This window comes from Acipenser ruthenus, chromosome 21, assembly GCF_902713425.1.
Source record: "Acipenser ruthenus chromosome 21, fAciRut3.2 maternal haplotype, whole genome shotgun sequence".
NCBI classification, from domain to species: domain Eukaryota; kingdom Metazoa; phylum Chordata; class Actinopteri; order Acipenseriformes; family Acipenseridae; genus Acipenser; species Acipenser ruthenus.
In genome coordinates, this window is record NC_081209.1 from 24,264,170 (window position 1) to 24,408,348 (window position 144,179).

Consider the following 144,179-nt stretch of genomic DNA (forward strand, 5'->3'; position numbering starts at 1 on the left):
CTTACAGTTATTCAGCTTGCACCGTACACGCTATTCAAGCTGTGGGGCTGCATATCAATAGAGTATGATAGCCAGCATTATATTTTATAAGAAAGGCAAAGGCTTTCTCCTCTGGGAGACCTCCTAATTGCAGAATTAAACTACAGTGGCCCTGAAGCAGATTTGGGAGTGTTTTAAGCATGCTAATAGTGGCATGTTTTAATATTAACTTAAAAGTGCCCCAACCTGCTTAATATGACCTGGGCCAACTTTATAGACTTGGTTCTCCCTAAGCGAGGTTGTGTAAAATTACACAGAACTAAAGGTGAGCCCCTGTCAGATGAGAAACATGGGAAGATGGTGGTGAGAAGGAAGTCCCTGTTTGGCTGTTGTTAGACTGGCGAAGATCCAGTAACAGCGATACTCTGTTAGATTTCTTAATAGGCTATATTTAGAATGTAATCTTATGGAGTTGGGAATTACTGTGAAGAACTGTTTTTTGTCAAAAGTCTACTTGTCAAAAAATAACTGGCTTATTACTCACCAACTAGTGAAAACAGCAAGCAAGCCACTTGTATCACATTGGTAATGCTTGTAGGACACATATGCCTGCAGGCAGTCCATATTAAGTGCTGGGGCCCTACGTAAAAGTGATAGAAGCAGAAAAACGCATTACAAACATGTTTGACAAGACGTCATTTCTAAACGTCCCTTTTGCCAATATGGAATATATAAAAAGCATGTCATGTATAAAAAGCAGCATTAGAAGCATCTAGGTGCCAGCTGTCACAAGTGAAAGATAAGACACGTGATATTTACTCAATCACAATGTTAGTCTGGGTCTTTATACCAATGGTTGTTAATCTTTTCAATTAACTGTTCCCTGTTTTATCACTTGGGGCTTTTGAGTCTACAAGCCTTCTGTCCGGTATTTTACATTCTTGTGTGTATCTGAGTTGCCTGCTTTTCATTATCGGGGCCTGCATACCCGCTTTGGTTAACTTGAATGAGTCACATTTCCTCCACTTGGAAATACATGTTCTATACTGTATGTAAAAAGGTGATGAAATGTTCTAAGTACTAAGTTTTTATAATGTGCATGAATAATATACTTCATCAGCATGTGTGATTTGAAAATGAAATATAAAAAAACAGCTTGCTCTTGACAGACTGACAGATGTATATATGGATATATACAGTATATTATGTTTTATACTGGACATTTTAATAGTTTTGTAGCAAAGCCATTGGCCTCAACTGTTTCTTTGTGACAAATAGTGCATCACTGCAAATAACACATAGAAGCTATTTTTAGCATCCGTGCTATAAAGTATTACATTGGGGGCAACACAAATAGAGCTGTTTCGTGCTTTGCAACTGTATTGCATAATGAATGAGATCTGCATTCTAGTTAAGAGTAACTCTTCAGTGCTTTCACTTGTCCACAGAACTGTACTGTACAGATGCAATGAACCAGATAATACTACAGCATTGCAGAAGATGTCTGTTTCATCCTAAAATCTGTTTCCAACAGTCATCATGCAGCATACATCTAAATAAATACTAGTCGTTGCTCCACAATGAAAAAAACAAAATACTGATTTGTCCTTTTACTTTCTGCAATTTTAATATGTATTTTTATTCTATTAAACTACAATGTTCGATAGGTGAAAAAAAAAGTAGCAACTAGCAAATTGACCAAAAAACTTTGCAAGCATAATACTCCTAAGCCTCCCAAGGACGAAGCAGTTGAGGCTGTTGGAGATATTCAGTATTGTCTCAGAACTAAAGCTTTAATGAATTCAATCTGATTAGAACTCATTTGTGAAGGCTTATGATGCTAACAAAAACAGACTTTCCTTTATGGAAAATAGATGTAATAGCATAAAAGGCTGGGTTCAGTATAAGCTGCTGAAACTGCTGAGAAATACAGGATCCTCATTCAAACATGATATTGCATCTAACAATTACAGTAATTTGAACAAACTTTCTAATGGACAACAAGTTGGCATGCAAGCATTTATCACATTGACACTGCACTGCTTGCTGTCAAGAGAGATATATATCCAACTAAATAGTGTACATTCTACAAGCACAATGGTGTATTTGCATAAATTGGATTTTAAATCAAGAATATTGGTGGAAGATGAAATGTGTTCTAGAAACTCTGAGGAAGGAATGCTTATAAAATCTATTTCAGTTTTGCCCAATGTGAAGGAATAAAATAGGAATTAGTACATCTTTTAAATGGCAATCTTTTTTACCAATTATTTTACTGAATTTTCTGTCCAATTTGGAATGTCCAATCAGTTGTTTTCCTCACCGCAGCAATTCCCCACAGCTTAGACCTGAAGATTCAGTGGGCATCCTCTGATCCCACAACCAAGTCAGCTTCCTCTTTTTCACCCAGGCACTCGAGAGCAGATGTCAGCGAGGTACTGCTTTTGAGCTCACTGGGCACCTAGCCAGCAGAGTTTGTTGTAGTTCAATGAGGAGAAACCGTCCCTGCTGGTTTTGTCTCCTTAACTCATGGGAGCACCAGAGCCAAAGCGACGCTCCCTGGCCAGCTGGGTTTGTTGTTGCGCGATGAGGAGAAACCGTCCCTGCCGGTTTTGTCTCCTTAACTCACCAGAGCACCAGAGCCAAAGCGACACTCCCTGGCTAGCAGGGCTTGTTGTTGTAGCGCGATGAGGAGAAACCGTCCCTGCCGGTTTTGTCTCCTTAACTCACAGGAGCACCAGAGCCAATGCAATCTTTGAGTAGTTTGAAATACATGGTTAGAGAGTCGCGTTAAAAAACGACTTCCATATAAAGGATTTAGAAAGATACAAATCTGGTATGACAACCATTTCAGATAAAGCCTAACAATAACCAAGCAACATCATAATACAGACTGTAAAATCACAAGTGTATAGGTTTCTTTTGTTTTTACAGAACGTTTTGTTTTCAAAGATGAAACATTGTGCTAATCATGTACAGTACAAAAGACGTTTTACATAAAAGAAACTATCCTGAGTAGGAATTTTGAATACTAACCAATTTGACAGATCTCAAGTAAAAAAAAAACTGTCATGATTGTTGGACTCGATACTTAGCTGTTTATTATTATTAATGAACCAGGTTAAAAATCAATCTGAGCATTTTGAAATTATAGCGAATAATTTCCCAGTAAGACAGGAATATGATTGAAACAGGGACATTAAAAACAAGGACTTAATCAGATAATGGCAGCACAGTACCTTGTCTCTCGCTCTAATGATCATTCACTGGTTAGTTGCAGTAATACTTACTTTCAGAAAGCATACAACCAGAGAAAGTAAAATGTTATGTTCAGGGTCATTAAAGAAATTGAAAGTATTGGGATTAAGTGAATGTTGGGTCAATTAGAACGCCCAGGAACACATACTTATCAATGTCTTAATATGTACTCACTGTGCTCCATATATTATTTCATTAACGCACTTGCTCATCTTGCACTTTATATATGCAGGGGAATGTCTACAGGAAATAGCGAGCTATGGAGAGAAGGGCTGTGGGGGCTGGCAGTAATGTTTAATAATGTAACAGACTTCTGCATAATTTACCATTCATCAGAATTCGTCATGGTTGACGCTCTCTCAACTAAAACCTCACCAGATAATGTATTGAGTATTTGCGGTTTTATTCATGGGTGTAGAAGTTATAGTTAATACAAGTTATAGTTAACTGATCATTAGACAAGCAGGAGCCTTTTTGTAAAAGAGGGTATGTGCTTGTGTTTGTATTTTATAATTGTTCATGAAGAAAGGTGGATCAGGCCTTCCTGCTTGACTAATGACAAAGTCAACTATAATGCCCACTGCAGAGGAATTCAATGCTAATATTAACCAAAATATAGTTTTTGTGTATGAACCCATTTTTTAAATGTTTTTATGACATTTTTTGTACAGGTTCATATGTGTCTGTTTTGAATCACTGGCTATAACAATATAAAATTGAATCCCGGCCAGGCACATATTCTATTTTCTCAACAAATCATACAAATGCCTTTGATTAGAATACAGTATCCCTACTGACTAGTTTTAATAGTGCAATGCATTAAAATGTAAATTATAGTACATGTTTTTCTAGTGGTATAAATCAATATGAAAATAAATTAAACCCATTTAATTATTTCTTGTTATGGCTGTGTCATATTGTGCGTAAGTGTACTACATATTTAACAGAATTGTAAAAATGAATGCTACGAGCAGATTAATTTGTTTGATGGTGCTTGTTCTAGCAAGGGAATTGTCTTAATTTAAATATGCTGGCTGTAGCCAGACAGTTAATCTATGGATTTAAATCTCTTCACAGGTCTATTACTTCTTAATCATGTGTATCCATTAGAAAGAAGACTGATCAATCTCATTTATCCATTCCATATCTGCTATCAATTTCCACAGCATGCTATCTGGACACTAGGGTATGGCTGTCACTAGATGTGTTTTATTGTTCAGACATTTAAAAATGTAACTGCTTAAGTTATGGCTGAACACTTTCCCCAGTCACACCTCATATAACAGACCAATGTAAGACCAGAATGCAAATTAAGTTTATAGGGTTGTATTTCTATTTTAAATTATTTTCTTGTGTTGTTATAAGGGCTGCATAAAGACAATTTCTTTATGCGTAATATTCCTACAGTGACAAAGCCACCTCTTCAGTGAGCAGGAGTCACCTTTACCAAGGTGAAACTTTCTTCAGTATATCTCAGGATATCCTTAACCTCCTGCTAGTCTCCTGCATTGCTAATTCTGAACCTCTTTTAAAGGAGCTCTTCATAGATTGAATGTTCAGTAATTGTTTTGTAGCCAGGCAACCAAGTTGCCAAACTTTTGAAGCTTACAGGTAAAATGTAGCAATTGACAGCAACTAACAAAATTGTATCTTCAGTGTTCTGGATAACACATCAATGAATAAGTAAGATTCTAAAAAATATTTAAATACAAGGATTTCGTTGTTGGCCGAGTGAACCGTCTGCCAGGGTACCATTTACTCCTTAAAAAAGATGTAAATGGTAGAAGTCATATATTAACTGTCTTTGACACAAGCCCTACTTTCTATTTGCAAAATGAACTATCTGCTCACTTTAACCACTACTTACAATTTCTAATGTGCAACCATTTAGCCAGTTTGCCTTGCAGAACGCTGATTACTGTATTCTTCACTCTGCATGATGCAAATGAATTATATAGTAAGATGAAATGGTTTTTTTCAGAGCTCATTTAACAACTAGCACTGCCAGAGTACATTTCGTGAAAATTATTTTTCTAGGAAACCGTCACTCACTGTATATTTTTTCATGCATAATTCTCTAAGATGCCTGTAAGAGTCAGTATCACACATTATTCTGTATACCTCAAGGATCTCAGTCAATCTGGTTCACAGTAAAGTGGTTCTTATTCCTCTATTAAATGCCCTAAAGCTAATGGAATCTTGAAACTTCCTTTAAATGGCGATACTCAAAGAGATGCAAACCAAAATAGTGTATAACCTAAAATACATTTAAAAAATGTCTTCATACAAAAAAAAAATACATGGTTCGGTTTGTCTGCTTAAATGGTGTCTGCTATATCATTATACAGTACTAACAAAAAACAAAGTGTTGTGGAGCTCTGGTTGTTTGTGAAGCTGTGTGTTCATGGTTGGCCCCTCCCCCTGTGATAGTCTCTGTTAGTTAAGTAAATGTCATGCCCTAAATTAGTGAAGCACCTCGACTTTGCCAGACATGATGCTTCATGTCCATATATCCTCAAAAAGCACTCTACCCCATGTGTAAATACAGAGTTACAACAACTGCCAACAGGTTTTATTCCGTAATAAAGCATGTTGAATTGTAACTACACAACCGTATATGTAACTACTGTGTTATTACCATGTAACTACACTGTAGCTAAAGACCCATTGCTGTCCCTAAAATGGAATTCATTTTGTTGCCGACCTTTCTTCATGTTTTTTTTTTTCTACAGTTTAGAAAATACCTAGCAACATTGAAGGGCAAACCGGGGAAACATTTTCCATGTCAGTAAATGGAAAAAAAATTATTTTGTTTTATAATATATGCAAATTACCAATATTTATATAACCGAGCATTAGCAAGTGCTAACCTTGAAACACTTACCGTCTGATTTTAGTTTTTTAATTACGTGTCATAGGTGTGTTGAAAGGGGCCACCTCCAGTGTTGCTATGGAAATCAGTCCCTATAATGCACCACACTTCACTAGCCTAAATTGCTGTTCCATCATAATGACGGACTAAGTTTTTTTTATTTTTTTTTTTTATCCAGTAGCCAGTACTGAGTCAACATAGAATTTCTCTTTTTACAACTATATTCACCAACAGCACCTACAAAGTAGATTCTGGGCTTGTGATGGACTATGCGCATACTTGTCTAAGTTGAACTCAAGAGGACTATCCACAATAACGACAGCATTCAACAGACAATCTTTGAACATGATTGTGACCCAAACTATCAGACGGGATGGCTTCAGTGACAAAGCTGTTGACCAGTTGTGGTATAAGGTAGAAGGTTTACTCTCTTGGGGTATATTATTAATTTCCTTTACAAAATAGCTCATTGCCTGGTCTATGTGTACATGTATCAATCAATTCATTTAATTGTATCAAGTCATTCATTTGTTTTCATTCAATTTTATGCATATGTTTAATATACAGTTGTTTTTTTATGTAAAACCCTTTACTTTCAGCTGAAAAGGGTAGTCCTAGGATCTGTGTATACAGTATTCTGAATGACTTGGGTTTGTTTGTTTTAATGAAGATGTATGAAGACTTTTTTTGGTTAGGTGGGTTCAGAATACATGTTGTATATATCCCCTTCTGTCCCAATTTTTTAATTACAGTTTTTGTGAACTCTATGAGGTACAAGAAGTTGTCCAGCTGAGACTTTGAAAAAAAAAATTAAACAAAAAAAAAAGAAAAATAGAAATGCATTATGAAGTACAGCACAGGTAGGGAACATGATACAATTATACATGCAGTGACTGAATGAGATTAGTCTCACAGAGTAAGAGCTATATACAGTATGTTCATAGTCTGATAATTATATCTATAGTATTTCTGATACCTGCTGTGTGTTGTAATTCCCAAAGAGGTCTTTGACAATTTGATACATGTGCAAAGAAAGACTGTTCAGCAGTGTTTGTTTTTTCGATACACTGATATATTCATCATATTATGTTTTCTAATTATTGTAAACATCACATTGACTCCTGCGTTTGTGAAATCAATTTATCATATTTAAATGAATAGGATTCGGTAGTGGTTATCATTTTAGTATCACAGTTTAAGTACTGTATACCTAGTTCGAGAGAGTTGCTTTTCAATGTTTAAGATGTACAGCGTATGTATGTGTTGACTTCAAACTCCAAAAATAAGTGTAAGCTGTAACCATGAAGCAATGCAAATATTTACTTCAAAATTCTACATTTTTCTCCATATAGCATGTATCCCCAAAGATACAGTTTCGCTTAAAAGAATATATACAGTTATATTTCTGACCCAGATAATTGTTATGGTCTCTGCTTTATTAAAGGTTGGATGAAATATTTTGGTGCAACCTGTCAAAAGCTTTCACTTGACTTTTTGTATGCATTTGTTCTACTCGACACTTGAGTCAACTCTTGTTAAGTCATTACATTGTATTAAGATAACAGATGGTTTATATTTATGACCAGCTGTCATCGTCATTACCTGGAAAAAGGTGCTCCATAAAGTTCTGTTTTGAGACCACTTTCCAGTTGAATGTATTTCACACTGCAGATTATCCTGTTATTATCTCGAAGCGCCTGAACAATTGCAGAAATTGAAATAAAAAATGCATTCCAATTACAATGGTTTTAAATGAATACAAAAAAGCCAAAACGGGATATCTTGCTTGATAATTTTAAGGTCTGACAGGACTTATAATTTGATGTACTATACAGTTAGTATTGGGTTTTTAGCACGAGTATGATAGATAGTGAATGTGACATACTGTATCAGAATATAAATAGCTCCAGGTGGACTAGGTGATGTAAAGATGGAAGCTAGTAAAGGTTATCCTTATTTAATTGCCTGTTGATTTATACGACTTCATCACTGTTAAATGTTGGTCAACTTGGTGCTGGACAATGTGCCTGAATAGTAGTGTATTATCAAGGAGATCTTTCGTGATCTTTGCTGTGTCCACTTCCAATTTAATATGTACTGCTATTATTTTTTTCATGGACTAACCTACTGATTTGATTTACTGTTATGTTATTTTTTTAACCCGGAACCGAGGAGGTGGGGAAATCATTTCATTTACAAAACTGTCCCAGGAAAAGACTGCTTGCTAGCGTATAGAAATGAATACATGTTTGTTTATGACTTAAATGTATTTGCTTAATGTGCTGTACTGTACTGTATGTCATACGTTTGTTCTTTGTTTGTACTTACTGCCCAGGGCACTCATGGGAACTAACTGTTCAAATCTCGTTGAGATCTGGTAAAATGTGTTCTAAGTAATCAATAAAAAAAATAAAAAAATAAATCTCTGCCAAACCATTCTGCAAAGCTAATCTCTTTCGAGCCGTCTGTGGTTTGGGGCTGTGCCAGTCCTGACCCTTTGTTTAACATCCTGCCAGACAAGCCCAATAGCGTGCAGGTCCTGGCAGGTGTATCCATCACCTTGACCTTTTTCTCAGCTAGAAACCGGATGGCATCCTGAACAGTAGAACACAATGTGTGTGAAGTTTAACTTTGCCTAACAGTAACAGCCGTGACCAAGATAGTGTCGATACATTCTTGATTATATCTGTTTGTTTGTCATTGGTTACACTTGTGTCTGCCATGTTCTCTGTACCTCTGTAACTCCAATTTCCCTTTGATTTACAGTTACGTGTAAACTGCAGGCTCTTTGTCCAAATGATCGATATTTTATCTTGAATTGGCACTTTTATCTTCCCATTTTGATTTAGCCACTTTCTATTCAGGGAAGCTGAGCCATTCCCTTGAGGCTCAGACACACTCACAGGTATATTATTGTAGGCACCCTTAATCACCTCGAAACAGCTGCTGTGTTAGACTTTGGTGTATTCACTGTCATCACCCTCTTGTTTTACATGAGGGGGTTAGACTGAACAAGGTGAACATAGCGACAGTTTTATTGTTTGATACCAAACAAAATTCAGTTTGGCTGCAAAGTTGATTTAAAAACCTCAATGTTTAATGCAGCCAGGTGCTTTTTCTATGGCACAAAAATGATTAATGAGACAACAAAATGCTTATTTTGTGCATATAATTTAACTTTGTTACTCTACATCTTCTGTTTGTGCCAGCTGTTCACTTTTCCTGAGGTCTTGAGGACTAAGTGTTCAGACTTGAACTTGAACAGTAAGAATATGAGCACAACCAGGGTATGTTTGCGTCTAGTAAGCCTAATGCTGGAAAAGTGTATGGGCGCTTTTCAAATAGCTTTGCAAATGTGCAGCAATGGCATACAACATTATATTTCTAGTCACTGCTGTTTATTATAACTGTAACAACATTGCAATTGCCATTTTGGATCACTGTACGCTACAGTCTACCATATCTGAGGTTTTATATGGAGTATTTCTAATGCTGATTGTCGTGCGACCAACATTCAAACAGCTCCTATTAATGACTTGATATTCATTATATGATTGTTTTAAATTACATTAATACAGGGTTTGGGCAAAAGTGTGTATACAATATATAATGAGCTGTATACAATAAATACCTTTTGGTACACTTTTTCAAAGGTTGCATATACCCGCATGATCATAGTAAGCAATTTCTTAAGAAATATTGAAAAGCTTCCTAATGAAAAAATAAATCAAATGCACAACCTAACCCTCTACACTGCAGGGACCTGGGGTAATCCAGTTGTTAGTTTCGTGTTGAAATGATAAGTGTGTTACCCTGTATAATATAATACAAAGTCAATACCATACATAAAAGTTTAATATTGTTTTGTTGAAAAAAAATGAATAGAAATAACACCTCTGGTGGTGAAATGCATGACGAAGTCTTTTTTGTTTGTAAAACCGAAATATTCTGCACATGTTCCCTTTCTTATATACAAAGAAAATAAATCCTTTTATTCTTATTTACAATTTTAGCTACATTTTTAGAAAAATGTGTTCCCTTACCATTCTATATTATGATTCTAGAATTATTTTTCATCATGAATAAAGCTTTTAAGATTTAATTGGCTTAACAGAACAGCCCACAAAGTTTGCTCATTTGTAAATTAGATATGTTAAAAAGGAGCAGTGTAAAGCTTTATTAAATTGTGACAATAGCAACTAAACCTTTAGATTGAGCTGCAGGTTTAGAGTTGCCTTCTAGCTTTCATTATGAAATGAATTATCTTGCGATTTGTTTTAGTAATTTTCAAAATGTCTCCAGCTGCCTTCGATTCTTGCATGCACATAAAACCTGTGGTGATAAGTTACTCAAGGCTTAATGGGAAGTTATATGATATGCTAGAGCTTTCCAAGAATCCAAACATATGCTGGTTTGGTACATTTATTAGTTTCTAAAAAAAAAAAAAAATGCAGATAAATAATTTAACGTATTTAACACTAAACATGTTCATATTTTAAATGTGGAGCTGAGGGTAATGTCATTTTTACTAATCTAGATTAAATGTTAAAATGATTGATTTGTCCCAATATTAGGTTTGTCCACCAGATTTAACATCTGCTTGGTTTCTGAGAAAATCTAATACAGGCTAGCTTGTATTGAGTATATATTGTTTGACATGTCTACTTTAATCTGACACCAACCTTATTGACCTGCTGAGACTGCATTTACAGTACTGTAGCTGATGATATTGTAAAAAAAAAAACAAAAAAAAAACACCTGTATGACCTGAATTATAAAATAAACCATAATACTGTTATTAATATTACAGAGCTCTGGTAATCACTGTTCGTACTGATCCCTCCGTTCTCTTTCCTCGGAATGACAGGTTACAGTCTAGTGAATTTGCTCTTTAGTTCAGTACTGAGGTTTCAATTACAATATGATGTGTTTACCTACCACTGTATATACTGTATATTATATTGCCAGAACATGCAGGATTTAGTTTTCCTCATTTTGAATTGGGAGCAGGCACAGATAAGCAGCGTCTTGGTTAAAAATCAGCTGGTTAGAAATGTAATATTTCAAAAATAAAAAAGGATGGCTGTATTACATATACCATAAAGTAAAGTATGACCCTTTTCACTGAAAGTATATTAGGTTAATGAAGATGCACAGCGGATTCTTGCCTTTGAAAGATAACTGATGATGATTACAGGTTTAATTGTATGAAAATTAATTTAATTCAGCTTTTCTTGCATGCATCACCGATTCTTAATTAAGATGCAAAAACAGACTTTGTCTTCTTTCAAGAATAATCCTAATTAATACCTTAGCCTTCTTGTGTTCTTTAAGTAACTGACCAGAAGATAAACTTTTTTTAAACTGTTAAATAATATTAATCAGAATTTACATTACAAATAACAATATATCTATTCATAATTTCAAATGTAATTTTCAATGTAAGTGACAGTATACTGAATGATCTTTCATAGTTTAAACCCAAAGGGCTGAGGTATATAATAGAGCTTTTTAGGATTCATATTTGTGTTGGACTAAAATTTGGCAGTCACGCAAACATCAGATTTTCCTAGCTGTACATGTTGTTGAGATTGGAAAATGTCAGTTTTAAATTGCTGTTATATGATTTCCCTTGAAGCTTTGGTTAGCTTCCTTTGTAGGTTTTAGGATTGATATGTATGTTCTGGTTTATTTGCTGCCTTTAGAAGCCCCCATTCATTGAAGATCCCGGATTATCACCACAGCAACCAATTTGGTGGGGCAGGGCAGAGCTGGAGCAGCTGCAAGCTCATCAATGATCAGTGACTGCCAGTGCATGCTTCACAGAGCAATCTAAGGCTGATACATTGGTTTTCTTTCCTGTTAACTTTAGGGCAGTGTGACCGGGTCTTACGTCACTTGCGTGGATAGCCGCTGTTTACAAACTACAGAGAGACAACTGGGGGTGGAGTTGAAACGCCGGCACAGGCACGCAGGATTTATTAACACAAACAGAAATGAAAGTAAAGGTGGTCATGTGACGTTACCAGCCATGGTAACGCACAGAGGACACATACAGCAAGCTGTACAAAAGGCAAAATAAAACACAGTACAAAAACTACAAATAAAAGGTGCCCCAGAGGGCGAGCGCTAGCCTTAAAACGAGGCGTCCCGCTCCAGGAACCCTCTCCTCCCGAGTATACGCCGCTCCCCTCTGGCATGGCGTTGCAGTCGCCGGTTTATTATAAATAAAAAGGTTTTAAACAGACAGAAAACAGGACACGGCACTTTAGGCCAAAATAAATAGACGAACAAAACGATGAAACAGTAAACAGACGAACAGACAAACACACACAGTGAGTTTAAACACTTATTTACGTTACATTACGTTATTTTACTTTCTTTCTCCTCTCCCGTTCTCCACTCACCGAACACACAACCCCGAGTGAGTAAAACGTGCATCTATATATACTGTTGTGCTGGGATTCAATTACTATTTAATTATTCACTTGAATCCCAGAACGTGAATTAATTACGTGTAACCGCGTGCTCACATATTATATACTTTAAATGCACGTGAAGTGATGTGCAATCCCGTGCCTAAATACAACTATACATTTTAAATGACACGTGAAACACAGACCCGTTTATATCCCGTGTACCAATGCCTATACACCAACATTAACACACGCAACATACAACACAGAAATGCACACAGGGGCGGAGCACATTGCCACAGGCAGTCATTCCACTCACCACAGATTGAATCACCTCAACTCATATAACTTCCGTCCTACAGATTGCTCATAAAAAAACAAAAAAAAATAGTAATAAAAAAAACTTTACTCACAGCAATTTCAGCTGTCAGGGCAGATGAATCAGTTCATGATTATTATATTTATGTAAACAACTTCAAGAACATGGTAAAGGCCATGACAGTAAAGGATTTCCTCCAAGGGTAAAGGGGTTGATGAATCAGTAAATCCAGTCAAATCGTGCCGATACATCTTTTTGAATTGCCTTTTTTTATTGCTTTTCTCCCTTAAAACTTTTTAAAATCTGCTACAAAAGTTTCAAATGACATATTTTGTTAGTTTTACAAAGAAAGAAAAAGAAAATGTTTTTTTTTAAATGATTAGTGCCATTGTTAGGCTGGTAGCAAATTAGTATGGACGTTTTCTTGCATCTCTCTGTCTGGTAAACATGAAACTCAGTAAATAGTTAGGATTGCAATAGAATAGTAATTCCATAGTCTACCCCTGAGCAATATTGCAATAGCAGTGCTCTTAATGAAATACAGTGACTGTTCAGATAAACATAGGCTTTGGATTTCTGCTTACATCTCAATTAGTGGGTTTAGACTTTCAAGTCTCAGGTTTATTATAACGTAACCATGGGAGAAGGTGCAGGTTTGGCTCTTGTGAAGCTTCCTCTGCATGCTGCCAATCAGTTGAAATCAATGTTCGTCTTCATCCAAGCACATTAACAATTCATTTGCAAGCCTTTGCATCTATTTATGAAGTAGTCCACTGTGTTTTTTCACAGATACTGCAAAGTCATAAAGTCTTTCATTGAATATTGGATGTCCCACTGTTACATTTTTTAACAGATTTTAAAATGTGTTAATGTGTTAGGCTCTGGGCTGATGAAATGAAAACAAAATACAGTTAATTTAATCGGGATTGATTTGTGCAAACAGACACCTTTCTGTGTATACCCTTTTACAGCAGTTTAATACAGAAGCTCATGGATAAAAATGTACCAACGTAATGCTGAATTATAAACCAATAGCTGGTTACAAGCTGAACAGATACCTCGTTTGTCAACCTTTGTAACCTAATTATTAAGTGACTATGTTCTGGTGGATGAAACTAACTTTAATACAAAGCAATATGACTTTACCCAGATAATGATCTTGCTCTATTGAAGATAACATTGAATTTAACATCTGAATTTATCTGTGTTGTTCCTTGTTTCTTCAAAGTAAAAAAAAAGACAACAAAAACAAGAAAGAAAACAATACACTTAAAAAGAAATAGTTCAAGAAGACTGTTTCTTCTTCTCCTTTGTCAATTGTATTGAAAATAATTATTTGTAGTCAGTGTGAATGTTTTGTGTTTATTGAAATAGGGTGATCAAAGGGCTCCTGGGTGGAAGATGTGACTCTACAGTAGACTAATGAAATCACATCACTGATTGCTGGCACTTCAATTTGTCTACGGGTTCCCTCTGAACATGAATGGAAAATGTCCATTGACTATATTCTGCAGATAAACGTGTCTGCTTGACTTTAAGCAGTGTGAGTAATGCAAGTTAATGACTGCCAGGTTCCTCCAGAGTACGCGCATCAGCACTCTCTCCTGTACACTCTCCTGTACATTTCAGGGAATGAATGGAAACTACCCATATGATTGTGGTGTCAAATCCAAATTAACAGTAGAGTTGGCAATCCATTTATTATTTATAGTATGTTTAGGCCTGCATTTCACAGCATGCACTTGAGTAATTCAAGTTAAGCCCAACTGTAACTAACTGTTGTCTCCTTTTGATGGCATCAGGAACAAAATACATTCTTTGATCACCATGATTGATGCTTTATATCTTTTCTGAGTAAAGTGAGCCCAGAAATACTTAAAACATTGATAGTGTTGTCTGCATGTTTCATTTCAGATGCACTACCGTGGTGGCACAGTCAATATGTTTTGCATTGATGGCCCTATAAAAGACCTTGGAGTATAATATTCTCATCAGTCCTGCAGTGTTTGTCATACTTTAATGCTCACCAAACTATGGCACCAGATGTATCAAACTAGATTGCTTTCAGTTCTGTCGAAAGTGATCATTAAGCTGCCTGTATTGAACTGTGTCAGACAATCGTCTGTCTGCTTCCAGACATATATAGACATATTCCAGACATATATATATATATATATATATATATATATATATATATATATATATATATATATATATATATATATATATATATATATATATATGTATATATAGGTTCTCATACTGTAGGCAACCTGTTTGAATGTGCTTGTTTAGTAATACATTTCCAACATTAAAAAGCTTCAGTCCTAAATTAGAATCTTTTTTTCCAGAGTTTTCCTCTATACTGTATATTTGTACTTAGAAACCTCAAAAAAATGATTAACAAAATCAGTTAATGAATGTGAGTTCAGCTGAATATGTACAGAGTGTTGTATAGCAGTAATTTCAAGTTTATCATACTTGATCAGACATGGAAGATCACAATTCATATATTTAATAACATGGTAACACAGTGGTACAGGCCAGCTCCATGTAATTGCACACATATTCCTCTAGCAGTTATCATGTAGTTACCCAGTTATTACCATGTGCTTCCATGCATATTTATGCCCCGTTATCTAAAGTGCTTCCAAAATGATTAGCTAATACATTTAGAAATATATAGTAATGGTACAATTTCATTTAAACCCTTTCAACATCAAGCATCTTCCCACACAACATCTTCAGCACTGATACACAGCTTTCTTGGAGTTTGTAGGTTAAGCATGGCTGAAGCCCCCCTGGAGTTTTCTAATGGCAAAATCCTGTAGAGATTTAGAAAGGCTTATATGAAGCTTGGAGGTGTCTGAAGATGATGGGTGCTTTGCCATATTTAAAAGGTTTGCTTTTTGTTACGGTGAGCCTTAAACTGAGCTAAGCACATGCATAAAATGAACACATTTTACATAATGTTAAACATACCTTCCACTTCCTTCTAAAAACCTCAGAACAACAAACATCAACTTTTTACTGTGTTTTTTTTTTGTTTGTTTTTTTATATTTAGGTGACACATAACTGATTGCGGTCATCAGTAATTGTTGAGTTGTGATGTCTTTGATTCTTTATCCTCATCATTGTATCATTAGTCTTACAGGAGAGACATTTATCACTGCACTCCAAATATAAGGATGTTCTTTATTTAAAATTATGAATCCCTTGTGTTGAGGGCACAATGGCACTGTGTATTGCTAGGTGATTATAAATCATACTCAGCTCTGTATCAGTCCTCTGTGTTTGCAGTAATTCATTTTATGTGATGGAGGGTGATTGGTAGTCTCAACGCACTTTTGTCCCAGTGGTTTGCTGCATGTAGATTCAACTCTCTAACGAGGATTTAAGGCAAAAGAAAAGCTCAATCTTTTGAATTATTATATTTCCTATTCAATAAATAAACACAGCACTCAATGAATAGTCATAATGTCAAATGCACGCCTCTCTGTGGAATGAAAAGACCACTAATCTCTAGTGATCAAAGAGGACAACTAATCTGAGTAGAGAGTTCTTAAGCACATAGATACCAACAATTCGAAACAAATCCTCTACTGCAGACATGTTTGAAAGCTTTAAAGGTGGAATTGCACAGTTCAGTTTGTATGATTGTGTCTTTAATGGTTGTAAGGGGAGTTATGGTCATTGAGGGGTTCAGCATGGAAGTCTAAGAACCTTATTTGTGGGACCATTTATAGCAATTGTGGTGGATTTATTAGAAATCATCTATAACCTAAAAAAATACATAAATGTGGTTGTTTTAAAGACATTCAAAGCTGACAAGACACGGATAGACTTCATTCTATTTGTGTCTTGCTCATTAGTTTGTTTCCTGATGCATATCCGAATCATAATTCAAACTCTAAATAGCAGTGTTTACAGCTGATGTAGATTCTGGCAGTTGCCGAGGAGACACCAGGAAGATTTATCATTTAAGTGTCTTCATTCAGACCAGGGCCCATCTGTTTCCTTGACAGTTTTTGAAGTTTTTATTACAATTGACCGTTAATTAACCACTATGCATTGTGGTTTCTTTCTCATATAAATATCTAAAGAACAATAATAAACTAAAAATATGTATTACAATTCATTAATAGATATCAGATATGTTTATATTATTATTTGATTTATTATTATTTTTCCTTTAGTAACTGATTGTAATGCTGGTAAAGAAATGAGAATGTGTTGTGTACAGTATAGCAGAGTAAAGATAGGGTGGGATGTCTTTAAGCTAACCAGTCATTTTGTCCAGTATCTCGGCAGTGCAAAACCCTGTGCAATAATAAGAAAGCCACACAATCAGGATGGATTTACATTATCTTGTTCTTGGTATTTAACCTCAATATGGATCCATTGTGCTGGGTGTTTTATGTTACATTTCAATTTCCATGCCATACAAAATAATTCACAACAAATATTTGTTTTAATATATATATAGAGAATATCCCATCAATGTTCATAGATGCAAGAGATTCCAAAGGAGATCCTGTAAAAAATAAAAATAAAATAATACTAATTCCTGCCTGCTGATTATCACAGATTAGCTCTCAACACTGAGCGTTCCGCGTGGTTTTCTTATTGCCTCATACACTTGCCTTTGAATTCCATGACCTTTGTTTGCCCTGAGTTGCAACTTGCTGGAGTCAAATTGAGAGGTCAGTTTAAAATAACCAATAAGGTATTCTTTTTTTTTGTTGTGGTTATGGTCTGCATTAGCCCTCGGAAATCAATTTGTGAAGATAGCTTTATCTTTTATGGTCCTCAAGAGAACTGGTTGACCAATTATTGGATTTCTGATATTAGTTGTGTGGAAGGCAGAAAATGAGTTTACTGTGCTTTGATGACAGGAAAACATAATGTTGTATTATTATTATTATTGTGTAAACTCCAATTACTATTTAAACTCTATTGAAAGTCATTGGATGGATCACTCTTTGGGGGGGCAGTAGTAGAAAAGCTTTCTCTTTTTGGGATAGATTTTTAATCCAAGGTTTCTGGTTATTGTAGTAAAAAAAACTATAAATAAAGAATTATAGGGGAGCTTTTAACGATGGGAAGTGGTGGTTTGAGGTTAATCCAGACCCGAAGCAGTATAGCCCAATCCCATACGTAGTGTAGTTCCACAGTTCCATTCGATAACATACATGTCACAGAGTCCGGCACTTCTATTATTTATTCCACTAGCCCACCCATGTTATGGAAGTAAATCAAGCAAGATCCAAGAGATCCCTTAGGAACATCTACAATCTATAGGAATTGAGGCCAAACCAAGGATAATAACCAAAGCACTACAAACATTTGCATTGTTGACAATAATATTTCTGTCGTTTTGTTTTGAAGTTTGTTTGTGTTACATGAGCATGGAAAATAACAAATTGCTTTTGGAAGAAACAATCTTTTACATTAAGTGTGCTCAGTAATGTAGCTTGAGACATTCAAAGACAATTGTCATTTCGTAAATTGCATGATTTTTTTTTCAACAGACTACCTTTATAAAGGATGGTAAATACTACAGTATCCACACATTATAATACCAGCAGTTAGGCAATTGGCTCTTGTTATTTTCTTATGGAATGACGAATCGCATCTCATTAAATCAAGACAGAGAAAAAAATATCATTGAGGATTGTTGCCTCACCATGGGAATTGATGACACATCAAAACACATCGGGGTGTGAATATTTTAAGCAATTACGAGAATTAAGCTGTCACAATAATAATTATCCTGAACTTTACCTCATATACAGTATATCCCAGGGAATGTAAACGGAGATTGTTGCTATGACATTTTAAAATGGCATTTAAGCGGTGCCTTATTGAGTAATGAATTAAAATCAGTAGAGAAGTGCAGTAGAAACCACAGAGTGTATACATATGTGTGTGTCAGGCAGCTTTTAATATATGCTGTAATTGATAAAGTATTAGTTTGCCTGGCAAACCAATACTTTATCAATGTGGCCCTATGTGTGGTTGCATACCTAAACACTATAAAAAGCCTAAAATCATACAGTTAGAACTACCTTGGATAGTAACCGAACCTTCAAACCTATATACTCTGTTCTAGTAGGAGTACACAGTCCTGTATTTATATTTCTTGAAGTAATGTTATTTTATATTGGGTATGCCACAGTGATAAATTGGTAAGAGATTTTTGTTTTTGTTGTTGAACAAATTATCTTGTTATACCGACCTGCATTTTCAATTTGCTGATAAAATGTGTTTCTGTTGTTTCTAATATGCATTTTGTTATACACTAGTCCTTAAATTATTCACCTGTAGACAGAGAAAAGCTCTTTAAATCCTTGTAATTTGTAATCTATCCATGCTGTGACCTTACAACACTTCTGAAGAATTGAGTACAATTTGTTTTTATTACACTGCAAGGACGTAATGCCTTCAGCATGTCTTCGGGGACCTTTCACCCATCTTCATCTTCAAAGCCTGCAACACAATCTTTTAGGGACACTTATTTGCTTCCATAATGAATCTTACAATCTTCCAGGCAAACCAGGGAGTTGAAGAATATATTTTTTTCACATCTTCAAACTAGTTTGCACAGACCTGCCTTTTAATGCTAAAGTCTATACTACATGGTTGATTTGAGTAACTCTGATTATATTTTCACTGAAAGTAGAAACACAGACTGTACAAATATTAAAGAATGTCCACTTTAAAACAAGGCCTTTTGAGACAGCAGTATATGCTACAAATAATTTTAAGTAAGGATTTTTATTTATTATTATTATTATTATTATTATTATTATTATTATTATTATTATTATTATTATTATTTTTATTTCGTATTGCTGTAATGTTTCTAACTGATGTATTATTGTCTGTTGTATTTATGCTACCTCTTGGCCGGTAAATGTCTTTACCTGGTTAAATAAAGGTTTGAATTGAATTGAAGTAAAAGAAAATGCCAAATTAAAAAATTATATATATAAGGGGACAGTTTCCAAACCACTCAGGTAGCTGTCTGCTTAACACTGTTTAATGTTATGAGAAAATACACAGAAAAAAAAGAAAGTATTTGTCTTTGCCTGCTAAATGCCAGAAGTTCTTCGTGAAACTTTTCGAATTTCCAGAACCTTTTGTTCTCATACAGTCAGAAGATGACTATTGAAAACTAGATTATCATCTCATTGGCTCACTGCATTGACCAATAGGGGGTCTGGTGGAGGGACTAGCAGGTGTACCTTGTATTATGATGCATTTTCATTGCCCAGTGTTGCCATGCTCGTTTAGCGTATGAAGAAAAATTAACATCTCAACTGTTCTGACTTTTGAAACTGTTCAGAAAAAAGCAGCAAACATAGAGCCAGGATCACTAGATATTTTACTGTAGGTGGATAAAATACACTTGAGTCTTTACTTATACAGACATGATGGGTGTTTTGAAATGAATGAAATCCCGAAGCAGTCCCAATTACTCCCATCTGGAGACGCGTTGCATTCAAGTCTCTAATAAACTGTGAAGGTGTGCATGTTTGATGTTCCTTGGAGGCTGAGAGGAAATGACAGAGCTCCACTAGGGTTCTTTATAGGGTTTTAACATAAAGGCATGACAAATGAAATTAGATATCAAGGAATTCAACTTGGAAAGATGTTACTAGATGTGTCGAGACATACACTGGCACACTTTACCTATCCTGTATTCACAGGACTAAAAATGAATTAGAGGCCTTTTTAAAGTACCAAGAAATGTCTGCCAATGGTAAGAGTGCTTCACTCATTTTTCCTCTGTGCATTATAGATTGTATTTTTGATGGTACCCTTCTTTTGCCAGATGGTATGCAGTCCATGTATGAAATGTTTTGTTGCGATAACTTAATGACATAATAAACAGGAGTGTGGCGCAGACTTTGTACCTGCAATGCAGCAATCAGCCTCCTTGTGGCACGTGTGGAAGTCACCAGTGGGATTCAGCAGGGTTCGTTTTTTTCACTGTAAATGCAGTCATTTACACTTCAGCTGCAAATGTTCAGCTGTAAAGTTAACTTAAAAATGTTCCCTTTTTCTCTCTTTGTGTCAATTCTGAATAGGTGTTGTGCTGTTTTGGCAGAGCCCAAGACGAAATGAAATACAATTAATATTAAACTAACTCTCCAAAATCCCATTCCCAGTCAAAGGACAGAACCAAGACATTAAACTGAAGTATGGATCTCACTGAAATGTCTTTAGAGATATTTATGTAACCCTGCAGCAAATGCACTGAAAGCAATCATCAGGTTACATTTCAGTTGTTGATATCTGATCTCCACAGGGCTAGAATTGAAGATTCCATTCTGTGTTGATGATGAATGACCTTTAGGTGTTTGTGCCTGTTAATTTTCTCAAATGTCAAGAGGTGTGTTTTTAACAGCTGAAGCGCATTTAAAATGTTTCCTTTAAGTAACAATACAAAATGGATTGATATCTATATGCCCATATGTAACAGCCAAATGTATCTTAACCACTCTACAAAGTGTCAGACTCATTTGGACTAGTAGTTAACCAAAGTTATATCCTATTGCTTTGTCTCACCCACACAGGTCAGAATAAAGTTCTAATACCTGGCGGTTTCTTCTTGAGGATATGTATTTTAATAGAACACCTTGGTATTTTCTATCTTTGTATTGAATGGTACTTACCAGAATTCAGTACATGGTTTTATTGAGCTTTTAACTGTAATATTAACTGCAGTAGTATTCTTTGTTCTTTGTAAGACTTGACCTCTTTATTGAGGTTACAGGTAAAATTATCAATGACAATACTGCAACAGGATACTGCTTTAATGAATGTATCAATCAATAAGTGCTGCTTCTGGTGTGACCCATTAGTGACCATTGCATTGTAAACTAGAAATGCCTTTGGTATATACTTAATTTACATTTTTATTGTTAAAAAAACCCATCAATAGATCAGAACAGTATCAGGAATATTTATGAATAAAACTTTATTTTTGTTCATAGCAAACTACTTTAAAGAACTTAAGAGTGAAAGTTGTGTGAATAGATTTGAACAAAAAATGAGAATGTGCGTCTAACTCTCTCTATAAAAGGTTTCCTAAACCTGCAAATGGGCTTCTAATCAGTCCTTGACAAAACATTCTTTAGAGTAGTGCTTTTAGTTTTGTGAGTGCCTAAATAACTTTGATCACTTTTTGCACGAACCAATATTTTTTTTAATTCTTTTTTTTGTAATAATATGTAATGAGGTGTGGTATGTGTTCCGATACATGGGACGGTTATATTTAAATCAGATGTGAGTAAAACACTGATGGATGTGTAGTATTCATTGTGTCCATGTTAGTTGGATCAGGATGTAAAGATGACCGAGGTGTTCATTTTAGCGTGAAAGTCCTCCACATGAGTCAGATATCCAATTTCCTTTCACATTACTGGCATTAGAGCATACATCAATATGGGCCTTGGCCAGTCACTTCAAAAGCCACTGTTAAAGCTGGCACTTCATTTTGCTGGCTAAAGTGCTTTTAGCTAGCTGGAAATTAGATTGTGTACCAATGCTTTTTTTCATGTTTGTATTCATTTGGACGTTGTCATTGCCTTCAGTTAGTCATATAAGCGTTATTTGTGCATATATATTGTAAATGCTCGTTGAATGCTGAACAGACATGTAATGGTAAGTCTTTTTATACAAATCCTTGCAATAAACTTTTCCAGATGAATATTGATGCTTACCCCAGTAGGGGGTGTGCAGTGGCCATGCTTTGGATCCAGATCTACAGTTTTAATAAAGTAAACTTACTGGAAAGGGAGATTTCCCACCCCTCTTTGTGCCAATTAGTGCTTCTCGTTATACTGATTTTATTTATTTTTTAATATCAAAGAACCATGTTAAAGGATCCTGTTACATAATATAATATTCTATGCCGAGATATAAGATGTATAATTGAGCACATGATAATGAGTGTTCCAAATAAATGCTCAAGAAGATTAGGTTTCCTAGAATATTTGTAAGACAGCCATATACTGTATATGGTCTTAATTTAAATACTGGTCACCACGTAGTACTCCACAAAGAACTGCTTTCAAAACAACTTTAGTTTGCTTGCAATTAACATGTTCTAATTCTTGGTACAATACAGTTCTGTTTTTATTCTTCATGTATGTTGTATTCTTTCTATAGAAAGGCAGCAGATGGTTCAGAATAAATTATACATACATGGCTTAAATAAATGTAATTGTTGTTCTTTTTTTAGCACCATATGGAAAACCAATAAAAATGAACCCAGATCAATAGTTATCAAATATTTCATCAGGTTTATTACTGAAGTCCCCAGCTGGTGGAGAAAATATGTCTTGCCAAAAGAAAATTGCTATGCAAAGATAAAGTGAAACATGGCCCTGGCAACCAGCTTTCCTTACCAAACTGGAGGCTGAGCCTCACACTGTTATCAGTGCTGCAGCCAGTGATGTGCCTCCCTTTCTGAGAGCATCACATGTTTTATCTGAGTAAAAGCTTTCTTTAAGGGCATTTCACTCAATCTGTGAAGCAGGGGGGCTGCTTTCACACAAGAGGGGAAGAGAACAGCTCCAGCCCAATGCAGTGGAGAATGACTATAGAAGCAGTATTGGTTAAGGAAAGAGCAGTCTGTGAAGTAACCACTACCACACATATATCAGGATGCTTTTTGTTTCATGGATGCTGATTGCTGTAGCGTCTAAGTAGTTGCAAAGAGGGGGTTGGGCCCGACTGTCAGTTATCATTGCATTACGGCTTCCAAAAGGCAAAGAAGGGTGAACAGAAAATGAAGAATGGGTTGCTGCTGCTGTTGGAAGTGAAGGCTCGCAACTGTGGCAACGATTTCTTTCTAAGCATGCTGCAAAGTTGTGCGTAGTCATTGAACGCTGCCTAGGAAACGCAGTGGAATTTAGAGGGGGAAAAAAAGATACCATTGCAGACAAGCAGAATCCCTGATTGCACATAACTGAAATCACTAAGAAGCGGCTTCATGGTGTGTTGTACCATTTTCTGGCTGAATGGAGAATGTGGGTTTTCTTATTGTGCTGCTGCATTAAAGGGGAACCCTGCATTGCTCTTTGTTGTTGGTGGGTACATTTTAGTTTCTTTTCATGAGGAATCCCCAAAGCAGGTATGTACCAAATAAGATATTGCTTATTGTTATACAGCAAACTTAGCATCAGTACATCAAAGTATAGATATAGATAGCTTTTTTTTCAATGTGTATATGTTAGCATTAAACACAGTACAGCTCCACTTAATTCTTTATTGTTCTTTTTATATTTGAATATTTAGATTATTAAAATAACATTTCTCTCTCACTCACTCTCATGCATGGATGTGTTTTGATTAAGCTTTCAAAATGAACTGCCTGCAGCTTTGCTTTGAAGGGACAGCTTGGTTATAAGGCTAGAATCTCTTTACAACTGTAGCATGGGGATAAAGAAAGCTGTCTGATTCTGTCAGCTTTCTGTGTTTTCATAACCTATAACCCTTTAGCTACTAGGGCTTACAAAGAGCAAATATCCATAAATTACCGCTTGCCATTATATTAGTGTCTACCTATTTGAAATGTGTATTAGACAGCTGAGAGTTTAATTACTTCCAGTAGTGTAGCATTATAAATGCAGTAGTATAAAGAAAAGTATTAAAAATCATTAAAAAAAAATATGACTGTCTCTGTCTTTCAAAGTATATTTCTGTAAACATATTGCTGTGTTGGGAGTATTTAGTAGTAGTAAAAGCACTTCTGGTCATTTTTATAGTCCGTGGGTGGGGCTCTGCTTTCTGTTGCTTGTCTTGTATCAGGGACTGGAGTACAGTAGTGTGCTACATGCCTGTAATTTTACAGGTCATGGAATATAATACTTTCTTTTGATAATGCTTGTTATACATTTGTGGTAAATCTAGATTTTCAAGCTTATTCCATGAGAAGCCTCAAATATTGCTTTACAGAAACAGCCTAAAAATGATTGGTCTGGTAAAACGGGGAGTCTAGAGTCTCCCTGTACCAGGTACTTACTCCTAGTCAGTGGCAAGCGAAACGGTTGTAGTCCTGTCAGTTTCACTGTCAGCTTATCTCAGTCCCGTCATTCACACTCCTGCATTAGTTCACTCTTGGCTCAGTTTTAGGTTAGATGTAATGATATTTTGTTCAACAGCCAGCCTTAAGAACATGGAGATTTAGGAACACCATGTAGTGTTACAGTGCTTATGATCCTTCCAATTAAATTGCAATCATTTGTACAGTAAATAATGTGGATATCAAGCACTCACTGACTCATGAGACCTTGAAATTAGGTCAGTGTAGATGCAATCCACACTTTCTGTGAACCATGTAAAGATGGCACAGTATATTGCGTAGCAGCTGTTTTCTTGAAACAATCACACCGCAATTTTCAGCCTTCAGTTAAAAGATGCATTTCACTCATTTTCCAAAGATTGACATTACATTGACTAAATAGCAATTGGAAATGTATGCTGGTGACATTGACAGAATCAATAATGTTTTATGTATTCTTGCCTTCAAAATGAGCCTCAGTATCAACCTTGATGTCTGTTTAATTGCACCTTCAATAGTACCGTCACTGCAGTGTCCATACTAAATTATCAGCCCAAACCGTCCTCAGGCAAGAAAATAAATTGTGATGTGTTTAAAGCTCTGTTCTAAAAATAAATGTTACCATTTAGGAATGCGGATTATCTTCCCTCCTATCAGATAAACTCAATATGCAAGAGAGTACACAACATTCTTCAGTTAAAACCATAGCATATTGATGTAGGCATACAGTCGATAAGTTTACTCTATATGTACAATAATATGATTGTATCATATTTCAGCCCCAACACAAAGCTTGGTTATCACGAAATGGGCATTCTATTATACTATCAATATTAAAAGTAATAAAAAGAAATAAAGGCTGTTGTTCAAAGAAAACTATATATCATATGCAACATGACAGCAATAAAAAGCACTGTTCTTTGTTATTTGTGAAGGTAATTATTTCCTAACAATAGAGTGGTAAATTGCCTAGTGGTTCACCTATGTGTTTTTGCTGACTATACAAAAGTTTCTTTAAAATGCTTATTTTTAATTGGTGGAAGTTCCTTTGACAAGCAATAGATCCATTGAGATGCAGTGCTCAGATTTTAGAAGTTAGTGTATGCTCTAATTACAAAACACAAGCCCCAGTTCCCATAGCTGCTGATAATGTAGAATTAGTCTTTTTTCACACATGGTACGAAACTAAATGTTTCGTACAGTAGTCCTGCCACCCAGCCTCCCTACATTAATTGGGATCATCCCACAATCCCTAGGTAAGCCCCATATTAGGTGACCATTCTCCATCATTTTCATCACATTGTTTGGCAAAAGGGAGCCACTTACCCTAGGTTTACTTCTAAACACTGCCCAAAGTAAGTTTTTATTTAAAAATCCAAGCCTTCCACAATATAATAGTAAAACATAAAAAATGATCTTGCACCTGCACAAGTGCTTTCAAGTACAAAACATGTAGATTCCCGCAAGACCAATACACCAGAGCCAGGTCCCTAAGCCCCCGTTCAGAGTGAAGAGAATCTTTGATCACCACTGCAGAGGAGGTCGCACTGTGCTGTATAAACATAGGCTTTGGGTATTTCATTTTATACCTGTCCTGGATTTACTGCCTCACAGAAATGGAATGCAAAATACTTCAAACCTACCCTTAATAGAGTATTCATTTACCTGTCTATTCCTTTTGATTTGTTTGTACTTAAAAAGCAGGGCTATAGGCTATAGTATGTGGCCAAGTTTAACATAATTGCCGTAGGTATTCAGTGGTTTCCTCACATATGACTATTACACCTAAAATGCTCAAAGAAGCTCAATTTAAACATGTTCCTTTAAGCCGCTGCCATAAAAAAAAAACACTTTCTAACTCACTATATGAATTGTTAACGACAGTAATTTGTAGTCAAAGCTCAGCTTACAGCAAATCTATTTTAAGCATGATCACCTTTTGCACTTCCAGGTTTCTGTCAGTAGCAAAATGTGAGCTTCAAAAGATGGCAGTAATAGTCTTTTTCCTCTTAATCGCTCTAATCAAATATCTATTTAGTGTACAGGATTAGTGTAATATAAAACCTGAATTGTTGCATATTGAACACTTATTAACTACTGTAGGGTATCAAAGGAATATATGTATGTATATTTATATTAATTATGTGGAGCACTGGGGGGAGGGCGATTTCTGTTTTTAGCCTTTAAGTCATCTTAGAATCACTGATAGTAACTCACTTTGTACATAGCATTTGTGTGTTTGCATCTGTGGTGGCATCTACTCTAGTCTGAAGAAAGCCAAGTAGGACATGTTGGAGTTTTGCCAAAAGACACCAATTTAAGGCAGATAGTGTTGCCAAAATACATACTGTATCTGAGCCTTACTATCATGCCTGTATGTCGAATGCCCATCCCCATTTTTACACAATGAACTTCAAGTAATTGGAATAAGCTATTTGAGGATTCGTGTGATAAATGAGATGGAGGTCCACTTGAGATCTCAACCCCACAGCAATATTGCATATTGAAGCAATTAAAAACATTCCTGTGCCCCCTGTTGTAGCAAGTCTGCATTTTTAATGAGGTTTCTGTCATTAATGAGCTTGACCATCCTTTTCCTGTACAGTGATAAGCACAGAACATGGCAGAGCTATCAGTCACCACACCAGGAGGAAATAGGAAAAATGTCAAGCTGTGGTTTCCTATTTTTACATATAGAACCATTTTGCTTTAAAGTTTGTATTGTTAAAAGAAAATAGAGAACTTCCCTGTTAGAGAAAATGCTGCCATCGCTAATTGTTATAGAGGGTGTTATTGATTCGTTTCTTTATTAATTTAAGTTTCTCAGAGGCGATACTTAAATATAGATTTCTCTAAGTAATACCTTTAGTGGGTGAACAGTGAGGAAAAACAATTCAGTCCCTTCAAAGTTGCAGGATGTTCATTTTTAATTTATTATTGCTTTAATTTATTTATTTATTTATTTATTATGCCAAATACATGTTTTAAAGGCAACAGTTATGGTTAATTTTTTAGTTTTATAGTTTGAGGTAATGTTTTTGTTTTTGTTTTTGTGTACAGTACTGCATATAAAACATGAACCTGTATAATTAATCTAATCTCTATATTTAATGACAATCTTCCTCCTTTGTAGAACAATGCAGTTAACCATGATGAAAGCAACAGGATTTTACAGTGTCTCTGGTCCTCCATTAGGATTTATAGGCTTTGCTTGCTTGCATAATACAAATTAAGCACAACTTTAACAGCTGCCGCATCTTGCCACTCATCCTTGAATAGTCGAACCATTATCCTGTCTGTGTGTGATAACGGCTGGATTTTCAGAAACCTCAGCCTCTAAAATGTAAACCTTCTCGCACTTCATTTGGAAGAAGTTGACACACACTGCCCTCCATGGTTTCTGCCCTTCTCAAGAGCATCCCATCTTACATACTGAAGCTTTGCAAAGGAATGTTTACAAAGAAACTGGCAAATACTACAAAGAAGAAAGAGAGCAGTCAGAATAAAAAAGAACAAAATTTGACCCCGGCCAATGAGGGACGAAACCCAACATTTTCCACAGCATTCAAAAGCACAGTCCAAAAAATTTCCAAATGTTCATCAGCATGCAACTTATCGACTGAAGAAGAGGAAGGAAAAAAAGATTTTTCACTGTCCCCCACATTTAGTTATAGAGTAGCAATAGCAAATGGACTTAAAAAAAATCTTCTGTTAGCTAACAATAATGAACGTCTGCTTCAAGAGGTCTTATCTATTGACAGCAGCTATTCTGGCTCACTGAGTGAGGAAAAAGTTGTCTGCAGAATCAATGAACAGAAATTTTTAACAATGCCAGTAAGAAAGAACAAAAAAAGCCTGAACAGCCTTGCTCCCTCTGATGGAAGTTCAGAAGGGGAACGCACTCTGACCACACTGCGGCTTGGTGCACTGCGCAAGTTAAGAAAATGGAAAAAAAGCCAAGAATGTGTCTCTTCGGATTCAGAGGTAAGCAACTGGAAGAAGACATTGGGTATTAGGAGCAAGTCTTTGGACAGAGCTGGTCGCCAGCAACAAATGCAGCCAGTGGAGCCTGGTTTTAGCTCCACTGGCTGCATCAGTCAAACCCACGACGTTATGGAAATGATTTTTAAAGAGCTTCAGGGGATAAGTCAGATCGAAACCGAGCTCTCTGAGTTACGAGGGCACGTCAATGCCCTCAAGGATTCTATTGATGAAATATCCAGCAGCGTGGAGGTTGTGCAGAGTGAGATTGAACAATTGCGATCTGGGTTTGTCCAGTCCAGACGAGAAACCAGAGATATACACGACTACATCAAACAAATTAATCATCAAGGAAACAAACTTAGTTTAAGATTTTTAAATGTACCTGAGGACCAGAACGAAAAAGCAGAACATGTAATTTACCACATTTTAAAGGACAAAATGGGTTTTGCAGATGCACGCAAGACTCTTAAGATTGAACTTGCCCATCGCCTGGGACAACAAAGGGAATGTCCCAATGCAAAACCTCGCCCCATCATCGTGTTCTTTGCAAGTCCACAAGAAAGGGATTTAGTTTTAAAGAAATGTTATAAACTGAAGGGCACAGGCATATCTGTCTCAACTGATAGCCTGGCTCATGAAACAAGAGAGAGAAAAGACAGGGGGATGACATCCTCGCAGACATATGAAAGCATGGACATAAAGGTATCAGTCACAGAGAAAGAGGAGCAGGATGACTGGGGCTCCTTAGACAGCGATAAAGAGTTAGAAGACCTAAATAGAAATAAATATGCAACTCTTTCTAAGACTCCATCTAAAAGTAAAACTGACAAAAAAAAAGCAGGTGCAGAGTCCCAAGATAGCAGAGCTCTTGACAGGACTTCTGATGGAAGTACCTATTCACACATGGCACAATATGCTGATGACAGCTGTCAGTCATCTGGATATAAAGGCCAGGATCAGCAAACAAAGCCTTGTTACACTGACATTACCCCTGGATGGCTTTCGCAGAGCGATTACTCAACACCCAAACTTAGTCGTTCAGAATCAGATTGTTCAAAACTGTGCCAATCTTACTCCGAGGATTTCACAGAAAGCCAGTATTTTAGTAGAGCCAATGGATGCTCACTTATGTCATCCTCAGACAGAGAACTGTGGCAGAGAAAGCAGGAATACATGGCCTCATCCTGGTTTGCTAGCCCACCAAGTCCAAATTTAAGTCAGGAAAATCAGCCTTACATAGAACCAAATGAAGCTGAGAACACTGAAACTGTTGACAGTGGTGTCAGCAATGGGCTGGTGTGTATATCAGGGGACAAAAGTCATTATAGTGATTCTCAGCTCTCTTTGCAAGGTGACCTTTCCCCCTGGAAGGACTGGCACCATTTAGAACAGGGTGCAGACTCAGGTCTAGATGCTTCAACCCTGCAAAACTTTGTTCCAGAGGTAGACAGCTCTTTTGATCCCAATCTAACAAATTACACAGAAAGTAGTATGCAATGTCAGGAAGTTGACCATCAGTATGAAGGTGAAAACTACATGACTGTCAGAAGCAACTCTTCAACTTGTCCTGGCTTTGAAAGTGAGACCCAAAGTCAAATGGATGCCCAGAGTGATCCAGATCCAGAATCGTATGCAAGCAGTTTATATCCAAGCCAAACCAGATCTGCTGCTATGTGTCGAAGTCAGAGCGAGATACGAAGTGAAGATGAAGAAGGACCCCCCAGGTCGTGGCATAGCCGACTGAGTATAGACCTCACTGATAAAACATTCAGCTTCCCTAAATTTGGATCTACTCTTCAGCGTGCTAAATCAGCGTTAGAAGTGGTCTGGAACAAAAGCACCCAAAGTATCAGTGCCAATGAGGAAGTTAACACTGCCAGCAACACTACGTTCATGGGCCGCATTAGGACTTTGTCCCAGTCTACTGCTAATGATTCTAGTACAACTATTGATTCTGATGTTTACATTGAGCCTTACTATTACAGGGCAGATGATGAAGAATACAACAAACAATCTGTTGACAATGAAACGGATTATGTTGAAGTTATGGAAAAAGTACTTGCTAAACTGGAAAACAGGACAAATGCAAATGAACCTGATGAACAGTACCAGGTTTATGAAGCTACCAATGAGGTTAATTATGTGTTGGAATATGACTGCAGTTATGATGATGATCAATATGAGGACCAGTATGAGGACCAGTATGAGGACCAGTTTGAGGACCAGTATGAGGACCAGTATGACGACAATGACTTTGCTGGCGACACTCCAGAGTTAGAATCCTTGTTATATGAAGAAGGAACTGAAGAAAAGGAGGATGAAAATCAAAATATCCCAGAGGACCCCGTTGAAATCGAAAAACCCAAAAAGAGAATTCGACCAACCTTTAAAGAAGCTGCTTTAAGGGCATATAGAAAACAAATGACTGAACTGGAAGAACAGCTTCTTGCAGGAGGTACACTCATTTTTGTATGTGTTTGTATTGCTTATAGTCATTCTTAATTTGAAAAAAGCAATATTTACAGATAATAGTTAAACAGACTAAGTGTAAAAAGTTATCAGGATGTTAACACTGAAAAGAAAAATTGCAGATACATAATTTAAAAAGTTGTAGCAACACGTGGGGACGTGTAACACTATATTTTTTCGGACCCCTGCTACTGACTCTTTAAAGCCTGAACTACCCCCAGTTAACAGTGTTTTATAAAATTTGCAGAGAGCTATCAACACATAACTAAACATGGCTTTAACATTTGATGATGATGAAAATATAGAAATACCCTTAGTATATTTCCTGTGCTTTATTTAAAAACTGAACTTTATAAAGAAGTATATATATATATATATATATATATATATATATATAATTTATTTCTTAGCAGACGCCCTTATCCAGGGCGACTTACAAGATATCACATTATTTTTTACATACAATTACCCATTTATACAGTTGGGTTTTTACTGGAGCAATCTAGGTAAAGTACCTTGCTCAAGGGTACAGCAGCAGTGTCCCCACTAGGGATTGAACCCACAACCCTCCGGTCAAGAGTCCAGAGCCCTAACCACTACTCCACACTGCTATATATATATATTGTCATAGCAAAATAATATGAAACCTTCAGGGGAAAAAGGAAAGGGTTGTGAGTTTTAGAAAGAAATAGAAATGTAATTACATTTAGCAATAGTTTTCAATTATAAACAGTCTAGGGAGTTGGTTGAATTGTATTTAAACTGAACAAGGCCCTGGCCTAAAGCTGCTACTGCACTATACATGTCTTAAATGATATCAAGTTTCATGAAGCCAATTGCTTAGATGAAACTATTTTGATAAGCAAACCAAATTGGACAACTACTATATTACAGTGTATCAGTTATCAATGTGCAGTGATAAAATACTTTAGTGAGTGTTTGGTTTTTTTTGTTCTGCCTACTGAATAGAATAAATCTTATCATCAACTTTTGATTGTATTCAAGAAAAGTATATTTGGCTGGATTATAAATGAATTTAGGAATCTCATAAGGATATAACTGCCAGTATTGGTTTTATTAGCTAGGAAGTTTTATAACATGCCATGCAGATTTACTAATAGTCAGAATTTGGGTGGGCCCGTCTGTACCAGTTATTGTAACACATAATCACAGCTATACTTTGCCTGATAGCAGGTCCTTTCTGAAAACAACAGTTAAAAGTTAAGTTGAGGGTTTATGAATCTGTTTATACTTTTCTATTATATTTGCTTACATTGGCACTGATCATAGCCAGACATAGTGCCAACTGAACTGAACCAGCGGAGTACGCCAAGATGCTTTTAGTCAGTAAGAGTATGTTTTGTAATGATCATGTTTGTGAGGTGGCCAGTAGAGTGATCCCCCCTTTTTTTTAAGGAGAATAGAATAATTACTGTATTGTTACATTAAATCCGTAAGATTGCACAGAAGTTGTTTCTGTAAGGTCACATACTGTAGCACACACTGTAATGGTTCATGTGGCACTTTAGTCTGGTTTAGTTTTTGCTTGCCCATGCAAGCATGTAATCTACCCAAATCATTCTCAGCCAGGCATTACTAGATAATCACCCTCTGGGCTATATTGTTTTCATATTATCCATCTCATTGACATGCACTCTGGATATTTTGTTCCTTTTATCTCTGTCTTTTTTAAATGGTTAGTTTTTTCCAGGTTCCCGTACATATGAGTTGTATTTTAAGTTCTCAGCTTTGTTAAGTGTGCTGTTTTATTAGTGTATTTTAATTCTTTCTATATTTAGGTTTTAGATTTAAATTAAGATGTATCCCAACCTAGCTGGACACAACGTAGAGAGTTAGTGTCCACAAGGCATGTTATATTTGGTCTGTTGAACAGTATTAGACTCTAACTAGTCTGTTTTTAGTGGCCGATGTAGTAGGCTTAATTAATAAAAGAAAAGTCATTTTCTTCATTAGCCCTCACTATCACTGACACCCATTTTCTTTTGTTGATATCTTGGTTCTTTGCTCTTTTGCTCTTAATGATGGTAATGGTAATTGCTATGCAGTTATCATTCAGTCCATTTCTACGTTGTCACTGTGGGCACGACGGACGAAATTGAAATGGTGGAAATGACAAATGACTGCTTCCTAACGCAATTTGTCAAGGCACCGACTAGAGGGGAGGCATGCCTTGACTTAGTCTTTTCAAATAATGAAGACAGAATAACTAAAACAGAGGTCAGAGAGCCATTGGCAAACTCAGACCACAACATGGTCTCATTTGAAATATTTTTTAAAACCCCAAAAGTATTGACTAAAGCTAAAGTTTACAATTTTAGAAAAGCAAACTATGAAGGTATGAAACAGAGACTAACAGAAGTAGATTGGAGTAAAATAGAGAAAACATCCACAAAAAAAGGATGGCTGTTTTTTTAAAAATGTAGTACTAGAGGCACAAAACAATTACATCCCAAAAGTAGACAAATCTAAATCTAAAACAAAATGGCCAAAATGGTTTAATAGATCAATTAAAAAAAATATTCAGCGAAAAAAGGCACTTTACAGAGCGTTTAAAAGGGACCAAAAACAAAGTACACAGAAAGAGTACTTGGAACTGCAAACAGAAGACAAAAAGGAAGTTAGAAAGACCAAGAGAGAGATAGAAATTAATATTGCTAAGGGGGCTAAAACCAATTCCAAAATATTTTTCCAATATTATAACAGCAAGAGAACATTCAAAGAGGAGGTTAAATGTCTAAGAGACACAAATGGCAAAATCATAGATGAAGAAAAAAAAATAGCAAATATATTAAATGATTACTTTTCACAGATTTTTACAAAGGAGGACACGGACAACATGCCCCACATGTCATCCTGTTCCTATCCAAATTTAAATAACTTTAGCATAACAGAGGCAGAAGTGTTAAAGGGACTAGGAGCTCTTAAAATAAACAAATCCCCTGGGCCAGATGAGATCCTCCCAATAGAACTCAAAGAAATGAAAGAAGTTATTTACAAACCGCTAACCAAGATCATGCAACAGTCTCTTGACACAGGGGTTGTACCGACAGACTGGAAAAAAGCAAACGTAATACCGATCCACAAAAAGGGAGACAAAACCGAACCAGGTAACTACAGACCAATAAGCCTGACTTCTATTATGTGTAAACTTATGGAAACTATAATAAGATCCAAAATGGAAAATTACCTATATGGTAACAATATCCTGGGAGACAGCCAGCATGGTTTTAGGAAAGGGAGATCGTGTCTAACTAACCTACTTGACTTTTTTGAGGATGCAACATTGAAAATGGATAACTGCAAAGCATACGACATGGTCTATTTAGATTTCCAGAAAGCTTTTGACAAAGTCCCGCATAAAAGATTAATTCTCAAACTGAACGCAGTAGGGATTCAAGGAAATGAATGCACATGGATTAGGGAGTGGTTAACAGGTAGAAAACAGAAAGTACTGATTAAAGGAGAAACCTCAAAATGGAGTGAGGTAACCAGTGGTGTACCACAGGGATCAGTATTAGGTCCTCTGCTATTCCTAATCTCCATTAATGATTTAGATTCTGGTATAGTAAGCAAACTCGTGAAATTTGCAGACGACACAAAAATAGGAGGAGTGGCAAACACTGTTGAAGCAGCAAAGGTCATTCAAAATGATCTAGACAGCATTCAGAATTGGGCAGATACATGGCAAATGAAATTTAATAGAGAAAAGTGTAAAATATTGCATGCGGGCAATAAAAATGTGCATTATAAATATCATATGGGAGATAGTGAAATTGAAGAAGGGAACTATGAAAAAGACCTAGGAGTTTATGTTGACTCAGAAATGTCTTCATCTAGACAATGTGGGGAAGCTATAAAAAAGGCTAACAAGATGCTTGGTTATATTGTGAGAAGTGTTGAATTTAAATCAAGGGAAGTAATATTAAAACTCTACAATGCATTAGTAAGACCTCACCTAGAATATTGTGTTCAGTTCTGGTCACCTCATTACAAAAAGGATATTGCTGCTCTAGAAAGAGTGCAAAGAAGAGCAACTAGAATTATCCCGGGTTTAAAAGGCATGTTGTATGCAGACAGGCTAAAAGAATTGAATCTATTCAGTCTTGAACAAAGAAGACTATGCGGCGAACTGATTCAAACATTCAAAATCCTAAAAGGTATAGACAATGTCAACCCAGGGGACTACTTTGACATGAAAAAAGAAACAAGGACTAGGGGTCACAAATGGAGATTAGATAAAGGGGCATTCAGAACAGAAAATAGGAGGCACTTTTTTACACAGAGAATTGTGAGGGTCTGGAACCAACTCCCCAGTAATGTTGTTGAAGCTGACACCCTGGGATCCTTCAAGAAGCTGCTTGATGAGATTCTGGGATCAATAAGCTACTAACAACCAAACGAGCAAGATGGGCTGAATGGCCTCCTCTCGTTTGTAAACTTTCTTATGTTCTTATGTTCTTATGTTCTTATGTTCTGATTCATCCTATTATTCATCCTTTTATGTTACCTTCTATCGACCAGCCTTAATAAAACAATGCAATTCTTCTACTAGTAATTGTTGGAGATCAATTGCTACTATAAAACACATATCTCGATAGTAATCGTATTCTACCAATGGAGTGGTTTGGTCAATTCTGTGGTGTGCGCACTGATAACTAGAACAAATCCTATATTGTTTTACTATGGATCTAAATGAAATGCCCCCGCTTTACATTGTCCTATTAGATTTGCAGCGTAAGGTATCTCTGTAATAGAGAAAATTAGATTTGCATTGGAAAGCCATAGTGTCCAGATGGACTGAGACATATGGGTGATATGTATCTGTGTTGAGGATGGAAAGAAACTTCAAATTGATTTTTGGTTAGCACTGGTTCTCAAATAAATCAACATGCCATCTCGGTGGGTGTTATCACAACCAATATCACATCTCAATGACGTCCTGTTTTCCTAGGCTTATTTCTGGATCCTCTGGAACATTGTAGAGAGCCTTGAGAACATGATTGTATTAAAGATTCTATAGAAATGCAAGTTTATAATAGTCTTTTTTTGATGAAAACCAGGGCTGGTTAACTTATACCATAATAAGATTGTGAATGCTTCTATAAAAGGTTCCCAAATTACATTCAGTCTCTGGTTTCCTGCCGAATGCTGGTATAATAATAGATTGTGATTAATACACTGGAGAGTGACTTAGTCCATAACAGGTCACAGCAAGTTACATAGCTGTGGCTTAAATAAAGGTTTGCATATGGAAAAAGGAAACCATTCCCCTACCATTCTTGTTTTGGGGAGACCTATAAATAGTTTGTTACTTGGTTTGCCAATTGCACTGTATTATTGTTGGCCTCTCTTCATATATAATTGATACATGCAGAGTTTTCAGATTTTTCTCACCTTTGTGTCTTGGAATGTTTTTTTGACATAAACCTTTATTTGCTACCTAGGTTACCAAATCTAGTGTGTCAATCATTCATATGCTAATTGTGCCAGTTCCTCTATTAAAAGCAAACAGCTGTGTCTTGGATACGCAGATATCATTGTCCACTTCTGCTCTTCCACCTCTGATAGTGAGTGGGCCTCACATTGACTCTGTCTGTACCTCTCTTCTAAGTTCTTGAATACAAGGTGGGGAGTAATACTTGGGTTGATGTTTATGATGTATGACATCACATGTATTTGCATAAGGAGAGAATCCATCTGGATTAATTAGTAGCACTAAAACTTAATGAAGCAGTGATGTACAGTACTGTATTTATATATGAGCACACCACCCTGCACAGGATGTCTGAGGCCTAAGCTATCCCAGAGATGCCTGTCAGCACAGTCACAGAGTTGTTTAGATTTGCAGTTTCAGTTGTGTTTGTTGGGTCTTACAACAATGTCCCATTTCTCAAGGATTACTGAATGCTTGATAGAAGCCCCCAACAGATTAAGGAACTCCAATGTCCTGCTTTATTACTGTTTGTCTGTTTTTTCCTGTACTACTCGTTATAGTGTCTCAGCAGATAGATTTTACAGGGTTCATGCTACCTGCCAGCACAACCTTTGCTTCAGCAGTTATAAGGGTGATATTCTAATTGTGGTCTCCATGGACGTTCTCTAACCATGCCAGACATGTTTAGAATACAGTGTTCATTTTGCTCTTAAATTTAGATGGGGATTAAAAATAGTGTATCAGTGCCATATGGAATAGATTGTTGTTGGTTTGTTTAACTGGACATTTGCATGCATACAAAAACATTATTTTAATAATTTATGATATATGCAACTAAGGCTGTAAATCTACCTTTAATTTATATATAACGTTTAAACCTTCTGTGTAAATGGTTGTTTAGCTTTTAAACATACACATTTTTAATGAACAAGTAGACTTGATTAATTAATTACAGTCATTTACTTTGGTGTTTATTTCACATTACGTTGATTTTCACACACAAGGCCCAACGACAATGGTTACTACTAAGATGATGTCTGCTTAAATCTCTTTAGTTAATAATTTGGATTGGTTAACAGAAATTGTGCTGCATGTATGGCAAAATTATTAGAATAATCCTGAATTTAGAATGTATGTCAGTAAACGCTGTCATGCTGTCAAATATGAATGCTGTTTATGCGCCCACAGTCATACATGTTCACAGACAAATTTTCAGTAACCCCAAAGAAAATATAACTATACTATAAATGTAAATGTACTATAATTAGGAATGGATGAACTCATGAAAGACACCCAATTAGATGTACTATGGCCCTGTCCGAATGTTAAATAATGTCATACTTAATATTTCTAGCACACATCAAAGGATCATGTACTCCTGATATTCAGCTTGCAGACTGTCTTGGCTCCATGCATAATGTTCTCACCCAGGGTGTTTGCAATAAATACAGAGTTTGCTTGACAAATAATAACATTATCGCACAATTATTTTAACCTTTTTGATATAGTGACAATATTCTAGTAAATAATTTAGTGGTATACAGTGGGTTTATTAACCGGTTTTGGTGTGTGAAAGGGTTAATGTGATGATTACAGTGACTAAATTAATCAAATAAAAGACACATACATTGTAATATGTATGCCGGATAATGAGGCTTGATGCATTTAGAAATGCCTATAGGCTTGTAGTATTGGTCAGATGCAATTATCTACATGGCTGAATTTTAAGAAGTACCTTTAAAAATCCTTGTATCAAAGGTTATTCTGCATCAAACATGTTGCATCCATGTAAGGATACTGGGGTTTCCAAGTGTTTCTGGTAGTAAATATATAAAGATAAAGTTAGTGATGTGCAAGGGTCACAAATACCTTGCTGTTAGCATGCCACTGAATGTTTCCAAAAGATCATTTTTTCCAATATGAAAAAAGGAAAATGGTCCGTTGGCATTTACTGCAGTGTAGCAGCTGAGCTTGCCAACAGTCCTCACTGCCCCAATCCATTTTCATCAGTCCTCGTAAAAGAAATTAGAAGCCAATTTACACAAAAGAGTACACTGGCTTTTCTCCAGTCTCTTCCAAATAAATTGGTTTCATTTTACATATGATACAACAATTGGTTCTGAAGTCAACATTTGATTCTTTTTGGCGTTGAACAACTGCAATATATAGAGCAAACAAATTTCTGTGAGAAGATATTATCCCTTATAGCAACTTACCATAGTAAAATCATATCAGAGTGTAGTAAAGCATAGCGAAAGCTTGGTAAAAAAATAGGCAAGCATTGTAAAGACCAGTGAGGTATGGTAAAGCATAGTAATAAACATGGCAAACCAGAGTAAATGATTGTAAATGCAAAGTAGAACCATAGGAAAGGCATGTTAAAACTGTAAAAATACAGTGTAAAAATACTGTGGTAAACTTTTAAAGAGGATTTGCTAAGACCTCCACTCTTCTCCTCTGTTGGTCTTTGTTTTTTGCTGAGGTTCCCTTAAGTGTCTGCTATGTGCGGTCTGAAGTGTCTCATATATATATATATATATATATATATATATATATATATATATATATATATATATATATATATAGAAAAGCAGTCTTGAAGCATTATTACATTTGTCAATCTTACAAATACAGCATTATTAAGTGTATTATTCTTACAAACAGAAACCCTTCCCCCTAGAGAACATGATAATAGGTATGTTTAATCATTCACTGTTATATATGTACAATATTGTTTTTTTTAAAAGATTCTCTAGCCTGCCCTTATAGACAAAACACAATTCTTCCCTTTAGAAGAAGTACTTTTTTAACCTTCTCTCTTCCTCTCCTTGGTTCTCTTTCAGATAGCAGTGCTTTGGATAAACAGGTTTTAAATTGCTGTTTTTCATCTTCCGTTAAAGATCATTGTTTTTGTTTCTGTTTTCATTGTGGGCAATGTGTTGTATGTGACCACTTCAATTAAAGAGTACTGCATGTGCCTTGTTATTAGGACTCCCCTTATTGTGGACTTTTGAAAATGTGATGCATTTGTAAACAGGATGATTCTCCCTGATACAGATTACGGTCTTATGAAATGATTTTACCTGGTCTGATTCAAAAGTGATATCTTTTCTTCCTTGGGGTGTTCATTTTCTGCACTGTTATGCCCTGATAACATCAAACTCTTAATTGAAGCACCATGCTCAGTGAGTCTCTGTTACCTAGCAGAGATTTGGCTTACAGTGCAACTGGTGTGTAGAATTCTTTCATTGGATTAAACCACATGGCTGGGTCAGCAGAGATACATTTGTTTGGCATATTATCATCTTGTCTTAGTGTTTTTAATTCTCAAATAATGATCTGCATTTATTTAAAAGAGATGTAAGGCTGCACATAGCTATCACTTTTGTCCACACCTGACCATGGTATATATTTGTCATTATTATTGTTTGCATATGGGATAGATTCTCTTGAAGAACATGGTATGTGCTTGAATTGTGTTAATATGAGGTAGTTGTCTATTTGAGGTAACACTTTTTTAAAATCTCTTTTTTATAGGCACGACTAGCGAGTGGAAATGCTTTTGAAGCATCAAAACTGTTGGGGCTCCAAGCCTCTGGCGGGTAAGTGACATTTAAGTATTACTCAAAATGCAAACAAAATGCAAATACAACTTTCAATAAAACAGATTGTAATGTGCCAGAAAACATTACATGCTGCTAGCGTTCTGATCCAGCATGCTTGTTTGCATCAGACTGAGGGAGCCAGTCAAACGTAGCAAACAAATGTATAAACTTTGCTCATAATGGCTTTTGTAGGGATTCATTGCAGCACATTCCAGGACATGTTATAAAAAGAATCATATTCATAAATCCTTACAATTTAAACCAGTGCATATAATCTATAGGCAGTATCTAAAGCAAGGTTTAGAAAAGGTTATGATTGTAACCCTGTTAGAACTAGTACAATTTCACACAATTTCTCAATCAACCTATAGATAATGAATATAGTGCCCTTCATGGTTATGAAAAACAAACCTCTCTAACATTACTTGAAGGTCTTGTTTGTGTATTGCTGTTTGTAAAATATCTAACATGACAAATTACCTTATCCTGCTTTTCCAAATAATCTACTTGAATACAGAAAATAATACTAATGAAAAGTCCTACGAGTCCTCAACTGGGACTGTGTTATGATATTAACATAAATCATGTAAAGAAAAAATAATAACTCACTTTGACAGATATTTTTACTTTTCCTAAAAGCTTGTGTAAATAGATGCCAGGACGTTTTGTGAGGTGTGTTGTATTTTTCAGAATATAATGCATACTCTGTATAACATGTAATGTGATACTTATTATGTTCATAATGGCAAAAATACCTGTTTTTTTATTACTGGTACTTATTTGTCATTGCATTTTTAAAATATCCTTGGGAAAATTGAACTGTACTTTCTTGGGACCCATGAAATGAAAAGAGAAAGCTAGATGTTTCTTCTTACAATTCATTAGGAAGCGTTAGACCACAGATAAGCCAGCGTTTTCCAATTACACAGCCACCACATCTCATTATAATTAGGAGGCTGTCTGTAAAATCCACATCTTGTTACCACTGGAACAGCAATGTTCAAGCATAAAGATGTCACTGAGCTTACTTGATGACAATCCTCCGTGAATTATGGAGCACTACTGCCAATCATGGAGCTTAGGAGAACTTGCATGAACCTGCTTAGCTGCAGCAGAAAATGTAACCCTGTGTTCTTAACGAAGATGCACAACATTCCTCATTTACATTCAAATGAATCTGTTTTCTTATATATATATATATATATATATATATATATATATATATATATATATATATATATATATATATAATTTACTTTATTTGAACAGGGGCTGTTTCGCTCAATTATTTCTCAGTTCAGGGCTGATGTGAATTAACTTGTCTTACTGGAACAAGGCCTACATCTCCATCCTAAGGAGCTGTCAAATCCAATTTACAGCATATTAGGTTGCAGTCTGACTTGGCATATGGGGTGTAATTGAAAGGTTCCCTTAACCAAAGAATTCCTCACAATTTAATGGAAATAATAATATGATCCTCAAAGCTGTGCCCATGAGACCTGAGTGTTGTGCCAGCCACCACAGTTGACAATTTCCCCCAGTTTTTCACTATCGGCACTTTGCCCATGTCATACATTTACCAATTACTGTTGGCCATAGTCTCTGGATGTGCAATATCAACATTTTGGTTTGTATTTTGGAATAAGTAGTTTGTTTTCTGTCAGAGAAAAAAAAAGATTCAATCACTTGACTTTATGAGAAACGTAAATATGTGCCCGTGGCTAAAACACTGGTTTAACCTGATTGTTTGTGTGACTGATGCTCCTTCCAAATACAGCAAGTAAGTGAGCTTTGCTTGTGTTCTCTTGAATCTCAGTCACTTGTTAACAGTAGATATTAAACTTCTTAGGTAATATAAACCCTTTTCATTCAGGTACAGTGAGGTGTGAGTTCAAAAGAAGCAGCCACTTACAATACTGATAAAACTTGGGAGCCACCCAACTGTATCCTTAAGGGCCAGTTTACATTTGGCCGTAATTGCTAGCAATGAGCACCAGTATACCAAATGCAACTGATTTGTGAAGTGTAAAAATGTTGACTAAGATATTGCTTGCAATTATGTCATTTGTTTTCATCATTTCAAGATGGCAGGAGCATGTCAATTGAAATATGAACCAGCCTTTAGTTCTAATTTTAATGTGAGGATTGTCCCTCTTAACTTATTGTGCTGGAGCATGGAGATTTATAGGGTAATTTTGTTACCTAATGAAAACCATCAGTGTACAATAATGTTTGACAATGAATAGCAACCAGAGGCAGCTTACAGCATATTAAGCACAACTGCATCCATCCAGTGCCAGAACTCTATAAAAAAGTTTATTGACATATAGAGTACGTACTACTGTTGGGAATACAAAGTTATCCAAATCACAAATAGATTTTACCTTTTTTAAGAATGCATCCTGTTACATTTTAACAAAATATATACTGCAGAACTTGATTTGGGACCAAAAAGATGTATGATCTAAAAAAAAAGCCCTTGTCCAAAACATTCCATGATTTGTAAACATAACATCATTGTGGTTGTAATTTGTACCACTAATCTTGATAACCAGGCAGTCGTGATCATTTGCATCACCTGTATAAGCAGATGAGGTGTAGCTGGTACCACCAATCAAACAGTCAAACAGAGTATGCTGTACCACCCACTGTGCGTATTCATCTGGCTCATTTACAGATTTTACTGTTTAACAAGCAAGTAAATCAAAGTTTCAGAGTTTGCTTACCGTCATTCCTTCTGTCACAAAGTAGTGATGGTGAAAAAAGTTACTGGAATCACTAACACATTGTGAGTATACTAAAAATGAACTGGAGGCAGGCATATGTTTTTGTGTATTAGGTCATTTGAATTATTCTAGACTGGTAATAAAATGTAAGGAATTACATAATAGGATTATCTTGTACCTGGTAGTTGTCTAAATCCTAAAACCCAGATAATCATTAACATTGTTAGATTATATATAGTGTAGATTTCAGTTTCCCTTTTTTAATGATTGTTAGTTTAGTTAAATTGTTTTCAAAAGTTAATATACCTGTTTGGTTTGTGTTACACATGAACAGGATACATCTGTTTACTCCGTTATCAGCAACCTCATTATCATCTTATATCCTTTTCTGTGTTACCATTGTTTGAGGAAGGACAGATATTTTATATATATTAAGCCTGTGATATATTTTGAAAGAAGACTGTTTGTTTTAAACCGTGAGAAATTGCAAATTCAACATTTTTTAACATATGCATCGCACATCAAATTAAGCTAATCTAGAATTATTTTACTACTGTACGGTACACGTTTATCAACACTGTTTGAACAAATAGTAACTACTGATGGACACTTTTCAATCTCTATACAGCTGTGCTGCTTGGTTAATAATTATCTCACTTTATGTAATAAAGGTGTATAGATCTTGTTTGCTTTTAGAACACAAATATTTAGCCACATCATATTAGCAAACTATAAGTGCAAAGTTTAATGAATACAGAAAGTAACAGGAAGTAAGAGGAATACTTTCAAGGCGTTAATATAGTGTCTGTGTCCATGCTTCAGTATCTGTTCTGTAAAGCGAATGAGAAGCATGATCTAAAGCATTGATAGTCTTCAGCACGGACAATTCTACCTGTGATAATCAGACTTGGAGATATGGAGGACAAGGATTTTGATACAAAAGAAAATACTCAGAATTCTGATACATGTTTACATCTTGGGGATGTTGAACAGGAAACATTGAAAACAGACACTGTTGATGGATTTTGGAAAAAAAGCAAAACTTCAAAAGAATTAAAAATCGCAGAAACAAATCAGAGCAGCGAAAGGTAAAGCATGTGTTGCTCATAACTTCAGAAATAATTTGCCGGCATGTTTTGGCAGAAAATGTTCAATAATGGTGATTTTTGTACAAATTTGACTTGTTTATAGCAAGATGGAACTATGAATGTGTTGTTTTTATTTGTATTGTTTATTGCTAGTTCATTATCCTACGAAACTGATAATGTCGTATTTCTGTAAACATAAATAAATATTTATTAAATTACACTTCATTTAGATTTATAGTGCGTGCTGGTGTTCCTAATTGCTTACAGTACAGTAATTATACTGTGTAGGTTTTTACAGTTAATGGTTTCAGTGTATTTGCATCATTCTTTGTACAGGGATGTAGCCCATGGGTTTAAATCTGCATCTATAATAATTAAGTGTTAGCAGGTGTTCTTACCGTTCAGCAATACAATACTAATGGTGTTACTAGCCCTTAATGAAGAGGATTGTTGCTGCATTTGATAATTGTGGATTTGATCCAGTCTTCATTCTGATAATAAGAGTCATCCCTCAGATACACACCCCTCTTCTATTCTTCTGTACTGTACAGTATACACCGCTACATGAACAACTGCACACATTGCATTGAAATGTGAGCAGTCAGGCGTATGAATAACATTAGAGCAGAAGCAATGTTCTGTTCCTGGTTTGTGTTTGTGTTTTTTTATTTATTTATTGCTGGTTTCAAAGTATTTATTCCTTCTCTGTGTTTGTTTTTTGTGTTAATGCGGTGATTCTTGAAAGTTCTTGGTTACTGTGCAGTGTATTGTGCTCAGTGAAGGGAGGGTGAAAATACAGGGGTTCAAGAGGAATTTGGCATAATGTTTGTATGTGAAAGGAAACCACACAAGAAACAGAATCAACAACAAAAAAATACACAATAAGAAAAATGTATCAAAACAGAAAACAGAATGTATCATCCAGAAAAATCAAAAGCCCACCAGGAAAGCAATGGGCATGGACAAGATCATCAAAATACTATGTATTGTTCCCTGTTTCATGTGCTTGTCAGAGCAGATGCTGATTTTATTAGTTTTTTTTGTTTGTTTTTTTAAGTGAATAAATACAGTAAGAAACCAGTAAATATGAGTGCCAATGTTGTTAGGGGATGCCCAGCTGTTGTATAAAATCTCTAAAGAGCCCTCAGTGAGAAGTCGGAATTTGAAATATGCTCATTGAGGCTTTTTAAGTGCATCTTTTTCATTCCAGACCCTTGCACACGGTCTTGTTACTGTATTAATATACACTAAATCTAAGCTTTCTTTTTCCATATGCCTGGCAGTGTACTTTATGGTATTGACAGCATGCCAGATTTACGACGGAAGAGGACGATGCCTATTGTTCGAGACCTGGTGAGTTATCTTCAATATGGAAATGATTTTAATGTATTTGCAAATGATCTGTCATTCTCCTTTTCTATAGGGCTCTTGGGATTACATTCTCATCCTGCAACTGCTTCCTATATTTGAATGTGAAAAGTAATCAGTAACAATGCAGTAATGCATTCTCATTTACAGTCATCATAACCCAATAAACGTCATGATAAGTCTCACCATATGATAGCTGTTGGTGCAGATAACGATAATAGGAAGAACACTAAATATATTTGGCCAGTTAGATACTCTTTACATTGAAGTGCCTTCGTTAATGAGCCACAGTTTGCGTGTGTGCAATATTTCTGTATTGTTAAAACAGAATATCCACATGTAGTGTTTCCCTGTGATTATGTATAAAACGTGTCTCTTATGTGCACTTAATTACATGGTTATAACAGTCATTACCCAGATGGTTGTGTAGTTCCAGTGACCCTAACTACAACATTAAAAACTTTAGGCAGTCATTGAGGTATTTTGTAATTGCACTGTATTTCCACATGTAATAACCATGTACAGTGTAATTCAAGAGATGTAATCGTATGTGGCTGATTTCTATTGATTCATATTACCTGTATGTCCTGTGTCTTGATTATCCTGTTTGTGTTTACTTCTTTCACAATCAACATGGGCTCTGTTATCCCTATTCTTCTTACCAATATACAGATATCTTACAAATGGCATTATGTCTTAATTGGTTCTTCACGGGAAGCCAAGTCTCCATTACAATGGAGTTTAATTCTATTAATTTATTTAATACTGTGTGTTAGCAATGTAAATGTAAGATTCAGAAATCTGTAAAAGGACAAAAGTTTATGTTGTATTTGTCCATGTCTCTCATGAAATTAAAACGAACATTTCTTGGTAAGTATTTTGTTTTGTTATTGTGTATATATCTCTATTATCCATTTACAGAGCCTCATTAACAGTTATGGGTGATATTTTTCAGTGAGTTGTCACCTTTCAACCTACTGGTAAAGTTTTTTTTTTTTTATCTGCTAAATAGTCTTTTTTAAGAGGGAGGTCTAGGTTTGAAATGTTGACAACTCAGCCCAAAAATATATCTAAGGACTTCATTGATCTCAAGTAACAGTGTCCAGGCTTATAAACCATATGAAAGTGAAAGCCTTTTACATCCCAGATGAAGTCATTAAACTTAAGGGTTGGATATGGATTTCCTTACTTTTCAGATTGAACTCTTCAGTGACACTTTATGATTTGGTGGTGTCATTAAAACCATACAGTGAGCAAGGCAATGCAAATTGTCTCTGTGGGTGGGTGGGGGGTTGGTAATACTGACGTGAGCCCATTAATAGAGCTGAATATTTACCAAGACGTGGTTTTAAACTTTGAACCCGTATGACACTTGACTTCAGCCTGAGCCTGTAATGCCTGCTGCAGTTCCAATATTTGTAATGCATGTTCAATAAATAAATATCCATAAGTGCTCTTAAGTGCATCTAGAGTTCACTTGTCCCCACACCAACATTCTTTACAGAAGAATGTGTTGCTTCTTATGGGTCCTTATCCAGATCTGACTGTAAGATAAGGCAGAACAGCAAAGACAAATCCAATATTCTCAGCTGTCTCTGCATCCTTATTGTGTGAAGCCATGTGTTATACTTTTAAAATAAGTGCTTTCAGGACCAGTATTTCTTCTCCAGCTAGACGGAGAGATTACAATTCATATTACTAGAGAAATGTCTGTTAGCACCGTGCTGCTTGGCCCACAAGAAATAGCTTATAGACTTATAGGAATGGATGTTTAATGACTGTGCCTCTGCAGTATAGACAGCAGACATAGTTTAAATTCTTCACATGGCAGAAAAAAACTTAAAGCATGGTTTGACATTTGTTATGCATGCCTACACAATTATTACTTGACTGTTTCACAGATGGATAAATAATAATGCCATAGACTCCACTGCGCTTTTTTCTTGACAAAGATTAGCATTATCTGTTACTTCTTGCATGACATCAGAAGCGCCTATGCACTGACTATAGACAGGCTTTATGAATGCTAGACTATTTATAACAGTGTTGTACACTGCTAATTGATATGCTAAGTGTGTACTCATCTTTTCTGAAAAGCTGCTTGCTTAGTGAAACTAATTCTGTAAATGTGTTTTCTCTTTCCATATGGCCACTGGATGATTCAGGCTATGGTAAGTATCATGTGTCTCTCTTTCTGTGTTGTTTATGTACAGGATACAACACAAACCATCATGGAATAATCACACCACTGAATGCACCTTTAATGAGTATTATTGTTGTATAACAAGTACAATCATTTGTAAAATAAAGTTTAAACCTCAATTAAAGAATGGAATTGTGAGGTCAAACTCTGCATCTGCTTAGCAGCTCAGTGCAATTTGGAACAGTATGATTTGAATGAATGCAAGATAGATTGCAAAATGAGATTAGTAAAAAAAAAAAAATCACTCAGCTCCACCAGATCTCTCAACACCGTTTGTATAATTTGCATTACCCCTGACTGCTGTTGCATGTAAGAAACAAACACTAAAACCACTGTAAATAATCTTATGTTTCATCTTCAAAGTCCCTCTTAATCACACAGTTCGGTTTACCACGAAGACCCCAAACAAGCACCTGATGTTTCAGAAAGCTGGTGTTGCATCTTTCTTAATAAAAGTGAAGATCTTTATATCTCACATTGAAGTGTCATTTTGATAATAACATTTTGAAACAAACAAAGAACAAAAATTCAATCGGCTGATTTACTCCACTGTAGGGGTGCATTTAATTCAATCTGCCATATGGCAGCTACAGATCCCTACAACTACTGACATTTTTTTTTTTTTGTGGCTCTGAATATCAGATTTTTTCTGTGAAAGTAACCCATGAAATTTCCAGCAGGTGGCATTCCTTAATTTGAAATTGTAATGACATTTCGGAAGGCTTTTTTCCCCCTAATGAAAATCGTTGCGTTGTCCATAAACTACTGATGAGAAAGCGATTTGAAATTCACAGCAAGTGTGGAATAACGTTTGTAGCCCACTGCTTTCCGGAGGTTTTATCAAATTAGCCTGAAACTGGTTTACACGGACTGGAGGGCTCATGTTCAAAATTCACCTCCTGGCAATGTAGGAGGCTAGCTGTAGTATAATTGTCATAAGTTTCCACACTATACTGTACGTGCTCAAAGCTTTGCACAGTGAAGGAATTCATATAGATTTCATTAACAAGGACTGTATAATGTGATAATGCTGAATGGAAAAAGGTCTGGTGATGGTTTTTTAATAAGCAAATTCCTGTCCACTGCAAGCAAGAGTTTGTCCCAAAATACTGGAAACTGCATAGTACTTAGTTTGTTAATAAAAAAAAAAAAATACCGGTACAAAAAAAAAAAACTTTTGTATTAAAAAAGGTGTTATAAACTGATTAAAGTCAGATATAGGTTACAATTTAAAAAATCGCATGCTGTATTTGCTATTTACATTCACTAAATGTTTAATAATAACAACCAGCTTTTTTGTAGGAAAGCCCTTGAAGCAAGCTTGAAATTATACTAAGGTTTATTTATTTTTTGTCCTGGTCATCCCCCACATGGAGGAAAAAATAGATCAAAGGAATGGGCATTTTTATCACCTTTAGACATGTTCTTACCAGCTGTTCTTTTACATGAACACAAAACCCACCTTTGTTCTGCAGCAGCATTTCTAGAGAACAAAATCCTGTGCTTTACCCAGTGAGATCCCAACGTTGTGTCAGGCTTCTAATAAGTACAGTAATATCCAAATTCATGTATACATGTAATAAAAACACCTGTAGAAGGGCCACGGATCTATAATGACTGCTTTAGATGATCACCTGAACAGTGTTTTTAAACTAGTTTGAGGCTCACTTTATTCATCTTCTCTATTTTGCATTTTATTCAAACTTTCTGTGTGTTTTTTTTTTAAACAGACTCTGACTGCTCGAAAGGCCGGTATATCGTTTGCACTGGTTACCAGGACAACTTTAAACAATGAAGAGCTGGTAAGTGGTTTAAAGTTGTATAGTGCCCAACATTAAATCACGCACAAATCATAAGCTAATAACCCAGGCTAATAACCCATGTTACCATCAGTAAAAATGATGCAGATTTTGCACTGGTGCAGAAAGCTCAGAAAGCCTGCCTGCTTGTCTTTTACTGGGCCAGGGTAAAAAGGCTTGGTATGTTTAATAGGTGCAATGAAATTGCATTGTCACTTTTCATTTAACTTGCAGGGTCTGAATACTGTATCCCATTCAAGGTTGCTATTTCCTAAAGGTCCTTGAGGGACCGCACAACAGCTATTCATGTGTGTGAAATAGCATCCAGAACTAACATCATGCTCCATTTATTCTTTCAGAAAATGCACGTCTTCAAGAAAACATTGCAAGCCTTAATTTATCCAATTTCATCAACCACACCTCACAACTTTGAAGTTTGGACAGCTACAGCTCCCACTTACTGTTATGAATGTGAAGGGCTTCTGTGGGGCATAGCCAGGCAAGGCATGCGATGCACAGAATGTGGAGTAAAGTGCCATGAAAAGTGCCAAGACCTGCTAAATGCTGACTGTTTACAGCGTATGTATTTTTAGTATGTGTAACATGCCAACTGGAAAACAAACACAAGTTAGTCACCATCTACACTGCCCTTATAGATGTTGTGATAAAATCAACATGGTACCTAGAGGCTTGCTAACAAAGTAGCATACTGTAAAAATCCTTATAATGCCTGCATAAAGATCTTGTTAGACACCATGTGTTTTGAAGCCATCTTTACAGTATTAGGTAATACATCACTGAGAATTGTATTACATGTGTTGCATCATTTGTATTTTTCTTGCAAACAATCTAGATATATTGCTTTCAATGTATGATGTATGCATATACCAAGTCTTTAAAATATAAATTAGACCTGTGAGAAGACTGTCTGCAGTGGTGCCCAGTTCACATTGAGCCAAAATGTCTTCATGGTTTTTGTATGGACAACTGTCCACTGAGGGCTGCATTTTGACTACTTGGATTTGAATTATAATGCAATTAAATCAAATTATTTTGAATGCTTCAATGTGTTGCATGAGATATATGGTAAGCAGACATTTAGTTCAGCTTATTTGTTCTTTTTGGTCATTTAACAAGTCGCCTGAGAGCTGTGGTCAGGTAATTTGCATTATGATAAAGTACAAAATCCTTAAAAGTTGAAGTATCATGTGTGAAGTAAAGGTTAGAATACCATTTCCATTGTATTTATCTTTTGAGTTCCATATTTCTATAAATGTTAACAGCATTTTGGTTTGTGCTTTGTTAATATTTAAGTTATTAGTGGGTCGCAATTTGTTTTAGTACAATCATATGTGACACGGATCTTGCAAGCCACATAAACTAGCCTTAAAAACGCAATTTTCACATGTTGACCTTCCTGTGAACGAGCGTTTCAGTATGAAGGATTAAGTCTATGGTTTGAACAATGCATAGAAGCATGCTTTGAAATGCAGTAGAATCAGAACGTTAGTTCCTAATAGCACCTGCTAAACACAATAGATACCCAAGCAGCCTTACCCTAAATACTAAATACAGTATAGTGTGTTAGTACAGTGCTCCAGTAATATAACACTACAGTTTGGAGACTGTGCCATTCACATTACAAATGTTCAGCCTTATAATGTGAAATGGCATTGTGGGGAAAATGGGAGTCTCAAAGGTTTGGTCTCGAAGCAATAGGATCACTGTATAATGGACGGGAACTCGATAAAGTGCAGTGTTGTATCAGACCTGTTACTATCTTCTGTACAGGGGCTGCTGAAAAAAGTTCCAAGCATGGAGCAGAAGACAAAACACAAAATATCATTATGGCAATGAAGGAAAGAATGAAAATCAGAGAGAGGAACAGACCAGAGGTTTTTGAGATGATTCAGGAAATGTTTCTAATATCAAAGGACGACTTTTTACAGCACTTGAAATCAGCCAAGCAGATTGTATTGGAAGGCACATCCAAGTGGTCAGCCAAAATAACCATTACAGGTATGTCCAGTATTTCACCAATAACTGAAAACACTGTAATGCACTCATTTCAAGGACGATTATATACACACAAGGCCAAAAACAATTTAAAAATAAACACCAGTTATGGGAATTTGGTCTGCATGTTCTATAAAAATAAATCAATGCACTTCTCTGTTTATTATCTTGTCGCCACAAGTAATCTCCCTTCTGTCAGGTGCTGATGGTGGCCCGAACATTTTCAATCATGTTGTTAACCAGGTGCACTGCTCAGCAGCAAGCGAGGCACGGTCTCCATGGCAACTGAGCCCAGCAAGGCAGAAATGCTGTAGCAACCTACAGAACCTTCATATGTCATGACTTAGTGGCTTCTGTAATTATAACTTTGTCCACAAACTATTGCATTGATCTGAACAATGGTGCCACAGTTTAAATATTAATAAAGGTTGTAAAAGTCAAAGAGTCTATTTTAATGTATTTCTGTCAGTAGAAATACAGGGGGAAAAAAGTTTGTATTTAATGTGTTAGGTGACAGCGCCATGGTTTAGGAAAATGAAAGGCTTGTGAAAAAGTCCACTGCACCGCCAATACTGTACACCAGAGAGTAGATTAGATTAACACTCTGTATAGAAAGCAGTTTAATGTGATGTCCTTCAGTTTCAGAGTTACTGAATACAGTCAATTAAATCTGAATGCTACCAAAGCAGATCAGTGTTCAAAATTTAGTTTGCTCTTAAATATGTTAGGGAACAAAATGTGACTCATTTTCAGAACATGGTACTAAATAATTAAAGGCAAGTGGATCAAATATATATTATTTGTGCACGTGGTTTAATGATAACTCTCGGCAGTATTCAGTGCATTTTGGTGCATCTCTTGTATTGAATCCCTGTACGTGCTTCTCTCTCTGCAGTGCTTTGTGCTCAGGGTTTACAAGCTAAGGATAAGACAGGCTCCAGTGATCCCTATGTAACAGTGCAAGTTGGAAAAACTAAAAGAAGGACGAAAACCATCTTTGGTAATCTTAATCCAGTATGGGATGAAAAGTTTCATTTGTAAGTATCTGCCTTATTCATATTTAGTACTGAAATGTAACAGTACAGCTGCTCTGGAAAATTCCTGTTGTGCCTATGAATTACATGCAGTATTACATGATATATCTTAGAGCGTTTGAGAATCCAGTGTGAAGCAGTAATTTGAATTGTTAATTTGAATAAGTGAGAAATAAGATCTATTATTCCAATTAACCCTTAAAAATACCTAGCTTTATCTTAGCTCATGTATTTGCCAATTGTTTATGCCCCTGTGTGTAACACACATGTGTAAGAAGCCTTGGGTTACATGTCTTGTATAACATGTAACTCTTGTGTACTACCCCTGCAAAAACAACATAGTATACTACATACAAATGTGTATTATACACTTTCAATTACATAACTCTAGCTGAGCAGTTACCAAATGTTAATGGTTTGTATACCGCATCAAGGAGAATCTAGTTTCCTCATCCCTTCCAAGAATATCTTAAACCTTGAAACCTGCTCCAGGCAATATGATTGCTTGTATGATTTAAACTGCATTTACTTTAAAAGCCAGCACACTACAAACTTTCAAAGTAGAGAGAAAGAAAAAAATCAATTCACTGTATATGCCTGATAGTTTCACCAATGAAATGTGTGATCATACAGTGATGGTTAAAACTATACATTAGGCATCTCTAACAACTTTAAGTACAGTATAATTGCACGTGTGATGACAGTTATTACATTGTAAATACACACCCTCATGTGTAAATAGTGTCATCAAAAAGAAACGTGTGTAATTAAACACATTGTTACATTGTGACTATGTAATACGAATGTCATTACCATGTTATTACACTGCAATTGCAGTGTAATTAAAGATGTAATGTGAAATGTAACCTGTCTAGATCATTTGAAAAAAAAATGAAAAATGGTAATGGTTTACTAGATGTATTTTGTTTCTTTTTTTTGAAAATAGTACCAAGACTATATATTATATGCCCTAACTATAAAAAAGGAATAACGTATTCATATCCTTCTCCATTTTTTATCTATTCATAAATTTTCCATTTTAAGCATGAGTTTGTTTGGTTTTTTTACATAACATATTCCCTCAGGTCATAACCTTATGAGTTTATGTTTGCTGCACACACACATACAGCGACATTATAAGGACCCAATTTGCACTCAGCTGCATTAAAAATTGCACTTGCTCTTGGAAATGTTTATCTCTCTGTGCTTCTTATTCTCTGATGGGATTGACACAGGAGTATTGGATCTGGCTGAGGTCACAAGTAAGCTGAATGTGGTGGTCTAAACTTTGTACTCAATGTACAGCTGTCTAAATGTGAGGCTGTGTGGTCCAGTGGTTAAAGAAAAAGGGCTTGTAACCAGGAGGTCCCCGGTTCAAATCCCACCTCAGCCACTGACTCATTCTGTGACCCTGAGCAAGTCACTTAACCTCCTTGTGCTCCGTCTTTCGGGTAAGACGTAATTGTAAGTGACTCTGCAGCTATGCATAGTTCACACACCCTAGTCTCTGTAAATCGGCTTGGATAAAGGCGTCTGCTAAATAAACAAATAATAATAATAAACCTCTAAATGACAACACAATTAGTCTGTGTTTGGTACAGCTGTCGGGCTCTGTGCAGGGGGTGTTGAAGAGTAGCAAGACAGGTGCCTTGGTGGAGCTTTTGTGAAGAATCAATCTCTCCCTCAGGAGTAGTCTCTTAAGTTCATAATTGTAATACTTATCCACTGTTACAGATTTTTTTTTTTAGAGCATTGATTTTATCCAAAGATTAATACTTTTTTATGCAGTCATGCCATTTCTTTTTTCTAAACGTATTTTTCAATCGCAAGTCTCATCTATAAGTGCCCCCTTTACTCCATCAGTTCTCAAAATTATCCAACTCCCAAGTGACTGAAAGTAGGAAATATCAACGTATTCAGCAAATTTAACAGACACGGACCAACCCTTATTGCCTCCCATGCATGCATTCTGTTTTCTAGAACCACCGTGAGGTGGATTACTGTTATGCATTCCACTCCACGTACACAGACTAGATAATATCCCACTTTTAGACCTGTTTGACCCCTGATCCAACTTAACTGTATTTAACTGTGAACCAGCTTATCCTGTAGTCAATTAAGTGAAGAAGATGAGGTCAAACCTAGGGATAGTGGTAAATGCTTCCCACATGCTGTGTAGATAACACTTCATTTCAAGTGTCTTCATTTCTCTTTGTACTGCTAGCTAAGCCTCTGGTTACATGTACTGCCTAATGCTGCTTCAGCTGTTCCATTAAGCATAGTGTGAGTGTGTGTTGAGAGAACAAATCTATAGAATGCTGTAGCAATCCTGAGTTATTAAGGAGACTTCCACAAGAATAATGTGTTTTTTTTTCTAATCTATTTCACTGTAGTGTTTAGGAGGGGTGCACTGCAATTATTTACTGCTAAATGCCAATGAAAAGTGTGCTTACATCAGATGGCTCCCACCTAAACAAATAGTGAACCCTGACCTATAGCATAGCATTAAAAATTAAGTAAAAAGATAACGTTACACGTCCCCAGATGTTGCTACAACTGTTGAAATAACGTACCTGTAATTTTTCTTTCATTGTTAACAACCTGACAACTTTTTACACTTATAACTTTAAAGTGTGTTTCAAAGCTTTTTTCAAAATGGCCCGCAAATTACTCTTGAAGTGGGCATCCACTCTCAGTGCAGGTCATAAGCATATGCTGATGCATGTGTTCATCTAACACCATCTTAGCAACATTGCTAGGCTACAAAAAAAAATATTTTAAAAGTACTGAACGATTAAAACCTTGCATGAATGAAAACACTTTATATGCGCCTCGGATATAACGCTCCTACAGCAGGTCCCCCAATTCCCTATACTTGTGATTCTTGCAATATTTATACAGTAAATACAGTACCGGTGTTGTTCAAACTATAAACAACTTCAGTTTCTGTCTCTCCCTTTTGATACAGTATCTGAAATGAAGAAAAGCTGTGCTGGCACATTATAACACAGACATCTTATTCAGCATTTGTTTTATAACTAAATAAATATTAGGCCTATTACATGGTTATCTTTCCTAATGCATTTACTTTTTGCTGCGAGAGGAGCTGCCGCTTTCTCTGGGAGACGAGATGCTTCAGCTTCACTTCAGCCCCGCTCCGGCAGCCGAACCTGGAGCGAGTCCATTCCATCTTCCCCTCGCCTGACCTGCTCTCCTTCTCGCACTTGGTTTGCTTGTCTGTCGCTTCGAACTGAACTCCCGACCACCATTTAGCCAGGCTATTTGTAGTTTAAAAGCTGCTAATTAAAATGATCCATGAATGGGAATGTTACGTTTTTTGGGGGCTTTTTTGTAAAAAATATAGTGTTGATTACATGGTGCTTTATGCATGGTTAATTCACGGAAAGTAACATTTTTGCTTCACTATATATGCATTATAGAGAGGGAGTTATTTTATTTTGTATTTTAGTCAGATGTGTGTTATGTATCCCGCAGCACCCCCCACCCCCTCCCCCGTTTATAACACTCTTCTGTTATAACGCTCATATTGTGTCCCCCGAGACCCACGTTATAGCGAGGGATCACTATAGTTACAGTGTAAAACCATTTGTGGCCCAGGAACTTTATCATAAAACATAGATATTTATTCCAGACTCCAAATTCATGACCAATGTCTTGTCTAGAAACAGCAGTTGGATAGGAAACCAACCAGCATTTTGTTTTCTAGCTTTCTGTCACACTTAGATCATTAATGCAACATATGTTGAGCAGTTACTGTAAATAACATGGTTTATCAAAGTGATATTTGAAATTCGCACCCACAGTCTTTTGGATAACGTGATTTATCTTGGAAGCTCTTTTGCTGTAGGAATTATGGATAATGATTGACTAACAACTAAAGCAGAAAAGAAACACCCTAACAGTGACAGAATGCACTGTGTTAAAAGTATTTTTTTTCCCCCATTGATAATTACACAACTGTTTGTTTTTACTGTGTAATTAATGTGAAAGAATGTTAGATTGGGCTGGCATTCTTTCCATTATGATCAACACATCTAGTTACTGTGCTCTCATGTGGCAGTGGTCAGAGTTGTTGTTCTTTGTCTGCAACAGTATGCCATGCTCATTGGCTGGACAGCTCTCTGGCAGTCAATACTTGTGAGTTAGTGCCTTAAAACGATCCACCAGCTGGGTATAACTTTTCTGAGTTATATGTTTCATTAGCCTAAAAAAAAAATCTGTCAAGTTGATTCCAAGTCCTTTGTCAGCTGTCATATCTCAGCATGGCACACTCATCTACAGGGCATCAGAAAAGATCTACATTTTCTGTTTACAGTTTGCTGGCAGAAAAAGAGATAAAATTGTAGAAAATTAATTTAGCTGTTGCATATTTCTGTTTTCCACTTATCAAAATGGTTAATATCCCCACCCCCCTCCAAAAAAAAAGAAATAGCCAGAACAACAAAAATGTACACGCAGAGACTGGCGATTTCCCATTTCCTATCCTCATATGCCTTCCATTCTGTAATCCTTACTAATGGTGATGTTCTTCATAAAAACCCTCAATTTGTATATATATTGTCGTTTTATACTTGAGCATGCGCAAAGGAATAAACAATACAGAAGATCAGGAGTAATTAACTAGTTAAAAAAGCAGGGTAATGCATGTACTGTTTGTGGAAATGAAAGGTAGAATTCGACATACAAAGATTTGATATACTGCCGTGGCATCTTCAAGGCTTCTAAGGCTTAGTATGGATTAAACCAGAGACATATATTTCTATGACCCCGGATTATAATCTTCCCTATGCCCCCAAATTATGATTTTAAACACTCCAAAATAACCTAAATTATAAATTAGATTATTTTCTTTGAGAACAGTCAAACTGACAAATATTTTGGCCCATTCTTTCATTAAGAAAATATATTTTTCTTTGTAAAATACCTACTACGTGCAAGAAACTGAACAGACAGCTTTTCCGCAAGGGTGATTATTAATTTAGAGGATCTGATACAATCCTGACAAGTCTCCCACACTGAATGCACTGAAACATTGTCTCCACCCCTTCAAACGTTCTCTCTCCCACCCTCGAGCGATTCCCATCTGTGAGTCCTGAGTGCCAGTCAGCCTTCCATTCTCCACAGAATACAGTGTAGCCAGAGAATAACAGAAAGGTGCATCTTCTCAAGGTTTCTGTTGATTTACACCAAAAGCATTGGAAGAACCAGCAGGCAGCTCCTTTGGAGATCAAAGTTGACCATTTATAGCTTTAATTATCAAGCAGTGACTTCTGTTTACAGGAACAAACAGAATTAGCAATTACTAGGCTGTGTGTTTAGGTAATGGGTGTCAATCTTACATTTACCAGGAGTCATACTGTAAGCTGTTAATTCTATCTCTGAATCCTTTCTTTTGTTTATGCTTCTTTAGAAATGTACACACAAAATGCAACTAACTCGCATGCAAACATAAAGTCTCTTCCACGTCTGAGATCTAATTCTCTGTCCATCTGCTTCAGTGAAATCTGTTTGACTCCAGGGATTCATGCTGCTTTTCTAAGGGTGGATGAGATTTGAAATTCTCTGGTTGGAAATCGTGCAGTGTGGGGGATGCAAGCAGGGGCAGGCAAAAACAGTACATTGATCAGATGCATCTCAGTCCTAACGTTACAACCCCCTGCTTTGGAAAAACACATTATTTTGCAAAATACAGCATAGCAGTGTGGAATCGTTATTGAACTGTTGGCTCTGTGGTGAACAACATGTTTGTGGATGCAATCTTATTTTGACCTTTTGAAATGAAATATGTGATCTTGCCACTGCACTGCAATTAGCTAAAATAGCCAAAGCTTTTAGGTAAATTTGATTTGTGAATGTGCATTTAGACCAAAAGCTCTGCATATGAATATACTGTAAATAGACAAACACAGCATCCAGTAGTTATTGTTGATATTATAGTTCCTTAATATGACTAAGCACTTGCCTTTTCCTGGGCAACCCAGATAGTACTTGGTTTTACTGTGCATGGTTTGTTTCATATTTAACAGCAGCTGCACACCCGTAGTGTGAAGACGGTTTCCTCAGCGTCTGTAGTCTTACCTTTTTGACAGGGTTTTCTTTTATGTCCTTGAAGTTTTCTTTTTGTCTTTGTACATAAACTGGATGGAAAACTTTTTTTAGGTACATAAACAATATACATTTGTAGTTAGTACCAGTTATTTTGGGACATACTGTATGGAAAAAACCTGCAAAATAGGGTGTGATATGACACAATACAGTGTAGCCCTATGGAAGAATTTTGGGGAAGGCAACTCTTACTAACATTCTTAGTCGCTTGTGATGTTGTCAGTAAATAATTGTTCTGAGTTAATTTCTAATTGCATATCGTTAAATTATATTATTCCTTTCAGAAAAAACAAAAATTGCATCTGGTTTTAGAGATTTAACTTACTTCCATTTTTCCTTTCACACGTTAAACCTCATTAAAAAGTGAAATGTGAACATCTATATATGTCTGCCCTTTCAGCTGGTTAAGAGTGAGCTTTCAGCCCCAGGAAAAATACTTGTATGGAATATAAACCTGTAGCAAGTGCTGCAACTTAATTCCCAATGGACTTTAGAGTATATCTAATTCTGGAAGTCTAGCAATAATTCTGTCTTTTGGTTGACAGAATTTTGAGAAACACACAAGAAATTCCAATGCATATACCCTCCCTCGTCTATTGCCGTTATTGACCCCAGTCTGATTACCTTTCTCACTGCGCATCCTATTAAATTAACTAAGATAACATTATCATTCTGTTAAATTGAATCACTTCTGCTGCTGCAGACACAGTTATGTCACGACTCCATGTAAATGAAGCTCCGGTGCCAAATCAGTTTCACAAGTACACCAATAATGCAGTCTGGAGTTGACCATTTAAAAAGACCTTTGTTTGTGTGATATCTTGCTTTTTAACAATCTCCCAAGCGTCTGATCGAACAACAGAGATCTTTTGTTGTGAAGGTGTTAGACAGAACGTATGGTTCCTATTGTAACAGTGCAAAGGTCTAGGTCACTCATTAAAGATGACTTTTGAATATGATGTAATTATTTGTGCTTCACAGTGAATGCCATAACTCCACTGACAGAATAAAGGTGAGAGTCTGGGACGAAGACGATGACATCAAGTCCAGAGTCAAGCAGCATTTCAAAAAGGAATCTGATGATTTTCTTGGGCAGACAATTGTAGAAGTGAGAACGCTGAGTGGGGAGATGGATGTCTGGTACAACCTAGGTATGTTAATGTTGCCAGTTAGATAATATTCAATTTGGACCTCATAACTCCACACTTAAAACGCCCCTGTATTTGTATATCGGTATTCTTTAGTGTGATTGTTTATGGAAACTTTGAATAAAGATGTATAGCCTTAGATGCTTACATTATTCCTAAATAATCAATTAGAGAGTTTCACCCTGCAGAGACAACTTATTAGTCATGTAATTTAATATTCTTGTTTCATAGGACGCAGAGTGCTACTGTACATGTCTTTGAGCTAGGAAGCAGTGTAACATTAGGGTCAAAATGTAGTAGAGTTACATGATGAAATAAAATTGTCAAAAATTCTGCTCACATACTGTAACACTGAAACTGCCATGCTTCACTCTTTGTTATAGCAATTTTGGATAAGCAAATAGACAGCCAAAGGAGACATCTAAAGATAAATGTGACCTTAGGCAGATATTTTGAGAGCATAAATATATTGCAGCTGAACACTGACAATTCGAACAAGAAAGGAATCCTGTAAGGAAAAGGATATTGCCCAGTTAATACTTTCTTAAGGTTTATATTGGAGTATTTTAAAAGTCACAGAATTATACATTAATGCAAACACGTTGGTTGTCTTTTCAGGAAACACAAAAACTGATATTGAGGAATGTTTTATGACATCTAATATCTTATATTAGTTTAATTTCATATTATGTTGTGTGTTTTGTCTAATTCTCAATGTGTGTTCCTGAATTGTTATTTCTAGTCAGAAATAACAATTCAGAATGATAGATGGAGTGTCTTTTTAACCTCTGATATTTACATGTTTAACTATTTCATTGTTTAGAGAAAAGAACTGATAAATCTGCAGTGTCTGGTGCCATTAGATTAAAAATCAGCGTTGAAATGAAAGGAGAAGAGAAAGTTGCCCCGTACCATGTGCAATATACATGTTTACATGAGGTAATATCTGATTTTAAGATATACATTAATATTTTTAATGTTAACATTTTATAATTTGCATTAATATTTAATTTGTGTAACTAATGACTTGAAATAAGGGTGTTGCCAGAACATTGTTCTGGGCATGGCTCATTTTCAATGAAGGTTTGAATATCATCTTTGCTAAATATGTATGTTGGGAGTTTTTTTTAAGTGTTTCCAAAAAAAAACGTCTTTCTACAAATTAATAAAATGTATAAGCATTGATCAAAACAGCAGTGGAAATTGTTTAAGCCCTTGGCTTCACACAATGTTCTATGTGTTGTTCAGTGTAGTGATTGATCCATAGGGATATTTGTTTTCTCTTTTTTTCAGAACTTGTTCCATTATTTGACAGAAGACAAAAATGGTGGTGTTGTAAAAATCCCAGAAGTGAAAGGAGACGAAGCCTGGAAGGTATACTTTGAAGATGCTGCTCAAGAAATTGTTGATGAATTTGCAATGCGGTATGGAGTAGAATTCATCTACCAGGCAATGACGTAAGTACAAACTACTTGAAACACAAGGGGCAAGGGATTGTCAGATCTATGCCCTATTAGCCAATACATACTGTAGCGTGAATGGGCTGGGCTGGTAGGTAGGTAGGTGACGCAATCAAATATGAAGACATTAGCCCAATACAGCTTCTGCAAGTGAGCCGGCTCTTTTGTACCGTGGTGTCGGCACTATGCTTCAGAGCCGGAGGTCCCGGGTTCGCGTCCCACCTCCTCTTGTGAGAAGCCTCTGCCTGCGGAAACCGCGGTTCTCTACAATGCAATGTGAATGTGTTTTTAGTGTTCCTTGTCGAAAGTCAATTTTTCAGCTTCTCTAGATCCCACTTGAGGGTTACTGCTGGTGAGAGTGGTTTTATATTGTGGTGTGTGAAGTGCTTTGCTGGTGAGAGAGGTTTTATGTTGTGGTGTGTAAAGTGCTTTGCTGGTGAGAGATGTTTTATATTGTATTACTCTTATTGTATTACTTGTATTGTAACGCTTGAAATGTTTTTGCCTACGATTGTAAGTCGCCCTGGATAAGGGCGTCTGCTAAGAAATAAATAATAATAATAATAATAATAATAATAATTGTGGTGTGTGAAGTGCTTTGCTGTTCAGGAGACATGAAGGTGCTGCAAGAGTGTGGTACTGAAAGATGAAAGGTTTGTACAGACAGGACAACTATCTTTCTCAAGAGATTTATGACAGATATGAAGCAACTTTTGCCCTCCCTCAATGGACTTGTATTTCAATCCAAACCAGACCTAAGATCACTCTGACTTGATAGATGTATACATCATAATTCATCCTCATCTGGTACTGGTTCAGCAGATGTTCCTTTTGAGCCCTTTTAAGATTAAAGTGTTGATGAGCTGAGACACTGCTTCACAGTACAGAGAGGACACACTGAACAATACAGTCTTGAGATGATTTCCATTACACGAGAGTAGATGTTAAAACTGATTTCCTGCCTACTTTGTTCTGTAGCCATAAAGAGTGTCTTTCAGTAAAGACCTTCTAGGTAGCAGTGTGCTAAATGCAGGTTATAAAATCAACTGGAAGAAAATGCTTTAATCATTTAGACTCACTGAGCGGATGCCTGTTAAACTCCCACCAGCTTAGGAACTGCTTAGAAATATTGGTCTCAGTGCTACATTCAGTTGTGCAAACCTCTTGTTACTCGGTTCTCACACTTTGCTGTCAAAACCTGGCTTGCTTTTGCTGGTGATAAATGTTACCTTCCAGGTTTGTCATCTTGGATGACAATGCAGCTGGGTCCTCTATTGAAAGAAACCTAGTATCCAGAAGCGTGGTCTGGTTCATTTTCACCCTGTGAACACATTCTGAATTCATTAAGTGAAAGATACATGCAAATTATACAGCAGCCACTTAACTGAATAAAATGACAAAGTGATTTAGCTGAATATATAATTACATTTATTGGCAAAACTCTGGGGAATGCTATCTGATTAGAACCTTTTCCAGCTAATTGCATTACCATTAGTGGGTTCACTTAGCTATATCTTCAGTAATACATATTTTAGTAAAAATATAAACTATTTGGATAATATTATGTTTAATATCATCAATAGTGGTAGGTTTGCACGTGTTGTGGGTGATGCTGAAAAACTTTAATATTATATAGTACACAAGTATCTAGATCCTAATGTGAATGATTTCTCAAGACCTGAACCCATAAGAGCTTTAAAGCATTAGGTCTGATTCACTAATGCTGCAGGAGCCTGCTTCATGACCCACAATCAAAGTTTGCAATGCAAGTCATTTTCCATAAACACCGGTAGGGTCACAGCTAAATGTAGTCACCTGCTGTTCTCATGGTCTCCAGCCCCATTGCTACAGAATGCACATCCATCGATATGTTTGCTCTCTTTAATGAGATGTCTGCCTGACCTGAATGAAGTGGTTCCCATGTGCATTTCCCATGGATCTTTAAATGAAGGGGTGGCATTTTCTAGTTATCAAAGCATTTTAACTACTTGTAGAGGGATGCAGAAGATAAAGGAATTTGGATCACAAAACAATGCACACATTTATTTAGACTGTGGTGATGGTATGGAGTGGATTTCCCAGTCTTTGTTCTTGATACTAAATCATTGGGACCATTGAAGACTTCACTTGACAAAGTTTTCTGGTCAACCAGCTACTAGAAACAGGACTAGCACTGATGGCCCGAAGGGCTTCTTCTCGTTCCTAAATTTTCTTTTCTGATTGATTTAAGTACATTGTTTTTCAAGTGATCAAAACACATTGATAGATTTTCAAAGCTTTTTACTCTAAATTATTCAGTGCAATATTTTTAAATGATAGGAAAAAACACTAATTACAAATCTAATAAATAAAAACGTAAGACTACAAGTCCCTTTATTAAATGTCTGAATTGTTTATCTATGGTTTTGTGACTTTTGTTTATTTCTGAATAAGAATGTGGTAATGATGATTTGGACTCGAAAGCTTTGTGATTCTAGCCCTTTGCATCTCATAATGCACTAAATACAAAAGCAGAAAGTGCCTATTTTATGTAAACTCAAATGACCGCAACAAAGTGGGGGCTGTAGTCTGTGCATGCTTCAAGTTAAAACACGTTTAAAAAGAAGAAGAATTCCCTGTATCGCTATGAGAGACAAACAGGTTGTACTGAATGGTTTTATTAAAAGGTGTTTATAGATATGAGTGTAGCATACCCTGAAGGAACCATTTATTTTATGATGTTTTACAAGTGTATGCGTTTTTATTTGTATGTATTATTCTCCCACAGGCATTTCTCTTGCCTGTCTTCCAAATACATGTGTTCTGGAGTCCCTGCAATGATGAGTACCTTGCTGGCCAACATCAATGCTTATTATGCTCGCACAACAGCTACAACTAATGTGTCTGCTTCAGACCGCTTTGCTGCTTCAAACTTCGGGGTGAGTTGCAATTGTTTGTTTTATATCCATACGTTTAAATGTTATTTATTTTACATAAGAATTGTGAATGAAGTGCTCATTAACGGAACTGGGCAATGCCATTCAGTCACGGGCCTCTCGTCAGCCAAATTGTTCATCGTTTGGTGGTTTGTTATGTGGGTTTGATGTTCATCAAGTATTATTGTGTCATTTTATACTGATAGACCATTCATTTCTTTCAACACAGAGGGAAAAGTTTGTAAAACTCCTTGACCAATTGCACAACTCGTTGAGGATTGACCTATCAAAATACCGGGTATGTATATTATACATATTATTTTACCTAGGTCTAAACTAATAGTCATTGGTCTTATTCACCTAGTTACATTATTAATGAGCTGTATACTTACAGCTGACTAGAATGTGATCTCAATCCTTGATCCACTTGATTCTCAATCACTGGTACACTTTCTAAACTTTTCTAAACAGCAATATTAATACAATACATTACTCTAAATCAATCATCACACATTTTTAAGCTGTACGTATCCCATTAGAATGTATAAAGTCAGATAATATTCCTCCATTCCCTGCTTATGGAATGATTAGTTTGGTGAATAGTTTTAGGAGATTAGAATCATCTACACTCCCAGCTCCAATTTCTTGGTCCACTGGTTTCAGCATTACTACAGTGAATTTGCTTGACTGTTTTAGACCTATTTAATCCCATAGAAAGTGTAAATGTTTAAGTCTGGTATTTAGCATATTTGCTTGTCTCAATATACCATCACAACCTTTCTTACCAATCAGACAACTCTGTTGCAGTATATTATGATACATTTCTGCTTTTGATTTCAGTACTGTATGAAATTAAACTAGTTTAGGATAACTGAGACTATAAAAAAATGTATAGGTGACATTTACATCTGAAATACCTTGCTGCTTTGCTTCATTTTGTTCAGTTCCATTTTGTATCTTTCTGCCTCTTCTACTGCTCGGTTCAGACGCACCTCAGTGGTGCTGTGATTGGTCACAGTCTGCTTTTGTACTCTCTTCAGTCCTTCCAGTTCCTATTGATACACAAAACAGGACAGAAAACAATTGTACAAGTGGTTACATCAGCAGTGTTAGAAAAGTGTGTACGTTGAGGAACTGACTCAGATGGTACTTTCACTTAATTGTGTCCTGCACCATGTTACTGTTACCATGTTACATGCTTGAACGGTCTCAGTCATCTCAAGCAAATATTCTGACTCAATATTGACTGTCTCACTAACTCGAGGGAATAATACAGAAACCAGTGTTTTATTTGCAGACAAGAATTGATCAGTATGTGAACTGTGTAATGTACCGCACACCCTGCAAGAACATATCATAGTCAATTTGGTAGAGGATGTAACGCTCTTATTTTAGTGCAGTAAGGGGAAATTAAGCCTGGCAGTAAGCAATGCAAATCAATAGAGCCTCAGAATACTGTGGAAGAATAGAACACACCTTCCCCAACACAAAGAGACAGAATCTTACCTCAGCACATCCTTCTGATACACCTCATGATGACATTTTTGAGGTTTATTTCTCCTGTAGCTTGTCCAAACCTGTTTGCACTTTAATAGGCACAGTTACATACACTGTCCCAATAGCAATTGCTGGGAGTTAGGGCAGGTGGCTACATAGATGAGCCTTTACTTCTTGGACTCTATAAAAGAAGAGTCTTGTATGACACACAGTGCCCAGGGCCATTACCTTGGTTGAACATACCCTGCAGCAGTTTGTTTCAATCCACGAGGAATGGGATGAAAACAGAACATGAAAATAATGCACCTTTCCTGAAGAGTTTGTTTTGTCTAGTCAAAATATAAGACGTACCCCTTAACCTAAATTGAATCGGAACAACAGGCCTTTTTCTGGTGAAGGTTCTTTTAGAGAATAATATCTCAAGACTAGCAGTATGGCAAGAAGTGTTGCCATACTAATTAACTAGTGGTTGTTTATGTGGTGTGGATATTACCTGTATGTAATTAAAAAACAAACATAGTTCATTAAGCATTGCCCTTGGTGCTTACACAGTGTGTTTTAGCAAGCCCACCACCGCTGCCAGCTATCTGCCATTTTGTTGACATTACCAACACTGTAATAGCAATAATAAAGAACACAATTTGGCTCACACTTGATGAGATGCAGTAGTTAATGTGTATCTTCTTCCATAACTAATAGCTGTGCTGCCAGTATAATTTCCTCAGCCAGACCTCAATGGTGATTTAATAGATGTGCTTTTGACATATTAGTCCATCTCTTCTCTGATTTTGGTTTCAGATGATTCCTGTAGTAATTATAGGTAACAGATTAAATGTGTTCCGAAAGGTATGTGTTTTTTTCTATAAAGAAGTGACAAAGACCAGGTCAGTTATTTCTTTTTTTTATGTAGTTAAGGTCCATTGCTTTGGGAGTTTCAAGTGTAAAGGTCACAGAGCAAATATATCCAGTGAGCTAAACAGGCTTTGCTGGTCTCAAAGATGGATAATAGTATTCAGTGATGAATTGCAATCAATACTAATTGATGGTATATTGATAATACAAATCTTACAAATGGAAGTTTTTCTTACTAATGCTTGCTATGTGACACAAGGAGGTTGAATGAGTTATTCATGTTATTACCTAAAGGGAATTCAGATAAATTATTAAGATTTTCTGGAGCTATAGATAATGTTCTACTAAAGCATACAATAATTGGTACCAGAGAGTGCACCAGTTTGTCAGCTAGGGTTATGACCTGAAATCATCTGTAGCATTCTGCCTGTGGAATTCTGTGACATTCTAAAACTAGACCGCCACAATAAAGAAATCAGCATTATGAAACCTCATCTCTCTAGATAGCTCTGCACTGGCACAAAATAAAAGCCAAACAAAGAGATAGTCTGCAAGGATTGCCCTCAACATTTTGATTAATTCCCCAATAATCTTCTTTGCCAAAGGCTGCCAATTATAGCCAATGTTTAGCTTTGATGCAAGCTTTAAAAAAAAAACATAAGGAAACAGTTGAAAAGTACATTAAAGCTTATTGTGTGTATCTGTTTGCTGGATTGTGCATGTTTGGTGCTACAGTATTTGGCAGGCATGGAAGTCATTTTAGCCTGAACTTCACCAATCCAAATTTAAACAACACCATAGGCAAATTAAAAAGAAACCACATACTGTAACTGAAATGGAAGTTTGTTAGGAGTTGAAGAGCATGGAATGCAATGTAACACACTATTTCAGGGGATCCTGGTATTCCATGTCAGTCTCATTTGAACTCTCAGCTGTGATAAAATCACTTACCACCGATTATGTTATCGTGTATTCTGCCTTAATTGTAATAAATCAATACCCAAAACAGCCAAGTCTCAGTGAACCATCACAATTTGTGTATTCTTTCTATTTAAATGCAGATTACAGTGGAGATATTTGGTCATAATCATGCAGTAAATTGAGCAGTTGAGACTCCTGAGGACTTCATTACTGTTATTATGTTTTATTAGCAAAAGTCAAATTGGAATCAATAATAGTACATAGAAATCTAAAGTAAAAAACATTGATCTAAAGCTGTCTGTTTCCCTTTTGTAATTATCAGGACAATTTCCCTGCCAGCAACCCTGAAAGGCTTCAGGATTTGAAGTCAACAGTGGACCTGCTTACCAGCATCACCTTTTTCAGGATGAAGGTAGGATGTTATTTATCTCAGCTGCCAGTTCAAGGAACATTGCTCATTTATTGTCGGCAAAAGGCCACATTTAATTTGTTACCCTTGATCAACCCTGGTAAGGTATATTCATCATCTCAGTGATTGGGGTCCATGGTTTCACTGAGCCTGTAATTAAGCTGATTGAAGATGGAACAAGTGTTAGATTTTAATGATTTAGATACATAAGCTTCTGGTTTGAATTATTAATTAAGTTGTTCTTTTTTCTGGAAATCAGCTTGTTGGGCAAAAAAAAGAACTTATGACCATGTTATTCCATCTCTATATTATAAAAGGCTATATATCCTGTATATCCTCCAACCCCTTATGTCTCTCTCTCGCCCTCTCCGCTCATCCCCTACTGGCCGGCTTCTTATGCCTTCTTTTCACTCTCTTACCTCCCATGCTCACTCCTTCTCTTCCCTTGTCCCCCTGTGGTGGAATCAGCTACCAGTTATCCTCAGGACTGCTCAGTCTTTTACTGCTCTTCTCCGTCTTCTCAAAACCCACGTATTCAACATTTATTTATATATCTTTTTTTTGTATTCCTGTACTTATATTTATTTATTGTATATATGTGTTTGTTTTGCATTTTTATTGTTGGTAACTTAATATATTTAAGATATACAGAGTACATTAGATACATTCTAATGTACGTCAATTACAAAGAGATTCCACTTGTCATAAAATAATGTACTCTACAATAATCCTGCTAGCTGTTTTGTAAACTTTTAAAGTGGCTGACTTTAGATCCTATGATCTAGACTTCTGACACCTTGCAGTAGAATAGTCTAAAACAGGAGTTCACTAAGTTTTGGTCAAGGAAGGCCACTTAACAGGTGGGGCTTTGAGTGGTGGGTCACATAATAAAATGCACTATAATTAAACACCAATATGTGCAATAAATATAGCATACCTTTATCTCTCTCTCTCTCTCTCTCTCTCTCTCTCTCGCTCTCTCTCTCTCTCTCTCTCTCTCTCTCTCTCTCTCTCTCTCTCTCTCTCTGTATATGTATATATATATATATATAGACCCAAGATGTACATCTTTTCAGCTGCCTTTTCTTTTAGGATAGTATTGGGGAAGTGTTAAGCTTGATATCTGCAAAGTTTGTAAGCATTTGTTTTGTATTTCAGCATATTATTTGCTGGTTTCACAGACCCTGATTAGCACTAATCTTGGTTTACCTTACCTAAATTAACATTGGGTAGTCCAGGACTAGTGCTAATCGGAGTCTGTGAAACCAGCTGTAAGCCACGTTAAGCGCTTTTCACGTTACGTGCGGTTCACATTAAGCAGGTTATTTTGAAGGCTTAATGTGATTATTATAGTGTGTATGTTAATGAAAACCATGACTAATTATTATAATTATTAGATTTCAAGGAACTTGCCTAGTTTCTGCTTGAGTGGGATTTATGCAGCTGACTTTTTTCGGCGATCACTTGGGACAGTAATCACCCCTCTTGCAGTTGAGATCGGCACCCCTGGCTGCACGTGTGTCTTGTTTTCATGTTCTTAAAGCTACAGTAGTGCCGTGCTGTGATGTGCGCTGCTAGTACCGATATTGAGCAGAAAATTAACTTCTAATGGCCCAAGTCTTTCTAAGAAAATATAGAAAAGTCTCAGAAATGTTTGATGAGGTTCCGCAGACAGGGCCACACTTTGGAAACCCCTGGTCTACAACATTAATAATATAATGACGCTACATTGCAGCCTGCATATACTTTCATTTCCAAGCAGCACTTTTCATAACAATCCCAACTAGCCATACAAAAATGCAATACCTGATATAAACAACTATTGATTTTGTTTACAATGAAATGGTATTCATTCCAAATGAAGTCCTGCAGTAAAGGCCAGCTTCGTTTGACCAGCTCAGTCACATAGTCACAGAAGTTGTAAACATAGATTCAAAGCTTAAACCAAAAGATCTTTTGCCATCACATGCTGTACAGACTTTGGGTTTCATATGCTGCAAGCGTATTTGGTACTACAGTGAAATTAGATAAGTATTTCTGACCTTTCCTTGCAAGTTAAAGCTTTTAATTGCTAAACCTCCAATAGCACTGGTAGTAATGTTGTGTTATTGAGAAATGCCAAAGTGTATGTCTGGAGTTAACAGTATTGTTTAATGACTTTTAGAACTTCCCAATCTCTTTTCAATTACACACCTCCTTCCTTTTATATTTGAATTATCAATGTATGTTACCACACTATAACCTAGTGCATTGTTGTTGCCTGCCTATATTATTATTACATCCCATTGCCCTGAAGCTTTTTTTTTTACGTACAGTCCAAGCTGGGAAGGTCCCCATACGAATAACAGATTCGATTCTGCTTCAGTTCTGATTCCTTTGTTATTAAGCTTTGTGTCAACCTTTTTTTAAGGTTCAGGAACTGCAGAGCCCACCCAGAGCCAGTATGGTGGTGAAAGATTGTGTGAGAGCCTGTCTGGACTCCACATACAAATACATTTTTGACAACTGCCATGACCTCTTTAACCAAGTCGTTGATCAGGTAAGACATTTATAACGTGACATTGATTAAACTGTTGCGTGTGTGTGTGTGATGAAAAGTGTATTTAAACACTTTAGGTTTGGCATTTCTTCCATTTCATAATTGTGCTCACAGATAATCCAGTAATAAAGCAAGTGCAGCAACAAGAGCTTTCCTCCTGTCTATGTACTCATGCGTATATACATCGTGTGTAATTTATTGAGTGTTACAATGTAAATGTTAAAAACGAAACTATTCAATTCCTAACAAAGTGTGGCTTCCACATTGAGGTACCAAGCAGAGAAGCTGGAACGTTGCCACGAATTAAAAAAAATGCTTTGTATTTTATTATGTTGAACTGTTGTTGCCAAAATACTGTAGGACTGGACCCGTAATACTACCAGCCAGCAGATTTTGTTGTAAGGGCTGGGGAGCAAGCAAGGTCTGACCCCCCCAGAGCTGAAAAAGCTAAGCTATGCTATGGGCAGTTATCTGTAGTTCTCTCTCATAGTGAGTTATTGCACATTAATGTTGTAGAAAAACACTGTCATGAAGCCATTTGTAATTAAAATAGCTTTCAAGTGAAGTGATGAAAAGCAGGTTGAAACACAATAATAATTATACCAGTTCTTGGTGTAGCCCCCTCTCACCAATTTTGACCCAAACTCATTATTAAATGTTTTTATTTGCATTAGTAATAAGCCTCTCACTCTTGCCTTATATTTGATCATTTATGGCCCTGAGTGATAGTAACAATACATCACGCTTTTGTGGTTCACATAAATTGCCTTGATACAGTGCGTAACCAGCAGTACAGACATGGTAAGCCTTTTAAAGCAAGGAATGTTCTCAACTGAGTTGGCTGATTTAATTGTTTGTTTGTTTGTCTGTCTCATATTCTTATTTATTGTGAAAATAACCTTAGCTATTGATACATAGGTAATAACTTGATTAAAGCTGGGGGGGGGGGGGGGGGCAATCACACTTTATAGGTAATTACTGCCCTCTAGTGAGAGTCGATAGAAGTACATTTCATGCCTTGTACGATAGTTTTCAATTGTGTTATGCTGATGTGTTCATTGATTCATAATGATGATAATTATAATATTAATAATAATAATGATTAATTGTACGAAACAGGTACTAAAGGGTTAAAGGAGCTTGCCTGAGCAAATTTATTAAAGAAGTCAGCTCTACCTCCAGACTCATTTTGCTTTCAACCGATAAGAAAGAAGAAAAGAAGTGAAATAGACATCTACTTCTAAAGATTTAGATCAACGTCAAACTATATCCTTTGCATCTCAGTGCAGCCGTTCTAGTAGGTTAATGTTATAAAGCAATAAAGTGGTATAATGATATTACTGACAGCTGCATTAACAGTGTGGTCTAATGCTTTCCAAACATTTAGAGCTACAGTTTCAACCAGCCTTATTGCACACTTACTGTAAATCATGTAGGATCCTGAGCAGTTGACAGCTCAGGTAGCTCAGAGGAATCCTGTGTCAATGTAACTTTAAACGGAAGTCAAAATAAACAAATACACCACGTTTTGCCTTATCGTCTGATCTGCTGACTGTTTTGTCAAAGGTTTTCATAATAGCCTTCAGATGGTCAAATACTGAATGATATGGAGAATTTGATGTCCTGTCAGTTTCATCACATAATGCTTTGGCTATCGCAGACCGTATGGGAAGATAATGACATTAAATCATTTATTTGCCAAACATTTTATCCAGCGCGATTTCTATAAGCATATGGTTATATTAGTGACAGCTACCTTTTGTTGGTTATAAGTGTATGTCTAATTCCATTCAAAGCGTTTGTTCTATGCTACATTTCCTGCGTTCATGTGCAATTTTAACGCAGGCATACGGCTGAACTGATTTGTTGAGTCTGTTATTGGTTACGATAAATACATGTGTTTAGTCATAGTAATCAATCATAGTAAAAAAAATGAAAAGACTGATTCAGAATACTGTATATTAATATTAACATTATATTAAAAATAATGTGATAAACTTTAGTACTAATGTGAAAAACTGCTTTCATAATAAAAACTCATTCTGTTTATGATAAAAACGTACTGAAAAGTTCCTTTGAGCTCAGCCTCCAATGCGGCCTATACCATTGCAGATACCTATAGCAGGGTTTGCTCAAGACAGTCCTGGCTTGATTAATTGTATTGCATTGCATTGCTGCATCAGAATACATGCTATGAACGAAAAGGGGTACTTGTATAGTAATACCGTGATACTGGGACATGTAATACCTGTAACTCAAAATAAATTGCTAATTCAATTCTGTGATTTTAATTAACGCGTTAGAGAACTCAGTCTCATTTTCCAACTGTTGTTACCGTTGGTGCTTTACAAATGATGTTAAAAGTAGAATTAGAAAAATAATTGATTATGGATAATTGGTTATTTATTGTATTGAAATATTATACTGATGCACATGAAGGTTACATTTTTGCCAATATGTTGGATGTCACAGAGACAGGAAACGTATATCATGAAAAAGTATTGATTTATAAATGCTACATACTGTTAAGTTTAATTTTCATGTTGGCTGTGTGGTACCTCGACTTTGTCAATCTAGAAATGTAATAATCATCATGGATTATGGGATTATTATGTCATTTTCCTATCTTGAAAGATGGACACATCTGTTAATTACATGCTTGTCCAATACTTGAAAAATACATTTAATCAACACAGGGGCAGCTATCAAAGAAAAAGAGAATTACTCCCCAAACAGCTTTCCAAAGGACCCTAACAAAGTGACTCATTCTCTTATTGTTTTAGAATAAGTATCATTTACCATCTGTGATTATAGTCTTTAATGAACACTATTACTGACCCAATGCATTCCTGCAACTATAAATTCATTTCTAAATCAATTACCTGGAATGGTTTAACAGGACATTTGAACAAGAATGTGCTTAAAGGTCCTCTGGGATAACCCTGAAGCTAAACAAAGTATTTTTTGTGATAAATAAATAAATAAATAAAATTTTCCGGTAGAATATATTGCTTTTTGTAACAGTTGTTCAACATTTGTTCTTTTGATCACAGTATTGGTATATAAACATTTTCTTTTCTTAGCTTGTTCATTTCTGTGTTTTATTCGGTATGAATCGAGATTTTGAATCAAAAGGCCTGTCTTTCACAGTATTATCAATGCAAGTAATTATGTTGTTTTTAAGGCCAATTTGCTGAATTATTACAGTATTTGGGAAGTACTGTATAATCCAAACAACCTTCTAGCTAATAAGAGACCATTGACATGAATTTTATATATTGGTAGCCTGCTGTTTCAACAGTGGATAAAAAAATGCAAAAGCCAGGTTTTAAATAAGTAATGCACTTTTGGAAAAAGTTACGCAATGGAAAACAACAGGGAATGTTCAGCTACTGAGCAGCACTATATGTGGTGGCATACATCAGCGGTTCAGCTCTAAGGATGGTATTGCTCACGGCACCATGCATCACATGGGAGATCCCTGGTCACCCTGTTTTCTGAAGGTTATGTTTATCAGTCATCAGTGGTGGTAGAGAGGGATAATAGGAAAATACATGGAATGGCGAAATATAATCTGACATCAGCCTGTGCCCTACGTCAGAAATTGTTTGTTTGTGTGAAGATGTCAACCGGTGTGTGTTATGCAGTGGACAATTTATCCATGTTCTCTGACGGGTCTGAATGTATGCTTTCTGATTTATGTTGATGGTCCGAGTCAAGTGAAGATTATTGTTTTTTTTGTTTTTTCACTGGTTGAAAAATATAATATCCTCCCTGTGTTTGTTGAATTAATGCCCTTATGGCATAACAATATTTCTTGAGCATCAGTAGTAGTTTTTCTAGGAAGGATTGAAGGATTGTAGGCAACATTTTGTTTTGCCTTCCCGAGCTATAGAGCGGGTGTTGGAATCAATTTTGGTTCTTGCTTCGGGTACATTAGCATAGAAAAATAATTGTACTTTATAGGCTGATCATTGCATCTCTACGTAAATATCTTTACATAGTCTCTTTCGACATGTTTGAGTTCCTGGTTTGCTTTGCTAAAATAACCCCTGAATAAATGTGTGTGAAAACACAATGAATTTGTATTTTTACACATTGGAATTATTGACTTAAACTGAATGTTTATCCTCTGAGCTGTGAGGTTAGTGGAGCATTTCTGAGTTTAATTTATAATATCCATGAAGTGAATCTATAGACTTGCCTGCATTACTTTTAAAACCAATCTGCATAAGAAAGGGCAACATTACTGAGAAATGTATAGTGTCCGTACTTGTATTTTTAAATTGTTTAGTAGCAGATAAACTAGTAGGTGATCCCTCCATCAGGATTGAACCACAGAAGCTAAGCACCATGGACCTGGCACTTTGCCCGCCCATGTTTTGTCAGCCTAGTGCTTGTGAAAAGACAGAGGGTTTTAATCTCAAACACTGGCAATGCCTTTCAAAGTTCAGATACTCACTGTAGCTAACCCAATGGCATATTTTTTAAAATCAGTAATAGCAGTGTAAACAACTGAAAAGTATATTTAACACACTCATTTGTCTCTTGTGTTTACTGTATAGTCCTGTAAAACCTCCCTGGGCAATATATTACAGTAGCTTACAAAACAAAACAATATTGACTAAAGCCATGGGGCATTAAAGCCCCTTTCTTAGCCGCCTGAAGCTTGTTCAGTATCTGTAGGTAGTTAATGATCTTCTCCCGCTGTTCAGATTGTAAAACTACTTCACTGGTTATAACTGACTGAATTGTTCCCTGAATCGTTCTCTCATTTCTACTATGCACCGTCTCGGACAGGTTTTTTTGTCTAAAGATGCGTTACCTCAAATTCAGTAGTACCTCTGGCTTTCCCAGCCAAGCCTATCACGTTTAGACTGAGGCTTTTATGAGAGCTGTGAAGAGATGCGCAAGGATGGCTTTTTTAACGAGAGCCCCTCTGCTGCCAGAAACATTTTAATAATAACTGTTTTATGAATTGGTGAAGCTGTAGTGTAGATTCTATGCTTGGACAGAAACATAGTTGTATAAAGATAGCTTTTAACCATCTCCACTCTCTTTCTCTGAGCAGACCAAGAAACAAGATGTTCCACGAGAGGAACAGGGACCAAGCATCAAGAATTTGGATTTCTGGCCTAACATGATTACACTGATGGTGACTGTCATTGACGAGGACAGGACAGCCTACACGCCTGTTCTGAACCAGTAAGTAAACACAGTGCACGATAGGTTTCCCACCATTAGTGTGGTATGTGACCTTAATGCTTAAAGATTCATTATCACGCCCATATATACGTTTATAACAGTACCTGTTAGATGCATTGGACCTTGCTGTGCTGTTTCCTGTCTTCCCAGATCACTTGAAAAAGCTTTCACTACTTTTTTTTTAGCATTATGAACTGCTTTTGGAAACTCTGATCTATCCCGAAGCTTGATGGTGTTTTTACATTATCACAAGTAGGAGCGAGTGCAATTTTTGTTTAATAAGATGAACTTAATATGCATAATATAATATTTCAAGACGACTAAATGTACCAAAGTAAAATAAAAATAAAAAACATGGCAAAAAATGGAAACCTATGGTGAAGGCATAGTATAAAAATTGGAAAAGAATGGGAAACTGCAAAATTACCATGCAAATTTATTGTGGTGAACGTTTATAAGGGTATTGAGAATCGCAGTGCAAGATGACATAATACATTGAAAATTAGTATTTTGTGTTTACTCGTTTAATGAGATCAACTATGGCCTAGTATGTTTTTGTACAGACGTTTTTTAAAATATTCCCACAAAAAATTAAATATAAATGTATTTTTAATGGCACAGTTTGTCTAAAATGAATTCTATACCACTGCACTGTTTTGACATGTTGATATCAACTTTGAATTATAGGTTCCCTCAGGAGCTGAACATGGGAAAAATCAGTGCAGAAATCATGTGGAACCTTTTTGCCCTGGATATGAAATATGCAATGGAAGGTAGGTATTGTAAAAAGCATGTGTAGATAAGGCAAGAATAATTCCCAATTATGAACCGAAAACAGAGGTTTTGCAGGTAATATGCCTTGCTCAGATATGTCTGACACTGCGTATCATGGTGTTTCCAAGTTACTTTCATACTAGGACAAAAATAATGATTCATTGGACAGTGCACTGTGGTTTATTGGGCAGTGCACCAGTGTGTCTGGAGCTATTAAGATTCAGTACAGTATCATTTTCCCTCATTGATTATCTACTAGCACAGAGAAGCGTTTGGCAACATTTCATTTCAACAAGACTAAGAATTGAACTACCAGATAGTCTCACACTTCCCAGTGTTGCATGTGCGTTTCACCAGACTCTTTACCTCTTTGCTTATAATAATGAGTTTAAACCTCACAGTGTTACCCATACATTTCTTGTCAGGAAAGATTGTTGCTTTGCTGTTGAAACATATGAGTGGCGCATTGTTTTTAAGTATAGAGCATAACAAAATGATCAGGTGATACTGGTAAAAACTTTAGCTTGCTATAAATCCCATCACAGCACTTGTGGATGATGATTTTCAATCGTTTTCTTTTGAGGTGTTTAAGCATTCTTGTCTATTTAAACTGCTAGATGGAAGATTTATGTGTCTAGAAGTGTCACGTGTGCTTTTGACACATGGAGTTGAGTATGGTAAGAACTTTAATGAACCTTTAGTACTTTGAATTCAATGCAGATTTATAACACCATGTAATTAGCATGATTTTATGGCCAGGGTTGCTCTGAATAATAGCATTATCTATAGTTCTACAATAATAATCTTCTAAAATTGAGAGATAAAACAGACCAGTTTTTTTATTCATATTTATAATATTGTATTAGAATAAGAACAATAGTTGGCTTTTTGATAAGCTGCATTTGTACTCTGTTACAACACTTTAATTATTCATATGTTGTTTGAAGGCACAGACACTCTTTCATTAAAGATTATGTTTTGTTCAGATTTTTAGTGTATTGTGGTAATCTTTCAACAGGATTTATGGCATTTATAGCTTTTGCCAACTGATTCACCTCATGAAACTGAAGCCAACAATGTTAGTAGGAAGCTGTAATAGAATGAATGCATTTGCTATAAAATGTTTATAGGCAGGATAATAATACATATAGCCCAGCACTCTTTGTAATCAAAAATTACAAGACACAAGAACAGTTACTTTTAAACTGAAAACCCCTTGCTTTAAGCTGCAGTGTCCCACATTTATAAAAGTATTAAATTAAATTCGATTTTACTTATTGACTGTTTACTGCAGCCTTGTGTGTATTCTACTTTATCGAAAGGCAGACTTGTTTACTTTCCCCAAAAGGTTGTTTAAACTGCTGGGACACAAGCTTACACTCGCTTTGAAACATCATTACCATATGGCAGTCTCGTTCATTTGGGTTAGAATCATTTACATTTCTTGAAAGAGTAACTCCATATTATCAAATATTAAAACTCCACTGTTTCAGAAATCAGACAGTTTCACAGTCCTGGTAAATTGCATTAGACAGGCCCCAGACACATGCAGTTTGCAATGGCCATGTGTATCTTGAATCAGATGACAAATTAGGTCAGTTAGTTTTACACACAATATTTGTCACTGGTTTAGTCACACAGGACAGAGAGTGTAACTAAATGTGTATTCATTTTGGCTTTTCCCACTGTAGTGTTGTGCCCTCACTTGGTGGCCATAAGCCTGATAAATGAGAAGCCTAACTCGATCTTGCTATGACAGCAGGACTTGCTCTCAGGTTCTTGGTTTTCATTTTCTCTCTGGGTTTGGTATCAGTTTTCAGTTAGACCCTGCTCAAGCAGATATGCATATTCTTAAGTCAAGTTCAATCAGGAGACAGTGTATTGGGATTCAGCCAGGTTGTGATGGGGTCATTCCATGACAAATCACCCCAAAAAAGTCGGATTTGATACCCTACCATCTCTGATTTATACCAAATTTGGTTCTTAGAGTTGTTTCAGGCAAACAAGCTCAAATTTAAACTTATTGTTTATCTTAAGCCCCTTTTACACTGGCACTTCTACCGAGGTCTGGACCCGGGTTCTGGCTACCTGAGTCACAATCCCATGTAGTGTGAAACCACGTACCTGGGTTGTACCCGGGTTAACCCGGGTTGAGCGAGAGAAAATGCATGACGGCCGAAGAAATAACCAACAGCCACGCCTGTGTGAAGGTTTTACTTCTGCAAGGAACGTTTTTGTTTATTCTGTTTAGCCATATTTTTGTTGCTTGAGACACACCATGTGCCAGATTGCAACAGGGGTGAAGAAACATTTAATCTAATCAACATTTGGGCTGACGTTTCTATCCAGAGAAGCTTCAATGGAAGCGTCGGTAACCAGCTGCTTCCAGGGCATTGATACACGTATTGTTTACTTGCGTCTGTCATCCAGGTCAACCCTGCTTTATCAAAAGCAGTGTGAAATTGTGTACCCGACCTGCACGACACCGGGTCCTGACCCGAGTAGGTTTCGACCCGGGTAGAGCATGCCAATGTGAAAGGGGCTTTATATATAGAAAAGTACAATTAGTGGAATATATAAACTATTAGGCTCTTACACATACATTTCAAGGTCACTTCCTTCTTTAGTCTGTAACTTAAAATGCACCTTTCTGTTTTGCCCCCACCCCACCTCACCCAAAAAAAACAGTTGTTTTTGTTTTATTAATTAACATTTTGGTGTGTAACGAGTATATTCTGTGATATTATATTGAACGTTTGGAAGCATCAGTTGTATTAAAAAAAGAGTAATTTTCACGGTGTCACTGTATACCGGTATATCTGGTCATTTCGATTATTATCGTTTACTCTCTGGATGTTGGTACTGAGACTGTATTTATGAACTACACAGCCACAAAGCCTTAGGGCATCTAAAATTCACATCAATAGAGGAATAACTGTGAAACATCCATTAGATCAAATCACCCACAGTGAAAATAAACCTCCAGTATTTTGTATCCATTATTACAGTATAATGAGTTTCTCAAAAAAAATAATTGGAAAGAAGACTTATGCAGACTGTATTTCATGCATTCCCAGAACAAAAAATCAAACCTCAATGCTGCATGACTCAATATCCAAAAGGCACTTTTTATTTGCATGTCAAAAACAGCATACACAAGAGAATTGAAGAAACATCATACACAAGAGAATTTTCTCTGCAAACTAAAACAGTTGCATCATCTGTGTTAGAGAGATTAGAACGTGTTTTATTTATGCTACTTCTCTGCAGAGGTAATTGGTAGCTGTATGGTTTATTTTTGTTAAAAGGACAGCACAGGAGCTCAGAGGGTATGCGTTGGCTGAACAGAAACTGACTGGGAACTGAGATAAAACAGCACGAGTATGATCCCCTGCGCTGCTAATGTTTATTAACTAAATATATATAGATTTTAATTTATTGTGGAATTGTGGGATAATTCATGACAAATGGTTATGCACAAAATCTTTAGTAATTTATTTTTAACAAACTTGCAAACTATGAGGGGAATTCACATCATAATTAAAGCTAACACATATTTATGGTACTGTTTAAATACTGTAAACTAGCATTGTTCAAGCCTTTTTCATTGAACCTTACATTTAAAGTTTACTATTGTTGATCCAAATGTACATAACATTTAGAATTCATACTTTCAGGGAGTACACTCCTGGTAATGCTAGTAGAGAAACACGTAGGTTTGGTTGCTCAGCAGATCCTCTTAGGCTGGTGCTTTTACAATAGTAATTAGTAGGGAGCTTGCTAAAGTGAATCTGGCTGTGTTTGGTTTCTTATTGGGTTTGCTTTTGGGTCAGTCACACGGGATGCACACGTGAATGGGTTAAGATTGGAGGTGGACGGGTGACAACATATAGATTTCGACATATATGCGTGTGTGTGATGGACTGAACATTCTCCACAGGGAAAAGTTTAGGAATGAGGCACCTTGCTCTGGAATGTTGTGTTTGTGTCCTTGAGAGATGAGCTCCAGAATTCAAGGCAGGTCAAGGCTGTGGTTTCTTTATTTCTCTGCATTGTCATCGACCGCTGCTTTTACATACTAGTCCCGCAAGTGATAGAACACATTGCTTTGATTAGAAAAAGTAGTGTAGTGTCATGCAGAAGACACGGTAGAACACAAACACACAATATGATAGATTTTATGTACAGTAGGCACAGAAAGACACAACACGCCAGCAGTGCAAGGCCAGTTTCTAAACAAACTATACGTTTTAAAATGTATATGAAAATAGACTCCAGATTTTTATTATTTACTTTATCCAAACTGGGCGTACAGTCTGTATTCAGGAAACGTAGACTACCTTGCTCTGTTTGTAATCAATTCTGAGACCTGTTGAAAATATTGGATTATTCATGAAAGTAATTTAATCTCGGATATTGGACTACAGCAGCTGGGATGCTTTTAAGATTCCAAAAAGGTATAATTTGCATACTGTAATAACTCATTGAGAAGTGGCATTAACTGCTCTGCCCCAGGTCTTACAGGTTAGATCCGCTGTTAGAACAGCCACAGCTGTTTCGTAAGGAACAGGTTTGTGTTTATACCATTTTATTTATATTTCATACATTTATAGAAACTGTTAAACGTTAGCAAACATCATACATTATCTTGTATTGATAATTGTTTTTGATTTAACAAGTCAAGGGTGATCTTATCTTTCTAATGGAATCATACCCAGTGGTACCCCAGGATGTATAATATAGGGGATGTATTGGCTGGCATTTGCAGTTGTGTTATTTTGTGTGTGGCATTCAAACATCCTCTGAACAAACTTCTGTAATGTATGCTTCAGGACAAATCTTAATTGCACCAGTTATGTAATTTTAGTTTTCTGGCTCCCGCTTTGTACACTTGTTGAAGTTTGGATTTTTTTTTTGTTTGTTTTTGAGCAGAAGCACAGATACAAGCTCTTTATACTGTATAAAGTCTATGAGAGACATCATCCCACCCATCAGAGTTAATGTTCTGTTGGCAATGAGAGGGTATTTATGTTAAGCTAATGCTACATATCATACTGCCTGCAGTGAGTGCTGAGAAGTATATCTCAGAACACAAGAGGATAAATAAGTTGATTAAATGAACAAGTCTTTAAATTTAACATCATAGATAATTCATCACAGAAATCAAATACTGGCAATTCAAATAATGTAAATGTAGCTACTAACTTTGTTGTGTTGTAGCTATTTAAGTATTTAAATCAGACTGAAAATTATACTCGTGACATCCATGGAGGGAAACAACTATGATCTTAATTTGAATGTGTAATTCTGCGGTTTAGTTTGTTTGCCGTTTTAATGTGGCAATGTGCAGGTTGTAATCGGGGAAAGAGAAAAGGTTGTGAAATGTACTGTGGAGTCTTAATTTAACAGAATAGAATACTGCAACATAAAGCATTGCACCGCACAGTAAAACAATGGTGCTGACACTGTATGGGATAAATAGCTTGAAACGAGAAGGATCACAGCCACTCAGCGGATAGCACTAAAGGTTCAATAAACAAACACGTCTAGAAAGCTATTTGTGTGATTGATGTCAGGAGATAAGGGTGCATTACTTACTTCTTACTGTTGTTTTCTTCTCATTAACATCTTCACATGTGTGCCATGCATACTTTTTTTATTTTTTTTTTACAGTACAATAAAAGTGATGATGCAAATATAAACCATTTACCCCTGTGCTTCCATCTACTGTACTGTAGTAAAAATAAATGGTATTTTTTTAGAACAGTGGAGTGTGACAGATTAGCATATCACCTCATCTTTTCATTAAGCCATTCAGAAGGAATACTTGCAGGTTCAATATTGGTGGTATTGGTGGTGTTGTCTTGGTGCCAGCATCAGTTATACATTTATACATTTCCTAGTGCTACCAGGTTGTAAATAAGTCCCTGGAATAATGCTTACAGCCAGTGTACCATACATGATAGAGGGAGACCTTCTGGCCAGTATACATGTGATTTGGCCCTTTTCCTGTCAATGCTCTGCATAGTTATAAGCATTAGTCTGCTGCATTGAGCGGAGTGTGAGAATGAAAGACATTGCTACTACTATGAGAATTTTCAGATTGGTTGAGGTCATAATGTATGATAAATTCCAGTTCTGAAAGTCTTAGCCAGCACTGGATCCATATGTAAATGCTAGGTACAACTTCCCCTGCCTACAGTCCGCATATCCTTCATCAGACTTTCATCGATTTTGATAACTGGATGAAAATCTGTGTGGAAAGAAGAATTCAAGAAAGATTCTCAGCAGGTGGCTTCACTAGCAATCACATATCACACAAAAAGTAAGGAATCGGGTTGGCAAAAAGCATGTGTTCCTGTAATTTGTAGGATGTGTATATGGTACCTAATTTCCCATGTAGATATCCAGCTCCAGTCTAAACTAGTGCTTCCCTACTGAACGTTTGGCTTTGGCTGGCCTTGGGTGTAGCTGTCAAGCAGCCATGCTGTTTTATATGTTTTTCTTCCCCTCAAAAAAAACATTATTCTGAAATGCACCATTCTTGTGCCTCTAATGCGTTATAAACATTAACTTCTGAATGAATTGAATGTTTTGGGGTTTTTTTTTTTAAACAGCATTACCATAAAAAGGTTTTTAGCCTGTACTGGACATCCCCGCTATACAGTAGATGTTTCCATTAAAATGTTATGAATATAACATGATTTGGTTTTATTTAGCTTTTTTCCCCACTGGTAGCAGCAGAAACACATCTGTGTAGTTTACAGAGTGACAGGCAGGAAGCTGATGGTGACACAGGAGGCTTGCCTGAAGCAGCAGCTACCTTTAGGGAATGTAGCCGGACTCGTTTGTAAATAAGTCCTAATTTCTGAAGATGTGGAGTGCAGGGAATGGCAAACTATGGAAGAATGTGATAAACAGCCACCCAGGATTTGTATAGTATAATCTTGGACATGCTTGTGGAACACTGCTTTGATAATGATGCTAAATAGTTACTAAAATGTAAAATACTTCTGTAAGAGAACACTAGCAGTGGATGACAATATATTGCTGTGGGAATGAGCTGCCGAATAGACTGAACAACCTTATTGCAATTCCCCCCCCACTTAAACATGTTCGGGGAAGCAATTTTCTAGGCTGAATACCTGGGGTGGTTGTTTTTCATAATCAATCTGTATAGGTCCAAAGATGTTCCCTAGTTTCTGACTGGTTACTTCAAACTTGTTCAGGTTAATAGCATTTCTTGGAGTGGAAACTAATGAAGTGGAACATGTTCAAAGACTGACCTTCTATGGCAAGAACACATGAAAAGAAAATAGAGCAACTGTAACAAAACAGAAGAGTGGGCATACCATTGTGTAGATAAGTGGCAATAAAATATAGTTAGGTGTTAATAGGACTGTTTTCTCATTATTCTAGTGGAGTGTGTAATGTAGTCATTGATGCATCTTCTGGACTCAGTCACAAGCTGTCACGGGGGTGGTACTGAAAGGAAGGAATGTGCTTAAATGTAGCCCAGTCAGTTATGCAGTAAAGCATAATAAAGCATGGCTTTTTTTAACTAGTATGTTAATTAATGAGAGACATTGACAAAACCAGGGAACCAGTAATCCACAATAAAATGTGATGTTGTGCGGAATCCTGAACATTTTAATCTATTCTGCTTTATGGGACACTGGTAAAATGCTGAAGCTAAATTTACAGTATGTTTTATATGGATGCAAAGCTGAAAAAGTTAAACACATAGCCTACCTGCTACTTTTGATTTCTTTCAGACTTTCTTTTCAAAAGCAATTAAAGACATCAAATTCAGAATTTGTGATTCAAACCACTGGAGTCCATCAGTATTTCTGAAAGCTTCTCACCATTTTCCAACCGATCGATCACAGTTAGTTTAAACTCTGTAGAGTATGAGTTTATATGCCCTCTTTTCATTTTCAAAAATCATTATTTTTTGTGATTTAGTAGGCTACTTGTATCTGTTCTTCCATTTATTTTCATATTGTCTGATGTCAGCCGTTTCTTTCGGTATCCATGAGGAACTTATATATTCTGTACAATGCGAAGGGTACATTCTCAAAAGATTATTATAATTGTCTTGTTCCTGCTCTACTCTATCGGTGCATGTTGAAGCTTCGTCTGTGACTAGCTGTATGGGCTTCACAAAACACACACTTGCGTTTAGACATTGTAATTTCCATTTCTCTTGCCTGTGTTGAATACATGTCTGCTCCTGTGCCAGTCAGCTGGCGTTAGACCACTGAAATATGCTTGCACTGGTAGAAACACATGGTGCACACAAGGCAGTCCTGAGCAGGGAGAACAATATTCCTCCACCAGGAAAATAGTTCCATCAACCCAGCCAGTGCCTGGGACGAAAATCTGAAACCGGGACAAAACCATGATTTTCAGTCTGTCCCGGCCAAACCGGGACGTTTGGTAGCTTTAAAATATAGTGGCACCAGATAATATTTAGACAGTTACTGTAAGTTTCAACAACCATAGTTTTATATAGTATGGTTTAGTTCAAAATGTGTTCAGAATTACTCCTGAATTTATTATCGCAGGCACTTTTCAGGATGCAGAGAAATAAAAGATCAGTCTCTGCCTGCCTTTAAAATTGGAACTTGCTACACTTTCTATTTAAACCCCCAGTAGCAGCAACCCTGATCAGAGGCCTAAGGCTCTGTCTGCTCCTGCAATGGTCACATGTCCATGATCTTGACCTAACCTAGCCCATGTGTGCTTCCCTAACAATTGACCCAAAGCAAACCCAATTAGAAATCAGCCTTGTAGAGGATTCAATTTAGCAGGAGCAAAATTGTTCAAGCTGAATTGCACCTCTGGCTGAATGTATCGCGATGCAACCCAACTGGCGAGCAAGTGATAGAGTACAGGGATTATTTAGATACAGATAGAGACTATGTTTGTGTGCTTATAGCAAAAAGTCAATGCAAGCAATAACAAAATAAGGTTATATGAACATATTCTGAAAGAAACGCAAATAAACTGACTGATAGTTCTTTCTGCTTTGTTTGTGCTCTTGGGTTTTTCAGGAGACTACATTTGTAAAGCACAAGCATTGTGTGTATCCACATTAAGCAGTATATTTTATTCAATACTTGTGTTTAAGACTGCCTTCGAAAAAGCCTTGAGTGTTGATGGGACAGCAACAGGATTCTTGCATATACAAATCATGGTCATCAGACTATTTTTAGAACACAGGAATTAATGATAAACTGACCTCATATTAAAAATTGGATGGCTGTCAGCACAATCAGGCTGCTTCTCATTCCCTCTGGATTTTGTTATGAAGACTCAGAGGCTGTTGCTTTCATCTGAATTCTGTAGCAAGACAGTTCTGAAAAAAAGATTCTCAAGGAAAAAAATAAAGCCAAGGGTTTAACTGGGATTGCTTATCAGTTCTGCTGACAAGTTACAGATACGCCTGAAAATGTTTTGAATTTCTTGCCACTTTGCAGGATTTTTAGCAGAGGCATTAAGAAATGAAGAAACACCTAATGGCAAATTTGTATTTATTCCGAACATGAAAGGTAGTAAAACTCTCATTTCACTTATACATGGGCCTTGGAAAACAAGATGAGTGGTTTATAAGTGAAGAATGGAACTATTTGTAAGAACAAAAAATAAAAAACATTCCCTGAACCCTTGTGACCTATAACCTTTTATTTTCAGCAAAACAATAAGGTAGTGTTTGTGAAGTGTCACTTGGGTAGGTCAAATTGTAATTCATAATGCATGTAGTTTTCTGGCTCAAAGGTTACGTGTCTCAAAAAAATTAAATAGTACACAGAATAATAATAGCGGGGCTGTCAACAAAATAGATGAAAAAAGCACTATGCTTGTCAACTGGAACAAAAAAGTGTTTTATTTAGCATTTGGGGTCATCTATACGTTATTGCCCATGGCATGCATAACCAAGTATTTATTAGCATTACATATTTATTTAGCATCCTCAATAGATCATTTGCTGTAATATGATAAGCTCCCATGTTTATACAATTGTATAGCTTGCTGGACTGATGCAGAAAGAGGTCAATGGAATCGCTTGTATGGTCCATGGAGGCTAGTATTGCAAACTAGAATCTTCAGACCACACTTGACATGTTTTCTGGAAGGGTGGTTTTATTACTTGGAGATAATCAAGGACTTCAATAGCAATCTAAAGTCTTTAACTGTGCCATCTGGTCTGGTGTCCTTTAGAGTGGTTAGTAGAAGTACATTGATTAATTCTGTATTTAAAACAAATCAAGTTATGATATTCAATACGTTTTTTAATTCACTAGGCAGTTATCGTTGTGTTAAAAATATGTTTTTCAGGTTTTGATTATTATTTAGCAATATACAAATAAGTGCATTAGGACAACCACATGCGGTTTTTGTGTTACACTTATACTTTATAAGATCTTCATCCATCTGGGTCTCTGTTTACTTATTTTAGGTACTCTTGTTTAGAAGTGATACCCGTTTTACACATGTGTTCAGATGTGAAAGGGCTGATGCCATGAGCTTTGTATTGTACTGTACTGTAGCTCTGCCAGCCAGCCTGGGAATTGAAATAGTGTCAGTTTTTCAGGTTTCAATCATGCATGCTGAGGGTTTAAGGGCATTAGAGGAAAACATCTGTGCCAGACTGACACATTTGAAGCAGTCATGCCTCTGCACCCAGGAGAGGGGCTTTTACAAAATGTTTACATGTGCCTGCTGGACCTGTTCTAAAAGGATCGATTCCAGGTCAGGTAAATTAGTGGCAAATGTTGTTATCATAAGGAAGCATCCAATAGTAAACCAAACTGTAGGAAGATACAAAGTTTAAATCACAAAGCTTGTTGAGAAATCCAGGAAAAGTGTACAGATGGAATGTTTTAAAGTTCACTATAATGTGTATGTAATGTAATTAATTTTCCTCTCATCAAGTTCATACCATTGGAACCTGGGTGCTGGGTTGAGCACATTCGGGTTTTAAAGATTCAGATTGCAGATACGACAAATAACATATGGATCGGCTGGCTACAATATGTAGGTCTAGCATGTGCAGTTTTGAAAGATGCACTTTGATTACCACTGCTCCATCATATTTAGTGTCCATGTTAACTAAACCAAACAGCAAGCAGAAGAACTTCGCTGCAGCAATTATTCAATAGATTTCTATCCCAAAGCCCTACATGTTGTGCTGCTGCAGTTCTTATGAACATTTATCAAAAGTTTCTAAAATAGTTTTTTTTTTTTTTTTTATATGCATTTTCCTATTTATTTAAACATTTACCAGTGTGTTCTAATATGTCTTCCTATAGGCTTGCTATAGTGTTATTGGTGTTTGAAGCAGGCTGTGTGGGGGAACGAGGAGGTGGGATAAACCTGTTTTAGTTTTTGCTGTGTGTAATTCCAGTTTTTTTAGATTGATGAAGGGATTTTCCCCCAGGCTTACCATCTGCCTGTTATGCATTGGCATATGATTTCAAGTGGGTATAGCATAACGAGATTTCAGTTAAAGGGATGCGCAGTGTCATTTGCCAACATTTGTGTAATGTACCGACATACTGTACGATGCATTAGAACACCATTGACCATGACATGTTCCCTTTATAATAACAATTCACAGGTTCATAATAAATGATAAGATTTATATCAAGTTGTCCTGTTAACCTTTTAAACCCAATCCTGCAGTTCAGATTTATGTGGTTCTCTTTAACAGGAAAGTTCATTGTCTGTGACATACAGCATGATTTATAAATCCGTCAGTCTGGAACCATTGGTTTTATATCCGAGAGTAGCCCCCAGCAAGGCCTGCATTTTATAAATTGCTGTTGTTATTATTATTATTATTATTGAGTTAGGTCCCTGGGAAGATTTCCCTCAGAAGCACATTTTTTCTTCTTTGATGACTGTGTTCTATAGCTTATATTGACCTAATTAAAATCATGTATGCAGTTTTTCTTTGTGCTGTTTACATTGAAGATTAGTTTCGCGTTCACCAAAAGGTTTGACAGAAAGGAAAAGTCGCATTCTGGGGGAAATTGTGGCACAGAAAATGAGAATGCAGTGAAATTGCACTCAGAGCAGCTGCTCCCTGTGGGGTATAGGGTGTGGGCTGGAGGCTGCAAGATGTCACTTCTTCCTCAGCCAGCTTGTAAAGTTTTCTGTGAAACAACACATCTGCCCCCAGTACAAACAATAGACTTATTAAAGTGGCACTGTCACATTTCATTATTTCTTTCAATCTGTATGTAAAAATAAAAATAATACAATAAAATACTGCTTTCTCGGCTTAGCAATTTCAGTAGTCCAATTAGACTGAACAATCACTAAGCCAATCAACCCAGACTTCAGATATCACAACACAGGACATGGTTCTGACATTGTTTTCCTGTAATACTGTGAGGCACAGCTGCTATTTACTGTATCCTGGGGAGGGGGTGTTGCTGTCATGAATAGGGGGTGGTTGATTTTAGATTATGGTTGATTTTTTCAAGGCTGTCTCTGAGATCGACTTAAAATGGACTCCAAATCCAGCTCTTTCCTATAACACTTAAAAACTCTGCATCCTGAGCAGTACATTAAAGACAGTAAATTGAAAGGAGAAACTGAACTTTTAAATAATGATAGCTATGCTTCTGGGAGACGCCCTAAAACAAGCACTGTTGCTTAATGGGTTTTTCTGATTACCAAATTCAATACCTTACACTTGTGAGACATTATTCGTCTGTCCCTACACTCAGTTTCAAATTATGTAAAGCAGGTGTGCTTTTGTACACAGTATATTACAGAATAGCTTCTTCTTGGTCATTTGTGGTTCCTCTTTAAAAGACTTTGCTACTGCACATTATCTAGATATTGAGGGGCAGGATTTTCAAAAAATACTGTTATTATATCGAACTCGTGGTATAGTAGTGACAGCTTTAGTAGCGAGTGATTTTCAAACGAAATTTGTTAATAAAATGAATCCGTTAATGCTTTTAAATTGAGTCGATGAGGTCGTTAATGAACGCATTTCTCATTAAAAAGCTTAATTGTCTCGGGTCATTAGATAAGGGGAAGTCATTAATCAAAATGCATGTTAACAAGATCAAAAAAAATGAATGGAAGCAGAATTTGCTGTTATGGAAACTGCTAGGGTACAGGGAGACAGCTGTCCCACCTGTGAGCAGCAGCCAAGTGGAAATAAAAAATAATGGGAATATCTATTTTGTGTATAATTTATAAAAATGTTTTTTTTATCCAGAATGTGTATTTATTTAGAACAATTCACATATAAAATGTAAATCGAACAGCACAGATTTAAAAATAAAAAATAACAAAAATAATTAATTAAATCCCATGAGTCATTTACACTCATTCGGGGGGATATTTTGCCACAGCTTATTATATACAACTCTTTTAATGTGTATTTTCCAATCTTTTTTTGCTTAAAAATAAAAAAATACCTTTTTTCCTCTTCTTTTTTTTTAGGTGGGTGTGGCAGGCATTGGAATTTACTTTTGTATGTATTTTAGAATGTACGATTGTAGGCTATAAATAAATACGTTTGAAGTGGCATTTGTGTTTGTAGTTGTTAGTTATTATACATGTATACCAGGTATTTTAAACTTCATTATATATTTATTAAGCTTTTAAAATTCAGATAGAACTCCCTAATAAGGATGCATTGCAAATCTGCAATCACCTGTAAGGAAACTTTATTGTAATAGCATGCTGTTTCTATACAGAGATTTCATTATTTACTCTTAGGTTTGTATTTGTATAATTCAAATAAAATCTAGCTGTCATATACTGTACCTATCCAGAGTTCAGCTAGGCTACAGTTGCAATGATAATTTCTTGGTAGTAACATTACACTGGGTGCAAATAACGGTATATCATTTTAGCAATACAACAAATGTTCCGTAAGGTTACAAATGGGTAAAACAAGTGAATAAATCTAATTCCTAACCACAAGTATAAAAAAGGCACATATTTTCATAACTATAAATATATCATTATTTGGGTACCTATAATACTTACCTACTAATATGCCATCTGATGTATTGGGTATCTGAACATGATTAAACACAGCAGATTGTGTCAAACTGGAGTCACAACAGGAACCAGTGAAATTTACATGTACGTTCCAGATGTTATAGGATGAATCACCTGCACGTTCAGTGAATGGAACCCCTTCCAGTTCACATATGTATATGCGTGGTGCTGCAGTGATTTGAGTGCAACGTGTGTGCAAGCGATGGCTCCCATTACTCTGGGAAATCCAGCAATGTCATAAAACTCCCTTTTAATATTTTGTAGCTGCTCCTGATTAAGTGGGATACTGATATAATCATTACCAAGTCACCCATGATCCATTGAAACGACCCAGAGACATAGAAGGACAATGCTGCCAAGCCAGCACCTTCATATGCAGATGTACGGCACGGCCCCTTTTCGTAGGCAATTCAAGGTCCTCCCGCAGTCTAACAGAGGTCGACAAAATGCCCTATGTAGACGCAATCGAGTTTTTAGATTGTCATCTGGTAAATCTAAGAAATTAATCCCCATCCTGTACACCCTCTCTCTCTATCGTCAGTGTCCCAGCCGGAGTCTGTCAATCTCAGGCTCACACTCAAGCTCTAAAATTACATTTGCTGCTACTGCTGCTGCAACTGCTCCCAGCAAAGCCATACTGTAGTTTGTTTTGTTTTGTTTTTGTTTTTTGTTTTTTTAACACCAAATAACTTAAATACTGTTTCAAGGTGAGTTATATACTTTTTTTTATTAATTAAAACCCTCCTTTTCCAAGTGCAAATAATTTGAAATGAAGTGTCAGTGTTTTCTTTAGTAGTTTTGTTGATTACCGGTACCACCCATATCAGGCAACCTTATTGAAGAAACTGAAGTTCCATAATAATGTGTGTTCTTTTGCATGTTGCCCCTCGTGGTGCCTGTTGGTTGTTTCAGCCTGCAACGGGGGAAATAAGTGGTATTTGAAATCAGTGGATAGAAAAATAAGAGTTGCTTGCAATTTTATTTACCTAGCCGCTAGAAGGTGGAAAAAAAAGGACTTTAAGATCATTTGTATTTACTTCTGGGAAATGTGTATTTGACCCGGTTTTCACACTCAGATTTTTGCATGAATACAATACATAATCTATCTTAATATTTCATGAACCGGAGCCTCAAATAGTCCCCCGGACCCCTAGTTAATGGAAAATGTCAATTTGTGTTGGTATTATTAAGCTGCAGAAATTGATGTTTTTTTTAAAGCAGAGAAGGGTATAAATTCAAAATAAATCTGTATTCAGAATGTGCTAAAGGAACTATAAGCCCTCTATATGTTTTATCTTATATAAAACAAAGTTGTATTAAATGATAACTTTCTTGTATTCTTCATGCAGAGCACGAGAAGCAACGTCTATGCAAGAGCACAGAGTACATGAACTTGCACTTCAAAGTGAAATGGTTTTATAATGAATATGTACGAGACCTCCCTGCCTTTAAGGATACAGTCCCAGAATATTCTTTGTAAGTATTAATACTTTATAAACGCAATTTACAAATCACAGTAAATGCAACCTTTTTCACCACCTTCTATTTGTGAACCGAAGAGAAGTCTTAGCACAGTACGTCCATCATGTACCAGCTCAGAATAGGTTACACGTGGATTCTAGAATCTGCAGTTAGAAATTAGAAATCTCAACACAGATCACTGATTCTTAAACTGGAACTCAATATTCATACCGTCTGTCAGGAACTGAGTGTCGCCACCAGCATTTCCAATTTATGCCAAATGAATGTAGAACTAGCACTTAATATTGACTGTTTCCATCTGTAACTGTAGCTTAGCTGCAATCCATGCTGTCGCGTTTTCATTTGAATTCCCCCTGTGCATAGGGGTCTGTATACAACATTTTCTAAGCGGGTGCTACACCTGTAGAAGGATTGCATGTCTGTACAGAGACCAATCTAATTAATCCCCTTGTTAAATCAACTGTATTGCAATGTCACCTTTCAAGTTCATTCCCAGATCCCTTGAGTGGTTGTTATAAGGTTTTAAATACCTATTTTGTGAAATGCTGTGAAGTAAGCCATTTTTACCATAAAAAAACACAGCAGTAGTTATCATCCACAAAAAGTTAAGTGGTTGCCTCAGTTTGGTCACCTCAAATGAACTAATATTTACAGCATAACAAAAAGAATGCTAAATCTGTACAGTCCTTGATAATATCAATTAATCAAAACAACTAAGATGTATTGCTGCTTAGTATGTAGAGTCTAACCATAACAGCCCATCATACATCCCTTTCAAGAGCTCTTAATCCAGAATGAAAACAACTGATTGGTCAGCATTTTACCTAATCTCTTATCACTTGAAATATTAAGCCTGCAAGTGGAAACAAGACATGTCCTTTATGCTGTGGAACATAGTTAGCATGCTGGATAAACTGGCATACTGTATCAAAATCCCTGGGAGGAAATGTTCTTTGATTTACTGGCTGAGGACAAAACAGAGACATGTAGGGCTGCATCTTTCAGTTTAAAAAAGAAAATATGGTTGTGCCTGTCATAATCTTTACCAGATCACATCAGTCTTTTCAAAATGGCTGCTCTAGTGCCCTGATAGTGTAAGGAATGTTGCCCGCATTGTCAAACAGGTAACACAGCAATAAGGATACATGATCGAAACTAAAAAGCCAAAGCACTTGTAGCAACATGTGGGGACGTATAACACTATATTTTTCGGAAGCCTGCTACTTACTCTTTAAATTGCAAATTAGGGTTTTATGGGCAGTATTTTGTAGGGACATTAGTAACACACAGCATCAATACAAATACATAAATAAATCTGCATCTTGTTCTGCTCTCAGAAAATGACTAAAGACAACACCCTAACTTTCAAATTCCCTTATTATTCTAGGAGGAAGTTGGGAATGCTTTCAAATATTCTTTCAATGGAATGCTTAATTAACTCAGCCTCATTCAAAAGAGAATTTGCCCTGCCTTACTTTTTCAAACTGAAATGTGACTGAATTTCCTCTGCGACTTAATTGAATAGAGTTAATGGTACAAATGGATTTCAGTGCACATAATGAGGCTTATTCAAGACACCCTGACTCAATTACCTTCCAAAGTTCAGGCAGGTTCCAGAAAGCCACGCAGGGAAGTGCTTTCATATTCCTAGCATCGGTTTGACGTTATATACAGTAAATTGCAGTTTACAGGAAACAGTACCAATTGTTTAAATATAGTAATTCCAGAATAGGTTTCTGGGGTCCTAGAGTCTATAAAACAAAATGGTCATTAAAACGATGCCAAGAGCAATTACATTTAAAAACTGTAACCAAATTTACCGAAGTGAATCTTATGTTAATGCTACTTAAGAATATAGTATGAATGTGAATGGATATAATTTGTGACAGGTGGTTTGAGGCCTTTGTCATTCAATGGTTGGATGAAAATGAGGATGTTTCGATGGAATTTCTCCATGGAGCGCTGGAGAGAGACAAGAAGGATGGGGTAAGTGAAGAATAGACAATTTGCTTTACTATTCCTCAAATCTTAATTTTGAAAAAAAAAAAAATTGCCCTTGCTTCTTATAGTTTTATCGTAGCATTATGCCCTTGAAATCGGAATTTCATATTTACAACTCTAATAAAACGTTCAGTGTATTATATACTGTAGGCGACTTAATTTTTTTTTTCTCTCCCTTAGTTCCAACCAACATCGGAGCATGCCCTTTTTTCTTGCTCTGTGGTGGATGTTTTTACACAACTGAATCAGAGCTTTGAGATCATCAAGAAACTGGAGTGCCCCAACCCCCAAGCTTTAGCACATTTCATGAGGCGGTTTGCAAATGTAAATTCATTAATTATGGTCTACTTTTACAACAGTAATGGCCATTGTCTAGTATGGCGTATGATACATGTACTGGATACAGCCTTCTTAATTAGGCAATTCAGTACCATTTAGATACATAATCTAGAGTATTGTACAAACTGTAGTTCGGGTGTTTAACCAATTTTCTGTTCTTTATTTCCAGACCATAAACAAAGTGCTACTCCAATATGCTGCAATTATATCTAAATATTTTGGAGCATATCTTTCAAAGGAGAAACTGGTATGTAAGGATAAACTGATTTTTATTATTTTATCTTTCTATTTCATTGTTTTTACTGTTTTCACTTTATACTGTAATTGATATGCATATTTGCATACAATTCATGTTAATTTCTAAATAACAGTGTCACTAAGATAAACTATTTAGTTATGGAGCAATTTTGAAATTGAGGCTATTTAGCAGTGCTTTGTGGGCAAATGATGAGGGTTATATAGATTCCATGCTGATTTTTGCATAAGCTGAAAGGTAGCGTCATTTAGCCAGTCAGTAAAGCCATTAATAGCTGTAATAAATCTGGATTATATTGCTATCATTCCCATTTAATAAAAAGTGTAACCCAACACTTACAAACTCCAGATGTTAGCATAATAACGTTTAATAACCTATGAATCAATCAAGTCTTCATAACTTGTGAAGAGCAGGTTGTTTTATTATGAAGAGCCACACTTGCTGAAGCCTTTCAGGAGGAAAGAGCTGAATCATTCTAATTGCTAATGGTAAATGCAGCTTTGACTGCTCAATATTTCCAGGTTCATGTTGTATAGTAGTCACCGTGTTGTTGTGTGACTGATGGAGTAGGGACAAGATCCATTCTACAATCAATCTCTAAACTTTAACATCACTTGTCTGCAGTATTGATCATTTTTTTACATTTCAGAGTGGTCTGAAGTATTACATTTCTTTAGAAATCAAAGATAGCATTCAGCAACTTTATATTTTGAGGGTTTGAAATATAATACAGAGGTAAGCCACTTAAAAAAAGCCTAGTACTCATAGGATGCATTTTTGAAGCAAGTGCAGATTTAAAATAAACCATGAGAGTGTGAAACTTAGTTACAGGAAAATCCACTTTTTTCAAATAAAGGGCCCTTACATTCTTTATAATAATAGAATACCTGGAAGTGTCCAGTTATATTTCTGGTGTTTATTCCCAGTACCACAGGATTAATATCATGTGCATTTTCATATGCAGTGTATGTAAATCCAAACCTATTAATATCCTATTACAGTATGTATGTCCACTACCATTCTCCATTGTTGTTTTTACAACATTATTTTGATTATTATTTACCAAGCTTACTGACTTTTCCAGCAAAAATACCCCAAATTCAACCACTGGGGCTGCTTCTGAAACTCCATTTCTGATATTTTGGTCCCTTCTGTAAATTATTTTTAGAGATATTCTCCTTACTAACTCATAGTTGCCAGAGTTGTGGAGGGGGGCATAAAGCTATTAAGTTCTAACAGGAGGCGAAAACATTTTGGTGGGAATCTCAGCTAATACAGTAAATGAAAAGTTTACCACCAGATATCAGAGCTCTCTGGACACTGACTTCTTCCCAGGGTACACTCATTGTTGGTTTACAGATGCCTTTCAGCATGTTCTCCAGGTTTATAAGATGCTCAGTATATATGTTTAATTAGTGTACTTTTGCTTTGTCCAGTTCCTAACATGATAAACCTATTCTCCCAATATAACTTAATTCCAGATTTTTAGACTGTAATGAAATTGACGGAGAATAAATGTGTCATTCATCATTGTTATCAATTACACCCTTATTCTAAGAAGACAAACATTTTTGGATGTTAGAATAATCATTTAAAAATGTATTATTCATATGCATAGTATATTTTTTAACTGTCTTTGTTAATTCTACAAAAAGGTTAATACATTTACAGATTATTCAAATTGCATCATTGCAGAAATTTGTTAATATTGCAATAATATGAATGCATTAGTACTGAACAGCAATTAATTATTTTGGCAATTCCTGTTATGAAAGGGCCTTTTGACTCTGTTCATGACTAGAAGCCCTCTTCATTTGTTTGCGTAAAATCTTGACAAAGGTCAGCAGAACAAATTGCTGGCATACAAAAATGATGTAATGAAGAACATTTGAATTACCCCTGTAGGGCCAGAAAGTGGTACACTGTCAGTGCTGTGATTGGCTACTGCACCAATTACTACGGACAAGACAAACTGTAGTTCACCCACAAAATCATATATATGTTTACAATTTTAGATAACCCAGTTTGTTGCTCATCAGTTAAAGTCACATCATTTGCTGAATTGTGAAAAAAATATATATTAAAAATAACTTTTAAGAGCTAAACTTAGTACATTGTACCCCTTTCAGATGGGCGTTTCCTTGTTTTAAATCAATTGTGCATTCCAGGGCAAACACAGTACATGGTGTACCACGTTGTAACTCGTACCACAAAATAACATCACACCGGTATTAGGAATTGGAATTCAGTGTGTGGTGTATTTATTAATCTATTTGTTTTGAAAAGCTTAAATGAATCTAAAATGCCAGCTGCATGGTTTATATTGGGTCTTCTGGAATTGTATGATTGTCCTATTATAAATCCTCATAAATCATTATACTGCAATTTGACTGCAACCAGGATCTCCTATATTAACAATATTCCCTACAGGCCTGTCACCCACACATTCTGTTGGCATCCAAGAGATTTATCTTGTATCTATTGAAATACTCAATCCTCAGCTTTTTTTCCACTGCTATCATTATTAGAGTCATAAGGGCAGATAAACGCCTTGCTAACTCTATCACAGTGGAAGAACAATCAATTCATTATGTCCTAACTTTTGTTTGGAGGATGTGATTACTGTAAGTAACTGACAGGCAAATAGAAATGAAATGTCTCAGTGTGCTGTGGAATTTAAATTAAGTGACCTGTAACTGGCTGGAAAATCACCTGTTAACATTCAGGAAATTCAGGTTATTTGAATTATTACAGATTTTGAAGGGTACAAGACCCCAGTTCTTCATTTAAATATTTTGTAATTTTGGTCAGGGATGCATTTTGCAATTACTAATATATCTATCCATCAACTTTCCTTCAGCCTTGCATCCTGATGAACAACATTCAACAACTGAGGGTTCAGCTGGAAAAGATGTTTGAGTCTATGGGCGGCAAGGAGGTCAGTGGTTCATGCAGCACTATTATGCCCTGGTTTTTATTGTATCCATTCCATCAATGTTTAATTTAAAATCTAATCCTAAATATGAACACACTGCAAATGATGACTAGTGTTTGTATTTACTGTGTATCCTATGGCATTGATTGTGATATATTTCTATTTTAAGTTACTAACATTTTTTTTATTATTATTTGTTTAAGTTACGAATGCTTTGTTTGTAATCTGCCTTGTCGTCGTTTACTGTTTTTTATTCTTCATTCCGCTGGGCTGCAGGATGAAGGGGCAGTTGCCTTTTGTAAGGTCTGTTAAAAAGGACTCCTTATGCTACTTAATTTAATGAGCTTTAATGCACGCCCAGATTGACCTTTGCACCTAATAATACAGCCCCACACATATATTGTGAGCCTGCGATGACAGTCATCCACTGAACCATGTGATTATACATATGTCTACACTTTTAGCTCACTGAACTGCACTTCATTTTGCACACATGGTTTATTAAACGGTACTTATTACATTTAAAGGGTGACCATGTTTAGAGCTATGTGCTTCATCATTTGTCATACTGTTAACCAACAAAAAGTCCATGAATTGTACAAATTGGAAACAATCTTTTGTCAACACAGAGGCATGTGTAGAATTAGGAAATGCCCTTTCCTGATAATTCATATTCCCCTCTTGGTCCTACCCCATTATCATAATAAAATGATACATTATGTAAAATGTTTTAATACAAAGAATGCAGTCATGTGACAAAATGAATTGTCTGCGGACTATCTTGTACTTGTAGCTAATGAGGAATTGCACTGTAAATAAGTCAATAGGTGTCTTCAGGCATGTTGACTTGTAATGTGTGAAGATAAGAAAGAATACAAAAATATGTATAATTTAAATGGTTTACAAAATGTATCAGAATTATTAGTATGGCACTGATAATGTGCTTGCATCAAGTGCATCCCTTCCATCACGCTCATTTCAACACTCTCCAATACATGTCACCTTTTACTCTGCACACTGATGGATCTTCCCTTGTCTTTGTAATGGGACATATCTGTCACACGGAGGTTGAGGGGGTGGCATGAAAACGCATATCTATTCAAGTGCACCTCAATAAGCACTGTAATGGCACAAAACTGATTATTTCATTTCAAGCTTCACTCCTCAGCATTTCACACTTTTTTTAATATAGCATTTTGATGGTTCAGGTTCCGATTGCTGTTTTGGATTTGCATGTTAAGCATGTTGGATTTTCAAAGTTTTAAATTTTAAATATAATGTTGCATGTTTTGGTGACTTGGGAGAATATTGCATTGCTTAAATACTGACGTTTCAATCCCTGTTATTACTAACTGGAACAAACGGCACGTTTAGTTAATCTAGCTAATTCCCTGCTGTCAGAGAAGTCCCCTGCTGTTAGAAAATAATGTGTTCAGCAAGTATTTGGTGGAAACTTGCAATTATATTGGTTACAGCGACTTTGTTTTAGTGGTTTATATGGCATAAATCAGAGGAGGCAACAGCGACTCTGATTTGCACTCTCTGGGGATTTTGTAATTTTAATGATCCATGCACATAAATGGTCCCCAGGTCCAACTTACTGTGGTTACCGCGGTTACCTGAAAAAAAAGAACCCATTCTGTAAATATGTTTCACAATTTCTTTCTCATTATACAACTTCATGTAACTTGAATTAACTATGTGTACTCTACATGCACTTTATTCTGGCTAAAACTCTACTGGAACTTTAATATTCTGGGTTTAATTTTTAGTATGATGACCTGGGTTTTATTTCTTAATTTTTTAGTATATATAATTTAGCCTTTTTTTTGTGTTTGTTTTACAAATGATTTTAAGAAGGATTTTAAGAAGGATAAATGAACGTACCTATAGTTTTGGTATTTATCTGAGTTTTCAGAAGCATCAATGAAAAACACCATATGCATCCAAATGAAACCAAAGTAGTATTAAGCAAATTAAAAAGCATACACATTCGATAGATTTTCTTATTTGCAAACTGAAAAGAAATGTGTTCAGTGATAAATTTGGAGCTCTTGATAAGAGAATTAAAATCTGAAATCTTAACGATGGCAGGCTGTATTGGTTTGCTTCAATGCATCTAATAATACAGTATATACACCTAAAATATCCATTATTTTGATTTATAGTGTGGCTTTCATTTTGGTAACTTTTGACATGCTATTGTGATTAAACAAAAAATATATGTGCAGTATGAAGCTTCTGCAAGTTGATTTGCGAAGTGTACCATTTGTGCTTTTCAATGTCAGACCACCATAATGACTATATGGAGGCCAGTGCTGCCGCTTCTTGCTGTAGATGTACGTCTAATAAATCCATAATTCATCAGGATCCTGAATCCTCCTGAGAGCATCTCAGCAAGTGCTTTGTCTGCAGGATGTAAAAGTTACAACGTATCAAAACGTATCAGCATGTTTGATTGTTTGTGTTTGTTACCAAACTCAAGCAAATGAAGGCTGTTTGATGCATGATATTATTAACCTAGTTTCTAAACAGATTGTGATCAGTCTATTACCGTGAAACAGTAAGAACTGCGATATACTGTTCGGCTCAATAGACACCAGGAAATATCCTAGTATATCTTACAATTGACACTAGGCCTAGATTGCATACTATTTTCAAACAGTGAATCACTGAGTGATGTGGAATTACTTCATGTTGGGGGACAGGCTGCAAACATTCAGCTCCTTTTGTTCTACTATTACCCACAAATTGCTAATGTGGTTTTCTTTACACATTCCCAGTAAAGCAAAGCAATTTTATCAGCAATTTTATAAAATCTTATCTTTCCTAGTTCAATTGTTCCTGTAGTCCTTAGCCTAAAGCACAGCCTGCTCATGTAGGAGGCAGTGTGGTCCAGTGGATAAAGAAACAGCCTTGTAACCAGGAGGTCCCCGGTTCAAATCCCACCTCAGCCACTGACTCATTGTGTGACCCTGAGCAAGTCACTTAACCTCCTTGTGCTCCGTCTTTCGGGTGAGACGTAATTGTAAGAGACTCTGCAGCTGATGCATAGTTCACACACCCTAGTCTCTGTAAGTCGCCTTGGATAAAGGCGTCTGCTAAATAAACAAATAATAATAATAATAATAAACAAATAAGAAATTAGAACTCTCAACTCTGTTTCTAAACAATGCTGTATCCTTGACTAAAGCACATTTCTGATAACATAATGTTGCTAGGTATTCTTTCCTCTAGTGCTAGTTCCGTTGCCTATCAAAAAACATTGGCCGCTTATTTAAAGAACTTCAAATGTCATTTGAATTACTCATTTAAACGTCCATTACTATGGTATGGTGTGTGTATCATTGTTAGTAGAACTGCTGCTCCCATATTGAGTTATTATATTGAGTTATTAGATGTTATTATATAGCTTTGAGATATGTAATAATAAGTGCCATGACTGAACAGCCTTCCCCATTCACAAACCAGTCTGTGTGCTAATAATGAAGTAATACATTATGCTGTTGTTTTAATACATCGATACAATGTAATAAGAAATAACTTTAGAGAATTTGGCTAACATAGAGAATCTTATTTTAAACCATGCCTGTCCTGCTACCAGTACCCTCTCCTGCTGTAAACTAGTCAGATTACTAAGGTTTCACCCCATAGTGACTGGAAGGTTAACCTCCATCACAAAAGGCTATGATCTCTTCTTCTCCAGATATATATCATGCCTGGGAACTTGACAAATTGAGAACTGACTTTTGTTGGCAAGATCATATAACACCTGTGATGGCCAATACCCCCAGAGAAATAACGCAGGGGTGCACCGTGATAAACCTTGTGAAAGGGCAGACACAACAAATGGGAGTGTTAGCTACAGCAGATTATTAGATCCTCTACTTTCTGTTTCTTAACTCTCTGTTACTGCTACCTATTGTCTCCCTGTGGACAGACCTCTTGAAATTAGGCTACAAAAGAGGTGGCAATCAAATGAATCAATCAAATATTAACTTTTAAAAGGGACTTGTAATGTATAGATTTTGTGAACACAGCAATGATGTATTTAGTTCAACCTACTGCAAGGGATTTCAATTGAGAAATAATCATTAGTATCAAGAGCTTTTGTTGTTGTTGTAGACTTCTTTTCTACTTGTCTTGCAAACAGCTGACTGGTCTTTTTTTATTGGATCTTTTTTTAACTTGTTTGTTAGTATCCAATGTGAATCTTTTTATTTTGAAGTAGATTTGATTTATTTAAAATCCTTATTCAACAGGACTTGAAGATGTCAAAGTAATTACCGTAAAATATAAACCATTTAAAAACCATGCATTTTATAACTTTCTGCAACACTGGAGTTAAATGCAATGTGATGCTCATTGATTAAATTGAGAAGGTGATTTTTTTTTTTTTTTTTTTTGGTCAAATCAAAAAGAGCTACAGTGGGAATTTGTATTGTTCAAAAGTAGTGAACTGAATTTGTAAATAAACATTTAAAGTACAAATCATTCTTATATGTGTATTAGGATAAATACTAATAAAATACCAATGATTTCATTTCAACGCATTAGAATGAAAAAAAAAGTATTATACAAAATGAACCCCTAAACCAAACATTACAGAATTACATTTTAGATCCTGAAAAATTGGCTGGTATAATATTTGAGTTTCTGTTGAAGTATATGGGCAGTCAAACTTGATGGCTATTTACAACCTGTTATGTGTCTTTTACAGCTGGACCCTGAAGCCAGTTCTCTCCTGAAAGAATTGCAGATAAAACTCAATGCGGTTTTGGATGAGTTAAGCATCGTTTTTGGTGCAAGGTAAACACATAATAAATACAGTTGCGATTTGATTTTGGTTTGATAAGAGAATCCCTGGAGTCAAGGCATTTAGGTTCTGTTAAACCCGCTTTGAATGGGATATTTTTCACACAAACAAATATACAAAGTGTCAGTCACTGTACACAGCCATCCCATTTAATAACCAAGCAAATGTTCAAACAATCAAGGTTGTGTAGCTACTGCACATTGGGACTTAATGTGGTGTTTAGGTCAACACTTCAATGAGAAGTCACCATAATTGTCTTCATATGTTATAATTACATAAGGTAAATGCCATGTTTTTTTTTATATTTATTTCCATCAGCTTCCAGCCTGTAATTGAAGACTGTGTCAAGCAGATGAACCAGGAATTGAGTCAAATGAAAGGAAATGGGGCTGCAAACAAAAGCAATGCCACCATGGATGCAGAAACTGCCCTAAGGCCACTCATGGACCTACTGGATAAAAAGTAACGTGCGACAATTGATGTACCTTTCAATGAATTTGTTATTTTTTATTTGTTTTTCATCTTTGACCCGGTGTAGAAACTCACTATTTTCAATACCTTATTTGGACATCTCAACACATATTTGAAGCTAGCCGAAGCAGGAGGTTATACTGGTTCAACAAAACAAATTTAAAAGTCTAATTTAAAGCCAGTTGGTGTAAACTTGTCCTGAAGGTTGCTATACCAGCTGGATATCCTATAACAGTAAATGTATGTTCCAGTTCTCGATTCTTTCTGGTCTGGCATTTTCAGTCTTGCAACGATCAACTTCTACTTAAGTTTCAATGCAGTTCCAAGAATTGTGAGGTTTAACTGTCTAACGCTATGAAGGAAACTGCAGTCGTTTATAGTCGTTTTCAGCAACGGTAAAAGATCCAAAGAAATGAAATATTTAATAGATATTCAGGACAAAAAGGGATTTTAGAGAATCCTCTTTAATCATATACGAATAATAAATCCTTTCCAGCCTAATTTATTTATTTTTCATTTTTACAATGTGTATTTCTAAACCCTTGCATTCACAATTCAAGAAGATTAAAATGTGAAGTTGTATATATTTGTTAGGAATGGTATACTGTGACATATTATTAAACACATGTATGGGATGGAATATATATATATGATGCACATTCCAATATGGAAAATCCTGCACTGAAAATGTAAATCTTACAGTGGCAGTTTGACAAGTAAGTGCTAAAATCGTACTTCTCAAAAAAAGCTTTCTAGGTAGCTTAGCAGTGCATGGGTGGTCTGCTGCTTTATATGTACAGTGTGTCTTCAAAACTGCATTGAATATAACAAAGTGCTTTGATGTCTTAATTCTGTTCTTGGTCTTTTTGCAGCCTCACTTTGTTTGCTAAAATCTGCGAGAAGACAGTGTTGAAAAGAGTTCTCAAAGAACTGTGGAAATTAGTTCTGAACACTATAGAAAAGCAAATTGTATTGCCTCCATTAATAGACCAAACTGTGAGTACATATTGAAACACATATTCTAGCTGTTTGGTTGTGTGTACGTATTGTAAGCAAAGCTCTGGTTGGCCTATTGCCTGAATTTAAATGTAAAATCAAAACCTTATAAACAGTTTCAGCTGTGGCAATGATCCGTGTACACATGAGAAAGGGGTTAGTTCCTTTAAGCCATTTATGGAGCATGTTAGAGTCTGTTCTCCTTGCATCTAGAAGTGCTCTGCAGCAACACTATGATATGCTGGAGAAGGCGAGAGCAGTATGAACCTACAACCCAATAATAATACATGTGTAGCAGATTAAACATGAAAGTGCATTTAAAAGATAATAATGTCATAACCCAGGGCTTTCTACTCCAGACCCTTTCACTATGTTATTATAGAGTAACTTTTTTTCCTCCTCCACAAAAGCAAAACTTTGCTACAAAAGATTTTCCTATAATTTGTTTTCGAGAAATGTCTAGAAATTGTACATTTCCATTGGGGTATGTTAACTTTTAACTACAACTGTATCTTAATGAAAATAAAAAACCTGTTGTTTCACTGAGTTCATTACAGTACAGCAGTATATAAAAATGTCACATCTAACATCAGCATCTACCATTTTCTATAGGCTGTCATGAATGTGTTGTCAAGTTGTCCAAGGCAGTCTCAAGTGTATAAACTGCTGTTAAATGGCACAGCTATTCCAACAGGTTGTTAATTATAAAGTTTATAATGGACAGAAACCGATATAATGATCCCAGAAACCTATTATGGCTTTAATGTAAAACAGCTTGAATATAAAGAAATACTGTATGCAAGGACTTCGCTGTTACATCAGTCCAAGTAATAGTTCTTAGCTTCTTTATTTCCCCCTAGAATTTCACTTGTTATGGCAGATGTGATGTGACTTTCAATGTACATTAAAAAGAGAATGTAATAAAGAAGCTTCTGTAAAATAGGAAGAGGGGTCATCAATAACCCTGTCATATTAGAGAGCACACATGTACTTTATCATTTTAGCTGAAACTTTTCCATCACAAAATTGCCTAAATGTCCACTTTACTAGCCTGTGGGTGTGTTTATGGGATACAGCTGCAGCCCCTTTTCATGTATTGGAACTGATTGGGAACCTGGTTCAACAATAATAAATCTAAAACAGTTGATGTAATAGTTGTCTAACTAGTTATGTCACAAGACGTGTTCCAATGTAAAGTCAGTATTTGTTCAATTCTACCCAAGCTGGAGTGACTTTAGAGGGTTATAGTTCTTTGGCTTCTGAACACTTTCTGTACAGTACTCACAGGATTGCATGTATCTAAGAGTTTAATGAAAGTACTGTTCCATTTTCTTTTTGCATCCAGGGAACCCAGCTGATTTTCAATGCAGCAAAAGATTTGGGACAGCTGTCCAAACTAAAGGTATTTTTTTTTTTTTAAATTGACATAATAACATTTCAGTATGCCACCTTCTGTAAATATTTTACAATAACGCAATCTCTGTTAAATTATCTTAATCAAAGCAATAGGCCTGATCTTGCAAAGGCAAGCATGGTGAAATGCATATACAGAAAGTATGGTAAAGCAATGTATAAAGTGTGGTAAATGCACGGTGCAGTATAAGGATCTTTAAGATATAGCTCAGAGATGCTCAGTTTACACTGTTGCAGCGGTTCTGAGCATACTAATTCTTCCAAAGTAATTTCTTTAACAGTAAACTTTTTTTTTGTTTGTTTGTTTAAACCAAGTTATTTATTTGAACATACAGGGTGATATATGAATGTCAGGAAATATAATTTTAAGAATGCCACTGGGTATGTAGAAATTCTAGTGCAATGTGTTTTGTTCATAGACCATCATTATTAAGTTTGTCATACCTTCTAATATAAATGCTAGCTATACAGTAGTTCAAAATATGATGGCACTTTGTCAACTATTTGTAAAAGTTTACAAACATTTACACTATCGGTTCATTTATTTCAATAGAGAACGTATGTAATGTATGTATTTTTTGGGCTTCTCTGTTTAATCATAGCAGGTAGTCTGCATTTTCACTTACATTCCTATAGTTACAGCATTCACGTTTTCATTTATAATTAAATCCACTATTTAATGCAAAACAAAACTTACATTTTCTATAGCCTGGGCATTCTCCGAGTTCTGTAAATGCTTATAAACAAATTAACAAAAGAAAATCAACTATTTGAATGAACCCAATTATCCTGGAGCAGAGAATGAAAAGTTCAATACAAAAACAGTGCAGAAATACATAAAGATCTGTCTAAATATTTGCTGGCTCCCTGGTGTGAAATCATCTAACCTAACTGGACTACTTGGTGACCCAATCCCTTATTATTAGTTAGCACAGTGACTGTAGGTTGACTTTAACAGAGAGTAATAGGCAGTCTTAGACTTTCTTAATCTCAATGCTGTCAGTGTACATTCAGCAAGTTAACAACTAATCAATATCCTTCGACAAAACATTAAAACTCTTGTATTGGAACTGAGCTTTCAAAATGACCCTCAAGGTGAGATCAATGGACAGCTGCTTCTTCATGAGGCGGCACGGGATCGGCATCCAATAAAAAAAATGAAAATCACCTCTGTTCACCTCGTTTTCATTTAAACACGTTGGAGTTCATCGGGTATCAATCCACAGCAGCACTGCACTGGATACCATTCCCAAGAGAAAGCATGCTGATTAATTGTATTAGTATTGGGATCTTTCTGAATTATCAAAGTTTGGCGAGGCTGGGGGTTGTTTCATTATTAGTATTGTTAATATTTGCCTTTTTATTTATTTTACCCTGCTGGAATGTACAGGCATATTATATATATATATATATATATATATATATATATATATATATATATATATGAGAGAGAGATTCAAACTGTTTATCCAGTTGTAGGGATCTTGGTTTAAATGTCTCATCTGTTAATCCAATTGATCCAAGGCTGCTGCTGAGCTGCTCATCTGAAGCTTCTCAGTTCTTGCTGTTCATTGACAGGAGGTCATGCATGTTTTGACTCAATGGGGTTATACCTGCTTCCCTGGGAAGGAAAGTTGTTCTCCTCACCCAAGTGTTAAAGCCTGGTCAGTTTGGCACTATCTATCAATGCTGAGTGCATTTTGACCTTATAAAGAAAAAGAAAAAGTAGTACAGGAAAATAAAAAAAGTAGAACAATGTTTTATTAAAATAGCAATCCTATCTATTGCAACAGGAGCATGTTATTCGAGAAGAGGCTAGAAGCCTGACCCCAAGGCAGTGTGCCGTCATGGAAGTGGTGTTGCCTACCATCAAGGTATTCTTTTAATGCGTTTTCCTTTTTTGTTTTTGAATGAATACTGTATATTCTGAAATAAGAAACCATATCCATTGCAGACCCCCCACACATACTTGTACACTACAATGCAGTAATGTTATTATGGATCATATTTGGCCATATTCATTGTGGTGTTCTGAATGTTATTATTACATGATTCCAGAATAAAACTATCCTGTTAATTGCCAAACTATTCTTTGTCTTAACTGTTCTATGGCAACATCCATTCACTAGCTTATTGTTGACCACCTATACCCAATTAAATTGCATTTATTGCAGCAGTTTAATTACTATGTCCACCCCCCCACTTCTGTGGTGGAATTCTAATTTGTTAATTAGCCATTGGTATCACACAAATTTGTTTTTTAGCTTATTTGCATTTTTTCAACATTAACCTTTGTGCTATTCTGGTTGAGAAATAATGTTGATACCTATGCTTAAGAATTCTGTACGGGGGCTCAGTTTCATCTCAGGTTTCCTATATATTGGCTTGGGAAATCCATGAAGCATCTAATGCACAACTAGGCATAGCTGCACAGATAATGCACAGATACCTTGTGGCGTTTTAAATTGATCTGCATGTCTCCAAGGAAATAGCTTCCATATCTAGATCCATCATGATCTAGACATGCATTCTATCAGCATCCCATGTGTCCCAGCCCAATTAGCAGAGTTAAATACTTGAAATACAGGCTATGTTCTTGCCCCTGCTGCAAGCTATGCTGCCTGCCTTCACTACAGACTTCACACACAAACACAGATTATGTCCTAATCCTCCTTGACACTAGAAAGGTGACATTAGGTTAATCATATGTCAATTGTACCTAATACAGCACGGCCATGTTTCTCAACAGCTCTGACATCATCAACTGTCAGCTCTACAGCTCTGTCCTGCAAGAATGCACCCCCAGCTACACTTTGGTTTCTTCCTCCTTCATTCATGGAAAGCAGTATAGCCTAGTGGAACATAGGCCTGGGCCACTAACTTCAGTTACCCCAGGCAGACAGCTAGGATTTATTTAATTTTCTGAAAGCAAATGAACCGCATGCCTTCGGTTAATGAGCTGGTTCACTTTCTTCTTATTTCCAAGTGAGTTTGGTTTCACATAGCTATCACAAGAAATGGAAATGGACTAAAAAGGGTTTTGTAAAGCAACTGAACCAAGACCACTTCTTAGACCCGTTATAAGTGCATGGGGCAAACTGTATCCATCTAATTCTGTAAATGACCCTATATGCATGCGTGGATTATACATTAGCATGAAGATATTTCGAAAGGATTTCCAGATGTCGTGTTCCCCTAGACGAATCGCGATTGAAATGGGGTGTTACACCTCAACGAACCAATCCCATAACAAAATGACTACATTGGTATTGAAGAGGATTTTGCCAGAAATGTTAGGATTCTGTGCACTAGGGTTATCCCTGATTGTATGAGTGCTTGAAACCTCCACACCATCTTGGGTGCAGGATCTGGGTACTGCTGCTGAAGGACAGTAGGGTCAGCTGAACTCCTGAGAGATCTTTCTTCAGCAGCATTGGATTATTTACACATGATACCAGTAAAAAGTGTCGGTTTGTTTAATAAGTTCATCTAGCTTAAGCACAACTGTCTATATGCAGGGCTGAAAAAGCAAACCAGAAGCAAAATGTAAACTGAAATCTAAAGCTTTTTGAAACCATGCCTGAATTTTAAAACTATTGTTCAGACCACATTCATCTTAATTATACTATGACAAAGCAAAGTATAATTTGCATGTGTCCCACTTAAGATGTAATTTGTGAAATAACTCAATTAAATGGTTGACTGCATTGATAATTTAATTATGTCCCCTATTTCTTTACATTAACATACATTCTTTTTTCTGTTTATTTATTGGTTTTTGTTCCTTTGCTATACAGACTATAGTCCAGATTATGTGTTAATAGATTAACTAATGTCATTGTGAATTCAACATCCAGGTATAATTGCAAGTTGTAAAATGCCTTACAATGAATATTTATGTAATGGTATGTGTACCACAACTAATTCTTCATCTCAATAATGCCACAGCCAATTAGAGAAATGGCAGTAATAGGCCATAACTGCCACTTTTACACTGATGTGTACAGTACAAAATTTGTGCACTTACTATATTTGGCTGTTTTGTGTAGGTATGATATTATCTGTTCCTGTTAACAAAACAGAATTCCCCTTTTAAATGACTGTCCCACTTCTTTCTCTAAGCAATATTTTCATGCTGGAGGAAATGGACTGAAAAAGGCTTTCCTGGAAAAGAGCCCAGATTTGCAGTCCCTGAGATATGCTCTTAGCCTTTACACACAAACTACTGATGCCTTGATCAAGAAGTATACCTGCACTCAACACTCTCAAGGTAAGCAACTCCAAGTGGATCAGATTAAATGCATGTCAAACTTTTATGTAAGTGGTTTAATTGTTTTATTATATTGAAAAGGGGGGTTGAAAATACAGTGTTGCTCTGTTACATCCCTGTTCCCCCATGTACTTCCAGGTATTTGAGAGCAGCTTGCCACAAGCACACCGCAGCCCTGCTAAACGTATAGCAGAACTCTTGTGCCAATAAACAATCATTTCTATAGACAATAATATGACAATAACAGTAGATAGAATTTTTTTTTTTTTTTTGATGCAGGTCTTAGTGGTGTTGCTGTAAATTATTTCAGAATTTGGGTTCATGATATTTGATTGCTTAGTAAATGTTTTGGTCTTTATTATTGATTCTAATATTATGATACAGTGTGGTTGTGGGTTACAGTATGAAAAAAATGACTTAAAAACAGCTGTATCAAAAGGTCAATCAATCTTTGTGTACAGAAGGTCAGTCTTTCACTTTCAACAATAGAAGAGGCTGAACTTGGTTTTGAATAGCAGTGTCAAGTTTTCAAATGCTTAATTCTAGGGGCTACTCAGGTCAACTTTTACATTGCCACATAGCTATGACAGATATTTTGGGGACCATTTTCTGTATTTATGACATTATGGCGAGCAGCTGCACATAATTATTCTTATTAGAAATGGCTTTTCTATTACCCCTCTGTCTGTCGCATGTCATTTTAAGATGGAAATAAATGTACCTGAGCAGAACACGTTTGCACCATGTCTTGTGTGGTTAGTAGAAAATGTATTGCCAGCCTGCTGACCTGAATTGTAATTACTTTTTGGCTGTGGCCCCCAGCGTTATGTCATTTGTAAGAGCAGAAACTAGCAAAACATAAATCTTGTTGCCTTTCTTTACAGCTCCTCTATGGAAACAGCATGAACGATTTTCGGCTGGGGATATTTACTTTTCAGGCTTGGTTTCATAATTTATTAAGTAAAAATAACCACAGCAGCAATGAAACATCTTACAATGGCCAATTCTACCTGACATTTCTGAAAGTGATGAATATGCTTCTGCAATTTAGTGTCTGTATTAGCAATTGTCCTATGTTTTAACTTTAGATGAAAGTATGTTAAGGGTTTAATTGTGAATTATTATAATAATGTATTTTCTAAGTGAATGGGTATTACACTTGGGCTTCTGTTGACTGCTCACTTAGACCTGATATCAAAACTAAAACTGACTCAAGACATGACAAAAGCTCAGCAGGTGAATTAAATGAAAATGTGCTGTTGCTAATAGAAACATGCACTTTTTAATAGACAATTAACTTGAAATGCTCTTTAGCTGGAATGATATTTTATCACCACCTGTGTTTAGGGACCATGGGTCTTTCTGCACTATTTGGATATATTCACAGTGTCAAGTCAAACCAATCAATAAGGGTGTATATAGAGGGTCGTGAATGATCATTTGGGATTATTTTACCTGGTGTGTGTTTACTTTCACTGTCAACAGACTAGGCTTTGACGTGGATTCATTTCGAACCCTGTTTATGGCCTCTTCAAAACCGTCTTTTTAGAGAAGTCAGACGCAGGCAGATCAGTAACTGGCATTTCTTGCTAAACTCGTTCAAGGAAATCAGAGTCAAAATCAAAACGACAATAGACGTTAACATGTATTGGTGGCAATATTGTTTTAACTACCAAAGCACAGCTCTGTCCTGAATTTAAGCTGTGCACCACTAGATTGAAATTAAAGCAAAGACACATTCGAAACTAGTCCTGGTAAGCATGGTATTCCACAACTGATCTTATTCCATCACATAAGAATAATAGAAATGTATCCCACGCTAGATATACCCACACTTGTGGTATAAAAAAGTGAAATGTAACTTTAGAGAACTAATGCATTGTGTTCTTGCCAAACGCTATAAAAGTATTCCTTAAACAAAACAAGCTACTATTATGAGAACACAGTTATATACTGTTATACAAAATGCCAGCTCTGTAAGAAAAGCAGGATAGGATTTGCAAATAACAAGTCTTTATGAAATCTTCTTCAATAAAGCTTAGGAAGATATTTCTCATGCATAAGGTATTCCCTTGAACTGCTTAAATGATCCACTTTGAGTGTTTTTAACATTTATCCACACATAACCACATAGACACAGACCACTAAATCATGTTAGGTTTCAGAATACAAGTGTTTTTAATAGAGCATATTAGACAAAGAAACTGTAATTGTAGGGGCTCCCAAGTGGCGCATCCAGTAAAGGCGCTCCGCGCGGAGTGCAGGATGTGCTCTATAGCCTGGAGATCGCAGGTTCGAATCCAGGCTGTGTTACAGCCGACCATGACCGGGAGTTCCTAGGGGGTGGCGCACAATTGGCTGAGCGCTGCCCGGGTAGGGAGGGCTTAGGTCGTCAGGGGAATCCACGGCTCACCACGCATCAGCGACCCCTGTGGCCGATAGGGCACCTGTGGTTCTGCAGAGGAGCCGCCAGATCTGTGTTGTCCTCCGGCACTATAGGTCTGGTGGCATTGCTGTGGATCTGCAGTGCGAAAAATGGCGTCTTGGCAGGAGCACGTTTCGGAGGACGCGTGTTCCAGCCTCCGTTTCCCGAGTTGGCGGGGGGGTTGCGAGCGGTGAGCCAAGGATACAGATAATAATTGGGCATACTAAATTGGGGAGAAAACTGGGGTAAAAAAATTGACGACGACTAAATTAAAAAAAAAAAAAAGAAACTGGAATCGTATTGTTTCCAGCGTATTTTCCTGACACGGGTGATATTTTAAGTGCCTTTCACAAATGTTTGCTTATATAGTTGTGCCCAGCAATCGCATCAAATTCTGACAAAATCTACAATATTGATGCCAACTAGAGGTTAGAATGAGCCGAGATCGCATTACTTTCTGGGTGATGGCAGTCCAGTTTCTGTTATAGAATTAAAGGGGATTCAGTAGTTGGGTTTGCAGTATTTTTCTTCAAATCACTAAAGCAGAACATCTTCTCTTTCAATCGAGTTACAATATTGATTCTGTCGCTGCACAATAGATTAGATTTATTGGGAGCCAGGTAATCCCAGAAGAGGCTTCGCAGAGAGTTTTCTAAAAAAGGAAACATTCATTTAAACCTCTCTCCCTTCACAGGATCTCCAAACACAGACTGGCACTTACAGTTGTAGTGTATGATGCCCTGTGAATTTGCATAATATTTATCGGGGCACACTATGTTATTGTTTTCCTTCAAACAATTTATTAAGGATTTGAAATGGGACTATTTCAAACAAAACCCCTGTTTCAAGTTAATTTCTATACTGTACTCACTGTAGAAATTCCTCTTTGCTGAGACATGCTCATAGACAGTTCATGATAAAAGAATATAAAGATTAAGATTAACTAGTCATGAATGAGTTTTTACTTCAGGAATTTCATTCTAAATTTTAAAATTATATACAATCAGTAGGTGTTACCACTGTTAATTTTTAATTGATTGAAGCATTATTTAATCATCCATAACTAAATCAGTTTAATATATCGTTAAAAACACTCCAAAGTGAACCATCCAAACTATTACTTTGAGAAAAAAATTATTCGAAACTTTGTGACGAAGTTCACTTTGCCATAATCTACTGTATAAATTATTACAGTTTTTATCTACTCTGTGACTCAGTAGAAGAAGGTATGGGGCCAGTTGCCTTGGTTTTTCTCACTTTGATGCAATATAATGGCCCCATATCGACTAGTTTGTTATGATCTGCAAAAAAAAAGATGAATCCATCCTTTGGTTAATTCAGCTGACAGCAGCTGTTCAAAAATAGCTAATGGCCACTGGGATGATCCACATTCACAAGAGAATAACCAAACAGAGCAGATCCCCAGGAGAACACAAAGGTGTTTTTTTTTTTTTTGGTATTTTTTTTTTTTTTTTATCTGCCAGTTTCTTTTTACATTTTAAGTAGCCATGAGACAATATACGCTGCCGGTTGACTCAAAATCTAAAAGGAAAAAAAGCACAAGTTACCAAACCAGAAATAAAAAATGTAGACATTTAATTAAGGGGCTTGTATGTAGTCGTACATTTGTTTCTTTAGTTTTATTTATTTATTTATTTTTAAGTCAGTGAGGGGTGTGCCGTACACGTCTTCCATTTTTGTTGCCTGTCCACGTCTGGTTGTTCCCCTCCTTGTCGAGTGTGGAGGAGACATAAAATTGCTATGCTAAGTGTGACCATATGATTACAGTATGTATATATCATCTATTCTGTGTGTCTTGCCAGTAGGCTTTACTCTCCTACTCTTGCATCTTTTGTTCTTAACTGCAATGGTCCATTAAAGCAACTGTGGTCTCCAAAGTGAATTTGCAACATACTGACTGTCCATGGATTGAAAAGTAATCATTAAAAATAGCCTCGCTATGTTATACTAATGTATGTTGTTCACTACAAATATGAGGATGATGGGCTCATTCATCATCTAAACCTGCACACTAATTGGGTGTCAAGTGGGCAATGGGAAGCCTAGCGCGTGACATTTCTCCAGTTACCAGAGTTTGAATTCCATGTGAAGCAGCTCCTCGGATCTTTGTGTGAGGCAGTTTGACTGCTCAGTCAGAAAAAGAGTGAAGTTACTCAAAACAGGGGTTTTGTGCTTGTTGAATAATTAGTATGTAAAGTATGTTTTGTCAAAAATGTTCTGCTAAACTTATTGTCATAGACGTTACATGTAATTAGTTCCTTATTTCATGTTCGTGCTTCTTTATTTTTGTAGTTTGCTGTATACTTCTGGCATAAATTCTTCCCCACATCAAAAAGAAAGGTGTACTGTATATTTATAAATCTAGATTGTATATTTTTCTCTAGAGACAGTAGTTCTTCATGTTGCCAGTCCAAATAAATAAAAACTACTCTAAACAAGGCAGGTAACCAAAACAAGGCAAGGGATAATGTTGCTAGCTCTAATAAGAGGTAAGAAAATTGATTTTAAAAGTTTATCCTTTTATCATATATTTATATGCACAATACAGGAACGTGCCCGGATCAGCTTTTTCTAAGCATGTCTGCCAAGCATCATTCACTTAGAGAGTGTGGTTTTATTATTGCTTAGTTCTCTGCAGGGAGATATTCCCATGGCCTAAATTCTGAAGCTCACAGATCAGCATTTAAGCTTAAACGCCCCTACAAATGTTTGAGGAAAGAGGTTGACGCATAAAGACAAGCCTTCTTGTCTGTTGTGTTCCCCAATAGGTTTCAGTTACGTGGTTTTGAATGGAGAATGGGACTTCAAACAACAAACAAAGTAATAGGGCACAGCACATACACTGAAGCCCAGATCTTGCAAGTTTTATTTGTCTTGGTGCTGCAGCTGCCACAGTCGTTGTGCATTTTTCAAAACCTACAGGTGTCCATTGAGGATGAAATTTAAGTTTTAATCTGCACAAAGGCTTTTAAAATCCTCCACAAACTAAAACAATGCAGTTGAAAGAGGTGATCCTCATGAAGCCAATGGTTGGTTAGCATCACTGTTAGCATCAAGCAACACAGCAATATTTTCCTTATTATAAATTCTTATCCCAAAAGGCCCTAACTGATGCAAGTGCAAAGGAATGAAAACATTTAACAGTAAAATGCAACTTGCAGTATGTGTAGGAAGGAGCAATCTTGATAGTGTTTGTATTGTTAACATAATTGTATTCCTCTCTGAAAATCCCATTTGGGCACTTTTCAACTCAAGTTAGGGCACAACAGGCCCTAGCGACTGGCTTGTATCAGTCAGAGGAATAAACGCACTGGTTTAGTGAAATATGATGTCAGAGGTTCCAAGACTATTCCTGGAATTTAGAATACCTAGAACCTTTCTGGCTTCCATTCTAACCATTAAGCCACCCAGACAAAAGATATCTTAACATGGTTTCGTTCAAGTTAAGATCAGATGAATGGTATTTCTACTGAGATATAGTAAACTGTTGTCAAAGTATTATATTCTTCTGTAAATCTGATCTATATAAAACAAGATTTCAGAAGACAATTTATGCATTTCATACAATGTCCTACTATTGACTTTGAGCCTTACCAGTAAAGAACAGGATGTGTGCAAAATGATAGTCATTAAAAAATACATATCTTTATCTAAAGTAGGAACAGTGACATTTGCACAACAATGAAGAGTGAAATCCTATTAACCATTTCAAATTCCAGAAAAGCTTTTGAATAGATTTTAAACAGAGAACAATGACTACTCATGCATGTTTCTACAATAGTAAATCTGCTATGCATTTGGCAATGGAAAAATTGTTTTTGCTACACTGTGCCTCATTTGATGGTTACAACCCAGTCTCTCCCAGTTTATGGATCTTGGCTGTCAAATCAGCTGTATATGTAATCAAAGTCCCCTACTTAAATACACAAATAGTTGCCCAGGGTAACTGGAAGTACCAACAATACATGAAAGCTGAATATATTGTTCTTAGTAAGTGTGCTGTATGATTAAGTAGCATAACAGACTATTGTTCATGGTATTGATTTCTCCATGGAATTATGAAATGTTGCAATGCACTTTCGTCATGCTGTCACAGTAGCTATATAACTAGTTATAAGTGCTAATATCCTGCTGTGCAACCAATTGTCAATTTACAGATCTTGTAAATGTCTCCAGCCATCTGAATTGGTATTACAAAATGGCTATGTTTTATAAGGAGACCACATTTAAATAGCTTTAGATGAACAAGTTTGCAATGGCAGCTTGTCTTTGTTTGTGGTTGAAGTGGGTGTTCAACCTTCAAGAATTATTCATGATTTTCATGATACAGTGCTCACACAAAAGGGTGTGTTTAAGTTTAAATGTGTAACTGATGATAAAAAGACTAGATGAAGTGTGTGTGTTTTAATTACAAGCTGTTAATTTGTTTAGGTCAATCATCCAATGGATCAGTGGGCGAAATATCTGTTCAAGTGGACCTGCTGACACACCCAGGCACTGGGGAACATAAAGTCACTGTGAAAAGTAAGAGTCAAAAGCTATTTAACCTATTGAGTTAAACAGGTTGATGAAATTATGAGGTGGCCGAAGAGGAAATTGCTTTCACCCTTTAACAATGAACAGGCAAGGCTTCTGTGAGTGTGAGGTTAATTTTTTGGGTCACCTGTTCATAAATCTTACACAGCTGCTATAAACCTGCCAGGCTGCAGATCATCAATTTAATCAGCTGAGTGTAAAGTACCCTGTTTTTAACTGAAATGATTTCTAACCCATTTCCACAATGATCATTTGAAAAAGTAAATTAATCAATTAGAACAAAAAAGATGCCATTTTCACACAGCAGCCGCATGTATTTGGCCTTCTCTTTGAAGATTTGTGTCAGATGCCTTTTCTTTATTCTCATTAGATACTTGAAAGGGTGACATGAGGAATAGGTGTCCACTTTGATTGCCTGACTCCAAAGTTAATGCGGATAATAACTACTCAACCAACACTTTGGGGGGGAGGGGGGAGGGAAAGGATCTCAAAATAAAATAAGATACTGCACAGTATCTCCATAAGTAGATGACCCTAGTAACAGGCAAGGAGAAGCATGACTGTTCAGTGAGTCCCTAAAGACAATTTAGATCAGGACATTTAAAACCCACAGTGGATTTAATTTAATGTGCCCCCCAAATATTATAATATTAACAAGGGTTACAGCAAGTAAAAATAATATGCTTCTCGCAAACACTAAAAGGTGTAGTGTAACTCCTTTTTAAATATTTAACAAGATATGTCCTTTGAGATGATGTCATCCCATTTAAAAAGGTGTGACCCCACAGTACAATTAGAGTCAGCTCTTCACCCAGTCAGAAGAGGCTTCCCATTAATTGCTATGTGCAACAAAGATCAGGAAACATGAACATTCCAACATTCCAGAATGACTGACGGTGCTTCAGTGCCAAGTTGCCTTGTCATGCCAATATACTTTGATGATTAAACTCTGGTTGCATTGATTCTCTGAATTAACTCTGGTCTCATCTCTTCCTTCTAGTTGTGGCAGTGAATGACCTAACCTGGCAAACAAATACCATGTTCCGTCCCTTTGTGGAGGTGAATGCTGTGGGGCCCAACCTCAATGACAAGAGGAGGAGGTTTGGCACAAAGACCAAAAGCAACACCTGGTCCCCAAAGTATAACGAAACATTCCAGTTGTAAGTCATGTCATTTTCATATTTCCTGTTTTACTACAATAGGTTGTGCAGCCCTGTGTCAAATGTGTAATTCAGACAAGCAATTTATGATGCTGAGAAAAGTAAAGCGGATCACTGTTTGGCCTCACACTGTAAATGAACTTTCTAATATATAACATGCATCAGAGCTTCAACAAGCAATGACAATAATGTATTTACAGAATTTGCAGACATGCCTTTTTTTTTTTAAAGACAATCCAAATTGAAAAACTACTTTGCAATCTGACTAGGCAATATAACACTACTTTTGAAATAGTCCGACATATTTGGTAACCATAGGAATCCTCTCAGCTGTCTATACCTTCTGGCAACTTATTGTACATTATTGCTTGCCAATATGATTTGTGAATGTTTTACTTGAGTGTGTAGATATTGAGATTGCCTATTTTCTTTTAATCATGCAGCATTTTGAGCAACGAGGATGGCCCAGAGGTCTATGAGCTTCATCTCGCCGTGAAGGATTATTGCTTTGCCAGGGAAGACCGTATTATAGGAATGACAGTTATCCAATTAAAGGACTTAGTGGAAAAGGGGAGCTGTGCATCCTGGTATCCTTTAGTGAAAAATATATCTATGGATGAAACTGGATTGACCATTCTGAGAATACTCTCCCAGAGGACCAATGATGAAGTGGCCAAAGAATTTGTACGTCTCAAGTCAGATTCACGGTCTGCAGAAGAAACTGTATAAACCTGAAGAGGATTGAGTGTAAAGGAAGAAATCCATTAAGGAGATGGTATACTGTAGGTGCAGTTATACTGTTTGTTTAGTGCATGTGTGTGAAAATCTGTTGGAATGTTAATTTTGAAAAACGTGCAAGTGTTTACCTATAATTATTAAGTACTTTATTCTAGAAGATACATTGAAGAGACATTACATACTTTCTTTTGTACAAAATGTAGTCTTTTTGGACAGAAAACTGTTCAGTTAAAGTGCCAAACCAGAAAACAATGGTAATCTTGGTATCTTTTCAATTTGTTTGACTATTTTGTTTGAGAGTTTCATTCTGTTTAACTGTGTAGTGTTAACTGCTAAGTCTGTTCATTTGCATAGAGTAGTTGTTTGTTAGTATGTTTGACATCACTTCCTGTCCTGCGCATGTCCTTTGTTCCATGTCACATCCTGTATTTCATAGTGACCATTTGCTTTGGGTCCCACAAACCCAAACCCCCTCCCCTTTGTATTTTGAGCTGACCTAAGGAGACATTTTCTAATACGGCAATGACTGCTATGTTACCTTCGTAGGTGTTTGTAATTTTATAACTCCTGAAAACAATGAAGACTCTTCTTCTCTGCTATAAGTTTAGAAAGAAACAACAGAGACATTTTTTTCATTGGCTTCCAGCCTTTCTGAATTATCACTGTGAAGATGAGCTTTGAAGTCAAGCTTACATAACATTGCTACCAGTTTGATATTGTCGTTTCATATCTAGAAATAACTTTGTTCTTAAGAAACTGCCAAAGTTATATAACAATGTTTGTACAAAAAAAGGCAATCCATTACCTGTATGAAAAATGTACACGTGCTTTACAATGATTGCATTAATGATTGTTGATGGTTTGGTTCTGAGAATCTTCTATTTTTTTGATCCGTGTGAAGCTGTTGACCACTTTGAAAGTTGTAAATGTTGCTTTACATATTTGTTACATCAGCTGCAGCCATTTTACTTTCTTTAAAACAACAACAAAAAAAGATTTGAACATTTGGTAATTATGCAACATTTCTATGTATTGCACTGATGGCGATTGTATGTCATGTAAATATATTTAGTGAGAAATTATAAAAAAAAAAACTGTGTTTTTTATTTAATTTCAATGCATGCCCTTGTTGTCCTCACAAATATTATGGGATCTGTTCAGTTGATATAAAGAGTGGCAGTGGCAGATCTAAATACTGCCGCTATCTGTAAGGTTGTTTGGGTACCAAAACGTTATGAATAGCAACATTACTGATACATCTGAGTCGCATTAGTGTATTGTTGTGTAAATCAGAAAACGTATTTATCAGACAAAGGATAGAAAAACAAATCACTTCTTGCCATCACGCTGTGAAACATGCATATGATATGAAGACAATACACTGCTTCATCAAGCAATGTCAGCAATGCATTTACTTGCTGATTACCTGCCATTTTTTTAAAGACCCCTCTATAACATTAAACACTTCTTTACGATGAGGAGAATACAGTATTGTGGATTTAAAAAAAAAAAAATCATCATTTTAATCCGCCACAATTCAGATCAATTTCACAGAAAGTACTCTTTCATCAAGAAAATAGACCTGCGCTGATAGACACCCAGGAAATTACACACAAGAAGAAAAAAAAAAGTTAATCCTGTAATTCTTTTTTGATTCACCCTTTAGAGTCTGATTCTCATTAATCTAGTCCCTGTGTTTCCCACAAGTTATTTCATTCTGCACAGTACCCAGACATACAAACAGATATGAATTATTTAAAAGCCAGAAGCTTCAAAGTGACTTGGTCTATTAGAGACCACTTTATGTCTTGTTACAGCAATGGATTGCCTCTTACTGGAATAAGGATGTATCTAACATTACTCTTAGCGCAGTGAAGTGCTTAACTATATAGAAGTAAATACAGTTGGATGAATAGATGCTTGCTTGGTAATACTTGTTCCTTTTGTCAGAAAATCTAATCAAAGCAAATAATTCTCTTAAATAACTTGCCTTATGAAGTTACACCTTATAAATAGCAGATGTGCTGTAAAGAAGGGTTAATTACTACAAATCTTATGGGTCAACAAAATATTTAATAAAGTAATAATTGAATATAAATATGACATCTTGCTGGGTAGGCTCTGACATAGAACAATAGTGATTGGTTGTATGGTATATGACCTATAAAAATAATATCAATTTCACAGATATCTTCCACTGTTTAGAGGTTAATATTTGAGAGCGTGATCACTTTCCTTCTATGGAGTTCTTGATCGTAGATGTAAAGCTACTCAACTAAAGTGTGACTTTCACAAAACATATGGGGATCTATCACAGTGGTCAAAACAGTGGCGGATTTGAATACCATTCTCCCAAACTTTGTAAACCTTATTTGTTTTTGTATGGAGTCATGTTAGTGAGTCAGTAATCACAAGGTGGGTCATTGAAAACTCCAGCTGGATTATTAAAGACTAAAAAGCTGCACTCTTTAGATCTGCCATTGTTTAGTGCATTAAAATATACTCCATGGTACAAGCATGATAAACATGCAGTAAGAATCATCTATTACAAGAGACTGATACAAAAAGAGGGAAATGTAATATCAGATGTACATTGTTAAAATAGTGCTTCATATTTGTAATATTAACAACAGTTGCCCTCAAATGTATTTAAGCTTTTGACACACAAACAAGATAAATTATTGATTCTGTAGTCTGTATCAGCATGGTTTTATCTGCAATCTCACGTGAATTCATGCTAGTTACCATGGAAACCAAGTTTGCCGCAAACGACCCCATTGCAAAATTCAATAACCATAAAGTAGCTAGACCTTTCAGATTCAAAACGAACAATACCTTCTGATTTACATTTTTGTGAAATTGACAGTATTATAGAAAATTATTCTACTCCGCATCACAGCAGAGGATTAACAAAGGCCTTTCACTATAGAGGTAATAATACACCTTGCAATTATTTGCCATTAGGATTAACCTCAAATCTTTTCAACAAGAACCCTCAACCATTTTCTATTACAGACATGTTCTATACAACTCTTTCAGCATAAATGTGTGGCTCAAAAATATAAAATGCATTCATTGTTACATTGTACAAATTCTTAACATTAGATGCATTTCTGTCTTTATAATCAACTTGTTATCAATCCTTGCCATACTAATTAAATGCTATAGTGCTTACTAATAGAAAGATAAATAAATAAAATAGATAAAAATATATTTAAATGTACAAAGGCACTATACCTTTTAAGGTGGCCCCAGAAAAAATAAAATAATCTTAAAAATGACTTTGCAAGTCAATGGGGAAAAACAACATCCATTTGTAATAATCTGATTATCCTACAACAATCTAAAGCCTCTCTAATATCTCATTCAGGCAGCAAGGATTGAGTTTTATGTTGGTTGCATTTTATATACTTGATATAAAGAGGTCCTCAGACAGTCCAAACTAAAGGTAAGTGTTGTGGATTTGTAAATTCTGCTGCAAACCCATCCAGCACAGGTTAGTAGATACAGAATATCATGCACTGTAGGGTGCTGTACAGTGCAAGCTGATATCCACCTCACAGGCAGTCTGGCCAATCTCACCTCAGCTTTCATCTTACAGAACAAATAGTGAAATACCAAGAATTAAACAGCATAGTTCATCTTAATCTTAAAACCAGATGTAGTTCAGCACAACAGTAACAGTCTCAATTTCATGGTTCTGTTTTCTGCCAGTGATGCATTCAATAAAATTAAACTGAACACTCAACACAAACCAAGACATTCTGGTAACAGACACAGTGATGACTAGATGGAGATTGCATGTACAGCCATGATATTAACTAAATACATTAAAATATATATTACAGTATGGACATGTAAAAAATAATGTACAGTAGGTTTGATAATAAATGCTTTGGGATTGTGTACAGTAACTAATCAGGTTTGCAACAGTGCCCAAATGGGCTTTTATTTAATTTAAAGTCTAGTGAAGATACCCTGCTGGTTTAGCAGCCCACTTATGTCAAAGACAAATTGCTGATACAAAGTTTGGCTTTGTTTTTAGACACATATTCCCCTGTTGCATCCATTTCAGAGCACAGTTTTGTCTCATCCATATTTCAATTGCACAGTAATTCCAATTAAGTCTTAAACAATACTATTTTCCTTACTGATACATCAGCTGTTAAACCGTTTGAGGATCTGTTTAAGTACTGCTGGTACCTTATTACTAGATTTATTGTTAATCACGTGTACCTGATTATTCACAGATTTAAGATTTTCGACAAGCGGACAAAAAACAATTGTTGTGTATTAGGTTCTTTTCAGAGCTGCATGGCCTGTACTGTGCATTCCATTGCTACGAAAAGTCAGTGATCAGGAACGTGTGACGAAAAGCAATGCGAGCTGCCAGAAGACCTCATTCCGCATACCAATGTGAAACCAAGTTGCAAGGATGTGATCTCTGTTACTTTGAAACCATATAAGAACTACAGAGGTTTCTGTGAACAAGACAGTGTTACACTGGCTGAGCAGTGCCTGAAAGGGTCCCAACATTGTTTTACAAGGAGGAGGCTGTGTGGTCCAGTGGTTAAAGAAAAAGGCTTGTAACCAGGAGGTCCCCGGTTTAAATCCCACCTCAGCCACTCATTGTGTGACCCTGAGCAAGTCACTTAACCTCCTTGTGCTCCGTCTTTCAAGTTGGACGTAGTTGTAAGTGACTCTGCAGCTGATGCGTAGTTCACACACCCTAGTCTCTATAAGTCACCTTGGATAAAGGCATCTGCTAAATAAACAAATGATAATGATAATGACAAATATGTTCACATTTTGTTTACCTTTACGATTAAAAGCTTCCGTTCTGTTGCGGTTTTAGGCAATATGCGCTTGTGAAAAGTATCTGTCAATAACACGACGAGAGTGGAAAGATAAACACAAAGGAAGCTTTCAACCTTAAAGTCATTTTATATTTTGTTATTTTCATTTAAAGTGCTTAGAATTGAGAGAAATGGTGATGCAAAAAGAATGGATTGTGCTGATTTAATTTGAAAACACAGACACTGAATCCAGTATAGGGTTAGCTTTCAATGCATCACACACAATGTAAACAGGAAGGTTTGGGGCTAGTTGGTGACGCCAGCTATGTCAACTGCAACACAATTTGGCACCATTCTGCAAAACTGTCAGTCTCTGCTTGACAGAGGCCCAGAACTTAATAGCATGGTGTATCCAGGTTGTAAACTGAAACAAAGCAGTTCTTTGTTGTCAATGCGCATCAACCAGGTGACAGTACAATTATCAAGTGTATAACTTGTATGATTGCGCCGTCTTAAATTATTATTATTATTATTATTTATTTCTTAGCAGACACCCTTATCCAGGGCGACTTACAATTGTTACAAGATATCACATTATTTTTACATACAGTTACCCATTTATACAGTTGGGTTTTTACTGGAGCAATCTAGGTAAAGTACCTTGCTCAAGGGTACAGCAGCAGTGTCCCCTACCAGGGATTGAACCCACAACTCTCCGGTCAAGAGCCCAGAGCCCTAACCACTACTCCACACTGCTGCCCTAAATGATATCTCTTGTATAATGCACACTTCTCGCGTACCACCCTAGCAAAAATACCACAGCATACTATACAGAATACTTTAACCAGAGCATGCATACATACATAAAACAGGCAACCTTTATATAACACAGCACAATTCTTCAAGCATCTATTTTAAAAGAGAGGTTTGGTTTCTTGGGGAGTATGAATGATTCCTTGAATATTGGTCATGATGAGGCCCTGTTTCAGGTTGTTTTCCACCACTAGGATCACCAGCTAAGATACACAAAGGGTATTACATTGTGTATCCCTGTTGAGGGAACTTCTCTTACAGGTCATTTGCTAAACCATTAAGCAGAAGATGGTATGAATCTGTGCCTTTGTTTTTCTCCAGACAGATCTATTATGTTGCACACATTTATATTCCCTTGTCTTTCTGTACAGAGAGGCGATGATTCATACTTCACCGTATTCCCATTTGGTACGATGATTCATACTTCACCGTATTCCCATTTGGTACAACTAATTGGTTTTTCATCTCACAAAGATTATTAATCAATTTGCATGGCATAGCATTAACACAAAAAAAGTGTAGCCAAAGTAACAGCTCAATATATTAAACATTGTACTGTAATAGGGAAAAATATCTCATCAGTTGCATATTTTCAACAAATCTTTTCAAGGTTTTTTTTTTATAAATCAAGAAGATAGTCCATTGCAAATCCGTACATGCAACCATTAAGTGCAGTTCGAAAAAATATGTATTTTATTTCCAGCTGTAACTTAACTAAAATCCATTACTTGGGTGTAAAACTTGGGTCTGACTTGTATTGGCATTTCTTCAGTAATATGTACAGTATACACTAATAAGCAAACACACAGAACTGTATCCTGTCTTTTTTCATAAACAGTTGATATTCCATATTGATGCTTTCACACTCTGTAGCACAGTATCTGTGCCCCGTGGACCAATCGATGTTTTAGAAAATGCAGTGTTGGTGTTGCCTTTAGTGGTTTGAGGTGTATTCAATGGAGTTGAAATGCAAATGAAAATTCAAACCAGGCAGCACAATCAAATGTATTTCCTGTAGGAATTGCATTCTACGTGTTTATAGCCATTAAACAGCTGTAATTAAGTTTATCAACAACAACAAACATATGGACAGAAAGACATCTTCAGTGTATCGTCTTGCCATAATGGATTCATGAAGCTAAAAAAAAAATAAAAAAATAGCACAAAAAAAGTCATCTTCTCCTAGGCATAAGGAAAAGCAACACAGTCCAGCTACAAAAAATAAATAAATGAATGGCCCTTACCCACTTAGAAGAAACGGTTCACAGCGCTGTTCTGAATATTTGAAGATAAAAAGCTGGTTCAAGTTTTATCCTGCCATGAGGTCTGGAACCAGGTGCATTGTCATTAGGATAAATATCAAATGCAAGGACAATTGATCTTCCATTAACTGTATTGAAACAACACTTAGAAAAACTATGGGCAAATATTAAATCAGACTTATGCTGTCAGTAACAAAAATAACTACATTTAGGACACAACCTCGCCAAGTAATTGACAAAAACTGCTAAAAAGTATTTTGCTACAAAACCTTCATGTCTAAGACTCCTCTGTGTCTGTAATATACCAATCTGCTCTGTGTCTGTAATATACCAATCTCCTCTGTGTCTGTAATATACCAATCTGCTCTGTGTCTGTAATATACCAATCTCCTCTGTGTCTGTAATATACCAATCTGCTCTGTGTCTGTAATATACCAATCTGCTCTGTGTCTACTCAATGCAATGCCCCAATTGCCCAGTGTCTCTCTCCCTGTGACAGGCTTAAGATTTTAAACATAAATCCTTGACATTTTGACTCAATATTTGAACTTTGTGTGCAAGAGACTAAACTGTTTTTTGTTTTTTTTGAGGGCACTAGTCCTGTATAAATAAACCAGTTATATAAGAAACAGCTTTGATTTACATCCAAACAACTTAAGCAGGTTGACCTTTCCTGATCTGTACCATTTCTTAAGATTGGGTGCACCTCCAGAGAAATTTTAATTTCAATGCTTCAGTTTGGCTTTCATTTTCATTTTAATTCAAGTCAGGCTGCACTGCTCAGCAGAGTATTGGCTTTATGTCTGCCCATTCTTACTGAAATAAATCAGAACTTCAAAGAGGTGTAAAAAAAAAGGCGTAGAAGAAATCTATTACCTTCTTGATTATCATTCATGTATTTTAAATAAGATACAGAATCAGTTCAAACGAAGATGGTTTTCTTTATCAAAGCAACCTATACAGTACCAACACTCAGTATAGACATCTTGTTGCATTCCATCAAAAAAGTTGTCTCTATAAATAGTGTCATTAGTGTATTTACAATATTAGATTAAATCGCTTAATTGAACTGCTTCACAAGGTTATTAAACTACATTACGAGATCAATCGTTCAGTATTTGAGTATTGAATATTGCTGTTGTAATGAATCTCCTCCCAGCGGCTGTTGAGTTTATAATACTGACATCGGCATAGATGATAAGACATTGAACCATATGGTGTGCGGTTCATATCCAGGCCTTGCCTTTCCATTGAATTGGCTGAGATTGTGCAATGTTAAAAACAAGTGATTGTAAATAAATGTGTATACTATTGAAAATAGCTGCCAGAAGACTCTGCAGTCCCAGTGCCACAGGGGACTGGATTTGTCCTTTTCATCCTTCTAGCCGATGGACCAGATGGCCCCAAGTGACTCTTCACCAGGGTCATCAAGGATCAAACTTCAGGGCATAAACTGCAAAGGACAGCCCAATAACACAGCACTTTAATGCATATCATTATGTACAAATGACTCACCAAGGAGTGTTATGTAAATATTTTTTTTATTTTCAAGGGCTGCAAAATTGATGTGTGTTAAAAAGGATGGTCCAGTGACTCAGAACAAGGGTCTGAGAAACTGGTATGATATTGTTACCTGATAATGCCATGCACATTAAACCTGAAGATCTGTATATGACCCAAGTTACTACTTCAGAGATAGCACAGAGAGTAAACAAGACAGCACACATGGTAGCTGAGAAGGTAGCGAGTACGTTTTTTATGCAAAAACAAGAATCTTAATAAAAAATCTATTCAATTCTGCCCCCATGATATTAGCGTCTATTATGGGGCAAATGGTGTGCTAGGAAAGGACGTGTTATGTCTGTTGAAACACGCCAGTAAATAGAAATTCTGCCTGTTATCCTGAGTCTGTTTTAGGATTGGATCGCTGCCATAATGCTGCATCCAGGACGTCAAAGAGCCTGACGATATCCAGAAAAAGAGAGAGTTCTCAACCACAGCTATCACCTCTGGTTTCACATATATCCCAGACTGAAACTTGAATCTTGGCAGTCTTGTATTTGTTGACCTCTGTAGCCTTCTTCAGGGTGTTACTGCTGAGAGAAGGGATTGCAGCAGCTCTGATGTTATAGATCCTTCTGGCTTTATTCCAGGCAATGATGTCTGGCTCTGGCTTCACTGTAATCGCTCATGTCTGCATGGATTGCAGAACCATAACACCCTTTTTACAGAAATGGGTTATTACGTTTACAGGACTATTCAAAATGTGTTTTATTACTGCAGACTCACCATCATGTTCAATTAAAACGCCATGTCAATTTACTTACTCATTTGTCCTTAGTCTAGCATTTACAGTCCAGTTTGCTTCCAATTCCTCAAAAGTTTTATCTGTGGGATACAAGCCCACCACCTTTATAAAAATCGTAATGAAATAGCAGTCAAAACTAACAATCCGGGCTATAATCTCTGTCCTATGTAAAATTAAAGAAACCATGCCACAGTATAGTAGTTACATTAATTAATGGATCTTGATATGAAACACATAGATCCAGTGGCTTCAGATGACATTCCAAAGGAGAATTGCTCTTTCAAAACACGCTGTACCATAGCACAAAGTGTAAATGGAAAGCCTGCTTGAGCCAGTGCAAACCCAGCTGCCTTGTTAATTGCAGCTACAGGGCATTGTCTTGGCTCTGTTATTTGTATCCATCTATATTCATGTTAAGGTTCCATGTGTTGTTTTAAGCCTCCCTTTATGCACTGTGGGGAACAGGCATATTGACACCAAATAGGTCAGTAATGGTTTGGATGACCTCACAGCACTTTCACAGAATCTGCCATCTGGCTTTTCAACATCCAAGAGCAATTTCTTATGTAGAAATCGGAACAAAATTCCAAATTCAATACATGACAAACTGTAAAATGTTCCTGTACTGAAAAAAGAAATATATCTAAAAAAATGTGTTTGTTTGTGTAACAGTAATGTGTTATTTCATGCACACCTGCTGTAGGAGTGGAGATCTCAGAAACAGATGTGCAGCAATGGACCTGTACAGCAGGAGGAATTGTAATAACCATTGATTTGTTTTCTGATTATCATTATATCATTATTATTTTCTTTTGATGGCTGCAATAGTCCAAAGTCCAAAGTCCAATAATTAAGATCAAACCCATGTCAAAGAAAAGCGTTCAATGTTGCATCAAAAAGTCCTAACTGTACATCGTTACAGGGTAAATCATGTTGACTTATTGTTTATATGATGGGGTTTGGCTTTGACACACCAATAAATTTATTTCTAAAATTCATTGTGAATCGGGCATTTTGTATCTCAAGAATGCTTGTATGACACAGGCAGTTTGACTAAAAAGTTATTATGCAATTAATATTTCCCCTCATTGATTATGGCAACCGTGTATATTCTTCAGACTTACAATCATTGTTAATAAGACTAGCAGCTAGATATACTACGCTTTTTGTCTGGAACATGAAATGCAGGCATTCTGCAAAGTGGGAGACCAGCTACAAAGGAGCTGAGTATTATTCCGAATAACCATCCAAGGTTACTCAGACCCCACTGAACTAAACACACTCTGTGAGCTGCAAAACTTCTGAGTCAATCGCAATATCATTCAGCATCTTTTGTGCTGTACACTGGTGACAATTTCCTTCCCCACCCAGATTCCTGTTAAAGTCTTGTTAACAGCATTTCCTTCATTACATGCATGAATGTTTTTCACACATTTTTTCAGACCTTATGGTTTGTATCTGTGATTCATTTTGTTGCTTTGATACAAGAAAAGCTGTTAGTATAATCTGTCCTGCTGGTAGAGCATGAAAATATTCACAATCTTTTTAAAGGGTACAGTATGTAGATTTGTACTCTTTGTAGTGAGTGCCGTGTTGTTTTAGGACAAGTATTAAATAATTGTTTTTGAAAACTAAAAGAGACTCCATTCTATTCTCTATTAATCAATGCCACCATTTTTACCCAACTGGAATTAGGATGCAGTACTACAAGCTTTTACTTTCACTTGTTAAACAGACTTTCTTCTAAATTAACACATGGTAATTATTTAAAGGAACAGTACTTACAGTGTCTTTGGTTAGAGTGTAATCAAGGTAAGGGAATGGTAGTCTTTGACATTGTTCAGCAGGCCTAATTGCCTGCATACTTTACATAGGATGTAAATGAAAGGGGTTCAGGACTGTGTGCACTGTTACTCTGGTATCATTTTTCTAATTAAAGCACATGCCTCCTGACTGTTGTATTTAGTTATCTATAAGAAGTAATACTACACTATAGTTACTCCTCAACTACATAGAACTGCTGTAATTGTAACACGACTGTGACGGGGGACTGCCCCGTCTTTATGAACGTGGTTGGGACTGGCAGGGAGGGGGTTAAAATTCCTCCCTGCCAGGAAAACATGTGAGAATGTGGCTGGAGCCCTAATTGAATAATCAGCAATTATTGATTAATTGGGCTCCAGCCACGGGGGATAAAAGCCAGGGGAGAGGCCCTGGCTAGGGAGAGAGAGTTCTAGAAGAGGAGAAGTGTTTTTGTGTGTGCTGTGTTTATTTGACCAGTGAAGGCAACGCCCAGCCTGGAAACTTTATTTGTAAGTTTTGTTTTGTGTTTATTTTGTGTTGTTGAAACCTTTTTGTTTGGCCCTTGTGCCGGTTTATTTTTTAACTTTAAAAAAAAAAAAAAAAAATACAAAATAAACCGGCACAAGGGCCAAACAAAAAGGTTTCAACAACACAAAATAAACACAAAACAAAACTTACAAATAAAGTTTCCAGGCTGGGCGTTGCCTTCACTGGTCAAATAAACACAGCACACACAAAAACACTTCTCCTCTTCTAGAACCCTCTCTCCCTAGCCAGGGCCTCTCCCCTGGCTTTTATCCCCCGTGGCTGGAGCCCAATTAATCAATAATTGCTGATTATTCAATTAGGGCTCCAGCCACATTCTCACATGTTTTCCTGGCAGGGAGGAATTTTAACCCCCTCCCTGCCAGTCCCAACCACGTTCATAAAGACGGGGCAGTCCCCCGTCACAACGACACATATAGAATCAGGACTGTGAGTGAATGTGATGGAGCTGCAGTAGGTCATTGCTGTGGATTTTGTTCTGAATTACCTTTTTTTCCTTAACCTAGGGACATGTGCGTAGGAGGTGGAGGACCAAAGATCTTTCGCTATAGTATCTTGTTACTGATTTGTCTCATAATTACTTCATTGTGTACTGTACAGTATGTCATGGTTACATAACACTCTTTTTTGCCCAGAGGCCATTATAATGACCTGGTAAAGATTCAGCAGCAGAAGATAGCTTTAATAACAAGCAGTTGCCTTCAGTTCTACTGTCTGTGAAGCTAACTGCTTAATTACAGATGTGTGTGCAAAGTTCTCTTGTTCCTGCTGTGAGGTTCAGAGAATATAGACACCCATTGTGGTTAAATCTGTTTCAATGCAATCAAAGACCAAACAGTATACTATTAGGCTTTTTTCCCCTTTAATCTGGATCATGCTTGCAAAGAAACATGTGTTATTAGATGTTGTTTTGTACAGGTAGAACAGACAGGGCTTTAGATTCTGTAGGCTATAAATAATTAACCTATCCTTATGAGATATAGTCTGATTACTGATGTAACGTGCAGTGTTACGGATTCTGTCTCCTGTGAGTGAGATGAGATGAGGTTAAAAACTCTAAAACCACTTAAGCAGACGAGCCCGGCTCTTTTTGCATAGTGGTTAAGACACTTGTTTGCGGTACGAGGGGTCGCCAGTTCACGGCCAGACTCCGCCCTGCTACACTGAGAAGCCATGTTCTTTCAGGACTCCCAGAAGCCTTGAGTCTCTACATTCTGTCATGTGACCATTTGAAGTGGAATGCAGCGATGCAGCAGAAGTGCAGCCCTGAAATATCTGAAGAGCGTTCAGTAAATTCAGTTCATTTGTAGTTTGAAAACAATACAACATCATTTCAGTAGTTTGGGACAAACACCAATCACAAAATGTTTTAGTACAAATATTTATTGTAGAGAATGCGGAGTATGCGATTTTACAGAAAAGTATGCTGTATATACACATTCATTTGGCATCAAACCTAACTTGGTTTGAGGGTTCGCTGCCTGGCCGACTGGACGAGGCTGAGACCCCCATTGATAAAACATAAAAACTGTTATTAAGAAAGGTGGAGATGGGGAGGTGGTGGGTTACGATGAAATCAAAACGCAACTGAGAGATAAGTGAAGAGTTTATTTATAGTGCTAACAATTTAAATTAGCTAATGTGTAAATTGAATGATTCAATTTGGTGATGCGGAGATTGGTGTTTGACCCTCCTCCCGAACTTTAATTATAAATTTCATTAAAAAAATGGAAAATGTGAGACACAAAATGCTAATACATATTATATAACTTCCTGGAATAATGTCGTTAGCACTTTGGTACTTTAAACATTTTCAATTACAAGTAGTAAAAGAACCAAGGAGCATTAACTTACCCATTCTGTGATTTTAAGGGCTGCTGACATTCAGGAGAATGTTTTTTTTTTTAATACAGTGACACCACTGCTTCTCAATCCCCCTTTTCCATTAGTTTAAAGGTTTACAGCAGATAAACCCTATTAGGATCAGCAAGCATTTCCTGAACCGATGTTGGATGTAACTGCTATTTCCCATAAGCAATAAATTGACTTGATAAACGGAAGTTCTATCACAGCCATGATTCTGTTAATGTAAGAAATGCTAGTTGTGTCAATTTGCCTTTATTATTATAAAACAATGGAAATTGCATCATGTATATATCTTTGTTATGCTACATTTTGTTACATTTTAGGTTAATACAAGAATTTATTTTGATGAAGTAAATACATTTTTCATGCATAAATTTACGTTAAATAACAAAATATGGCACATTTTGTATTGCTTTATTGGTATAAAATAATAGATTTTTTTTTGGTTTATTTTTTCTATTGCTATCTTAATTTAATCCAAATGAAACTCTGGCGATCATTATTTTTCTTTGAATGGAAATGGCCATTTATTCTCAATTTCAAACTGTTCCTAAATCACGGAAGCATTACAGATCTTTAATCAGCACAACAGCCATTACAGGAAATAAGTAAGCAATCATCATACCGCTTTTCAGAGAGCAGCATTGCATTCGAAACACTGTGAAGCAAGTGCAAAGGCACATTTTGTAAGGAATAAACCTAACAAGAAACAACTTAGTTGCATAAAAGAGAAAGTTACAGGATGTATTCCTAGTGACACATAATTAAGAAACAATTAACTGATATATATATTCTGCCTGGCAGAATATAATAATGTTTGTTTTGTGCCAAAGTATTTTTTAAACATTCATTTTTAATAGTTTCCCTTATTTAATGACATGGTAACAGCATGGTAACAGCCATTTCCATATAATTACACACTGTTTCCACTAGAAGTTACCATGTAAAAACAGAAAACATTAGTAGTTACCCAGTTATTAACATGTTATTATGTGGTTATATACCCTGTTTTCATTAGTTCTATATTTGCTCAGTCCCTTTGAAGACTTATTGCAATTTGTCATTTGTCCCAAAAAACAGAGCCAGGTGTAGGATCTTTGCTTAGGTCAGCAGACTTATTAACACAATCCCCTCTTAACGAAATACCATATACCAGAAGGTATATAGTTGTACAGGATTTGTTTTCAAACACAGTGGCTTCTTTGCCGTTTAATTCTGAGCTGCTTGTATAGACGCTTGAGTCTGGAGCTCTTCCACTATTTTCTGCTCTCTGCTAGATTTAGTAGGATCCTTTTCAGTAAATCATTCAAAAACGGTATGTATGTCGATAGAGACGCCTATAATTTATACATTTAAGAGAAAAGCTATTTCACATGTAAATAAATCAACCATCTTGTGTTTCACAGGCAAACACTGAGGGTTAGAAAATATCTTCTGGTTTGATATAGAAGAACTGACAAAGAACTATATATTCTGTAGTTAGTTATTCAGGAACCAGTGAACTGTGGCCTACTTTTGAAGAGCCGTGTGTGGAACACGTCTGTATTGTTCTGAATCTCTTATTCGTAATGTCTTTGATTACACAGACGCATACAAAAATGACTAAGCAACCATATGGCAGCTTTTTTAAACAAAAATGTGTCCTTCAGCTATGGTAAATTTTTTAAACTTACAAAACTTTTAAGCAGAATATATTTAGGTTCCTCATATAATTTTAAATTATTACAATATACAAATGCAATATTCAAAGTCACTTTCAATGAAAAACGAACCCAGTTAATAAAATGGTTGAATTGATTCTGACAGCTGAACCGGTGAGGAAATCGAAAACCTGTCTTAAATAAATTGCACTGTATACAGTAAAAAAAAAAAAAAAAACTCATCTTAAATTGGATTATATTTTATCAGTCTCTATATCTTATCTTTGTTGATACAAGGTTAATAAAGCAAGACCAATATTTTGTCAAGCATCTCTCTTTTAATTAAGGAAATGTGCTTAAACTGCTGCTCATAATGTAGTTAACTAAAATGGCTCTGTCAAGTGCACTTGAACACTCATTTCAGTTACATACTAAGTGTTGGTGATACCCACGACATGAAACGTATTTCAGCTTTTAAAACCGAAGAGATGCACTTTATAAGCAGGGTTTACCTGATCTTGTAGATGCATCCTAGTCCTTATAAGGTTGAAGAATAAACATAGTATTTTCCTGCCACACGCACTTACCAAGAACAATTATTAGCTAAGTGGCAAGTATGACAGGGAGTTCTGATGTATCAAATTGCAGTATTTGCTTGAGGTTGTATGTCTATGGTGCATTAACCAACTATGTGCTAGCAGTACACTGTTGTAACTAATATTCTGTCTTCAGTACCTCAACGAAGTACGGTGCGCCGATAAACACTACAAACTTTTTTTTACCTCCTCTGTTGAGTAGTTTTATCCAACTTTTTTTTTTAACACATAGAAGGCTATAGTTTTCTTCAATTATCTTTGATTTAATATTTCATTAGATATCTTCTTCCAAGACACTACTCAAATACAGTAGTTTCATGGAAAGTAAAGATTTGCTGCTTTGACATTTTCCCCCTTGTATGACTAAAACAAAATGTCATGTATTCTACCCTTATATAGATAAACCTCTGGAGGTTATATACGTATCCTGAACTAGTTACAGTTACTTAGCACTAGTTAAAGGTCATTGCCACTGACGTCTCTTTCCAGGGTTTCTTATCAAGTCCCAGTTAGCCCATAAATCCCCTTTAAAATTAACATGTTACACATACGGTAAAAAGTGAATGTTTAATGACCCCAAGCACTTGTGATTACAGACCCTTTTTCTCCAAACACAATTACAGAATGATGTTCCTGTGCTCATGAATATTCAAATTACATATTGTATTTTGTACATACTGTATGCACACCCAGGGCAAAAAACAAACAATTATTTCCTCTTTTGTATGGATTTTATATGCGTTATGGTAATTAAGAACCTGTTGGATTCTCACACAGAACATCTGAAAGGGCTTTGGGTGGATGGGATGGGGTATATGACACTCTCACTTAAAATACATGTGCTCCTCATCCAATCTGAGAGCTCTGAAACTGCTGTATGAATCCAGCACAACATACCCAACTGCCGGATGTCCTAAAATCCAATGCACAGACTCGTCTTAAGTTAACTGTGGTGTATGGTGAAAAAAAAAAAAACTTGTACATATGCAGTATAAAACCAGCATCTTGGAATTGTCTCTGCAAAATGTGATGACTATAGATTTTTATCTGATGAATACTTCATTTTCACACAATACAGGTACTGAAATATGGTCTCTGTCTTTGAAATGTGTAATCAGTGGCCATTATTGGGCTCTGCTGATAAAAGAATGAAGAGATACTGCTAATGAGGCAATCATACACCCTATTCATAATAACTAGCCATAAGCATGTGTTGTAAGATAATATATTAGTGTCCATTTAAAATAACAAGATGGGTTTCTTTTTAACTGTAATGTGTCAGGGGTGTATCTGTTTTTTTATTCTTTTTTTTAGCTTAAAAATAAGTTAGTTTAAAACGCTTTAAGCTTTAAACAGCTGTTGTCAAACCAACACCTATAAGTACTCGACAAGTTTGCAATGAAAAACTGGAAGATGGACTTGGGGATCTGAACTGTTAATTAACTGGTATGTGTTATGTGATCAGGCCTAAATAAGAACTGATATCATAAAAATTTGCTTCTGTTAAAAAGGAATGGTCAATGACCTCATTCTAGCATTGATAAACAGCCAAAAGCATTCTGGATTCTGTGTGTCTCTAACATTCTAATTGCCCAGTTGAAATCTATGTTCCATATGCTATGGAGTCTGGAGACATGCAGACGGCGCTATTGAGAAAGGCTCACAAGTGGAATGCCCAGCTAGTTACAATCCTTCTGGGGCTGAAAATCCATTGCCAAGGCTTCTCTACTTTAATCAATGGAGCTGTTGACTGGTGTGTTGTGTCTATTGCCATTTGTTTTCCAGCCAGGCAGTTTACTTTCTCCCAAAGCATATGGCCCACCAGTCCAGAGGATTTATTTTTTGGATCAGCACCTAGCCAGAGAGAACTTCACAGTTCAATGGAACATACACACACCACTATGCAATGTTGTCAGTGCTTTCGCTGTTTGACATTTCAGAGCCTTATTACATTTTTGTTTTCACAATGTGTTCATTTTATTTTCCTAGTTTTAACGTATTAGTACATTTTCATTTCATTATTCTAAATTGCATACTCTGCATTTTGGTTCTTTCAGTAGTTTAGGAACATATATTATTAAGCCAGTTTGTAATATGTGTTATGTTAAAAATATGTATATATATAATTTTAATCTAGTGTTCCCTATGTGTATCTCATTCTGTAACACAGAAAATAATACAGATCATCGCTTCATTTAATTTCAAGGACAAACAGTTTTTAATCCAGGCATGATAAATACCTTTTACCATTCTAATGAGCTAATCCATCACACTCCGTTACCCATAACACAATTCTCAGTTGAACTGCAGTTGTTTTTTCATTATTTAGAAATGAGATTTTAAAAAAATCTGGCTTTGTAAATCAACCGTTGAATTATTATATGCTCTATATACTGTAGTTCGGCTGTATTCAGTCCCAAACAAACCAATTTGATCACTTTTAAGCTTTTAAAAGAACAGCTCAACACATTCTTGTTTATGAAGCCTTTTCCAAGAAACCTTTAAAAGGTTCTTTCAGCTTGAACACTTTATATGTTTGAAGGTACTGTGGATCAAAATGTTTGTAGGTTTCCCTGGCACCAGTTACAGTTCTATCAGTGGAATTGTCACAAGCGGTATTGAATATTGTACTGTATTGAACGATAGCCTAGTTTCTGGTTGCACAGCACCCTTGTGATTCCCAAAAGTTTTATGCCATCTACATTTTCTTAATATCAAACTGAATGTCATTTTTCATCCACTGCAGCTGGTGTCAAAGCATTAATCTTGGACTATCCAATGTTACTTCAGGGAAAGCAGCCCGAGATTTGTGATCATCAGGATCTGTGAAACCAGCTGTTAGGGTGTGCAGCTGTAATTTCTGTCCCCTCTGAAAGTGTGATTTTGTGCAGAGACTTTCCATTTACTAACTCAAAGTTACCACTGTTCCAGTGGAGGCAAAAATGACTGTTGCACATCTTACTGAAGTGGTCATTTCTGAAACTCAATCTTCAGAAATGCAGTTGAAAAAGGACCTCAGTTATAAGTAATATTAAAATGTAATATTTAGAAAGGTACACCTTTCATTAATAAGCATATATGAAATTAACATTGGTGTTCACCCTCCTTCTTTTGCCACAGAGTTTGGGATTTCACTAATTAGCTACCCTACAAAAGTATCATAAATATTTTAGCAAACCATTTTTAAGCAAGTGGGCAGGATCGATCTCCAACTAGAGTGGAAATTTATAAACATTACAGAGTCGTGACTCACAAGTTCCTAGAGTGCAAGAATGGTAAAGCGAGAGCACAAGCACTTTTGAAACGAGCAAAGCTGGGTTCAATTGTCCAAAGAAAAGGCCAGGTTTTAATGAGGAAGGAGGCTTGCACTAAAGAGAAAAAGAAACACAATACAACAGTAAAAAGAATGACTAATAAATATGATATAACAATAAGTCCCTCTATACAGGTCTGCTTGGGTGTAATTGCGCCATACTGGGACACAAACTGTCCTCTTTGCCTGACAATACCCTCTGTGTATAGACCCATTGCTTAAATAGGGATTCTAGTTGACAACCAAAGGATCTTTAAACTGATTTCCGGTGGAGAGCAATAGGTTGTAATATACACTGACAGTGAGAAATAGGTTAAAAGGGTTTAGCAGTTATACAGACTCTGTCTGTTGAGAATTTTCTAAAGCGCTTCTCTTACTCCAGTAGCAGATTTATTTTTCAAAGCCTAGTTGCAGGCACATTAAGATAATACATTAATCTATGTAAAACTTCATTTTTATTTGCCATTCAGGATATGCCCATTAAATCAGCCTGACACTTGGAATCAATATTTGAGGCACATTGTGTTTCTTTTCATATTTATTCTGGCAGGTTTGGGTAAGACAGACGCTTCATGAAATAAAAACGAATGTGTCACTTGTTTATCTTCTACTGTACTTTGTGGAATTATTTCCACCCAGCTCTGAAGGTAAGCAGCAGTGTGGAGTAGTGGTTAGGGCTCTGGACCGGAGGGTTGTGGGTTCAGTCCCAGGGGAGGTATACTGCTGCTGTACCCTTGAGCAAGGTACTTTACCTAGATTGCTCCAGTAAAAACCCAACTGTATAAAAGGGTAATTGTATGTAAAAATAATGTGTAAAAAAATAATGTAATTGTATGTTAAAATAATGTGATATCTTGTAAGAATTGTAAGTCGCCCTGGATAAGGGTGTCTGCTAAGAAATAAATAATAATAATAATAATAAGCACAGCTCAGTGAATACCTATCTGTATAAGCAGAACTGTGGGGAAAATCTATCATTGATGACCTTTAGTATATATGTTCTGTGCTAATTGAACATTCTATAGAAGTCTCCAGATTCAATTCTTTTTTTTCCATTGAATAGTGACGTTGATAAAATATGACAAGTACTTCATTTAAAACCAGTCTATTTTAGTCAGCATTCAATTTCTTTGAGTCTCTTTTAAATCCTGTTTAAAGCTCCTCTGTTTGCCCATGTTCCATGTTTTGTTTGTTTGCCTTTATTTACCTGGCATACTTATTTAATTGGAACAATCTGTGATTTGCACAGTTTTGTGCAGAATTTCCAAAATGCTTGCCCCTTGAAGTCATTTTTTGTGCAAGGCATTTTTCCATACATATTTTAAAGTAGTTCCCTTTACAACTTAGCATTTGTCTCGATTAATGTTTTATTTTACATACCATATCTTTTGTACATAATTAATATTGGTTAATTGGCGGATAGTTTCACAGGCCCTGGCTAGCACTAATCTTGGGCTACTTGACCTGAAATAACATTACGTAGCCCAAGATTAGTGCTAATCGGGGTCTGTGACGCCAGCCATTAGTGCATATTCATAGTGCTTTCTACATCCATTTTGTGCTAATAACAAAAAGTGTATTACAGACAGTATTCCTCTCCCAATAATAATATCCACTCTACAAAGATAGGCCCTTTAATCCACTGCACTTGCTACTTGATTAAGATGGTATACTTGTCTTTGTAAGATTCTAGGCAATTAGTTTATTGCTCCACAGTTTTAATTTACCTGCATTAGTTACTTACTGTAATTAAGATTAATTGCAATAATTGCTTCTGTCAACTTTACTTGATAACACCTATATTGTATATTGTCAATAAACATGACACTGCAGTCTTTCTTTCTTTTTTAAGTGGATTTGCTTCAGTGTTGTGCCAAGCGATCTGACTCTGTATTCAGATATTAGCAGAACTTCGCTTTTCAGGTCTAGTGAGCGAAGATGTTAAACTAGCACAAGAATACATCAGCAAGCCTTTGGAGAAAATGTAACGGTTACATTTTGCATAGCTCAGGCACTTGGAGATGATCCACAGACCTATCATCTGCTTTTTGTTCAGCCTCTAGGGATCTCAATTTCAATAATCCAGCTTCAGTCAAAAGTGATAGAAATGTGAGAGACTAAGCCCTGTCCCTGGTGGCATGCTGTCCATATCAAAGAATCATCATTTTATGATTTGCTGGCAGTCAATTGCTTAAAAGACAGCAAAGTGAATATGAGAAGAGACTAAACATCTCTCCTATCCCTGAACAGCATGATTTCCAGTACACAACATTAAATAAACACAATAATTGCTCAATCTTCCCTTGCTATTTAATTTGTCACAAATATTAAAAAAGAAGAAGCATTGATTTAGGTATAGTTTGACCCCTAAATCACTATTTCATGAAATGTGCAACCAGAAATACTGTAATTAAAGTCACAAGTCAAAAATAAATAAAAAATGCAGATTTAACAAAAAGTACTGCTCTAAAATAAAAGTTATACCAGTATGTGTGAATTTACATACATGGGTTTGTAATGGATCTCCTCATAGCAGCTGATGAGTTAATAATACTGATATCAGCTTAAGACATGTACTGTATTTAGCGCTTGACTGCAGAGCTTGCTCTTTAATTCAATGGTAAGATGTTTTGTCTTTGAACTGTATGGTTTGCAGTTCACTTTCCTCCCTTGCTTTTCCTTTCAATTCAATGGGCTTGTAATGTCACTAAACACCACTGGTATACAATTATCCATGCACTGCAGGGGGGAGCAGTTGTTCCAGTTCAGAGTTCAACTTCAGAGTTGAAAAAGTATTTGAGCAGGCTGAGGCTGTTGCTGTTGCTGTATAAAACCAACTACCGTGTGGAATTAAGTTTGTTGGGTATTTAATCAATGAGTTGTGAGTTATTACAAGCTGAGATGCCAATTCAATAGAATTCATACATACTGTATATTCTGTGCCCTAATTAGGATTCATTACAATCACTTTGATAAATCGATTCTATCAGACAGGTGCAAGGTTGAATATAACCAAATACATTCTCAGGAATGTATAAGAGATCATTTAAACTAGCTTTGCTTGCTGAATGCAAATTGCAGTCATGCAATTCATGAACAAGCATTGCACAGAAAAAGAAAAAGAACATCCTTAAAAACAACTGTATTGTAGACTGCTGCGATTATAAACCACTACTTTTGAATAGTCATAGACTTTTTAGTTTAATCACCTTTTTATTTTTATTTAACCTCGGAATGTCTTCAAAGAGCAGTTTTCATGATTGCGCTTCACAATAGCTGTCTGGCGATGGAGAGTTAATGTTGATTAAGGACCTACTATGGGTAAGGAATGTGCTGTGAATAGATGCTGCTTGCATATGAATTCAAGTGGGAATGCTGTGTTAGTTCATGTATAATTCAAGCCTTGGTGTGGTTCTGAGGAATGGCTGCTTTTTCATTTGTAAAATGACATTAGCTTCTAAAATGAAATCCCAGTGCTGAGCTTCACCTTGTCTTGTTTTTTTTAGTTCCTTCACCTCTGCAGCTGTGTCTTCCTTCAGGGAGTTTCCACCTTCTTCACCACACGCCCCTATTAGAGGGGTCTGCTGCTTTTGAGTCTCCACTCTGTGAAAGGTAGACACCCCTTAGGAAAGAGAGAGGGTCACCCCTTGGCTGAATTTCATTTCCATTTGTGTAAAGCCATGTAAAGTGTAAATCAGTAGTTGTGTCATAGTGTACAGTATATGACTTCAGTGGTATCCCAGCATACGAATGATTTGTGTGATAAAGCAAATTGTGTAATTTTGTTAGGTGCACAGCAACACGCTGGGGGGCGTGGCACTATATTCAGACTGCTCAACTCACAAGAAGCTGATGGACTCCCAGGCAACCCCTAAATCAACAACATGCCAAACCTCCGCACCCAAACACCCACACACTGCGCCCCTCGCCCTGTATCTACACACAAATCAGTCTTTAAATGAGCTGACAATAATTGAATTTAAATAGTGTGCAGCTATGATCAAGGTAAGGTATATTGACTTTTGACATGTATTGATTGGTGCAACTTGTATTTAGGAATAAAATAAAATTCCTTTGTGGAGTAATGCTGTATATTCCAGCTGTGCATGATTAAAATTTGGGCCTGTCCAGGGTGGCTGGCATTCAGACAACTCCCGTGTCTGTTTCTCCTCCATGCTGAGTCATTGAGGTTCTACTGTAAGGTTGTCCAGAAGCGACATAAGGATGATTCATTAAGGGAAGGCTGAACAACATGTTTACTGTAATTCTATCAATACAACCCTTTTCTTGGGTGACCACTTTATATAGGTTATATCTTATATAAATAGGATGCATGGCACCGTATATTCATCTTCCACAGCTGATTTAAAATGTATATCAAGAAAACAAAACACTCGCCACCTAAAATAGCTGCTGCTGGTTCTAATGAAACAATCCAACAACTCTATTAAGCAAATAAATGACTATATAGTATACAACTAATATAAGTAATAAATACAAGTAGCTAGCTGTTTTTGTACACACATGGCCTAATTAATATTTAAAATATTCTAAATGAAAACTTATAATTAAAACATTTTAATAGTACCGTTAACAATTACAATTGACAAAACATGCACCAGAATACCCTGCTTTCTAGAATTGTTTTTTTTTTATCCTTGCTAGTCTTAATGTTATGTCATGACATGACATGAGTCAATACTTGTAATCCCAATGGGAAAGGAATTCAGATATGGTTTGACAGACAGTAACCTTGAAACTATTAAAAAGTCAGTCTAGCCAAGTTCTTTCATATCAAATAGTGATTGCCAGCACCCAGACTATCCATATTTGGTCTGTGAACTACTATGAAGTCAATTGTAATACACAGCCTGAGAGTAATTACATTATATACAATTATTTATGGTTTTAAAAATCTCCCTTCAACATGTGCACTGTAGCACAGTACAGTGAAAACCTCTTAATGTGGTTGTGTTTGTATACTTTCATTTTAATCTCATACTGTACAGTAGATTCAATAAAGCAGTAGGTTTTGTATTGGTTGAACAGCAAATGGAATGCAATTTTTGATTACAATATGTGGTTGATTCAATACTGATTCAGTGAAGTGGTTTTTAATGTGCAGTATAAACTGTAATATGCAAGTTGTCGCTTCGTCTGGAGGGAAATAACCCTGGAGCAGGCTTCCAGGAGCATCTACAGTACACATAGAACTAATCCTAACCTTAAATCACAATGCTACTCCAAATCCTTAATTTAAGCCTAACCTTAAAGTCACTCTCAGTTTACAAAATTCTCTATTTAGTGCAGGGTTAAGCCTGCATATAATATACAGTGCTCCTTCATTGTAAGGCGGCCCTTTATACCGTGGTATGGTTGTGGCTCCCATTTGCCCAATAAAGCCATTTCACAAGCACTGGTATTCTCGTTGTAAGGCGGAACACAAATAGCACAGTCTCATAACTATGGCTCCTGACTACAGTGTTATAAAGTGGGAGCACTGTATATATGATATAATACCTAACGTTTTGATAAACAGTTGACAGAATCCCAATTCAAATCATTCTGACCTTGATCAGTTGCCTATAAAAATGAACGGGACTTCAGTTACAGATAAAAGATGTACATCCACAAACTCAAGAGAGGGGTGATCGTTTTAGATGATTCTGGACAATAACTCATCAAGAGACTCCCCCTCCCCCCCAAGAAAAACAGTTCTTCTCAGGCTGCAAAGAATACTGGGGGAAAGAAAAACGTTATTGATTGCTCAAGGAGAAAATAAATCGATTCCTAATAAAATATAACACACTGGCACTCAATATGAGCAGTGTGTTTTTCAACAGAAGACCTGGGCATTCCCACTGCACGCATATTACAGAGTAGGGACTTTAAGTTACTTTTTTTTACTTTTCTTGCTGTACCATGTTAGCATTCTGAGGTCTCGTTGCAATAAAAGTTTTGTGTAATGTACAGTATGCCACAACACCTCAAAACCCCGTTCATCATGTCATCAGCAGTACCATACTGAGTCTCAACCTATTAGTAATTTATTCTCAATACATTTATTTGGCAGCATGGTTAGGTAGAGGTACTGCTCCAGTTAAAGTACAGACTTATTTAGCTTTTTCGTTTTCTTTCAGTGAGTCTCTCCAACTCTCACTCGCTCTCTTGAATTTACTGTGTAGCATTTTTATTTTTTATTATTTCTATTATTATTTCTTCAGCAGCCTCTTCAGGGATTCAGTTTTTATTTGCATCTGCTATATTTTTAGAACTAATACTCGCAAAAAAAATAATTAAAAATACTTACACTAACATCTGTCATCCTGTGATGATGGTTACATTAGAATGGTAATTATTCATTTATGGATCCTTGTTTTGAAAATGCCTCAGGCATGGCCAAAAGTTTTACATCATCTAGAATTATAGGATTGAGAGATAATAAAAATAAAAATAAACTATATGAACATAATTTAGATATCTTATTTAACTTCATGTAATCAAAGAAACTACACAATTGTATTGCAAAAGTCTACCAGAAGTAGTATAGTATTTCAGGATTTAGAAAATGTCACATTTTTTGATTTTTTGTCAGCTTTTCGTTAAGTATATGGAAAACTACAAAGCGGTATGTAATTCAATATGTTAACCTAATGTTATTCGGGAGGTTTCATTGAGCTTTATGAAAGAGTGCTGTACTTCATTCATTCACATCACAGTGGTCTATTGCACACTGCATTCCAGCAGGGTTATCAAAGAGCTGCTGTATTTATATTCAGCTGCTTCTCAATCCAACACTGACAGGATATTTTCAGCAAGTGTTTCT

General features: G+C 36.2%; 1 protein-coding gene across 1 annotated transcript; it reads left to right on the forward strand.

Annotated features, from left to right (window-relative positions):
* Nucleotides 1-28,309: 28,309 nt before the first annotated feature.
* On the forward strand, nucleotides 28,310-120,400 carry LOC131699131 (protein unc-13 homolog C-like). The gene is made up of 32 exons (XM_058995165.1): nucleotides 28,310-31,360; nucleotides 39,673-39,695; nucleotides 40,367-40,431; nucleotides 45,532-45,601; nucleotides 47,782-47,787; nucleotides 49,550-49,621; nucleotides 49,978-50,197; nucleotides 51,410-51,637; nucleotides 52,530-52,671; nucleotides 59,776-59,945; nucleotides 60,766-60,881; nucleotides 61,236-61,399; nucleotides 64,170-64,320; nucleotides 64,547-64,615; nucleotides 67,910-67,999; nucleotides 70,407-70,535; nucleotides 75,607-75,740; nucleotides 76,428-76,513; nucleotides 91,901-92,027; nucleotides 93,923-94,019; nucleotides 94,215-94,358; nucleotides 94,543-94,620; nucleotides 97,490-97,567; nucleotides 102,285-102,373; nucleotides 102,699-102,842; nucleotides 103,724-103,847; nucleotides 105,193-105,249; nucleotides 107,054-107,134; nucleotides 109,383-109,530; nucleotides 116,408-116,500; nucleotides 117,513-117,672; nucleotides 118,116-120,400. The coding sequence occupies exons 1-32, from the start codon at nucleotides 28,315-28,317 to the stop codon at nucleotides 118,399-118,401; spliced, it is 6,687 nt and encodes a 2,228-aa protein (XP_058851148.1). The 5' UTR covers nucleotides 28,310-28,314; the 3' UTR covers nucleotides 118,402-120,400.
* The last annotated feature ends 23,779 nt before the right edge of the window (nucleotides 120,401-144,179 follow it).

Coding starts and splice junctions, on each gene's coding strand:
- LOC131699131 (XM_058995165.1), top strand. CDS start 28,315: ATGGTTTCTGCCCTTCTCAAGAGCATCCCATCTTACATACTGAAGCTT. Junction 39,696..40,366: donor GCAGTGCTTTGGATAAACAG/GTTTTAAATTGC, acceptor TCTTTTTTATAG/GCACGACTAGCGAGTGGAAA. Junction 76,514..91,900: donor TATGAAATATGCAATGGAAG/GTAGGTATTGTA, acceptor TTCTTCATGCAG/AGCACGAGAAGCAACGTCTA.